The following is a 144,179-nucleotide window of genomic DNA, read 5'->3' as shown; positions in this document are numbered from 1 at the left end:
AGGTTGAAGATGGACTGACTGAACAGGGGCTATGTAGGCATTGTGTGGAACCAAATGATTGGATCTGATTTCTCATAGAGTTCCCTCAGACATGTTCTGTGTGTACAATGATGATACTTTCTGTTATTTACTGTTTACTGTTATTTATTTATTTTCTTTATGTTGTATTCATAAAGATTTATTCGATATCTCTGAGAAAACACTGCAGTACAACATTTCTCTGAACGCATTCTCCTTGATGTAATCTGAACATTTTACATTTACAGTTTGTGTTATGCAAATTGCCGAGCTGTTATTTTTGGATTGTTAGATTGTAATGTCGTCTCATGGTTTCCGGTTTGCCCTCTTGCCATGTTGCACACAGTGTTACTTCCAGATTCCAAAAGCAGTTTGTGTGTCTCTGCTTTACCATTGCATCTTCAAAAATCGAGCACATCGATGTTTGCATGACACAATAATGACCATCCATTAACCCTATCAATTCATCTGTCTTTCACAGGTAAATGGGAAAGAGGTGTCTAAGTCCAACCACGAGGAGAACGTGGAGGTCTTTTGCACTGCCAAGGACCCCGTCGTGGTGCAGGTCATCAGGCGGACCCCCAGTGGCCGCCCCCATGGCCCCCCTCAGGAAATCCATGTGGTGGATGTGTGCACTCAGACAGACATCACCTTTGAACACATCATGGCTCTGGCAAAGCTCCGGCCTACCACCCCTCCTGTGCCTGACGTCTGTCCCTTCCTGCTGTCAGATAGGTACGAGCATAGACAGGACGTTTCTAATATGGGTTTAACATTAAGGGTTAATTAGTACCAATGATGGTCAGGTGGGTTGTATGTGACAGGCAGATGTGGAAAAAGTGTCAAGACTCTATAAAACATATGCCAATAAAAGAAGTATCCTGAAATTAAGATATTCAATCTTTAGATCAGTGGTTCCCAAACTAGGGGGGTGCGACCCCTAGGGGGGCGCATAGCTACTCCAGGGGGGGCGGGACCGGAAGAGGAGCGATATGAATAAGTACCGCCTCAGGTAAATGAATGAGGCGAAACTTCTGATCTATAAAAGGTGGGCGCGAAAGAAAAAGTTTGGGAACCACTGCTTTAGATATACTTACTAGATCTCTGTACGACCTGTAATCAATGAGTGGATGAACACGACCCATGGAACATGTGGAAAGGCCTGTAGTGGCTTCTCTTCATGAGAGATAATGTGTTTCACTGTTGCTTCAGAAAGTGTTTTGACATTGAAACCTTGAAACACCTTTTTCATGGATTTCCGTCCCACAGTAACTTCCAGGTGCCTTCGTGCATCAGTTTGCAGCTTGCATGACGATGTCACACAATATGAATTAGCTGAGCGGGGCATGGTGAGGAAAAATATGACTTTTAGGAACAGATTTTACAACACATTACTGTTGTTGAAAGGCCTTTGGACGAGGTAAGTCCATATCCTAAGGCACCTGGAGCGTGGACAGCGACGGCCCACACAAATGTTGACAGGATGGCAGAACAGGCGTTAATGGAGAGGAAATTGGAAATTGGAAACAATCGTACAATAACAGTGGATGAAATTGTGCAGACAGTGTATCTGGATTTAGAAATGCATTTTAATCCATGGTGCAAATGAAACAGGAAAAAGAAATGACTTATATTTATGTATTTATGTACATACTGTGGGCTAATTAGCTCCATCACATCAACACGTGGTGCAATCACTAAAATTATAACACCTCAACGGGATCGTGGGTAGTAAAATACCTCAAAAGACGTGCATTTATTGGCTGTCTGAGAATAAAGCATATAAAACCCTGTCAGTTTGAAGTATCAACCAGAGACATTCCTGAAAACAACAAAAGAAACCGGCTTCATTATTTCCTTTTTGGGCATTTAGTTCATATTCTGCTCATCTCAAAGGAAAAGTAAACTGTGAGCAAGACAAAGTTTAGCATAAAAGAAAAATCTGGGTCTCTCCTCTTGGGAATGACACAATGAGACAGTAGCGATGGAAGAGCTTTGTAGCACACAAGTGGGAAGTTAATTGAAACTGACTTGGCAAACCAGGGTATGCTAAGTAGATAATTAATTCTCATCCAAAGTCATTGAGAGTACGGCAGAGATACGATTTTAGCCTGCTAATCATTCAAACCATCATTTAAAAAAAGTATGCATCATATACTGTATATACTCTTTACTGCACATGATCAAAATCTTTGTGAAAATGTACACACAATCTGCCACAAGTCCTTCCTGTGGTAATTGGAGCTGTTGGGCATATCCGTTTTGTCTCATAGAAGGTTTACAAGGTGATTAAAGCAAATGGCCTAATAAAAAACTGGGGAACGCACTTGTATGCGTGCTCACAGGCTCCCTGCAGCCCCAGGGCCGGCCCCAAATGTAATCAATGTGTCCCATAAAACTCACATTTTCCTCTCTTCATCTGAGATCAGGTGCACAAGCCAATATACAGTAGATTTTATAGGTGTAAGAAATGTTTGCCAGTCTTATTTTTGAGGTTAGATTGTAAACCTTTGTAATTGTATTTCTTGCCATGCGCTGCCAATGTTGTTATATGTGTAATATTGAGGCATGGCAATATAAAGCATTCTGACGTTTAGCAGTTTAGCTTTGTGCCGGGGAAGATTGCTTTGAGATAAGAGCTGCTAATTCTATGTTGAGAGTGAGACACACACGTGGAACAAACCGCTCTGCCGTGTCTGGGATTTGTCTCGGATTTCCTTTGCAGATGAGCAATTTTTAAAAGAAACAATCTCAAATTGAATTTTCTCTTGCCTCCCGTGGATTTGAAAGAATGATCTCAAACAAATCGAGGTGGTGTGTGAGGGATTTTCTCCTGCAGCCCCATGACGTCGCTGGTTCCTTGATGCTAGACCAGCTGCTTTTTGAGGACAAGCCACACACCTTTCCATACACAAAGCCCGGATTTTGTACTCAAGTTCTCTGCCACAGAGTTTTCATGACGACATCATGTAACGCCTGAATGCATTTTGTCCTGGAAAATTAGCATTTCGCCCATAGATATCTTCAGACAGGTTGCCATAACATGCACAAAAATGAATAGAAGCCGAGTATTTTACACACTGAAATAACAACAGCACACAATACAAATGGATATGTCACGTCATGGATGAAACGGAAATGACATTGTGCAATTTATGGGCCAAATACAAATGGCTCTTTGTCATTTCATGGACAAAATGCATCAAGGTGTTACTCGGTTTCATCACAGAAATCTGCATTTCATGGCACAGAACTCATTTCGTTTATGAATTCCTTCATGTTCCACCGCTAGCTGTGGGCTCTTGACAGCGACGCTGACCGTGTGTGTCTGTGTGTGTGTGTCTGCGTGTGTTGAAAAGCACCGTCTACAACAGAGAATCTCTTGGAAGTTTTTATGTCAATCGAGATTATCTTGTGTGGCACCGAAAGCTGTTGCTGTGCTCCGGCCTGTACAATGTGGTTTTGTTTAGTGAGTGAGTGCAGCATAATAGAGTTACACTGTACAATGTGGGGGGGTTTGTCTGTCAAGAGCAGGAAGCAAATTATGTGGATACACTGTTATTAACAAGGGGCTGTATTTTTTATCACATGCACTCCAGAGGCTTTGAAAGGTGTTGACAATTCCTTTATGCTTGGTATTCCAGCAAAGACAAATCCTGTCACTTGCCAGTAAAGAAGACATACTGCATGAAGAAAAAGAGGAAAGACATCTCATTTATTCACAATTTCCTGTCTTTTCCATTTGTCCCTCCCCCTGTTTTCCCCCGACAGCTGCCATTCTCTCCACACAATGGAGCAGGAATACTACGACGGGACAGACTATCTCTCCCCCGTGGCAGCCGATGGAGAGAGGACGGAGGAGTTTGAGTACGAAGTAAGGACCCGATCGCACCCCGACGTCATTGTTTTCTGAGCACAAACATGCCCTCATACAAACACAAAGACGAACGTAAGCCGCTGTATGTGACACAAGGACACACTCGGTGCATACTCCAAGTTTAATGACACTCACCAATCAAGAGGAAGAGCCCACCACTAATTGTCTCTACAGGCAGATCTCAGGGGGATGGCAGTGACAGATCATCGTCCGCACTGCAGACAGCTTGAAATATCCTAGCTACGATCTCCTGTTCACTCTTTTCTCTCCGGGGCAAAAGGCTGCAGACAAAAATTTCCAAACAGTGACAGTGAGAGCAGTGTAACGTGAGATTTTTCACAAGTCTGCGAGAAAAAAAATCAGAAACGCAAAGCCAGCGTGATCAAATCCAATTAAATGGAGGTGTGTGTGTGTGTGTGACAGGCATTGGTTAGGAACACATCAAAAACCATCCGCTACTCCTGCATCCTCTTCAGAGCGTGAGTAAGTGGAGTACAGGAGCGCGTGGATCAGTAATGTCACTAAGACTGTTGATCTCTTGTGCTCACACACACACACACACACACACACACACACACACACACACACACACACACACACACACATAATGTTCACTTCAGCTGTGTCAGGATGTGATAAACAGACTTTTTTCAGCCCAGAGACATCGGTCCAATATTCTTTATTTCCAAGTCATCGAGGTGTGAGCCAATTGCACGGACCGGCTGCTCTGATGTATGATGATTGCACAGCCCTTCTCTTATTTGTAACGTTGGAATTTGTTTCAAACGCTTTCCTGCCACCGAGCTCGAGCTGTTTCTTCACATCCTAAAGAGATTTGTGCAGCCACTTGTATCACAGAGGCTCTACCGTCAAATCAACACAAATATAATATATTAAGCTCTCTCTTTCTGCCTCATTGGGATTAACAAATCCTATTATACTGTGTATGCTTTGTAGCCTCAGGTTTTTTTTTATTTCATGCTCAGGGAGGTTGATGGCACACTAATGCAGCCCCACTTACTTTATGTCAATTGGAGATGCTGTGAAGGGGATATAGGCAAAAAGCTAAAAGCAACTTTCAGAGCCAACCTGCTGAAGGAGAAACAAATTTCTTTAAATTACCGTCGTCAGATGAAGAAACACAGCAGGCAGGGAGCAGTTTGCTTCCACACTACGGAGGAAGCATCTGAATTTAATTCACTTTTCTGATACATGAGGGCATTGATGTTTCCTTTACTACAAGGTAATCAACATTGTTAGAATCCTGGGGAATAGCGGCTGATGAGGCGGAGAGATACAGGGCGGCGTTGAGGTGTACAGTGTACAGTTTATTGTATGTTTAAAGGCTGTTTGGGTTTATGTACTGTACGTTGTTTGTCTGATCTTTGCCTGTTTCCAGAGCTGTGAAGTGAACAGATACAGATCATCAACACACGCTTCCTCATTCATAAATATGAATTACTGCTGATTTGTCTGGAAAGAGGCATTTAAGTTCCTTTAGGGAGAAGAACAGATTTCTTATTAGTATTTCCTCCACCGAAAGGTTGAGTTTTCATCTGCATTCATTAGTTTGTTAGCTGGAATACTCAAAATATCATGCAGATCATTAAAATGTTAGTATTTTGAGTATTTCTGTATCTATATTGATGGAATAGATACAGGATTTTGGTATTTGTTACTAATCTGTTTATATCGGGAGGATTTTCTGTAAGTAACACACCAAACTCTGTGAAATAAATAGTTTTCCCAATGCAAATGAGTGCATAGGCATTTGTTTAAAAGTAGCTTTACCTGACAAATACAGCAGTTTGGTCTTAATCTATTGGGAGATTCCTACGACCTTCACTGTCAAATCCCTATTATTCATCCATAATGTTTCCCTGTGTGTCTTCCACACTCCCATACCTGTCAGCTTATCTTCCATTTCAAAAACATATAAGGTCGGCCTCCCCATCCTCCTCTAAAATAAGCCCTGCGTCACCCGGGGACGAAGAAAGGAGGATTTGGAGAGAGAAAACATAGATTGCTTTCTTCATTTAATCTTTCCCTCTTTGTCAAGTCCATTCAAGTTTATTTGTGTCGCCCCAATATCACATAGAATGTATCAAAGAGCTTTACAGGCCCACATAGCAAACAGTTTCCGAGTCAGCCTGAAAGCTCTCTGAAGCTAAAACTCCTTTAAAAGTCTTAACATATAAGGAAAAAAGGAAGAAAGCTTGGGAGGTGTGCAATAGAAGCCATAGGTGGGAAAGAACAGAGACAAGAGGCAAAAGTGATGTAATAATGTAGGAAAATAAGCTCTTAAGCCTTGATAACAGAGTCTGATATGGCAAATGTGAATTAACACATACACATGTACATTAATACAACACAAAAACATGAAAGTCTGTGTGAGGAGAGAGGTTAGACTGAACCTCTCTGTGCCTCTCTGATGGAAGGATTGTTTGGATGAATGCAACATGTAGCCCGCGTGCCTTATCACCATCATTTCAGAGGGACACATCATGCATTTCCAAGGATCCCTTTATGTGTGTATGGCCACAGCACTGTGTTCCTAACCATTCCTTTTATTAGTTCGGGTGAGCTCTGAAAAAAGGGAAAGTGCCCACACACAGCCTTGGTACTCGACCTGTGTGTGTGTGTCAGCCATCCGTGCATTTGTGACTGCTTTTTCAATTACTGTTAATCAAAGGCTGGATTATTATGACAGCGCCGAATGTACTTTGATGCTGAGTGCCAATCTCTCCCCCCCCTAATCACACCATCTCAGTCATTAATTTACTGTCAGCCCCCTCGTGCCAGTGCCACGGCGCATTCTTCTGCCCGGGAGGCTGAGAGCTCCAAATGGACAAAAGAAACGCACACCACAAAAAAGGAAGCAGAATAGTAGAGGAGAGACACACAGTGCTGAACGCGTGTTTGATGATTCAGAACAGAGCCAGCCTTTGCTGTTTGTGTGTGTGTGTGTGTGTGCGTGTGTGCGTGTGTGCGCGTGTGTGCGTGTGTGCGCGTGTGTATCTGTGTACACAATATTGTACTTTCAAGCAAACAGCAAAGGAAAATCAGGTAAAGGAAAAGGGCATCTCGTGGGTTTGTTGCTCACACAGACACACACACACACACACACATACTCCTACAAATGTGACGTTTCATCCAACATCCAGTAATTGTAGCAATCTATTTCCTGTGATCATTTAGCCACTGGTCCCACATATATCTCCCCATTAATTTGTCACAAGTAACTTTAGGCCTGTTTCATTAGCTAGCTAGCGATGATAGAGTGCGTCCACGCTTGTCCTTGTTCCTTTGTTTTGCCTCAGTCTCAGTAGTTAATTTGCGTGGTCTATTTTTATACACCGGATGTCTTCGAGACATAGTAGGTGACTTAAATATTCTCTGACATTTGATTAGCATACAAGGTGTGATTTGTCAGTAGCTCCTTTTACCTCCGCGACTCTTTCATTGCATCAGGAAACGTGCCACTTTGATGTAATCTCTACTTACAAGCTCTGTGAAAGCTAATTAGTTCAAGTTTTAATACAGCTAATGAGTGTTTGCGGTTCACTTTGTTCAGGTTTTCAGCCCTTTCCTCCCCTTTAACAATGTATCATCACATCTGAGCTTAGATTTGAAGTTGTCATCGACTGTGCGACAGTCAATTATAGATCTTAGCTTCCCGTCAGGTGGGGAGAGATGAAACGGCGGAGCTCAGGTGATGCTGTTTTCCTTTAGCTCTTCCACCGTATGCATGCGCGTTAAGCGTGTGTTCAGAGCAGCAGCAGGCCTTTGTCAAGGCGTGACAGCGAATCAGAGGTAGAGGAGCAACGATGGCGTGACAGAGAGAAGGAAATGGAGAGCTGCAGGTGTGTTTGTGCAAGCGTGAGGACGCAGGCGTTTGTAAACGGAGGAACCAGGTGGGAGAGAGCTACTGGCCTTTTCCCCGCTCCCCCGCCTCCTCTCCTCCCTGGTTCCCACTTCCCCCCCCCCGCCCCCACCATTCCCCAAAGCCCCGGCACATCTGACACGTGTAACCAGCCAACCCATACTTGTCAGAGAGGAAATGAATCTCTCTGTTTCTGTGCGAGACCCCTCTGAGCCCCACTAGTGCCCTCATCCCCCTTGTCGCATTTCTTTCTGCCCTCTCCATCCGATTCTCCACTCAACCGCCCCTCGTTCCCACTGCCGAGATTTGGTGTGTTTCTGCTCTAATGAAGACCTCGGGAGGAGAGGCCATTTCACACTTGGTTCCCTCGAACACCCTTGATATGTTTCGGCATTTGTAGACGGGAATGCGGGCTGACCTGTTTGTTGTTGGCATGTAACTCCGTATGTGCAAAGTGGCAAAAACAACAAACGGGAAAATGGTGTTGGATTCCGTTTCCAATACATCCTCTATATGTTGGATATGGGATGACAGGAAACTATAAATCTCACTGTGTTCGTGCCTGTATTTATGAACTTAAATGATGAATTCATGTAGACACTGGGGTATTAAGCTGTGTTCCAAGGGGAGCCTGAGAAATTTGACAACCCCCTGATTTGTAATTCAGTAGTTGGTTGCATTCTCCCCCAGGGAAAATGAGAAATAGTTTAGAGGAGCAGCGAATATGCATGTGTGTTCGTATTAGCATAAACGTACTTTATTTATAGTGTAATATTCTTTTACATGGCGATGTGTTGAGAAACACGCAGCGTGCTCTCACATTTATCAAAGCCCCTCTGATTGCACTGAGGATGTCTTTCATGATCAAACAGCCACAAGCCTCACATGAGAGCTGGCAATGCAAATGTATAAAAGTCTCAAGAACAAGTTGGAGTTTTGTGTTTTTAAACTTAAGAAACATTTGAACTTGGAGCCAGACTCATAGTACTGGTATTATACATTCAGAATTCACTTTTCTCTTAAATCTTCCTAACCTTAAAGGCTTACATTTTGTCTCTGAATCAATGTCAGTTGAGGATTGAAGATCTGCAGCAAAACTGTGACGCAGCCGTTACAAGATACCAAATGTACTTAAATGTTCTACTTGGCTCTACTTGACACACACACCCTGTATGTGAGACATTCATCTGTGAGTTCTTCCTTGTTGTCTACACAGGAGGTGGAGCTGTGTCGACTCAACAGCCAAGAGAAGTTGGGACTGACTCTGTGTTACAGGACGGATGAGGAGGAGGACGTGGCCATCTATGTCAGCGAGGTGAGCAGACAACTAAAGCCTCCAAGATTCATGTTTTACAGTGGTTAGAAAGAGGGTGGGGCTGATAAACCTCCAAAATACTTTGAATTGAGGACTTAAAAGGAGCTTTTTACTGCCGCTTCCATGTCTGCAGGTTGGTTGATTTATTAAGAGAGCAAGGATGCAAGATGTTTTTCCATGACATCAACAGGCAGACTTTGAAATGAACGCCGGCCGAAAGACTTTTATCCTCCTCTGTTTGTACTTTGGCAGCATACAAAATTCTGTTCTCGGTTTAGCTCCACATTCTCTCTAATGCGTTTGAAGTTGACTCGGACGCTGTGAGGTACTCACTTTGAGAGCTGAATGGAATTTAGATCACTGTGGTCTGTGACTCGTGGCTGCTTTCTCGAGTGTTCGCTCTGCAATGAAAGTAGCGCCAAGAGGAGCGCGCTGCATTCAAATGACTGTGCTGAATGTCATAGTGTGTGTGGATGTGCCACAGGAGGAGCTTTGTGTGCTGAGCTTGTTTAAGAAGTAAGTACACATCCACCTGGTGTTAAGAAACAATACCGTGTGTGAAAACGAGCCAATTTCTTTGTTCTTGTGGAAGGACCACACGGAGGAAAAACAACAGCTTTGTTTGTTTGCTCCCCTTGTTGTCATTTTAATTTGTTTGCCTTCACTACCAATCTGATTTGCTGTGTAAAGTTCAGTCAATGCAGATTCTATAGGTGCTACTGCTTATTCAAGGTCACTTTCCTTATAGGACAAATCAGAGTGTTGGGGAAGCTGCTGATTTCACAAAGATTTGATTGCTGTGGTACACACTGATCTCTGTCTGAACACACAACTGTGGGATGAAGATGGAAACATACAGTAACTCCACACAGACAGAACCAGGACTGAGATCCAGATCCAGAACTGAATTCTTGTTGAATGGCATCTGCATCGCTACTGAGCCACTGTCACCCACAATAATACTTCAAGCGCTCTACACATACATAGATTTAATACATATCTCTTCCAATTTATCACTTCTGATTTTGCAGCGTTCCTTAAAACCGCAGAGAGATCACCTTCAATTTTCCGTACTTCCCCCCAGTGCCAACCCCGGTCCTGTCTGGTGACCTTCCTCCCACTTTAACGAGTGTGCCTCTGTGTGGGAGTGAACTATCATGAAGATGGAGTGTCACAGCACCTAACCATCTCCAGAGATATTGCCCGATAGGATAGGAGTAAAACAAATGGCTGCAGACACCAACGGATCGGCCGACGAAAGAGTGTCTGCCCCCCCATGTTCAGTCGGGATGATTTAGACAAGGAGCATGTGGATACTTAAAGGTTGTGTTACGGGATGTAGATGAGGTCCTGTATGAGGAAGGGTCGTGCTACATCAATCTGCCATCACCTTTTCTGTCTCGATGGGGATGTCTTCATAATGAATTACAAGATTTTCAGACGATTCCCGATCTTTTTGTATGAATATTGAAAAGTCTTCCTGATGCATTTATGTTCTCTATGTGCATTCACAGATTGGTCCAAATAGCATCGCTGCCAGGGACGGACGTATCCGAGAGGGGGATCGCATTTTACAGGTACAGTAGGACTCTCTCTCTCTCTCTCTCTATGGCCCCGTCTACACAACATAATTGGATTCAACATAAAACCCACTTTTATTTTGTCGCACTCAACCGCTGTCTCCCAGCACGAGAGCCCATTCATTTTTAATGGCAGCACATTAAATGGGGAACTCGCCCCCACTGTGACTGTTAGAAGGGGGAGAAAAGCCCCCCTGGCTGTTTTAGTTACCGACTCAGCACCAACAGGGGTTTTTAAGAGTACTGGTCGAGGACGGCGCTGTGTTGTAGCTCAGTGCCCCCTGTGGGATAGCTGAGAGGCAACCACTGTCATTAGGCACTGGCTTCATCTTTGGGCCGACAGACAGGAACTCTGCGACCCAAAGGCAGAAACCATGAGGCATTTGTTGGGTCAAACACTGCTTTGTCTGCTGGATGGGTGATTATTGTTTTTGTGAGTGTAATTGTGCGCCTTTGAGTGTAATTGTGTGCCATGAATAGGTAATATGAACAAGTCTAGCATAATGACTTGGATGAACGGCAGCTGACATAAAGGTTTATGAATGGGGGAAACAGAGTCTGGTGCGTAAAAATTTAATATTTGAACTGTGTGAGCATTCTTTATCGGAAGCAGGATTATCATCAAAGGAGAAGTAAATATTCTGAGCAAGCAATTATCCGACGGGGGGGAGGGATGCATTAGCACTGTTGGTCAAAGATTGCTGGTCTAATTGTCTACCTATGCATGTGTTGTATGATTGATTTGATTCCGGGCGGTTACGTGTGTGTTCATGAGGCAGTCCAGTACTGTGGCACTATTATACTGCAGTGACAGGGCCATTACTCTGCCAGCTAAAAGATGGACGCCCCCTGTCACTGGCCAGTTAATTGTACAGCTAGATGTATGTACGTCGCCAGTGCTTTGGTGAACACAACAGCTTTGGGGGACCTACGGCCACCGTCCCATTCAGAATCACTGCTCGCTGCTGCTTCATTTTAGGGAACAACACAGACTGTTTACTATTTCCTCTGGAAAGAATGTATTATTGTGTCGTCCCACTTTTATTGTGCCACTTTTTCTCAAGGACTTGAGAGGGTGAAACCAATCTTTTGGTCTGTGTGCATGTGTGTGTAGGTCTGTGAGGCAAACAAGGAGAGCAAAGGAATCCAAGTATTTTTTTAAACTAGTGCTGGGCAACGATTAAAATTTGTAATCGCGATTAATCGCAGGATTTGCTGCGATTAATCACAGTTACCCTCCCAAGAGCGGCATAAAGTATGTTCGCTTGCCTGTCTTAATATAACTTGGTGTGTGCGTGTGTTTATGTGTCCCAATTTCATCCTCAGATCAATGGCCAAGATGTTCAGGACAGAGAAGAAGCAATGGCTGCACTCTCCAGTGAAGACTGGAGGAACATTGTTCTGGTGGTTGCCAGACCTGAGATGCAGGTAAGAAATAATAGATACAAACACAACACAGCCATACACACAACAGGGCTACACACACAACACAGCCACACACAACACAGCTACACACACGAGACAGCCACACACTCAACACAGTCATAACCTAAAGCTTTTCAGCCACGTTTCAGCCACTGAATGCTTAATGGCGACCACAATACTTTCTGCACCTAAGCCACAACGAAAGTCAAGAAACCATGCAAAACACAAATTACAGGACAGTCGGTCTCCCATTTACAGGATATTTGTTAAGAGCAGTCTGAGGTTGCCGCCCATCCCCCCACTCCCCACCGCCACGACCACTCTTAGTGGAAGCTACCACTGAGATACCTCATCATGTTTTATTTTTATGTAGCACCACTGTAATTGACTTCCAACGGTAAGCCATAAAAGCTAATGGCATGCTAATGTAGAGTGAGTTCAGGCCCAAGGCCGATGGCGAGTAATCAGAAGGACTCCATCGCAGTGCAGATGAGCCAGGAGCATTGGTGGACTCTTTATAATTAAATATGTCTCCCACTAGTAAATCTGAAGATATGAATCCCATTTGGTTCACATGGAGCAGACAAAGAGCTGATGGATGGCACGGAAGTAAATGACCAAAGGTGACAAACCCACAGTATGACCATTAAACTAGCTTGGTTTTAAGATGTTTAAGTGTATATTTTAAAGCTGAGAAAGTATTGGTTAGGAAGTAGGGGTGTGCCAGTTAATCAGCTACATGTTTTTGCTTCTAGTTCCTTATTTCAAAACCATTGTAGGGTTTTTCTGCCTAGAGAATCTTATTTGGGCACCCGTTTGGAACTCCCTGCTACCCTACTATTTGTTTTGAGACACTGTGTCGCCAGGAGCTTTAGGCCTTGACAAATACTTCCCCCCCCCCCCCCCAGACATACACACACACACACATCTCCCTCTGTCTCTCTCTGTCCCGTCAGCTGGAGGAGGCATGGCTGGATGACGAGCACAGCGAGTTCCTGGAGCAGCTGAAGATGGAAATGTTGGAGGAGCAGCAGAGGGAGGAGATGGAATTGGCCGCCTTGCAGGAGGAGCAGGAGAACGAGCAGGTCAGACGGAAGCAAAACATATGCTTTGCTTAACTGGATTAGCTCGTCAATGATGAAGCTTTGTGCTCTGGGCTTCTGACATGCTGGAGGGGGTTATTTCCTCTTATTGAGTCTGGCCAAGTGAATAAAAACCCTTAAAAACCACCGAGTTAAAAAGTAATAGATCAATGGGCACTCTCCTCTCCCCTTTGACAGACTGTCGTACTCAATATGTTATGATCGTCATACCATTTGATGGGATTAGGTCATTACTCACAGTGAATATGAACCTTTTCCATGAAATTACTATTACAGCTCTGGGGGATCAAACTTTTCATCGACTTTCTTGGCCAAACTGTGTGTAAAAACAAGCTTCCCCTTTGAAATGTGAATATTAAATAATGAGTATGAATATTTATGGAGGGAGACTGACGAACCATTTATAGCGTAAACATTAGTAATCATAATTTAAAATTCTGTTTTGTTGGGAGAATAGCACAGCACAAAGATCCATATCAATGAGACTTCAAAGAACTGGCAGAGAGGGAACGATCCCTGAAGTAACTGAGCTGTACCGCTAAGTGACTCACAACAGCGTTCACTATGGAACACAGAATAGGGTTTCACGCTGTAAAACTCCCTTTTTTCCTCACTGCATATGTTGGCAAGCGACATAGAAAACTATGGCAGTAAAAGACGTTCGCTCACCTCCAGCACGTCTGTACTCTGTGGCATTTTTCCACTGCCGTTGAAGCTTATCTGAGCCGCACCAAACCAGGTCTTACGCGTGCTTGCACAGCTTGGGTGTTGTTTCCATTCTAGGGTAAAAGTCTTGGGTTATGGCGGGCGAGGCGCGAGTTCACATCAGTTGTAAGATATGTATTATAAAATGAGACCAGCAGCTCTTTTAAATCAGAAGGTTTCACTAGAAATATAAAATCCAACATGCTGGAGAAGCTCAATACTTACGTGCTTATCGGTCTCTGTGGTCTGTTTCAGCAGAGCCAGAGACAATGGAAATTTCCGTTAACGTACAAACTACTTGATGCTTTATAGATGCTTGAATGTAAGACTGGATCATATTGTAAACAGAGCTGAACACATCTTGTAGAATTTAGGCTCCTCAAAATATATATCTTTGTCTGCATCATTAATAGAATGGAGGCTATTAAAATATTGCCTGCATTTCACTCTGTCATTGTCTTGTTCATCTGATACGTTTCAGAGAGCAGAAGATGACAAGCCCACCTGCTCCACGCTCTCTCACCATAAGGACAGTGTGCTGAGTATAAAAGACAGAATGGACAGTTCGGAACATAAAGTCCTGGCACATATCCAACAACGCCTGTCCCAGTGCCTCAGAGACAGTCGGGACACAACACACCGAACCTCTTGCTCTGAAAGACTGGAGGACAAAGACGATGAGGAGGATGAGGAGACAGAGGGCGATCGCTTCCAGCAGCTCTTAGAGCTTAAGTGTCAGATTCGTAACAGCGGTGAGTATGACCTGTTCTACAGCCGCCGCAGCACCATTGAGTGCAGCATGGGGGAGCAGGTTGGTGTGCAGCATGAGCTACGCATGCTGAACGAGGAGCTGCGCAGCATAGAACTTGAGTGTCAGAACATCATGCAAGCCCACAAGCTTCGTAAAGGCCAGCAGTCTCCCTCCACCGGACACTCTGGACCCTCCACCAAAGACCGAAGCCTCCACCGCTGTGACCCGACCAGGAGCAAGCTGACCGACAGACTGGAGAAATCAGACAAGGACAGCTCCAGTGCCTACAACACGGCAGAGAGTTCACGGAGCACCCCACTGGCAATGGATCGCTCCCCGGAGCATTCTCTCCAGAGGATGGTCAGCCTCACAAACCAGCGGAACCTCTGCAGCAGCTTAGCCACTGGCCGTTCTCCCAGCCCAAGCCCCGTCCCAACATGCCGCGCTCCAGCTACTGTCAAGAGCAGCAGCCCTGACCACAGCAACCCGTCCGAGTCAGACCAAACACCTCAGGCTGAGGAGGAGGAGCAGGGAGGGAAATTAAAGCCAAAAGCTTCCCAGATTCCTTACTTCTCTCCATCTCACAGTTCCGGGCAAAGGCAGACCAATATCCCAGCCCATGCCCGCCACTACCAGAGCTACATGCAGCTGATCCAGCAGCGCTCAGCTGTAGAATACGCCCAGAGCCAACTGAGTTTACTCAGCGTCTGCAAAGAGCCTCAGAGGCCCGCTAATGAGCCTAAAATGGAGTGGAAGGTCAAGATACGCAGCGACGGCACGCGTTACATCACCAAGAGACCTGTTAGGGATAAAATCCTGCGTGAACGAGCCCTGAAGATCAAGGAAGAGCGCAGTGGGGGAATGACCACAGACGATGATGCCATGAGTGAGATGAAGATGGGGAGGTACTGGAGCAAAGAGGAGAGGAAGCAGCACCTGGTCAGGGCCAAGGAGCAGAGGAGAAGACGAGAGTTCATGCAGCGTAGCCGGCTGGAAAGTTTGAAGGAGAATCCTCAGAGCAGCAGCGAGGGTCGCAAGGAAGTCAGCATCATTGAGCTCAGCCACAAGAAGATGATGAAGAAGCGCAACAAGAAGATCCTGGACAATTGGATGACGATCCAGGAGCTGATGACTCATGGCACTAAGGCTCCCGAGGGAGCCAAGGTGCACAACGCCTTCCTATCAGTCACTACTGTATAAAAAAAAAACACACATTCTACCCCATGTGGTATGATATACTTGCCTCGTTCAATGTGGCATTTTTATGAGGACAGTAGGAATATTTTTCACACTTTGTAACCCAAATAGCATTTTGTAAAGAATTTATCTGTGATTTCATGACATTTTCTTCATGTTTTTCAATTTTAATTTTCAAGTCACTCTCTGAGAAAAACAGTTTTCTAGGGAATAGTGACCAAAAAAACAATTATTTTCTTACTTCAGTCTGTATATGTTTATCTTTTTAATCATTATTTTCATATTTATGTCATAACAATATACAATAACTCAGAATAATGGTCTGAACTTCTTGGAAAGGTTTATTCCAAGTCTTTTAAGATGTTTTTACCAGGATGCACCAATTGCAGAAGATATGAATTGGAGGTTCCTGTCTCCTCCCCTGATCCTCGTGTTCCCAACATTCACTTCATTAGAAACATTCTACACTTATCTTTTATCTTAGTAAGATCAAAGATGAGTCACTACAGTAACCCAAGATATGTTATGGATCTGAAATAAATTATCATTATTATATAGTAAGTTGTTCCCTTATTGTTACTGTTATAAATGTTAATGTATTCCAGCACTCCTACTAAACCAATTCCCTGATTAGCAAAAAGAGAAAATTCCCCTTAAGGTTCCTTACGAAAATGCCACATCCATATGGGAGGCCGGATGAGTCATTATTCATACTTGCTCACACACACACACACACACACACACACACACTGTCAAGATGACACTCGTGCACATGTATGATCTTCATTGTGCGTGTGTGTCATCTTGACAGAGGGGAGTGTGTGAGAAAGTATGAATAATGTCTCATACAGCCTCACATACGTCCATGTTCAGGAAAAATGACGATGATGATGTTGACAATGATGATTGACGATTGATGATGAAAAGGAAAAACTTCAACTCTGGCAACTATTTTATAAAAGCATTTTTAAAAACATGGATACCTCATTTTAAAGTGAAACTCTTCATATGTTTTGGAGTCTCTATGTGGCAGCTTGAGCCGCGACAAAGATATAAAACAAGGAAGACAAATATCAGAAGCTGCTCCACTGACAAATACACACATGCACCATGATTCTGTCTTTAAATTTGTTCTGAAGGATCATAAACAAAAAAGTATTTGGTGGTTCTCCAAACATGTTAAGTAGCATCTCGACAACAACCCCCAAAGACTCACATGTTGTACTGTAAATGAGTACAGTGTTTACAGTCTAAGCACAAAATGTTGATGACCCCAACGTAATTGGTATAGTAGTCTTTAAAATGTGTTTGGATCCAGACCAAATTGAGTAAATTGATCATCTATCATGGGGTAAATGTTAACCGAGTTTGGTGTATTACATTTTTGAGTGAAACACTTGCAAACTTCCTGTATTCCTCCGATCATAGAAATAACCTCACAAACAAACACACAGTTTTGTTTTGTTTCATCTGGTTTACCATCTTTAAAGTACCACTGGTGCTACATGTACCCCAGTTTGAGAACCACGGCTGTAATCAAATTGTCAGTGTGGCAACTCCACATGTTTCCTCCACATGATGCCTTTGTTTGCTTCATTTGCAACTTTGGATGAAATATTTTGTATTCAGTTTTATTTTTGCTTAATGTGTTGAGTCAATCTTTTTTCTTTTCTACATATATACAAACAACAGATGGACCTTTTACATACCAGTATTTTTACATAATTTTTTACTCTCAACATACATCTTTACTCAGCATAGCCTTAATAATAAAAACTGAATCTCTGTTGTGTTGATGTGGCAACCTGATGATATTATTCACTACTTTTCATACATTGCCAATTTTGACTTTTTAGTAACTGGAAACATTCATGGATATTGTATAGAGTCCACTGAAATCTGTTTGCAGTCACATTCAACTCTGGTGTCAGGATGATTGCCACTGAGCAGGACTCAGAACACATAATTACATCATAACATTAATTGGTTGCCATGTATCAACAGACATGTCAGTTCCCTTACATGTACAGTTTACTCCTTAAATGCCTCATTTTGAACTGAAATATTGTAAATCTGAAATTTTAAAACCATTCCTGCATTTGTTTTGAGTCGATGTCCAATGGTCTAATTTGGAGTAATATGTAGGTGGCACATTTGTAGCGAGGTTAAATGTGTGATGGTGATATTTGCAAAATAAATGATAATAAATTATTGTTATTTGGTATACATTTGTTTTTGTTTTTTGACTCAGTTGTCAGGGAAACAGAATCTTCCCAAGTTGTTGGACTGTGTAGCAAAAACAAGGGAGAAGAAACTTGGCTACAAAACATTCATGATGGTGAACTTGTATTGGTTCAGTGAGGTCACAGCGAGGAACAACAACAATGTGTGCTATTTGGAGAGGATGCAGAGGGACTGTAGATGGGGGAAAAAGGTGGGTGTGAGGGGAAAAGCAACAAAACACACTGGGATAAAGATCAGTGTGGTGGTGTGAATCAGAATGATACAAAGACATTCACCACCCAGAGTCTCACACTGTGAATATGTGAAGTTATTAAACAGAGGGAGATTTCAATTAAAATCACCTTCCACATGAGTGCTTTTGTGTTCATTAAAATATACCAGGCATTTAATCATTTCTATGGCCTTGTCATATGTGTGGGAGAACTACTGGGATACTCAGGCCTATGTATTATCTTAAGTTGCCAGTGTTTGATTCAGTAGTCGCAGATACTGCCGATAGTGTGTCCCATTTTAAAATCCTTCCTGAAAAAAAGCAGAAAAAGGTTTTGGAGTTGGGAGCTCACACCCTGCAACACAGAAACTAAATCAAAATATGTATGGGGAGACAATCCTATCTCAATTCAAGGCCGCGGTCTGTAAACCCAAGAGCAGAATTTATTTTCTTAGCAGCCTTTGCTCTCAAAATGTCACTGCTCCTTGCTCTCAAAAGGTCTCTGCTTGAGCTGGGATTGATGCTGCACGTGCTCAAACGGTATGTTGTCTGCTCTCGTCCCCAGCCAATAGATGCTTTGACTAATGAAATGATCCCTGTCGATCCTTGATTTCGGCGGTCAATGTCAGCCTGCGTCATGTGGTTACCAAACCAGCCCAACAGAGCATTTAAAGAAGCCCAACATTCCCCCATGAGCAAGCACTTGGCAACAGTGGCAAGGAAAAACTCCCCTTTAACATGAAGAAACCTCAGGCAGAACTGGGCGCTAGGTGGGTGGCCACCTGCCTTGGCCGGTTGGGTTTAGAGAGAAAGAAAGAAAGAAACACAAATAGAAGCACAGCAACAACAAATATAGTTAAATATGAGTAATGATATTAATACTAATAGCAGTAAAGGGGCATTATCTCTACCTGACAGGCTTGTGAGACGAGAGAACACAGAAAACTCCGGGGAAGAAGTTGAGTTAGTGGAGGGTTGGTAAATTAATAAATTCTGCTCTTGGGTGGACTAACCACACTCTTGAATTATGATGGGATTGTCTCCCCATAAATATGAGAAAGCCAGGTACGTAAGGACACACTAGGGTCTGTTTGACATCAGTAATAATAATATTCATCAACTTACGTCAGTTGATGATTAGTGGTTGCACTCAGCGAACAAATGTTAGCAACACCTGAAAGCTCCGCCTGTGTGCAAGTCTGTGGAATGAAATGAAAACGTGTGCAGGCACTACCTTTTGTCCACTTCAAACACTTATTGATATTGCATATTTCCAGACATTTAAGAAAAGTAGGCTTTGCATGAAGTGCCTGTCTGATCATCTGAGAGCATCTGCACCCTTTCACACCCCGACACAGCCTTTCTGGTTATGCTATCAGATGAGGTATTTCCAACAAAATGTGTAACTTTCTGAAATGCTATGAGGTAGGCAAGTAGATGGAGTTTTCATGTTTATCTCAAGATAATTTTTTTGTTCTTCCCATTACTTCCTCTGTTAGCTGTCTGTGGTTGCAATGGTGTGCTACACCAGGAATACCTGAGTAAGTGTGTGTGCCCTTACCCATTACGTTGTGATTCAGAAGACACACGGAAGAAGCAGAATTCCTGTTAACAACCTCCCCCCTCGAAGTGGCACTCTACCTCATTCTACCTTTGACTGTGAGAATTCAGCGCAGCTATTAATTACTTTAAAACATGGCCACACACCACACGTTTACAACCTAGTTGCTTTAAAGCATTCTAATGCCTTTTTAGTACAAAAAGGATTTTGAGGACCTCTATCCAACACCTTCAGAAACAAAATGCCCTTTTGGCAATAAGGCCATTAGCGGACTGAGGAATTTCAATTAAAATCTTGAAAAGAAACCCTCAAATCTCGCAACAATGTTTGTAATGTCAGTCAATAAAGAAGTTACTCACAGACTTGAGAGAGCATGGGCCAGAAAAAGAAGTTACAGCTACATTGATGGAAAATATCAGCAATTAAAATATTAAAAATGTGCCTGTGTTAATGCAAAAGTGGTAATGGAAACCCAGCTACTATGCCAAATGCCTATTGGCCTAATTTATATTTAAGCATCTGTTTTATGATGTCAAGGTGAGGGCGCCTTATACATTCCGTGCCTTTGGGGTTGTCCTCTAAGGTAAATGCCCTCTATTTCTACAGTCTGAAGTCCTTAAAAGCATCACCATTTCCACAGCGATACAAACATTAGCATCAGAGTCAGCAGTGATAATGTTGATGCCAGCCATCTCCACGCCCATTTGCTCTCCTCTCATTTGTTAATTTTCATAGTCTATATAGACAGAGATAATTAAAATGCCAATGTAACATTCTAGAAGAAGAAGAGGCTGTGTGGGTTGAACCAACTAACGCCTGAACCAGCCCGAGTGTTCCGCAAGCTAATTAAGTTCATCCCCAAGTCCCTGAAAGAGCCGGTCAGGTGTAATTAAAATGGAGCCTGTGACAGCCATGGCATTTGTCAGAGCTTTCCAGCGGTTCAAATACCAGCACTGACAGAAATGTCAAAAAGATAGCAGTGGCCCATCTTCTCTTGACTGCTCCACACACACACTGCCACTGCCTCTGATATGAATGTTTACTGATAACCTTTAAGATTCCCTCAACAGCAAAAACTACTAATTCTCTCTCATTATTCACGGAGGGAAGCCCAGATTTATTGACACACAGATCCACTTGACAAGGTGCTATCTACTTCGTTGTCTCATCCCACCGCCACCGCCACTGCCACCGCTCCCTTCCTAATCTCAGAGCCGTGTAACAAACTGGTAATTGCCTCGGATCATGTGTCTCTTGATGTCACTTTAGAAATTGATGACAGCTTTGATCTTTGATATCATAACTGTAGTGTTGTGGTAATTGGCCTGATGGTGCCAGATGTAGTAGTGTGTTTGTTGCTGCTGTGGAGTGCTGAGCCAGCTGCTCGGAATTTATACGCCTTAATCAAGTCAAAGAGTCGGTTGATGTGGGATTATAGTGCATGAAATTGTGAATTCTACGTCATTCCATGTCGGTGAATGGGGATTTTGATCAAATCTACAGATTAGCTCACTGAAATCAGTTGAATGCTCAATAAACAGCTCACCAAGAACACAAAGAAGAGTTAAAGAGTTAAACTGTTACCACAAAAAAAGGTTTTATTAAGATTTGAGATTCCTTTTCATGTATTAGGAGGTTTGGAGATTGATACTGGCAGTTCAAAGTGAAATGCAATGAAGTGTGTTCTTCACTTCAGAATAGAAATTGGCTCTTACACCCCCATAAAATTCAATATTGCCATTAATTATTCTTCTAAGCTATTTGGCAGAGCTCATGAAATGCCTCAACAGAAAGAGTTTTCCGTCGCGAGGAGACGATAGTAATGTGTTTGTTATTTCACGTTTGGGTCGGTCTTCATTTTCAGCATCACAACACCATTCAGAGGACTTTGCCTGTTATCAGAATATAATGTGAAAGTCACACAAGTTCAACCAATAGTTTCGGCAGCCTTTTATTGTCTCTCCCATGTTTGCTTCATCACACTTCTGTGTTTTTCAAACTCTCTACTGGAGCAGTGTGTGTGTCATTATTGGCAAGAATCTTTTATTGCTGCTGTGAACCATTTGGACTTTTTTCCTATTTCACACCCCCTGGTTTATGTTTCATTTGTTGTTTCATTTTCACCCGACCGAAGGCATTGAGAGACCTATTAAGAAAAAGAAAAAAAAGCTGTGAATATTATCCTGAAAATAATGAGAGTTCTAATTACAATACATTATTCATAAAATGGCAGCACCTCGCTTCAAACTGCGACACATAATGTAAACGTCTTATGTATGTCCTATTTGGACTGCAGTATACAATATAATACTCTTTGGAATATGTTGTAATACCTTTAGCCTTAACTAGAGATATTTTAGTATATTATTCATAAGCAAACACATATTGCAGATGGTAATGATGGTGTTGCTATAACACATTTGCTTTATTGTTTTTAAGATATTATTTCCAGGTTATTCTGTATTACAACGCCATTCAAGTCCTGCTAGGGCCTGGGAGCAACACCAGATTTAGGTCAAGTCAAGTTTATACACGTATATCACTTGCAATGTCCCACAGCGTCACAAAGCTCACTAAGATGGCAAAGGGAAAAGCTGTAACGTAAAGGGGGGCAATAAATGTAAGACCTCTCAAAGGGCTGAGCTGCAGGAGGCAAAGAGACAAACACAGAAGTCAGAAATAGAAGATATAGAGCCCAATATTTTAGCCAGACGTTCAAAATCCATATCCATGTGTTTTACCTCGTAGAAAGACAGGATACAATTTGGAATCACCCAAAATATATAGATATATAAAGCCCCCCAGCACTCATACTCCTTACTCTATCCAACAAGGGACTGTTGTAAAATGTTGTGCAGAAATAAAACATTTGGAATTTTGTGTGTTCACTGTCTTTGAATTCCATTGACATTCCTGTGAAGCTTCTGCTTTGCTTATTCATGAGCCGTGGGTCAGAGTCTGTATTCATTCACTATTAGGATTCTGTCTGTGATTGCTTCACTGAGCAATTTGAGAATTAATAAAGGAAATCTAGCAGTCAACGTATAACATGTATTTCACATTTATTACATAGAGTAAACACTGATCCTTGTGTTATTTCCATGTAAGTATTAACGTTGTTGCTGAGATGAGAAGGCATTACTTCATCAGTCATGGAGACTTCATCCCTTCCTGTGTTGTATCCATGTGTATTACACTGTGCAGCACTGTCATGACGGAATTTTGTACCTGGATATGTCTTAACATGGACTAAATTGGCTCCTAGTGTGCGTCTTAATGAAATCGGAGCTTGTTGGGTGTGAATTGGAACTACACACTTAAATCCCTGCAAGACTTCACTGGTTTGATGCAGTGCAGCGTCAAGCTGCTGGAGATTTTGATTGTTCAGTTGCATTGTGGGTAGCAGAACACCTGCATCGCGAATAATGAGAATCCTGCCAGGAGGTCTTACTGGTGAAAGCTCAGCTCTTTACTGTTTCCTGGCTTTGCCACAGGCTCGTCGAGCAGGGAAGAACCTCAGTGCATCAGTCAGTGAGTAATGACCCAGTTCCTCTGGCTCATCCACAGACGAGTCCCATGGACGCCAGGATCACTGAAAGACAGCCTGGATTTCCTAAATGTGGGTTTGCCCCCACACTCCACAGATGTGCTACATAGTGAACTGGAAACTAAAGGTGTAAATGTGAGTGTGATTGACCTGCCGGTGTGTGGTTCTCCTGACACACACTGCTGACCTGTTCAGAGCACAGCTGTGCCAGGCGTCTTACTCAGTGGATGCTGGGAGAAGCTGGGAGAGGCTGGGAGAAGCGGGGAGAGGCCTCAAGCCCCCAGGGACCGTGCACAGCATTAGATTATGCATAGACTGGAAGGATGGAATCCTCTATAAATCTAATCCTACTTTAAGCTAAAGGCACTACACATACCTACTGCAGAATTGAATTTATTTGTTGATGAGGACATGAAGACATCTATACATGATAACAATATGGAAATGACAATATCATTAAACCATCTGGTGGCTTGTTTGACATTGCCTGGGAAAATACAATTTGTGTGTGTGGGTGTGTGTGGGTGTGTGCATGTGTGTGCGTGTGTGTGCGTGTGTGTTTGTACGTGTGTGTGTGTGTGTTTGTGTGTGTGAGATAGGGCCCTTTAGTGCCATTTCTCTATTACCAATGTAACACTCCATGAGTGCTCAGTCAATAGAGGGCTAGAATTGGGATTGGATGGATTCCGCTTCAATTTCTGGTTTTGACTGATTTTGTTTTGTTTGTAGCAGTATTTACCAGTAATACTGATAGATTACTGATTTTCACAGTTAAACACAAAAAACATAAAACAATGTATTACAGTCAAATTTACTGTAATGTTAAATATAATGTTGTTCCTTAAAATTAAAGAAGGATGTATTCTATTGAACAAATTAATTCATTTGGTTTTAAGGTACAGATACAATACAAATATGTTGTTACAATAGATTTATTCATTTTATAGAAAACTACAATTGTTTTAAAAGTGTTTCTGTTAATTTGACAGTAACATTCTGCTTGCTGCTGTGATTCAGTAGTCAAATAAATCCAATCTGTTCCTTACAAACTGACCAGCTGTGTTTCTGATGTCCTGTGACCTCTGACCCTTGGGCTATCATCAGACGACTCAAGTATCCGAATATTGGACCATTTTCCTTTGAAATCTGTTACATTATATGAGTCATTTGTGGTGTGGTGTCATTGGAATGGTCTCAGTGTGTGTGTGTGACCTCTCTCTGACCGGGTTTGTTAACTGTCTCCTGAGTCCAAACTAAACATGGACAAGCAGCATTTAGCTACAATGCAACAAACAGCTTGAATAAACAAGAAGATTTGAGACTTGCTCCAACATTGACCTTTAAATCCAAACTTTATATCTTTTTCAATAAATGGGTTTTTTATGCATTCTTTTATCGGAAAATGTCTTTAAACATGTTTGTATGTGAAGCCTTGTGTATGGAATATGCTATATAAATAAGGTTGCTTTGCCGTAATTGGTATAATGAAGCAGGTAATCAACTCGTTTAGATAACAGCAGCTCTCATAACGTGGCTCTGTGTGCGCCTCCATAAAAAGGCGAGCCTATAGTGGAACAATATGGAACAATGTCAACGTGCTGCATATTTCAGTTCCGAAGAGCTAAGAATAATATTACAGTACAAAGAACACGGAGCTACAATGACAGCAAAGAGCAACACCACAGCTGCAAATAAAGCCGGAGTGCAATGCTGGAAGAAAATAGCTAATTATGTAAGTGCATAAATGAATACATTTGCCTTATTACTGAAGTGAGTGAGCTCCTACAATCGCGCCATGGTTCATTCAAACTTTAGACAAGTTTACAGAAGCATGAATTACTTATCCGTCCCTGTGTGTTTGTTTATTCTCCTATCTTTTAGGATTCTATGTAAAGAGTACTGAGACGTTTATGTCAAATGCACTTTCAGTAAAACCGGATTTGATTTGACTTCATTCGGAGTGTCAACAGACCTCTATCAAGATGTCCTTCCAGAGCTCCTCTTCATCCTCTCCCTCTCATCAACACTCCATTGGAGCACATTGGAGTGGACGTAGTGGGCCGGTGGAGAGAAGCAGATTTATGCTGCTAATCTATGATAGCATCCTGAGGTTTCCCCCTTCGAAATCACTAAATCATAGAGGCTGTGTAAGTACAGGCCATTTACCATATTCTGTAAGTGCGGTCCATTTATTAATACCATTGCAGCCTTGATAACACTTGCATCGGTAATTGCATATTAGAATACAATGCACTTCTTGTACTTAACTTGCAATTAAGAATCAAGACATAAAAGAAGCTGATCAGCGGGGGTGAGGGTCTGCAATCTCTGCTTGCTTACATGCAGTGTTCTTCTTCATGGCGTGAACCCCATGAAAGTTTGACCCTTTTGTAGTGTTTTAAGTGACTACACAAGAAGAAAAAAAAAAGCCTGCTTTGAGCCAAAATGATGGCGATAAACTGCATTACCTTTGAAGCGTCCTGAGCGAGGTGTGCTGAATTCCGTGAACAACTGATGGATGAAGTGAATGCAAAAAAAGGGGAGGTGGATACGGTTGACTGCCCGGCAGAGTCTCTTTTCTAAAAGTGGCCTGACCTTGAGGCTGGAGTGCGCCATTATACTTTATTAGGTTGCAGATGTGTGTGCAGGTTTTATGATTCATGGCTGCTGATTTCATAGTGCTTTGCAGACCATTTGACAGGGCTGAGTTTTGTAATGAAAAAACACTACGACAGGGGAGTGGCTCTAACCGCGGAGGATAACTGCTTTGATTTCAGATGGGCTTTGGTGTCAAAAGACAAAGTTTCAAATGAGTTGAGCTAGTCAAGTGAATAATGCTACCACCTTTATGATAACATGTAGTGCACAGACACACACACACACACACACACACACACACACACACACACACACACACTCACACACACGCAAGAAGGGTCAGAATCCCATATCACGCCATGCTTAATCTATACCTCTGCCCTTCCCTGGCCCTGTCTCTGGTTGCTCTACCGGTAGAAGAAAAGTTGCAGCTATTAAAATAGACCTTGGTTCATTGAAGAGAAGGTCAAGTTTTAAGGGGGAGGGGTTTGATGGGCTGCTGAAATATAATGCTGTTATTAATATCAGCCCTTGTAGTCTCACTAATTATACAGATTCAAAAAAGTGGAGCAGTAGAATAAACAAGAGGAGCAACATACATTACAAAATATCCCCTTGATCCCAACAGCAAATAGGCTATACATCACTGTCTTCCGGATCCGCCTCTACTATCCTTCCTGCATGGCATCCTGCTTGGTGAGGGCTGTAAAGGGTTACTCCTCCTGTGGATTGCTGTGATTGTCAAGGGGACTGTTGGACAACTTTGGGTAGATGTGACATTGCCAATAAACCTGTTTATCTGTTAGTTAAATTAGGTTAAGGAGACACGAATCAGGCACTCGAGCTTGATTTTGAAAATCTTGAGAAGTGTGTCAGCACTGGGATGGAGCCCAACTTGTATTCATGCACGAATATGCTTTTTGAGGCAAGATCGTGCAGGTGTGAGTTGTGACTACAGAAATAAATAGCTTTTTTTGTGTGTGGGTGCATTATGTAAATCGGACTATGAATCTTTTCTCTGTGCCTGTCTTCAGCTCCACTGTTTCTGTTTGAGGATAATTATAACTAGGATACCCTTGAGCTGAAAACTCCTCAGGTGTGCCCTCTGCTCTTTAGGCACCTGGGGACACGAGCACAAATAGAAAGTAGTCTCATGAAGTATGTAAAGTTGTGATCATCCGACTGCTTCACTGCAGCATAATCAATTAAAACTGCTTATGGAGGACAAGGGGAGGTGTTCTGCATTATACTGAGTGCAAGTAATTATGTATAGGCCTGCGTTATTATCAAAGTAGAAACATCTTCACAGTGTGTATGGTTATCTGAAGTTGTGTTTCAACTGTATATTACTGTTTTTTTTTGTTAGTAGCACTCAGAAAGATCTTATTTTACAATGATTATACAAAATATTATGATTTATACAAATGTTGGTGGAAGGTTGGGACATGGCCAAGAGAAGGACCCATGAAATTGTGGTGTTGATTCGTACCTATGGGGGAAAAAAGGTTGCTTAACATTATGAGGGTTTTTGTCAGTGATAAAAAATCAGGCAAACAGCAACTATTGCCACTAATTTCATTTTGGTAAGGATCTAGATAAGTTTTGTTGCAGTTGAAGTTGTCTCTCCTCAAGAGGGTTGTAAGGTTCATATCCCAATGCTGGTCTTGTTCGCTCTATTAGTGCCTTAGCGGAGATATGCACTTTAATGACACTAATGAGTGCTTTCAGTATTACACAGTGAGGAATGAGAGCCTTGCATGCGGGGGGACACACTCGGTGATTTGGGATATTCAAACTCAAATCTGTGATCTACAAAATGAGGCTCCCCGAGATAAAAATTAAAAATTAAAATACAAATTAAATTGCAACCTGTTACTGCTGCCAAATGTATTGATAATTAAAAGACGAAAACAACCACATGTATTTACATTTCTGATGGGGTATGAAATAATCATCAAAAGAAAGTTCTTATCTCAAACCTCTGTATGTAATTTTGAAGTTTTAGTCCATTTTCACGTCATCCAAACATAATTGTAGATTTATTGGAAGGACCTGGCTCCTGGCAAATGCATACCAAGCCTCCTACATGTAGACATTGTGCTTTCTTATTGGATACTAGGTATAAAAGAAAGAAATACATGCAGCATTTACTGTACACTTTCTGCATGTATTGTCTTTTTTACATCAATCCATAATATCTGAGGAAGAAAGTCATCTTGTTCAGTAAAGACTGGGAAGTCAAAGTGTAAACTGTCCTGCATTGATTGTGGCTCTGCTGTTTCTGCCTCTAGATCACACCACCTACAGAAAACACCAGGAATAGCCCGGCTCTGCAGCATCGAGCTGACTCTTTATGCAGCGTGTTCAGTGGCTGTCACATTAGACAGCTCCTGAAGAAACACAGTGTGTAATAAATCAAGGCCAGTAACCAGGCAGCATTAATGTGACACTTTCTTTTTCTAAGACTTCCCTGCCGGATTCAAGGAACTCTGTAAACTGTCTGAGATGCTCAGTGTGACTGTCCCACTGACAAGATGACAGAGAATCTAATAGATTCCATTAGCGCCTGTCCTTTGATCTCTCTTTGATCAGATTTAGAAAATGAAACCATTTTCAACCCATACCACTGCTGTCCTTCTCTCTGTCGTATCTGACAAGCAGGAATCAATCTATTGGCCCAGGTTTGTGAAGAACTCTGATCCATGAGGAAGATATCAGATGATGTCACCTATATGTTTTGGGCAAAGCTTCAAACCTTTCAATAGGAAAGAGCACTAGATATGCAATGTAATGTATGTGAATTGACAGAAAAACTAACTAACAAAGCTGTCTTAAGCTCTGCCTTGCTCAAGAGCATACAGGCAGAAGTCCAGACTCACATAATCACAATTACACCAGCCTATCTGGGATTTTACCACAAGCACTATAAAAGGAGGTTCTGGCTCAGCATTCATCATTACCAACATTTGGTCTCTATTTGCAGACAGATTAACCTCATCATCAAAATATGCACAGCAATTTGTCATGATTTGGTACAACCTGGAAGAAATGGACTCCCTTTGAGGTCATACTTTTGCCTATCGTGCAACATGTTGAATTTCACCAACACATCTGAGGGGAGCAACAAGTAAAATTATGGGATGAAGAGTCTGAAAAGGGCAGCGGTATCTGCAGAGAGCTGCTTCTACACAGCACTGACACTGATGACTCCATGGTAGATTATGACCTCCCTCATCTAATTATTCTCCAGAATGGGGGGCAAGACGGCTGAAACTGCATGCTGATCGCAGTTTACACTTTCCTCCATTTCAGGTGAAAAGCTCATTACTCTGCGTCTTTCTTTGGCATTTTGATTTTAGCACTGAGACATACAGCATAGAAATATCAAATGATTTGATGCGTTTTCATCTTTTTCTTATAATATACTGGCCTAAAGAGGAAGGAAACCGCTCCGGAGACACTTAGGAGATCTCAATGAACATCTTAGCTTCACATTGTGACAGGTTTCAAGCCCTTTTCATTACTTTACAGCAAATCATTAATGTAAAGTGATGAAGGTGATAACATATTCTCCTTAGTGAATATAACATTAGTTGCATTAGTTGTATTCAATGTACGAGTATGAGCAGGTGATGAAAGAAAACAGCCAATTCTCTTGCTGATCTGGTTTGGGAACCTGGGACAGATCTTTAGATTTTAATACGATTGATGAATGATGTCTTCTTTGATCATAACTGGGTCTCTATTCAAATTCAGATTTAAAATGTTGGCATATTCAAGTTTCAGACGTCACACACTATAAAACGATGTCATATTTGCATATTATGTGTGTTAACTGAAATTCCTCCTGCAGACTTTCCTCCTCAGCTCGGTAATGAAGAGCTCATTTAGAGCACGGAATCGTTTGGTGTCATGCAGCCACTTTAAACAAGCTTCCATGTCACCGCTTTTCCCTTTCAATTTAATATTAATTGGTATAAATACGAGGGAAACGGAAATACGCCGACTCAGTAGGGACGATCTACTTATCAAAGCCGCATGTGTGATCAAATAAAAATCAGCATGTGCCCTCCTTAGCAACAGATACAGAGGTCTACATCATTGCATATTCATCCAAAATTTCTAATTTAATTAACCTTTCTGGAAGATACTTCCTCCTAATCATGATTATATGGTCTTGCATTTCTACGGCCTGTCCACAAAGAGCAATGCCCCGTTTTATCTTCCGCAGCACACAGACTTCCTCGACTCTGAGTGATAGAGCGGCGCACAAGTTAAGAGCCATTACTCAGCTGACATATAATGATTGTTCTTTCCATCAGTGGGCTAAAGGTGTGAAATGGAGGTGCTGGGGTGAAGTGAGTGATAGAGAGATAGGTGATTAAGACTTTGATTGGATTTGATTTGTTACACTCTTCGTGACAGCCCAGATACCAAGCACGGCCTCATAAAGTATAAAGAACTGAGCCACAAACCTGATATTTGGTGTTAGAATAAACTACACACTCATTGTGCTAGTTTGCTGTAAATGAGAATATCCACAACTACTTTGTTTTACCCATGATGCCTTTTGGGACTTGGGACTTTGAAGGTATCACAATGGGCTTAAATATATTTGACTTAAAATACTGTTTATGCTTTATCTCTTTTGTGACAGAGATTTGGTTTATTAACCCCCCCCTCTTCTCAGTTGCCAGGATCTTTCATTATAATTCAGGTGTTGGTGTAACAGGAATCCATCTCTAAGTACCCACATGCCCTGTTCCCCACCCTCTGTATACATCCTCCCGTTGTACTGTGAATAACAAACAAAACAAATAACAAACACTGCGTCTATGAGGAACAGAAATAGAATATGTGTTGAATAGAAGCCCCTCAGCCTGACTGCGACACATAGTGCCTGTCAGGATCTGTCTATGTTTATGCTCCCTGCCTTGTGTACCTTGGTTTCCTCTCTCTCTCTCTCTCTCTCTCTCTCTCTCTCTCTCTCTCTCTCTCTCTCTCTCTCTCTCTCTCTCTCTCTCTCTCCTGTCCCTGGCTGGGCGTGGTTATCTGATTACTGTTCCCGCCATCTCATCCTCACACCTGTCACCCATCAGCCATCTATCATCGGCTGCCTGTATTTAAGCACGGGTTCATCCAGCCATTCTTAGCCAGGTTGTTCTGTCTACTTGCATGGTAGTCAGGTGTATTGGCCCTCCTAGTGAACAAATTCTCCTAGTGCTGGTGTTGTCTGTGTTATCATCTCATCCTGATTTGCACTGTGGATCTCCAGGTTCAACACTCCAGCTTCTGCTCCACCTGAGCCCAGCCAACATCGTCTCCCCAGCCTCCCTCCAGCTGGCCGCCTGCGTTCGTGTTCATGACAGCGGCTCCAGCTCCAGCCCTTCGCTCTCCGCCTGGCGATGCTCGGGTTCTGTTCCTGTGTTGTCTCCCCGCAGACTTTTTTTTTGTCTGCTTGTGTTGTGCATTAAATCTCTGGAGTTCAACACTCCTCCCAGCGTTATTGTGTCCACATGTTGGGTCATCCTTAAAAGCTTCCTACGGTATTGTAACGGTTTATTTCTCACCCAGGTAAGGTTCTTGTCCACATTTACATGCATATTGATTGTAATATAATCAGGTAATATGTAAACACTGTGCTCTGACTACATTGATGCTTAAAGTCTTCTTTGTGCCAAAAATCTAATCTTTGGCCAGCAGGTTTTGCTGTCCCATCTGTTAATTTGTGAATATGATGGGAGAATGAGCTGAGGCCCACGGGGGAATCCATCAAGTGTCGATGGCGATCTGGATCCAGTAGGTTTAAGAATGCTGGGGGTTTCTTAACATTTAGATATTTTTGTCAGTGTCTTTCATAGTAATACACCAATTCTAATGAATCTGGCATATTTATCCCATGACAGTGTAGCAGGAGCAGCGGCAACATTGACAGCTACAGAAATGGCCTGACATTTAGAAGTGGCGCTCAAAGCTGAAAAAAGTTGGAGATGGAAAAAAACAGAGGATAATAAAGGGACGTTATTATTTATTGAATCTGAATGAATTTGACAGTTGTGTTTCTTGCAGATCAAAGTTGACGAATTTAAAAGTAAATAGCCACAGTATTGAGAACCACAGGGTTTTTGGTGAACTTTGAGATCATGGTTGGGAGAGAGGAGTATATTAAGGCAGCTATGGAAGAGGAAGTGCAGCAGGATTGGGCCTACAGCCTGCACCAGGCTAGATCAGGGGAGTTAGTCCAGTAGCACAGTTTATCTGTATGAATTGCCCAGTAATAGGATTGGAGGTTTGGTAAGGCGAGACCTCCACTTAACTTTACATCTTTGTAATAGCGATTTGCAAATCCTTAAATCTTCCTCTCCTCTGCCTCTAATTCGCCTGCAGTACGATCCTGCCTCCAAAGAGAAATCACTGCAAATTAGTAAACTCATCACTTTCTATTAAAAATGCTCCTTTTCCTCATAGATTTATCTGCATATGCCTCAAACACTTCAACCGATCTGAAATCACAAAATCACTTGCGTCAACACTCAGTGGGATAAGAATGTAGTGAATAAAAAAAGGATCTGAACGAGACGCAACGCTGACAAACTAAAGACAAACACGTTTATTAGGTTAAATTATCTGTGAAGGGTGAGTGTAGTGTATATAGTAATGACTTAATGGATCGTAAAATGTCTGTCTTAACAAAGAATTTGCCATGGAGAGCATTAGTAGTCACTTTAGCTGAACTCATTTGAAATTTCCCTGGCGATAAAAAAAGTAAACTGAATTAAATACTATAAATTCTAAGAAGGAGACAACATTAGTTTCATTTCCCACCCTCTCAGCTATTACAATCAAAGATAATTTTATTCCCAGACTCTAATCGGACTTCTGAAATATTCATTATATGCTTCACATATGCTGGTTTAATGATCACCCTAAACACTCACACACTACAATTGTAAAATATTTACCACAACATGTCAAGTTTCATGAGCAAATACTAATTAATAGAGAAGTACTGCATTAACTGACTACATTTCAAAAACAGGCTGATTACCCACACAGGAGCAGAGGCGTGCAGCACTCTGAGACTTGTGCGTGTAAATAAGTTAAATGTGGGCAGTTTGCGTTTTAGGCAACTCACATTAGTGTCACCAAAGTCAGAGAAATGAAAATAAACCTGAAACTTGTGTTGAGCTAATTCCCACACAGCAGTGAAGTACTTTATAGACTACATAATAATATAAATATGATAACAAAATCTAATTATCTTATTTGTCTTGTTCCCTTGCGTTATAAGTCATGGCCATGTTATCTTTTATGAACACAGGATGTTCTCCACCGTACAGAGGGGAAAGCAAAAACGATTTTGTTTTCAAAAGGTTTTAAAACCTTCAGCCTTAATGTCAATGTGTAAACATGAATCCAAAGAGAGTTTGATACTCCATTAGAACTGACATTCAACGGGTCTGATGATAGCCTACTAAATAGTGACTGTACGTTTGCAGTTGCTTTCAGAGTTATTATTCCTGATGGGGGTTGTCCACGCCAAATTATCTGAACTGCTGACCCAATATGAGCCACTTCTCCTGTAGTAAAACATTCTGCTGAGACTGATTATTACAGCAGCTTGTTTGCCCTTTGGCATTTTGACAAACAAGCTGAAATTTCAATCTGAAGACTACTGTGGTGATACTGAGGCTGTTTTGTAAAATCTTCCAACACATGGATTACAATAATTGCCGAATAGTTAGCCTTAGTTTCCTGGGCTGTAGATTAATTACTCTTAAGCTGTAGAGAAAATCAATGTTCTCAATATTGGGAAGAGTAATTACCCTTTCCCTTAAAGAAAGTTTATATTCCCAGGAGTTCAACTTAAATGGAATCACAATAACATAGAGGTCACGCAGGGTTAAAACCTCATATTGATTGCAGAGGTAATTACATAGAATGAGTCCTGACAAATGCCTTGAGAAAGAAACAGACAAATACATGAGACAAGGTAATCTGTTTTTTAGTGGGATCTGTTTTTAGCATAATGAGACAGATGGTGCATACTAATTTTATCTGGATATTTTTTGAAGAAAGCCTCTCGTGTGCAAAGTCTGACTCCCCCTCTCCACACACAGCAGTTCATCTTAGCAGCAAGTCATTTGTTTCTTTCATGCAGGTGCAGAGCTGAGCCAAAGTCTTCTGTCCTCAGCAAATCCCCAAAGCAGCTTTTTCCAAGTCCCCTGGATGGAAACAGATTTGCAGGACTTGCAGAAAGCAGCTGCTCTTTCATCTTGTCTGGCAAAATATTAATGCACAAATACTTCAGCGTAGACAACTCGTCTGATCCTTCACACTTTCTTTGGACCCAAAAACCTGCGATTGATTCATGACTTTCCTTATTTACCCACTCCCCTCCAGTTGTGCTTGTTGGTTTTGTTTGTTAAATTGCTCTGAAATAAGATGAAACATTTTTGACAAAGGGTGAGGAAAGACCCAGTGAAGAACAAAGTACATCAAATTCAAAGTATTTGGATCAGCATCTGGCAGACTAAAACATGCTGCTATTTCCTATAACAATGGAAAGTTAAATCCTATTTGTATTTTGGTCGGTTCTTAGGTTCTTATCATGTTCAGTCTCGAATGAATGCCACACTAGCTTAGTTTAGTTTAAAATTTTGCAAAGCTTTTAACATAATAGCGTGTTCTATAATTATGTGTTCACTAACGAATGTATCATCATCATTTGAGATATACAGTAACCAACATAACACGGCATAATAGAAGGAAATTCATACATCTAAGGAACACATTTAATTTCTAATGACCTGTTGTAAGAGATGTGTATTAAGGTCATGGCCTCTGATCGCACACGGGAATAGTGGTGTGACATTTAACTCTGTGTCACCTTGTTATTGTTGTCAGTTTGACAATTGTGTCAGAGTTTAAAGTAATGAGCTCCCGTATGTCCTAATGGGCACAGGGTGGCATTAATGCAGCTGGTGTTAAGGGTTTGGTTTCCAGCTGAGGCCATGTCATTCTAAACGGATGTGACAGTATTATGTGCTATATCCAGAGAAATGATTTTGGTAATGATACTCTCTAAATGCCACTTAGTGTTCATGTAACAACAGCTACTAAATGCCATAGTTTAACAAGGTTAGCAGTCTGTGCTTGCCTTGGCATTATGATGAAAAGAAACACAGTTCTTAAGCTGCTTAGATGAGCAGCTGTAGAACTTTGATGTGTAGCAAACTGTTGACTGCATCCTAAGATAACTGTACACATGCTACATTAGCAACAAACATGAAAGTAACCCTTACTAGTAAAAAGAACACAATTTCAAATCAGAGCAAACAATTAACATGCATAAGCTCAGGCTAACTTCAATTGATTCAGGGTCAGAGTTCATGAATGAGGCTCTTATTAACCTGTTTAAGCGCATAAAATATCAGTCAAACTCTCACCTTTTTGGTATTGTTGGATTTTAAGCTTTATAACTTAGTCAGAAATGATTGCAGATGACAACTGAACAATCAAGTGAACAATCAAGCTTGAACTGCTGAATTTAAAATCAAAATGAAATATTGTTTTCTGTGTCAGGATTGTGTGTGTGTCTGGATTATGCTTCCTCGTGAGAAATAGCACATTTCTCTATTTCCTGGATTTATGGAAGCCATTTGGCCGCCTGCTGACATAATCAGTGGACAGCAGCTGTTGGATCAAGTTGAGCGATAGATACAAGAAAGTTGATCTTTCTAGTGAAGTGTTTCCTTTTCAGAATGTTTAGTAGTCAGCTTGGTCATAATCATGCTGCCAAAGCTTGATGATGGAGATTACTGGGAGCCTCACACTTCAATGGGTAACTGTCGTGTTGTATATTTTGTGCAATAAACCTATTTTTAAAAAAAGCCTTGACATTTTTAGGCAATGGGCGACTAAAAAGCAAAGACTAAGCATTTTATAAACTGTATCTCTGCGTTGGCATGTAAAATACACAAAGATATAAAGTGCAAAAGAGCATAAAGAGCATAATGGCACACACCCCAACCAATCACACACCCAAACCCACCCCCCTGCCGATTGAGCGCAATGGCAGCCATTGAACTCCAACATCTCCAGAGTGTGTGTTGTCGGTGAAATGGGCCTTTGCTACGGACTAATAGGCTTTCGGTCCAATGGGACATTTTACTATTGGAACTTCGGAATAATGGGCCTTTGGACCAATGACATGGTAACACTAGCCTGGCTTAGCTAAGCGTGTCAACCTGTTTTGTGTGTGCGCGCGTGCGCACACACACACACACACACACACACACACACAACCACACACGCTTCCAGCAGCTCTGGCCTGGATGGGGGGGCCTGGGGGGGTCTTGGACATTCCATATTGCCGATCATAGGTCTCAATCATAAGTTTGTGTCATTGCTGTAATAATCAGCTGTCCTCTGGGGGGCCCTCCAGGTTGGGGCCCCAGGCAAGTGCCTGTCCTGATGCTTCGCCTCTGGGTGGTTCAGTGATTAGGCAAACAAGTCCAAGGAGAATACAGCTGAAATCAGAATTCAGCAGCAAACAGTCAGGCTGTATTCAGACCTGTGTTTGCTTTGTTACGATTCAGGGAATAATGTTCAGAAACAATCCTTGATTGGATTTGTGTTCACGCAGGAACATTTACAAGCGCTCCACGATGTTATGTGATTGGTCAGAATTTAATGGGAAGTTGAAATGCAAAAGGTTTCCTTCTTTGTCCAGACAAAATCACAAAACAATCGAAAATGGAACATCAGCATCATGTGTGCCTATTTGCTGTACTTGCTATCGACTCATTCAAGTCAAGTCAACTTTATTTGTATAGCCAAATATCACATACAATGTCTCAAAGGGCTTTACAGGCCCACAACATCAGGAAAATTCCCAACCCCGCCCAGAGCTCTCTGGGAAGACGAGATAGCTTCTCAAGAAAACCTTCATGTACAAGGAAAAGAGAAAAACATTTCAGGAGAGGCAATTCCAAGAGAGGTTCCCCCTCCACAAACGGCTCAGTGTGCAATCAGAACTTCTAGTGGGATTATGAGAAGTCAAAGAAACACCAGCAATTTCAGAAAGGATTGGAGCTGGGAACAGATTTAAGTGGCTGATTGGCTGAGGAGGGACATGTGACTGACAAGAGAGGAGAATCGGAACAGAGGCATTGGCAAATGGAGGCATTGGCAAAACACTGGCAAAGACCCACACACAGACAAGTACAACACTTAGTAGTTAGTTTGTCACCCAGCCACATTGTTGCATATGGAATCTACCTGCCTCTTACTTGTCTGACAGAATACAACTGCAAGTCTCTGCTTACCTCTATTAGTAATGAAATGTATTTGAGGAGATTTCTGGATCAGCATGATCTCGTTTCTTATGCCTGATAAGTTCACCTTATAATGCCGGAGGACAGCAGTATGACAAAATAAGCAAGCGATGCTCCATTTGCATTTAGATTGGGCTTCCATACCAACACAGGCAAAATAATGTGTGTGTCTCATGTATAACATGGGAAGATATAGTACTCTGGGAAAACTTCAATGCTTTTGTTTGAGTCTAAGCAAAATCTCTGCAGAGGGCTTCTCTCTCACATTAGAACGCTCCTCTCCAAATGACACTCAAGCAAATATTCTGTACTTGGGAGAGCAGAACAAACTAACCTTGTGGATATTTGCAGTTGCCTGCCATTGAGTATAAATATAACACACCATTCTTCTACATGCTTTTCCTTTATTTTATAGGATAGATGGAATATGGCAAGGAAATTTGAGAAAATAGTGGCATGATGTGGATTTCCAGGCTCATCTGCATTCGTATTTGATATTGCCGTGCTTTATTCCAGTGCCACATGACCCCATAACTGAAAAGAGTATTGTGGAGTTAAAGGTTGTTCATTATTTATCATATTAGAATATTGGAAGACCATATCACCCACAAGGAGGTGTGATTCCTTTATTAGATCTATTGATGAGAGAAGCTTTGCTCGTCAAGTCGAGTGGCCTGGGCTATTCATTTTCATTAGCTGCTCATTTCTCTTCAGCTTCATAGTGATGCAGAGGAGCAGAATCAATGTCAATGCTCTGCTTTCACCATTTCATCTGATCCAGGTCTGCTAAAAAAAAAGGAGCAAGATTTCAGTTCTAAGATTACCAATATTACCATATTTACTCAAGCAAACCAACAGTACCTGGATGTTGGACTTTATTGCACTGCCTATCTGTCTCATTACAATCTGATATCAGAGTCATTTCAAAGAGAATGCATGTGGAAAGAATTCTCACAGACAATGGCGCTTCTGCATATCCGACTTCATACACATGCTCCCTGCTCTTTTCGCCTCCTGGCTCTTCTGAATATGAATAGACAGGTTGAATGAAATGATGATATCCGTGAGTAGTGCCTCAGTCTGAGGTCTGTGGCTGACAACAAATGACTGCCGCCCCCCCACACCCCAACCCCACCCCCGCCTTCAGAAGGCTCATTATTCCAGACAATTTCAGTACACTCATTATTTGCAGCATTTCTTCATTCCCCCGCTTATTCTTTATGCAAAATATATCTTTTAGCTGTCTAGCAGTCAGTTAAAATAGTGGCAGATCTATTCATGAGGGCGTTAATATTTCTCTTTCATTCATTGCCGACAAATCCGGTTCAGAAGCTCGCTAATGGAAAAAATGGTGTTGTAATAAGGCTTTGCCCACAATGCAGTGTCTCTGGATCATTCACACATAGGCTGCTAAAAACATGGAGAGGGAATATCTATTGAGGTGTTTTTTTTTCTTCTAAAAGCTCCATTAAGGCATATTTATCCGCAAAACAGTCCAAATGTGTACATGCCTTAATTGAGCAAAGGTGAAGAGGAAGAGAAAAAGAATATAAATACACATGAAAGCATATCCTTTTGAATGCCGTAAAAAAGAAGTTTAATAATAGCCTAGACTTGCCTGTTATGTGAAAATGCTTGCTGATGGAGTGACAAAATCTCTTACAGCTGCAAACATGTTGATGTCGTAGCTAACCTTTCCACTGATTAAGGTTAGATATTTGCAAGATAAAGGCACAGTAATGTAAAGGAATAGTAATTGCAACTCCAATTATGCTCAGCTGTCATAGCATTTTATGAAAAAATATATTAACTTGCATGACCTACACATGCACACGTGTACGCAAATATTTCATGAAGAAAATGCAACAAAGGCATACACTTAACTTTTCTCTTAGCTAAAGTGGTAAACAGCTTTATACAATCAGTTGCTCTAATGGTTAAAAGTCCTTCAAATATCCATTAGAACTGTAGAGAGAAGTGCTGGTTACTGTATTTGCATCGTTTGGTCATAAGCCTTGTAAGCAGGAAACACTTTAATAACTGCTCCCCTGAGCTTTTCACCTATAATTAATCTTGATTAACTAATTACGCTGCATCAAAAGTCTGATTTAATTATGTATTTATTTAACAGACAAATGGGTCTATAATAATTATAATTATTATGATGATGATGATGATGATGATTTTTGTTATTATTGTTATTATTGTTATTGTTATTATTATTGTTGTTGTTGTTATTATTGTCCTTTGTATCCATCATAATAATTTTTCTTAGTGTTTCTGTTCTCCATGATGCTCCCCACATTAAGCCATAATCACAAGATTTACAGCACAGAAGCCTGCAGTCACACATGATGAAGATATGGAAAATACATAATGCATAAGACAAAACACATTACAATGGTGTGATTAATAAGAAAGTTGACAGGATGAGAACACCATAGGTAGCCTCAAACAGCTGGAAATGGAAGTAGGGGTTAGAAGAATAAACAGCAACATCAGCGCACAGAGACCAAGAGCAAAGAGCACAGGCAGCCAGGAGCCATGCACAAAATGAAAAATAGCTGAGATCAAGTGATGATCAGCTGATGTGTCTGCACAATGTTGGGGTACAAGTACAAAGTAATCATATTACTTTTCCCACAAAAAAAGAAGTGTAACACACCACCATTTCATTTTGGGGAATGACATTACAGTCATAGGAGTGGTGAAAAGGTTCTCCTTCATGCTGCACAGAAAACCTAAGCGGATTGTCAAACAATGCACTGAAATAACCCCAAGTCAATAAACTGTACATAGAGGAAGAATACCTTTCATTGAGGAGGAAGAACCTAAATTAAGTGTATAAATGCAATATACTATCTTTGTGTGTGCGTGTGTGTGTGTGTGTGTGTGTGTGTGTGTGTGTGTGTGTGTGTGTGTGTGTGTGTGTGTGTGTGTGTGTGTGTGTGTGTGTGTGTGTGTGTGTGTGTGTGTGTGTGTGTGCGTGTGTGTGTGTGTGCGTGTGTGTGTGGAAAAGAGGTTTCCGCCACCCACAGGCTCTCTGATAAGCATGTAGGATACAGAACAGACTGCAGCCTCTAGTCTGTGGGTTTGATGAGAGTTTCCCATATCCAGATCAATCAAATTCCTAGACAACTCTCTGACCCACTGAGGAAGCTCTGTCTCCCACCTGCCTGTGCTGCATGGGCACAATAAATTTCAAAATGAGAGATCTTGATACACATAAGCCACATATTTGAGTATGCTCCATCTGTTGTGAGGTTGTTTGTGGAGCTGCTGAGGCCCCATGTATAATTCTGACAGGTGCCATTCCCCATCCCACACGCAGCTGCCAATGAGCCAGTCAGCAAACAAAGGAGGAGTTGGCATATAAGCAAGAACAGCTGGTGAGTGCTAATATACAGGCCCACTGAAGTGCCAAGGCCTCTGTGGTCCACAGATGTACTCTCAGAGAAGCGCTCAACCTCACATGTTGTCCCCTTCAGGACCTCCAGACAGCCTTGCGGTGCTAATCCTAAATCTGAGTTCATATCACCGCCACCTGTGTTGCCACGCTTTCATCCAAAGGAAGATTTAGGCAAAACATACAGCTATGCCAGTGTGTGCTTTGGCTTTATGGCTGAGCAACTTCAGTCCACAGTTTGTCTGCAGCCAAATGTCCCTTCCAGACAAACGAGGAGGAAAGAAAGTGATGGTTGTCAAAATCAGCTAATGTTTCCTCGGTCGTGGAGAAATAGAAGAATAACAGCGAGTGAGGTCTCAACTTTGCAATGATGTGCGCACACGGTGCAGGTGAATAAATAGATAAGTGAATAGATTTGTCTCCATAGCAATTAAGCTGCTCTCCTACTGAACCGGATAGACGAGACAACCATGTGAGGTAATTATTATGGGATGTTTTTTCTGATTTCAATTACTTTTGCGACCTCTCAGTAAAGTACAAAACCCTCCAATGGAGCAGAGTTACAAATTTAGCAAAATGAGATTTAATACTTTCCAGGTAAAAGAGTGAATACACAATCCTAATGAATTTAGCTTATATGCTGTATGAACCTCCCCTGCATCAAACACTGAAAGGTTGGGGAGGTGGGAAAGTTTGGCTCATCAGAGGAGAACAGCAGCTTTGTTCAGCATGAATTCAAAGAATACTTTCAGCATTTCTGTGCTAAATATGCTTCGTCTGAGTTTCAACGTCACATTTGTCTGCATTTTGTAGAATTTGCGAGCATCGTCAACATACGAGGCAAACAGATGGACAGATTGGATGACGCTGCTGGGGAGGTTTAAGTATTTTCTGTGCATGTTTTGATACATTTACTCTGCCTTGATAACCACTGCAATGCTGTTATACTGTGAGCTAGTCTGTTTTTTGTACTTTGTATTACTTCGTCTTCATTATCTCCATCATCACAGGTCAGCCTGGCTTCAAATTAGGCGGGAGAGTCCTTAAAAAGTTCTCTTGTTGATAATTCATATACAGGTGCGTCTTATTAAATTAGTATATGGTATCTTCCCCATGTTGTGTCGCCTACTGAACCAGACTGAGAGACAATTGAAAGGCTCAGGAAAGCTTCACAGGTGATTTGAGTTAATGAGCTGATTAGAGTGTGACACCATAAGGCTGCAATATTGAACTTTTTCACAATATTCAAATTATGTAAGCCATAATCATCAAAATAAAACAAATAAAGGCTTGAAATATTTCACTTTGTATGTAATGAATCTAGAATATATGAGAGTTTAACTTTTTGAATTGAATTACTGAAATTAAATACACTTTTCCACGGTATTCTAATTTATTGAATTGCACCTGTAACTTCCCAACATTGACTTTTTTGTCAGATATATTATTCACATCTTAGTTATTAAGTAGTTTACAGGAAATGTAAGGATATTTGGTATAATGACCTTATCTGGCACCTGGTGTAGAGCAGCCACCTACTCTTGACCGTTTGTGGGACTTTTTGCAATTGATCGATGTCTGAAACATCCGTTCAGTGATTTCCCATTGTGAAACAAAAGTCACGAAATTCATCTGACTTCCACTTTTTGAACATTGCTTAATTAATGTTTCATGTTTGCAGTGTATGTACAGACAAGTTTCATACACACATCCTCCCCTGACACTTTATCATCTCCCTTATTAAACCTCTGTGGGGCTCGTGAGGCCACTGTTGGCATGGTTTCGACATAAAAACAACATGTCATTGTGTCGTCAAATTTAATGAAAGGGACCTGTTTATTGTTTTCAGCTTTTTGTTTCAAAGTATCAAATCCGATGAAGGGAAGTTGCACAGATGTTGCTGCCTTTCCTTTTGTTTAAAGCCAGTAAAAAAAAAACTAAGATTTTATATCCACCCAAACTCACAGGGTTTGAGTGTTTGAGCATGATGATCACTTAAACCTCCACCAGTATACTTCTGCTCCAGTTTCTTTAAGCTACAATATTCAGATACTTATCACCAAAATCACTGGAAAAACAGCATAAACGTGACCTGCATTCGTTTCAAATGAGGCCCCCGGGTTGGTACATAACCTTGTGATGTCATATTAAAGCTAAAGGAGTCTGGGGAGCTGGAGAGAGAAATGATGGGGGAGAAGAAAGTAGGACATTCAACAAGAGGGTAAAATCATCTTAGAACATTTCCTCACGGGCATCTGTAGATATGATCACACAAATAGCTGCTACTCATCAGCCCACACACAAAACAGACACACACACACACCACACACACACACACACACGTAAGGCACGCTGGCTGTTGTGATCCATTAGAGGAATGATAACAGGGGCATGTGGCAGGGAGAAGACCGTATATCTCAATTCAAATTCTCTCTCCTGGCACAATGAATAGACTATTCTTTGGGGAAAATCTGCGGTAGGAGCAGACGGCTTAACCAGAGCGAAAGAGGAAGACTGGTAAACAAGAACTAAATGATGCCGAATGACATTTCTGCTCTGTCAGATTAATAGTGAAGGAGATTACAGGCACCTCGACGGATGGGGACCCAAATGAGACAAAACCCGGGAAGATTATTAGAAGGCTGACATCCTCTTCGAATAATGGAGAGCCTCAGACAGCTGTTGTGAAATTAATATTTCATTGTTTTCCATCAAAGACTGCGAGAAGGAATATCACTACTTGCAATGCACTTGATTTTATATTGACAAAACTGGGGCTCATGTGTTTTTAAGATATCTGTCAGCTCTCATTTTCACCAAACAGTCAGGGTTTGGTTGTGACGATACAGAGAGTGTACAAAATAATTCAATCGGATACAAAAGTTCACGCTTCCTCCCTTAACCCTGACTGTCTAAACCCATTGTTCTGTGGCTCTGAGTCGATCTAAGGTTTGTCAACACAATATTGGGGCTCAGGTTGTTGCATTTTTACCAAGAAATACTGTTTCCTTGGTTTCCTCCTTCTTCACATGTGCTTATTGGCCCCTTGCTTTGTCATTTTACAGAACCAGCGGTTGTTGGTGGGTCCTGACGGTATGCAAATAAGCTCACAGCTCCGATTGGTTGTCTCTACATTGCTGCTGTCCGCAAGGGTCCAGCTGAAAATGATACTTGCGGTAATGTGATGTCCAAACCCCCATTAAAGTAATAGGCTCTACTGGCAGCTTCTCCTCTCAGCTGGTTGTGCTAAATTGGCTGCAGGTTAGCGTAAAAAAAAAATGTAAACGTTTGTGTGCTCGTTATTTAACGGGTGCTCGGACAAGACATGACAGTAATTTTGTGGACACCATTGTGAACGTTTTAACGACGACAATATCCAAAAGGTTTAAGCATTTTCATATTACAGTTACAGACAAGGATGGCCAGGAGGGCGAGGAAAAAAGGTTTAGTGTTATATGGTTCATTAAGGGTAATATGACAGTGATGTACAATCAAACAGGACTGAAAAGTGAATTTAATTTGCTCAGGGGTTTTTTTTGGGCTCTTTTAGCTCTGAATGAATGTTTTTGAATTGTTTTTGAATGACAGACAAGCAACCTGTCCCACTCAAATCGCAAAATTAGGGAACCCACTCCTGATCAACGTCTTTTTACTGCAGGTCACTGACCCATTAATGACCTGTCCACCTCTGTAAGTCAGGCAGCAGTCCAAAAAGTAAAGTGTCCATGGTTGTTGCAGGATATTATGTTCATTCCACCTCCTCAGGATGTCAGTTGTTTGACATACTTGTACCAACATAACTGGCTTAACAGTCACCACAGGGAAATAATTGCGTCCTTTGCAGATGTGATGATTCTGCGTGACAGGACCCGGTGAAACCCATTACTGTTGCATTGCATCTTTGGCATTTGAGCACGAGGCCACATGTAAATAGCCGGTGAGGGGTTTTGATACATGGCCGTGTCAGGCTCACTGTAGCCGAAGGTCATTCAGCTGAGGAGGAAGTGTTCATCACCCACCGTGTTCACGCTATTACAATCGTAGATAGGATTCATTGCTTTTTATTTTTCACATGCATTTCATTTCACCACGCGATGAACCCCATAATGCATGCAAAGACAGCGCGGCGGCAGCATAGATGGGATACGGTAGAGTTTGACGTATTAATGCACCGTACATTCTCCCGTTAATCATAGCAAATGTCAAGTTTTTCTTCTTTATATCCTCAGCAATGCACTGTTATCCTCGTTGAGTGAACAACAGACAAAGCAATTGCTGCGTCGGGGTTAAGAATCTCTGACTTTCCAATTTGAAGAATAATAGTATGTCTCCTCACAGCAGTTCAAGGCCTGTGAAGGATTAACGCTAAGTGTAAATGTGTATAGAGCACAATATGGAGCGACAGCAAAATTATTCCTTTCAAAATACTCAGGTTGAAGTCAAGTTGTTGCTTATTAAGGCCTGAATGACTCTGTCGAGGCTCAATAATGCCATGTTGGTGGCAGCGTTATGGGTCTTTTCACACCTTTTTTGTTATCAGTTCCTTGTCATTACCTCTGCTCTCTTTGGGAATTGCCTGAGGTGTGTGCATATTTACATGTCATTTTGTTTCATATATTCACAAAAGGATGTCTGGATTTCATTGATAACGCTGTCAGTTTGTCATAGCATGTGTATTTAACAGGATGTGTTTCAGGTCTAATGGAATAATCTACCAAAATGGTAGCAGGGAGCCGTTTGAGTGGATGCTAATCTGTGAAATACTTCAATAATCCATAAATACTGCATTTTGGTCTTTGATGTCACAGGAATATCAATAAAAGACTGAAGAATTTACTCACTGTATGTTTGTAATGCAGGCCTTACTCTATCACAGATCTCTAGATTACCTGTGTGATAAAATTTGCTGAACGAATAAAGATGAGTCGATTAAGATTTATTTACTTATAGATTTATTAAGATTTATATATATTGAATTTGGTATATTGAATATTTTCAATCATCATCAAGAATGCATGAAAACAGAATCATCTGGTCGGCAAACCCAATTATGAAGCTTTGGGACACTCTGGTTAGCCTGTTCTGTTATTCCAGTATATATAAACTGAAACAATATGCTTTTACTACTGTTATACATGTTGTACAGGATAAAATATGTTTTTGCTGTCATATCTTTTCTTCTTTTCTTCTCTACCTTTCCTTTGTGTGGACGGTTCTCTCTATTTTCATTACACAGATCATACCAAGCATAGGAAATATAACAGGAAATTCACAGTTCGAAAAAAAAAAATGTTGAACCCTTTGGCTTATTGTTAGAACTAATTTAACTAACAATATGAGCACATATGAATGGCTATCAGGTCCCTGTGTGTCTCTGATTATCAAAAGAAATATTACCCAAGCTATTCAGCTTCCACAGTGGAATCTAATTCACAATATGCATTTAATAAGACCTTTTTAAAGTACGTAGAAATGAGCATGTGCACGTGTGAGGGAGAGATAAAGCAGACGGTGCAATGCAATAAGAAAGAGAATATTGGAAAGGGCTACAATACCGCGTGCTTCTTTCATCAAATGATATCATGTTGAATGGGAACAAAGACGATCTGTACCATAAAGCCTGTGATGGTGCACCCACTCAACTTTTGTCTGAGTAGCAGCAAAACATTGAGGCTTCTACATCTTTTGTGAAATTTATTTTATGTAGTGGGAGATCAGAGCAGAACTACAAAAAAATCTACAAATAACTAAACTAAAATTTTAAATACACGCCATATTTGAAACAAAGTAGAGTAAATCATGACTTTTGCTCTTCTGAGAAGGGAAGAAAGAGTGAAATGCAGGATTCATTTCATACAGCCTGTGTCACACTACAACGGGCGGCAGTAGCTCATAGGGAACTCAGCGGGGAACCGGTGGGTTGCCAGTACTCCATTGCCTCCAGGGCACTGCGGATGTGCCCGCGAGCAAGGCACCAAACCTCCAACTGCTCCAGGGACGCCGTAGAATGACTTCCCTCTGTAATGCATGTGTTTGTGCGTGTGATATGTAAGAGGGGGTGCAAGAAAAAATTCAAATTACGTGAGATAACATTTGTGAATTGCATGGGATCTGACCAAATAAAGTAACTTATCTTATCTTATCTTATCTTATCAGACGTTAGACATGTGAGACAGCCCTCACAAAGTGAGTGGATGAAGTTGATGCTGACGTGGAGTTATGACCTCTTCTGTTTCCGCACTGGCCAGTTGGCTCATTGCGATGTTACACAATCTGCATCCTCGCCCGTCCTCCCAACTACAGGATGATTCAGTTATATAAGAGATATTACATTTGTTAGGGATTACATTACACACACAAGGCTCTATCTGGCCTCAGGCAAGCATCTTCAATCTTAATCCTCCTCATCATCAAAGATTAAATCGTGTCTCATCATTTATGGGTAGAGTTTGGATGCAAAGAAATGCAGAAAAATTGGACAGGATGGCTTTGACGGAGTTTGTGAGTAAAGATTATTGATTGAACTTGAACACATACAGAATTAATTTCTGACCTGAAAGATCTTCTGTGTTATTCTTACCCAAAATAATTACACAAAGGATTTTTATTAAACCACAGTCTGTATCTAGGTCAAATTTACCAAGCACTCTGGATTATCTCCCATAGTCACGCAGACGTCTGTAACGATCACCAATTTGATCCCTTGGTGATTTGCATGACCCAGGCACATAAACACCGACTTCTCCGATATTATTTAACTAATTGTAACAATTCCAAATTGATTCTCCATCAGTGCATTTGATTGATTTCCCTTGAACACCTCTATAGGTACAAACATTGAGCAAATGGAATTTAAAATGGCTGTTGGGGTAAAGGCAAAAGGAAATCCATGCATGTAGGAGAGAGATAATGAAAGCGACTGGAGTCAGACCCTCAAGGTACAAAGCAGCCCATTGCTCTGGGTCCCATGTGACAATAAAGATATTCCTCTTTAATTGAAATCTGCTTGTTCCTTGGTCATGATGGACAGGTTTTAGAATACACGTGCTGTTTCCACTCCTCACATTCATTCTATTCATTCCTTTTCTATGTAAAGTCTTCAGCTTTTCTGTTATGGCCTCTCCCACTGTAAAACAAAGCGTTCACTCCTTTATTGTTATGGACAAAAACAATGTTATTATCAAATGGCAGGTTACTATGCGACATATAATTTAATAATAATAATAAATATGCAAATATGTAGTTGTTGCACTATATATTCCAGGATGTTGCTCGCTAATGTTAGGGCATATTTATTGGCAGTTAAAGAAAGAGGAGGCCTCGTAAATTTACACCTGGCTTCCTGGGAACCTATTGTAATGTAGTTTCAAATGATTATCATTTATTTTATTTATTTTTTATTATTAGTTCTTAGAAGCAGACAATATATGATGGTTATTGTTTTCTGTTTTATATCAATTGTGTTTATTTTCATTCATTTGAGTATTGTACACTTGCCTGTGGAGGGGAAGTTTGTCATTAAGTTCTTGTGTTAAAGAAAAACCTTGAGCTTGTAAACTTTCCGACTGCTGGATTTCACCATGCATTCACCTTTAAGCTCAGATCAAACCATTATTTAATATTCGTGCTGTGTTGCTGCTCTACACTGCTTGTGAACTTCTCCTTCATCCTTCTGTTTCCTCTGATCACATCACATACAGCTTGTGTCAGATTCTGTCACTGACAAAACACACTGGCAAACAGGTAAAAATAAAGTTTGGTTGAGGTTTGGTTGAACTTTGGATGAACTTTGTTTGAACCGGCACAGCCAATGAAATGAATGTTTGCCAATTAATGTATGACTTTCAAGTAAAGTAGTTAGATAATTGTGGAACTGGATTGCAAATTTCAGAATCGCAAACACAAATTGTGATGGATGCAATTACTGGCAGCTCTTGAATGTCTGAAACTATTTTTTCTTTCTGAGGCAATTAAATAAATAAATAAACGTTATTTAGTCTCACCTTGAAATCAGTAAATGCTGAAATATATATGGAACAGCAAAGCCAACGTTTCACAACAAATACTGTTGACTATTGACTCTGAGCAGCTGTTTTACCAAGATAATGCCAGAATGGATTTAAAAACATTATTTTCCCTTCTCAGATTTTACTTTAACTTGGAAAAAAACTGAAAAAGCTTCCTGGAAGAGATGAAGAAGGGCCTTTCCATTGAAATCAATCATTTAAGCAATGTCATTTTGCTTCAGTCAGAATGCGGTTTTATTGGGATGTTTCATATCTTCATGAAATCCACACTTGCCTTCTATCAGTCATATTGCTGAAGTATTACGCTCTCCATATCTCCAACATGCATAAATAATGATAATGACTTAGAGGAGCTTTGATGAGGAACCATCCCTTAGTTGTGGTGGACAGAGTGCCCTTGAAAATAATAAGGGAGTCGGCAAAATGGCTTTCTTGGAGCAATTTGTGCCATATTCCTTTGTTGAATCATAACAAGCTCATACATTTTCCAATTCTCTGACCTTAAATTGCATTGCGAGCGTAATGTGACTGATTAAGCTATTTCAGGGTAAAAAATGCATTCGATTTCAAGACAGGGAATGCTAAATTAGTTTTAGCTTCAGGATTTTATAATAGGTTTTACAGGAGGGGGGTATTTCCCAGGAACCCCTTCTCATTTAACACTTCCATCCCAGCCAACACATGAGAGTGAGAGAGATTTGGGCTAAATTGCTGAATGTACAGGTCCTTTAATGCTGGAAATTCTTTGTGCTTCTTGGATGTAACCTAAATTCAAAATTAGAGATATACTTTTTTTCTACAATACAATTCTACAACATGTGTGAGAATGCTAACAACTGCTAATACCCTATAAAATATCAATTTGCACTGACTTTCATTTGACCGAGAGTGTTTTTCAAGGTATACAAAAGATTGTCCTTTTCCATGTCAGTGATAAGTGCACTGGCCAATCCATCATGTGTCGTCAGCTGTCAGACTTGGGGGGGTGAAACAATTAAAGGTTCCACACAGGTCAGGCTGCTCCAGTAGTGTCAATGAAGAAGTCGATGAAGCAACGTGTGTGTGGGCCTCGAAACGGTAGATTCATTAGGAAAGGCCAGTGAAGACGGGATGTATGGGGAAGACAATTAAATGACTGAAAGTATAGGGCGTTGAGGACTCAAGGGACGGGAAAGTCAAAGGAAGAAGACAACCAATATAAAAGCAAGTGTGAAGAATTAACTTTGCTTGGTACACGTTAATTATTAAGCCAGGAAATGTCAGACATGGCACGGCAAATGATTGGTAGATGTTGATGTCATCCCTGTGATAGAAAGTCTCATAAACAGAGACAAACACATGCGCACAGCTTTCATGTGGGCCATGGAGAGCACCAAGTTTTGGGGCATTGGCTTCCATAATTTACTAATCATGCACACGGACATAAGGAGACGTATATTTTCATGTAAACAGAAAATTTATACAAACAACAAGCAAACGCAGACTTGGCATTTGGCCACAGACAATTTATAGCCGGTATATTACAGCCGTTCTTGTGCATGAATAAGTGGATGTCTGTATTAGTCCATGCAGTCAATCAGTTATCATGAATCACATGCTCACTCCATTAATGTTGCTTGTCAGTGGTGTCTGAAATGCAATCAACAAAGTGTGGAGTATTGAATCATTGGGCATATTGTTCACTAACAATACTTGGCATGGCATTGATTCCAACCAACAGTCCTTCAGCCCCAGGCACGAGGATGTGGCTCATTGAAGAGACAGTTTATCAGGAGAAAAAAGGTCAATTCAAGTGATTGATACCCCTTTCTATGAGTGATATAACAGATGGGATTACTTGTGCATTTTGTATGCAGAATCAGGGTGACATTTGCTCTGATTGGGCCATAAAAATCCAATTAAAGAGAGAGTTTGAGTAATAAGATTCTTATTTTTGTGTTTACATGTTATGCATCTATGAAGCATTTCTTGCCATGTTCTACATGACAGCGGCAGAGATCAGAGCCCTTGGAGGTCAATGTGGAAAGTCTTTGAGCTGTTGGTTACGGTTGCCGAGTGTGAGGAGGAGAGGAACTACCACCTCTGGTAGGCGGCTTACGGATTAGTTGTTGAAACACTGATCCACACGTGTAGCAGCATGGTAATGTGTCATTAATCTAGTTCCCTCTGATCTTTCATGACTAAATTTGGAGAATTTGTTAGACAAATATTGAAAGAGATGTGCACAAAGAGATTACATAAGTGAATTTGAGTAGGAGGGCTAATAAGAAAGAAGAAGAAGAGCTCCTGGAGTATTATTTTTGCTAAAAACGCTTATTGAACTTTGGAAGTAATATCAATTCATGTCTGCATTATAATATTCAAAGTGTCACAGAGCGTGCATTGTGTGTTTTAAGATTTTTCTCATTTTAAATCAGTACAATATTGATATACAATCCATGTTATAATTTGTCCTCACTGAACTTTACTTTGTTACATGAGTCCCACCTTTTCATTGAACTGGTGATTTCATTTGATTTGCACATGCATGTTTCTCATCTGGTTTTTCTTAAAGAGGCAAATTCATTTCTCAGCATGACACAGGAGGACCCATGCATAGCTAATGCTCAACAGTAAATTACCTCAATTGTTTTAAACCCTGACATATCAGCACAATTATACCTGTCTCAGCAGTGCTGGCAAATGTGTTATTGATCAAAATGTTCACTCTTTGAATGTTTACCCCTATGCAGCAGAGGTAAGGGACAGAGGTATGGATACATGAGGAGGAACCAGACTAGTTTCCTGTCAAATCATCTCTCCTTTGTAGATTTGCTCAGTTCATCAAACTGACACATTAGATACATGACTTACCAACAACTTCACTCGCTAGAATCTCATCCTCCCTCACAGGCGCTGTCTTGCAAAATGAAAGGGCTGAGTCTACTGTATATCTATCTAAGCAAGAGATCAAGCTGAAGGAAGTGAATATAAATATAGATGTCATTGTAAGGGGAAAAAGCAGGCTAAGCTACAGTATATGTACAAGAAATGTAAATAGTTTCTTTGGTCCCTGCAGAGCCAAACGAACCTTAACCTCTAATCTGATGGAAACCACCCTGAGGGAAAAATGTCCACATACAGTATTCCTTATTTAACTGAGGTCATTCTGCCAGTCAGGTTCGCCCTATAATACATCCTTTTCTCAGTAGACCAGCAGTAATAAATCTGGAAAATTCAAAGTGAAGATTGTTAAGTAACTCTTGATTTAACACTCTGAACTGAGACAGAAAACAAAACTGAAACCAAAGAATCAGATATTTGTGACATAACTTCACACTCAATATATCACCTTGTGTTTTCATATCAATGTTTATGGAAAAAAAAAAGTTTATTGGTCATTTCAACCCTGGTAAAGCCAAAATGTTGTCTAGTGTGAACTGACTATCAAACATATTTGATTTGGTCAAGCCGAGTGATGGCTCAGTCTCGTATTGTGAACCAGACTGACAAGAAAATGAGAGAGAGAATTCAGTCTAAAGTATGGTAAAGTATATAAAGCTTATGTAGCTTAGAAGATGATAGGTGAGACTGGTGAATGGAATGAAATATCTATCTATATGCTCCATTTCATGAGGATGGATGTGTTTCAGCACGCAAGCCTTGCTCGCACTCATCACAGCTTTGATTCTGCCATTTAGGTCGATCTGTTCTCATTGTTTTGATGCAAGTCCTGTCACATTCTTCTTCACAACTTAGTAATGAATGTTACAATGCTCCCTTCTTGAAAAGAAGTATCCTGCTGCCTTTTACCGCATATTTTCCTTTACTGCCTCCTTTTACTCTTTGTTGGACCATTTTCCTCCAACTGTTTTTATTTATGGTCCTATTTTAAATCGCTATTGAACATCAGGGAGGCCGAGTTGTGTACGCAATCCATCGACACTTAAAATGAATGAGACCTCAATCACCATTGTGCTCATGGGGAGTTAAACCAGGCAAGCAGTATTAGCTTTTTTAAGCCTCAAAACTAAATACACTTTACATATTGACTTTGTAAACCAGATGGCAAAGTGCTATGTTGAAGGTATTTGATAATATCAGTTAGCCTTTTGCTTCGCAGTCAGTACTCTCTAGAATACAGTGGAGAAAAATATGAAACTTCAGCAATTTACAAGCTGCCTTGTAAACTTAAGCAATTTATGAACGACGTGTCAACGGTGACATAATTCATGTTGTCATTATTGGGAGGGGGGGTTGGCGTGAATCCATTCATATTAACTTTTCGGTAATGCAAAAAATAAAACACAGCCAATAGAGAAAAAATTATACAGTGGCAATGAATAGCACACTATGCAAATGACAGACACCTCAACTAATGTTTTTGGCAGGTTTGGAGGCAATTGTAGGTGCTTGTTGCAAATCCACACAAACAATAAACACACAAGCACTCTCCAGTTGTTTTTGCTGAACCTCGCTGAAAGTTAACTCCTTTCACCCCAGCCCTCCCCTCACCCCTTACTCCCCTGTGCTCTAACCCTTAAAAGCATCCTTTGGGTATTTCTACCTTTTCTCGCCAGCCCCACCCATCACGCTTTAACCCCAGCCTCATGTTGTTCATGAAGTGGTGTTAACATTAGATAATTGTTACTTGAAGTTTGTGGAGATTCAGTCACTTGAGTCAATTTCTGGCACTTTACATTGCGGTTTGCTGACAGTGAAGGTCGCGTCTTCTTCGGTATGATGCAAATTGTTTTTTCTTCGGAAAGGAATGAGTCCTGTGTTTTGCTTTAGAGGTGTTCTCTGATGTGTTTTCAGAGTAGTGTGTTGTCAAATTAGTTTCAGACAGCGTGCGTTGAAAAGTCATTGCGGATTCCATCCATGACGGTGATTGTAGGAATCAGATTGGAGGTGACTGTAGGAATAGAGCTTGTTGCAGCTCTACACAAACAAAAAGACGCTCTCATCTCATCGTGATTCAGATGATGATGGGAGGTTGTTAGGGTGGTTATATTCGTGTCAACTGTGACATCATTCATGAAGCCATTATGGGGGTTATCAGGGTGGTGCCATTCATGCCTCACACTACTACAATTGTGAAATGCAAATACAAAAAAATTCATATGTAAATGGTTGATAAGCAGCCTATGAAAATGTGAGACCCCTGAACAATGTTTTGGCAAGTTTGGAGGTGAGTGGAGGAATGGTGCTTGTTGCAATTGAACACACATGCTCTCTTATTGTAGTATGAAACAAATATATACATACACTCAATATAAGAAAGGGGCAAATATCTTAACAAGTGACGTCTTGTCAAGAGGCCATAATTCTTGCTTTAAATACAGCAACATTTGCAAACTCAGTCTCACTCTTCAATCTAACTAATTCTTTGCATAGAGAACATTTTTAATTCAACACATAGCCCTCGTTCTTATTCCAGGCACGTCTGTCAATCTGCCTATGAAACGAAGAGCTAGAGGCTACCGGCCCAGACACATCAGCTCCTTTTCGGTTATCTAACAGTACTTTCTGAAGTCTTCACACGAATCGATTTCTCATTTTCAGCTTGTTGTTGCTTTCTAGGACATGGTTAAGCCTTGTGCTTTCTGTGAAATCAGTGGACAAGTAGAGTAGGTCAGGTTGTGAGGAGTGGCTACAGAATACCGACTGATGCAACACTCTTACCAAACAAAGTAAATGTAAGAATCAGCATCGAAGAACAAATCATTGCAACTTTAACAAGTTAGAATTGGAGATAGAAAGGCATGGAGATAATTTCTTCACACCAGCACCATGACATTTGTAATTCATTTATTCTTATTAGAAATGCAATTTGTTTGAATTATTTGCCTTCAGAGGAACAACCATTTGCCCTTGATGTACGTTTGCACCTAGTCATACCTTTACTTCTTCATCTACTGCAGGACTTCAAGATCCTTTGTATTGATTGTGTCACATCTGAAGTTTTCATTTCATCTACTTTCTTGTTATTGTTGTTTCCAATACATCCTTAGCCAAGATTGACAGTGATAATGTTACAATCCGTGATTTGGGAGCAGATTTCATGACACTAACTGGCTTGATTGTCAAACAACCACAACTAATGAGATGTCTATTGCGTTGTGTATAGTAGACATGCAAGTTGAAAATAATCGAAATAGTAATTTGGGCTCAAAAATTGTTTAATACAGCTGTAAACACGTTTTACATGTTTCATGTTTTCTGCCACAGACGCTGACCAAAAAGATTTATTTCAGTTCAAAGTACTTCCAATGAGTGCTTAAATTAAAATAAAATGAAGACTCTTCCCACAAACCTAGCAAGTACCACAAAACACATGTAGCCCATTTCAATAACATACTGCAAACATATAAAACAACATTAATTATAATAAAATACTCTTGATATGAATAATGTATATAAGTACCCTGCTGCATTTCATGATTATTAAAAGACGTTGGAAAAATGCAGCATGTGATTGCTGGTTCTTTCTCCAAACATGAAATACAAAACACAAAATACAACCTGATTGTCTCTAGTATAAGCCTCGTCAAAAATCTCCTCTGGGCAAAGTGGATTCAGTGCATTTCCCCCTATGGCGATCGAGTATTAGTGACCCAACTCTATTCACTGGACAGAGAGCTACCAAGATCGTCTTTACAAAAAGTCAACAATAAAACCTTCACCTTTCCTTGAGTCTTGATACGCACTTGTATAGGAATACGGGCCTGAGAAAGCTGCTCGTCACCTGGCTCGTTGGCCTCATTCATTCATTATGGCAAGCTGTGTGCGTATGTAAACACGATCACCTTCTGTGTATGACATCCGCTTAAACAGACCCGATACTCTGTTTTAGCTTCTTGGTAAACATGTGGCTGACACTTCCACAGTACGTATGGGTGGTGGCCTGTAGCGACGCTTCCAAGGGCTGAAGCAGCGTGTTGTCCAAGCTCTCCCCAAACTGGTACTGTGATGGAAAGAATAGTGTGGTTGTGTTACAATGATGATTTAGATATTTAAGTAATTATTTCATCATTCTACGTCCACACTGTTGTGCTCTCCGATGGCTGTGCTTCTCCTGCTACCCAGATACATTTTGACTAAATAGGTTTCCGAAATAATAAGACCAGTGATTATAACCCAAGCGTACATGTTGTGTAAACTGAAGTACAAGTGTATATTTTCCTCTGTTGCTGGGCATGAAACACAAGAGGAGACGACACGAAAGACAGCTACATCATTAGCTTAGTGCTACTTAGCTAATGACGCTAATGACTAGCTGATGATTTTTAGGTCAACTATGTGCAAACTACATCACGGACATTATTAAGTGTCCATTCAAAAACCTACAGTTTGGTGAGTGATCATCAAATATCTCCAGAATTCTACAATTTACAAAGACGTCTAGTCAAATGCAAATTACCTCAAAATCATGCCATTTTGTTAAGTATCACTTTAAATGCAACATGTCTCTTTCAGTTCAATAACGCTCCTTATTTAACTCATATGGAAATGAAGACAGTGTGCAGATAATGGATACCTTTGACCACCAAAGCACATTCAATTGCAGTATTTCTGATATGCTTCCATCTTGTAGTTATATGACCTCAGTTGTCATATTAAGTAGTCACATACAGTATGTGTAGGTCTGTTTTTTTATCCTTTCTACCATCATAATAAATGAGAGTAAATCACTATTTAATGGCGTCTCATTTGAATCCAGTTTGGTCATGCATTAGGTCACTCAAAGCTCACTTTCTTTATTATCTTTCATACACGGCAGCAGGCAATAAAGCACCATTAACAGCCTCCTATTGATTTTTACGTGAATGCTGCTGGTGTATTGTCCACACAGCCATCATGATGTCTCAAACTAGCATCAGCACTAAAAATTTTACAACTCTTCTGTGGGCTTGGCTGGGTAATGGCAGCGCCCTTTATTGCGAGCTCCTCTGCTGCCTGGGATAGCCTGCCTTGGGAGACAGGCTGACTAAGGAGCTCTTGGTGGGATGGAAATGAGAGTTTCCTCCAGAATTGCCAGCTCTAGGCTTTAACGCCGTTGTCCTCAAAGGACTGAGTGGGAGTACGAGGGGCTGGAGGAGCTGGAGCAACAGGAAGCAGTGATAATCAAACTTTAAACAAAATATAGCTTGCAACCAAAAAGGGAAAGCCCTTATCGGTTTAGGCCATTTTCTAGACACTATTCTGACAAACTACTCAATGAGTCACATTTACTAAGCTGTCTTAATACAGTACACTTCACTTACAAGCCAACACTTTAAAACTAGAGTGAATTGTGTTATGTGCGGTGTAGAATGCTCCATGTATATTGTGTTCTGTGCTGTCTGAGAGACTGATGGCAACACGAAGGCCGAGTGCCCCATAATGAAGCCTGCTCGTTTACTTAATGGCTGAGAACATTGCCCACACTGATAGTGGCCTGGCTGGGGCCTGTGACGGTAATGGATGGAGACCAACTAATGAAGCTTCCCCCCCGCGATTGCTGCCTGGATGTTGACCAGAGTGCTGAAATCAACAAGAGTAGATCAAAGCTCACGGTTTACGGATGTGCTGTAGACAGTGAAGCTCTAAAACACTGAAATGCCTCTGTGCACCAGCAAAACAACATAAAGACAAACAGTATGTACTTAGAAGAAAAGTTGTAAAGTTGTAGTTGGCTGCTCCAACTATGAGAAACCAGGCCTATGCTGAGACAAAAGAGGTGGATATAAATAACAAACATGAGCTTTATTTTCTTAGTATCCAGGAAAGTAGTTCACTTTTGCAGCAACAACGTTTTAAGTTATACCACAGATGATTCTTCGTCATAGTGGTACACACCTAAAAAGGCATTAACGGGTTTTTAGAAAGTATAAAGTAAGCTTAGTAAATGTGTTATGGATATAGAGATGTCTTTTGATCCGACCCACAGAAAATTGGAACAAATGTGTCAAATCATGTGTAACAGATTTGTTTTTTTTTAATGTTTTTATGAATACTTGATGAGAGAGTGTAAAGGGTGATTTGTCTGCTCCGGTCCAGCCGAGACAGGATGACGGAAATGTTTAACAGCTTATTGATTACGCATTGGTGGCCGGAAGTATCAGGACAGAAAAGTAGTGGCCTGAAGTGTTTATTGATGATGTAATGAGTGGTCATGTCCGAAATAGACCGCTTTACCTTCGCAAATGCCATCTACATTACATTACATTACATTACGGTCATTTAGCAGACGCTTTTATCCAAAGCGACTTACAATAAGTGTGTTCAACAAAGGTAGATAAAAAATCTACAAGAACAAAGGCAAAGAGAAGATCACTCCTTACTACAGCAAACAAAACAAATCACTGTTAGCATATTACTTTCCCCCTGCTGTTTGGGAGGCTTTCAGAAGCTTACACGAGGCTCTCTGGTAACCTTTGAACGTTTGTTAATATCAGCCTTGTTTTTATCGAGGCATATATTACAATGGAAAGATTTTGAGTTAGCTGAGGATATCATCTTACCTTCTGGACAGCTTCATAGACGGCCCGAAACGCTGGCTGCTTGTCATCGTGGTAAACACCCCTGTTTCCATGGAGAATGAAGATACCTTGTTCAGCCTGTTGACAGTTGCTGCCATACATGCAGTGGTCTGGACGGTAGTTCCAATGGCAGGGGAATACATATAGGCTTTCTGCAGCACGGGAAAGAGTGGTGGTGTTGGTTGATTGTGACTTTAAATGACTTGGTCAGTGCAATAACCCATAACAAAGCTTATATATTTGTTTGATACTGCGCACGTGGTCATACAAACCTGGGTTATGGTGAAAGATGATATTGAGAAGGTCCTGGTCGCCCCAAGTGATATTGAGTTTATACTTCTGGAGAAGGGGCATCAGCATTTCCCCCCATCGCAGTGAAACTGTTGTCATATCATTCTAAAAGTGCAAAATATACTCAGTTAATCACACTACCTGTACTGCGAGTATGCTGAGTCGGAGGGGTTTGCAAAAGGAATTACAACAGTGATCTCTGCTGGTCAATCTTGGTGATGCATCTACTTCTTCAATTCAACACCCTTCACAATTCCGGAGCAACTGTCTTTCAAGATGTCTCAAACATTGTCTTGCAGCCCTTAACAGGAAAGGCAGGTACGGAAAATGGATCCAATGAATGGATTTTTGTAATGTTTTCCTCATATGTGATAACGATTGTTATCCTAACGGCCACGGAACACCGCAATGTTGGAATACATTCTACATTTGCAAACACATAACTACACAGGCCTCATTACCTTAAAATATTTGTCCCTGAGGCGTGTCATGTTCATGAGCATGACCCCTGAGTTAATCCCCGTCTTGCCATAGTAAGGGTGGCGTGCAAAACGGTTGTACCAGCCGATGCGTGGCTCCTCGTGCTCTGGAGCCATGGCGGCTAATTGGCTCGTATTGAAATTAGATAGGAGGGCCCAGATGTCCTCCACAGGCTGCAAGAAAATGATGTCTGTGTCCACGTACAGCAGAGAGTCCACCTCCTTAAGGATAAGCTGGAAAACAAGAGAGGGCAAAATCTTGATATAAATAAATAAATATCGCCAACGTACATTAAATATGCATGATGGAGGAATGACCCTTAGACCTACGGGCAGGAAGAGCCTCTGAGATGCACAGGGTTTGAAAAGCTTCTTCCACTCTTTGGCATTCTCCTTGGGAAAAGTGATGGAGTATGTGGTGAAGTTAAACCTCGTCTGAGCCACTTTGTGCCAAGAGTCCAGCTTTAGGAAAAAAGAAGAAGTACGTAGTCAGACAATATTTACATGCAAGACAACAGACGGACAGCTACTTAAAGAATTAAGATTTTTGGTGATGTCATACCCTCTTATACTACTGTCTAGATTAGAATTAGTTAATTTTAAACCTATAGCATCTTCTTCAGCATCCTCGTATGCAAACACAAATCATTGTCAATGAGGAGGAGGAGGACAAATGGGGGAGACTTACAACATCTCTGAAGCTTTCGTGTAGATTATCTTCAGCAAATATGTAGAAGTGCAGAGGCTTTTTGCTGAAGAGAAGAGCAGACTTCAGCATAGTGAGAGTCTCCTCCAGTCTGGGGCCACAGGCCACCACAGCCACGTGACTCCTCTCATCTCTACCTGAGGAGCCTGACCTCTCTCTATGAGCCAAAACAAAGCGTAATACCTCAGTCATTAAAGAGAAGCATATGTTCTTGAGGCAGCATGGAAACAAGTCTAAAAGGAAACAACACAATGGAGTTATCAGAGGGTCAGCTGACTGGTCTTCAGCCCTGTAGGATTGTAATTATCATTAGAGTTAATGAAAGAATGTAGCACAGCACTAACTCTGCATGCTTGATGCTGCCTCAATGTGCTCTGTGTTCAATATTGGAAATTGCAAATGCAACTTATAACACATTTTAAAAGATCCCTTTGACCATTTCCATCATATCTCTGTATACTTATCGCATTACACACCTATACCAGCCTTGTGTTATCTTTGATTTATAACCTATTTTAATGTATTTAAAATGTGTTGCTTGTGCTATTATGCTGTTATGTTGATACAGATGCACATGCCTTGACTATACTACAGTACAGTCTTCCAACTGGAAACGTTCCCAGTCATTAATAAGAAATCCTGATGATGAAAGCATGAGTTTAGCAGCAGAAAGAAAGACTTGTTTCAGAATCACAGCCTCTATAGTCATTCTTTCACAGCATCATCTTACATATGACTGCAGGGTAAATTGATGGAGTTGTGAAAGTGGTCATCTGGCATAGAATTGCCAATTTGCAATTGACAAAATTGTTGCCATAATTCAATTATTCACAAGTGGGATGATGATGGTGTGTTGTGTTATTTCATCCCCTGCCAGATTGCATATTTGAATGCAGCTTTAGCTAAATCACAACAGGCAGAACAATGACCTCTTGCAAACATGCTCTATATTTTGTCAAACCTTTCATGTTAAATCAGGTTTTTAGAGAGGCTGCGCTGCTGTAGGTATAAGAACAACATGTCTCTTTTCAGTGATATCATCAGAATCTAAATGGGGGAGACAAAAAGAAGCGGACAGAAAGGAGAGAGACACAGAAGAGGGAGTTGAATATAGTTGTGAATTGAAAAATGATTAATTATGTATGCTTGCTTACAGTGAATTTTGTGGTGAGTTGATAAAAAAACTTAATTTAACTTAAAAGAAAACAGACTGGAAAGTAGTGGTTTTCTAGGACCTGATGTCAAATTTTAGGTTTCTCGGTTGCGGTTGACGGATGTTTACAAATTCATGGTGCATATAGTTTGTAGCTTTCTTGAATTTAATCCTAGAAAAAAACATTTACTGCTGAGTCTGGGCCTGTCAAAAAGAGATAAAGCACATTGACACGTTTAACAGTCTACATATGTGTTATAGTGCATGACAAGTATAAGAGATACGGTGGAAAATGTGAAATAGTAATCCAAGTGTTTTGGGACTGAAGTATAAGAAACATTTGCATCTACAAATAAGGAATTACAAGGTACCAACAGCTGAACCTAATAAACAGTTAAAAATTACAAAGTGATATCTAGTATTAACTGATGATTCAACTCTAGTGGAATCTTTAAATAGATAGATGCACAAAATCCTTCATACCTAAGAGATGATTCCAATAAGCAGTTCACTCCACAAACATCAGCAGGCAGTCTCCAATATGGATTCCAGTAAGAAACTGACTGTGATTTACACCTGACAGAATGAAAAGATCATCTTTTTGGATCCTCGACTTTAATCCCCATTAATGCTCAAATCTAAACAGGTGGTGTGCCTGTAAATCCTATAATCAGGTGTGGAATTAGCCCGAACGATCTACTAATCACATAGCGAGCTACAGAATATTAGCGAACAGAATTAAACATTAGCAACTTGCTAAACTGCATAAATGTGTAATACAACGTGTGTAGAAAATTTGTAAAAGTGCAACATATTTAGCAGAATTAGTACGAGTTAAATGACTAAACGCTAGCTACGTGAATATAACTTTCTTTCTGTTGATTATATAACTTTAACTAACTTTAACGATAATATAAACGCTACCTTAACTTTAGATCACGCAAGGTCTTACTAAAACTGTTGTTTACTCAACATTACAGCGGTATATAAGCATTTAATGTACATAAAATCGCTACCTGTCAAGTTTGTCTTGGCGACCGCTGAGGCCTGCCAAGCCCGGCATTTTCCTGAGAGGATTGCCGGTGACATGTCTGCTCCTGTCGGCTTTCCACACGCTCCACTCGCCTTGGTCCTCAAAGGTGGAGGTTAGTTGACAAAATGCATACAGCAGTGACAAGAAGCTAAAGATCGTGCACAGGAGAAATGCATTAAGGTACCATTTCATTTTGTGTTTAAGGTTTTATGCGTTAACGAAACATTTTGTTGGTCTTTGATGACCATCTGTCATAGTAGCATACTACGCTAATGGTAAGCATTAGCATAGGACGAGGAGGGTAGGGTGGTGTTTACAGTTTTCAGCCTCGCCTACTTCTGGTACACGTGTGGTACATTTGATCAGACTGTACACACACACACAGGTCTTAAGATACAAGAGGAAATACTTAACACCAACAATATCCCCAGTGTGTAAATGTCAAACAAATAATATAAACTCAGAACAAAATAAAACCAAGTAACCACGTAACGTAACAAATAAAATGCCTGGACAAAATTATTGGTGCCCCTCAAATGTGATAATAAATTATTGGATTGTAGTGATATTTCTGGTGTTTTCAATCTTCTAATCATTCATCTATACTTCTCAGCTTGTAGTTTGTTCTACTCTCAGGGTCATTATCCTGTTGGAGGAGCCCTGACCTGCGACCGAGACAGAACTGCCAATCTGCCCTTGACACTGGACTGTTTTGGCTCCAGAATGCCTTGATTATCTTCTTATGTCATTGTTACCCACACAGTTTCAAAACTCCCTCTGCCAGACACAGCAAAGCAACCCCATAACACAACTGAGCCTCCTCCATGTTTCACAGTGGGGGATGCTTTTCTCTTCTCTGAAAGCCTGATATTTTTCTTTTCAACATAGAGCTGATATGTTTCCTCAGCAGAAACAGGCATTGTATTGCCTTTCTGCACCCCGAGTTCTCATCCCTCAGGTGGGCCCCCAGGGTGATGTTGCCATTGCAGGTTAAATTGTTTGTACATATGTAAAATACAATGGGACACAGCCTCTGGGCACACCACTTTTTAAAATCATGTTTTTGGATTTAAAACTATTGACCACCACATGCTGAGGCCAGTTCTGCAGAAAATCCTATATCCATATGATCAATGTCAGGTTAACCTATAATCCTTGGAGGTGGTTGGAGAGGGTGTATGAAAAATCCATAAATAAAATCCTTGTGTGGAGTGTGTGGAGGGTCCAGATGTCTGCTCACTGTCTCCAGCCTATCTGCCACCATAGTAGTGAGGCAGTCACACACTACACTCTCCACACACTTGCAAAGTAAAGATGTGTACCTGTCTGTCTGAAATCCTTCATCACTCTGGCATGAGACTTCTTTTGACACAGGTATTGTGGTGGACTTCCACACCTGCCATGTCATGACAATTTGAAGAGTAACCTGAACAACAACATAAAGAATACAGCTAATGAATGAAAGATGAGCCTCTTGTGTCTAGGTCAAGACAAAAGGTTGATCTGGCCTGATTTAAGTAATACACAATTGTGTGAAATGTAGAACAGACATTCGTGTACCACAGCATTATGCTTTTATAAACCAGTGTATCAAAAATGAAAAGTTATTTGGTTGCATGCGAGACAATACTTGTTCCAGTCATTCTGGTTAAACCTGCTGTAGAAAACATGCAGCTGGTCCACTTCTGTGGACCAGCTGCATGTGGGGTCAGGGCATTGGACCTGGGTTGGTTATGCATACTAGAAAGTACATTTGAACATATATTTGACTGTATAATTACTTTTCTAATTAGAAATCTAAAGGAAAGGGACCTAGTCTCATCATGTGACAAGCTGTCTGTCAGGCTAACTCAAGAACACATCTACCTTGGAGATAAAACAAGATGTGACACGATATCAACTATCACTGCAAAAGGTCGAAATATTACTGATGTGATAGTTCAGTTTTTTTCATGTTTAAAGAACTAGAGGAATCGCAAGTATCTACAACATATTTTATTTCACATTATTTTACAATATAAACCATTCTAGCTCATACCATGCTTTACTCTAAGTAAAAGATAAGCATATTTAAGAACAATTCAATAATTTTACCCAAATGTTAGACAGTAAAACAATTATTGCATCTAATGGTGTAAAATGAGAGCTTGAGAAGGCCAGCAACAAACATGATTTACTCATGTCAAAACTGGAATTAATGCTAAGATTTCTTTAATAAACAGGATGCGCGCAAGTGCAAATAAAATGCTAGCAATATCAGGGTAAACTACTGAGATGACATCTTCACATTTTCTTCAGTAATGCATAATGTATTGTCTGCAGGTATCAGAGCGAATACTCTCCATCGTATTGGAAACAACAGAAATAAGAGTATAAGTGTGATGCTGACAAAACACAGAAGTGTTAGTAGACAGTCCATCAGAACACGTGGCGCACTTCCACTGACATCCAGGCTTCAATGCTACTGTTGCGGTCTCAGTTTATCATGACAGATGTCACTGCAATAGTTCTTTGATATCAAGCACACAGCAGACATCAACAGTCAGGAAATCTTGGTCGTCGTGAGAGGGCAGTGGAAAAATATAATTCCAGACGGACGTTAACATATTGGTATTTACTATTAAAAATGTGCATGTTGATTTAATCTCTGGTTGAGGCTGTTGAGGGCGCAGAACAATGGCTTGTGCAAAATGGGAGTGTGGAGGCTAGTGAGCGTCTCCGTTGAGTGACGAGCTTTCCCTTTGGGGTGAAGAGCACCTGGAAACTCCTCGCTCGGTGTTGTCGGAGCTGGAGCCGCTTTGGCTGTGTGGGTCTGCTGAGGCAGCGCTTGTTGACGTGGACGAGGGCTTGGCTTTTTCCTTAAAGTCTGTGATTATTACTGTCAAGCCTCCAACTGTGACTTCTAGATGCTGAGCGCTGCTCCTGTCTATGTTCTTTAACCTGGGTCTGGTGAAGAGATTCACAAAAATTAATGATTTAAAAGACGACAAAACATGACGAAAAATCCAAAGTCCACTGAATATTATGAGCAGCAATGAGGTATTCCACTCATTCCTCACAAAACATTGATCCATTACCTTATCTTTTTATGGCTGTTCTTTTTAAGCGTGGGTTCTTTGTCGCTCTTGTCTTTCTCCGATTTTTCTTTCTTCTCCTTTTTGGGTAGTGTGGGTGGTGCAAACTGCTGATTTACTTGCTGTGCAACCAGCTGAGAAACAGGCCGTGGTTTTCTGGAAGAGACAAAAAAAAAAAGAAAGAGGCATTGGCTTCACACTTTTATCACGGCCCTTAAACTGTAGGTTCGGGTATTTTCTGTCATGTGACCCAGCAATATGATTGGTCGAGTCATTTGGTATCACAACATCATATACAAGCAAAGAGAAGACAAGTGAGAGAACACAGACAGGTGACAGCGATGCCAACCAATCACATACTAGCAATTCTGTGGAGCATCAGCCCCCCACATGTTTCAGGCCTGGTGGTCTGCCCTTCACCAACACTGAACTTTTGTCATAGCACGCATGGTAGGAAGGCAGGACACTTTTGAAATTTGGCATTGAAATACATTTCTAATTGTTAGGGTCAATTGAACAAACATTAGGGGTACGGGCAGAGACCCCAAAAAAGAAATCAAGCATAAACTCACAGTTACTGTCAACATGTGGCATGAATCATGGCTGGCCAGCATGTAAATTGAGCACTTTGGCTGTCACACTTCTGTAATTAAAGATCATTTTCGGAAGATTTCTGGCCTGCTGGCAGCCCCATGTTGGTCAGAGTGTGGTCAGCCAGACTGGATTGTGTTCAGACCACAACCCATTCCTACACCTTTCATGTATATGTCACCTTGTAATCTGGGAAATGTATCCAGATAATAAGAATGTATGCCAATGCAAGACGTACAGTAAGTAAGGGCCTTAAGAGTTCTGCTGAATCTTTCTCTTGCACTACCACAGTGCAAACAGCATGTGGCGATCTGGCAATGTCAGATTATTCTACCTTCTTATATCTTCTAAAATATATAAAACAATGAGCAAATCTCAAGTGTACTTCTACCAGACAGTAAACTACTTTCACAAAGCTTACTGTATCACAAACATTAAAGACATTTTGCTATGATGTACTACTACAGTATAGAAAATCTGTAAATATACAGGTGCATCTCAATGAATTAGAAAAGTGGAAAAGTTAATTTAGTTCAGTAATTCAATAGAAAAAGTGAAACTCTCATATATTATAGATTCGTTGCACACAAAGTGAAATATTTCAAGCCTTTATTTCTTTTAATTTTGTTGATTATGGCTTACAACTCACGAGAACCCAAATTTCAGTATCTCAGAAAATAAGAATATTGTGGAAAAAGTTCAATATTGTAGCCTCAAGGTGTCTCACTCTAATCAGCTCATTAACTCAAATCACCTGTGAAGCTTTCCTGAGCCTTTAAATTGTCTCTGTCTGGTTCAGTAGGAGACACAATCATGGGGAAGATACCATATACTAATTTATTGAGATACACCTGTACATCTTGATACAGAATCTGTTAAAGAAAAATATAGGCTATAATCATTAATTCATGTCTCATCAATAACATAGGCTGCACAAGTCAGTTTTTCCCTTAATGCTCATTTCTTAGCTAGTAAAGGTGTGGTGATGAATATTTGGAGACCAACTCCCCCACATTTTTGTGGGGTAGTCTTGCCCCAGTCTGTCTATGAACATGACTTAAAAATCACATCACCACATGACGAACAACCTCTACAAAAGGTATGGTAAAAAGGTACACGCATGAGCAAAAAAAATGGCAGATTGTAAAGCAAAACCCATTACTACACCGCATTTAATTGTTTTATTTGAAATACTAACACTGGTATTAAAACGGATGCGATCGTAATCATTGTCTTCTCTGAATTTTAGTTAATACGTAGGTGAGTTTAAACATCTACAACCTAACACGTGTCCGCTTAGTGGATACGTGAATGGGGATTACAATTGACTGCAGCAGTTTTAATAAATGCTTAATACTCAAAATAGCTGCAGTGATTCTTACCGGGTCGACGTGCCTTTCCTGACGTCACACATCATGCACTTGAACGCCTCAGCGCTGTTCCTGAATGTGCAGACGCTACAGTCCCAGTAACCATCGTCACAGGAGGGCTTCAACTGCCGCTTTGGCCTTCACACACACACAAAAACAGACATGTTTTCAGCCACAAGTCTACTCCGACACAAACGAATAAAAAAAAGGGTGCCGGTGCGCCGGAGAAACGACACAAAATGCGACGTAGTCTGGGTCTAGACGTCTGTCCGTGCAGGAAACGAGCTTTGAGTTTGCCCTTTATTAACACCAGCCAGCCGCCATGAACACTTCAGTCAGACAGCCCCATTGACCGTGCTTTCTGTTTACAAACGACCCCGTGAAGTCTCCATTTAACGATACCGGTGACTGTTTTACCTTGTGGGACTCTTCTTGTCTCCCATTCCACGCGAATTCGCCCTGCTACCGTTGAAAAGCAACAATGATTGAGGGCAAAAAAAAAAAGCCTGTTAGCTGCTATTCAGCTGTCGTGGAAACTCCTGGCGAAAGATGGTCACGTGACACGGGTTTACCCAATCACTTTAGATATAATCACAACAGTGCGCTGGTGTGACAACAGAGGGAAGCGTGTAGCGTTAATATAGCGCATTTTACATCCTAAAGTTTCAGTTACAACAACTTATGAGCTGCAAAGCCATATGGAAGCTCGAATGGAAATAGCTTATGTTTCCAAAACAGTGCTGCATTAGACAAAAGTACGTCGAAATACTGTACATGACATATTTTTCAACCAGCATATTTGTGTAATTTTAAATGTTGCCAGAATCTCCCTCTCACCATGAATGCAGACGCTGAATGTGTCGTTTTAAATGTTTATTTGTCTATATTTCAGCTTCTAATCTCACGACGAAAGTTGGTAGTTCCAAAGAACAACCACTTGGGGGCAGTCCATTGATTTAGGCAAACATGTTCTGCTGTGGCGAAGAAGAGAAGACGGTAAGCTCACTGAACTGTTTTTGTTTTTAATGTGGAGTAATGTGGTTTGCTGTGCAACTTGGATCTATTCGTAATTGTGCGTTACACACACAAACCGCGCAGGCGATATATATGGACTTAAATATTAATGCCCCGGTTTGTGTTTGAGTTTCTTGTAATGTATTATTGTGTTATGAACGAGGAAGACTAACCAGCTGAGCTAACGACAGCTAACTCCCTCCACTCGCGAGTAAGGGGTGTTTACATTTCTTGACACACACAATAAGGAAGATGCTGCAGATTTTGGCGGGATATGCTGCGCAACACCCTTTCCTCACAGGTCTTTACTGGGATTGAAATCTGGAGTCCAATTGAGGAATACCACTTAGATTTTATGGAATTCATCCCTGATTTATTAACTGTAAGAATACATTTGTCCTCATCCGGGTTCCTGATAAAGCATAGCCAAAATATCTTGCACCCAAGACTTTAGGCCAATGTTGCATGCTTTGGGTAACTATTGGTTGATAAAAATGTTAATGTTGCTGTTGTCCTGATCTTGTCAATGTTGTGCCAGATCTTCTCCCCTTGTCGATCATAGATTTTGCAGTGTTCCATAAGGAATTTGATAGCTTATACATGTTTGTATAACCCTCTACCGATTGGCATATAGATAGCTCATCTAGATGTTTTTGCACTTTGGCTGACCATGGTGGCAATGCGGCCAATGCGGTTGTAAACATGTAGCTCAGTGTTCAGGCTTGCAAGTTTGTAAAGTGATTATTTAATTATCAGTAATGTGGAGAGAAATACCGCACTAAGGCCACAAGTTGCATGGTGTCATTCTAAATCGTCCTAATTGGTTGGGGGAAGATAAGCAGACGAGTACGGTGTTGTTCCAAATGGTCAGGTCTGAATTTGTCTTTTTACGAGAATGAAACAGATGAATGATGCCGTACCATTTTTATCCTTACAGGTACCTATTAGGACATCTCCAGCACATCTTGGGTAACCAACACCTGTTACATAATCAGTAAGTCTTTTTTTGTGTGCTCTTTCATGTGTACTGGAAATAAGATAAAGCACGGGAAGGACCAACATGCTTGTGAGTGGTTCTTTTCGCAAGGCAGCTTTAAGAGTGTGAGTGAGAGGAACTGTCAGTCATCTGTTGTACAGCTACTTAAAATGTTATCTGTCCTGAGCAAATCTATTGAACCTGGCTGGGCTAAGGGTTCACACCATCATGAAAATCCTGGAAAATACAGGACATTTAGAAAGCTATTTTCTGCACTCATGAAAGCAAGTAATCATGAAATGGTTTTAATGCTTGTCACCATAACAACATAGTCACATCTAACAGACAGTTACCTAAGTTTGATATACTGTAAACTACACTACAAATTAAACTTTACATTTTTCTCAACAGGCATAAATATGTCTAAAATGCTGCAATGGACGTTTAGGCTTGGAAGTTGAGTTTAAATAGAAAGGTCCTGGTCAAAATCTGTATTCATCCTGTAGACTGCCTATGACTAAGACCATGACACGTATCAAAAGTGAATTGCTCGTTGGCCCCCATCTCTAATATTTGATACGAACAACCGTAGTTTCATATTTATTAGTGCGGCAGGCAGAATTACATCAAATAACATGAGCACCTCGCAGCTTTGAGGAACGCTTGGCAACAGAACAGAGAAGAACAGAAGTTCTACAAGGCCGGCCTTTATTATTCCCGCCCATAATAAAGGATGTCTGTGGAACTGTGGAGAAATGTAATCTTTGAAATGTAATCCCGTTTTTATGAAATCTCTTCAAAAGCAAATTGATGTTATTCCCTTTCTTTCGATGTTTAGTGTGCACAGCTGTTCTGTAGAAATCTGATTAACGCACTCCATTACTTCTCAGTGGCGTATCGACGCGCTCCAAAATCAATCAGAGATGAGTATGAAGACCGCTTTCAAGGCATGGACACAAGACAGGCAAGTGAAGTTAAGGTGTAGTTCTGCACGGTCACAAATATGACTTTTAGTTAATGACATGATATTCTAAATTCTTGTCTTGTACAAAATATGAAATGTGATATAAATAACATTTTGTCAACTGTGTCATTTCAGGTGATGGTCCAAAGAGTTGTTAATATTGAAAAGAGGAAGGCTATTCCTCGACCTGAGCCAGATTATGACAGAGGATACGGCGAAGACCAGTGGTATGGCGGTCCTCGAAATTACTCGGAGGGCTACTACTCGCAAGATGACCGTCGATACGTTGAGGACCACCCCAACTTTGGCAGTTTCCGCAGAAATTCACCACCCCCAAGAAATGTATGATAAACTTTGGTACTCGTTGTTTATTAAGTCGATTTTTATGTATTTAAAGCCTGCCTTTTAATAAAATTGCGACGTTTCAGATCATCATGAATGAACGGAAATATATAGCACTCCAATATAGTCATAGCTACAACCTGTCGTAACGTGGATGTATCGTGAAATGGTAAATAAGTCATCTGTTATAAATCTGATTCTCTTCTCAGGATGGCCAGTACGCCCACTACAGTTCAAACAGAGAGGATCATTCTAGGCGTCAAGTAGAGATCAGGTAAGTCATCCTTTTGCCATCTATTTTAATTTTGTCTTTGTAACACCCTGATTATGTCGAGTGTCCTATTCGCTCGCGGTGCTGCTGCCTCTCTCCACAAGGATTTGTGTAAGCGTACAAACTGACCTGTAGGTGGAGACAGAGCTCTTCTATGAGACATTTCATGAGGAAATCCAGTGAGCACTTCAAATCGAAATTAGCTCAAACCCTAACCCTAAAATCTTACTCTTACATTATATGGATAATGCCCCATGCATTGTTATATGCATGTGTTACACAGACATCTCAAACACACCGGCGATGTAGCTGAAATGATTGTTTTGCATAATCATTCTGGGAAGCATGTTTCAGTTATTGGTGACCCTTTTTCTCTTTAGATAGGCTTTGCCCCCACATAGAGGAAATATATCCAGCAGCTCTCTACCTCTAGTAACAGACACTTATCTTACCATTAAACATGATAACAGCTTACAGGCCAATCACCCCCTTCTCTAGGTCTCACACCAGGCTAGGGAGGGGCACAAAGGACTCTAGTGTCTACTCAGTGCCCTAACCCACCCTAGGAGGGGGAAAAAAACAGCTGGGCCACTCCCTCTGAAGTCAAACATCTACACATAGTCAAATCTTCTGAGCCATTTCATGTCTTTACATTGTAGCTTAAGTGGTAACATACCCTATTGCCTGATGTGATATTTTTATTTGAAAGTAAAAATGTATAATTATAGTCAGTTATATGCATTTTGTATTCACTCAACTCAGATTCCTGAATGCATCAATATTTGATGTAACATATTATTTGAATGCTTTTAATTTGATTTCCCCTCAGCTTCTGCTCCCAACAAATATTACAGTCTGTTTTTTTTATTTCTTTATCGAAAATCCTTTAAGAACACAACTTAACAAGAACAACACCTGCCTCCTTCCACATTAACCCCTCAACAACCAGCATAGTTTTGTGGTTGAAAGAGAAAAATGCCTCTCGTCAAAATAAAACTTGATTCCTTGCTCAGACGTCTGAATTTCTAATTCACAGAGTTGACAGACAGAGACTATCATGATGGAAATAGTGCTCTCCATGCCAGTAAATAATGAGCCTTGCAGTTATAGTATCCATTCAGTCTGAAAATGGGGAACTTCTACACGATCTCCTTGCATTTTATTTATAGTTGAAGCATTTCTTAGAGACTGTATAGTTCTGACGTCTAATCAACTCCAAATCTGTGATTTCCTTCTTTGAAGGTCTAGACGTACCACAACTGTCATCTTCTGTTAAATGCTCCCTTGACACACCTATAGTGATGAATTGCATAGACTGCAGGACATGAATAGAGGAAAGTCCCCAGGGTGGCATGGGATCACACCAGAATTCTGTTCTCTATCATTCTGGGGCTTATATGCAGATGACTTATTACTGTATTTGAACATTGTCCCTCATTCTGTATCCAATTTTTTTTAATATTTTTTAAGTGTTCAGCACCACTTCTAGTCATACAATTCATTTTGAACTCTTTTGCCAGTTAATTATGCAATGTCAGTTATAAACTTGACTGACATTCCAGTTGTCTCTCACTTTAAATGTCTTGGTACATGAATATATTCATCTCCTCACACAATTATTTACAAAAATTCTACACCTCTCTCAGACTATAACATCAGACCTTGTCAGATGGTAAAATCTTACTGAATCATAAAGTCTGTCAGGATGAATACTAGTTGGATGAACATGAGGATCAGTTTTTATGTAAATATGCTCACATTACCTGCTCCGCAGCATTTTTGCAAAGATCGACAAATCGGTTTCCAATTTGATCTGGAAAAGGGGATCGTGGAGCGAGAAAGGAGAACTGAGACCATGAAGCAAACAAGCAGGCAATGTAATGTTCAAGTAAATTGAATGAATAGGGTGACAAACAGGGCAACAGCAGAAAGCCACAGCTGCCGAAAGTTGCGTAAACATGACACATTAGTGTGGACGTAGAGTCCTAGATGACATCAGTGTTGATTCGATGATCTCATACTGTAGGTACAGTTTTTACAGGATGATGTCAAACAGCAGTGTAGGCAGCTACAGATCGCATCAGAGGCTGTGGTGGGGGAAAAAACCCTGTTGGAATATTTGCTTTGCCTAACAGCACGACAACATCAACAACAACAACAAATGCTCAGGTATCTGGAAAGGGTTATGTCACATGGTAAAAGATGGCATTTTGTGTCTTCAGTTCCATATCAAGATCACAGTTCTGCTTATAGAACAAAAGCTGTTGGTCAACTGTTGCTTGTGATGATGATGAAGATCGTAAGGAATTCTCAGTTGCCACATTTGACTCACTCAAGCTTTCTCTAGTTTTGTAATGTGTTAATATGGTTATTTACCCATCTTTAATCTTTATGTAGACAATGACTGCTTATCTGTTATCTGCTTATCAATGCTGTGTTTACTTGACATTTAATTATTTTTGTTGTGTTTTGGTTTTGTGTGCACATGTTTCTTGTACATCCGTGATCAATGGGTCTGTCAGAATATACATTTTTAATGTCTTTCAGGAGGGGTGGCAGAAGCGGTCCCTATCATCGCAGCAGAGGTCGAGGTTTAGCCCCTCATCAGAGGTCTGCATCAGATAGGAAAGCAAAGTAGGTGCCATCACATCCATATGCAGACCTGGGGTAATTAGAAGTTCTAGTTTATAAGTTTTAGCATACATTAAACCTTTGCAAGTCAGCAGGTAGATAAAGGAAAGCACAACACACTGCTCCAGAAAACTCCACAGATGCAGAAGAACAATTGCAAGTGGAGTGAAACGCGATCATGGCTACCTTTTTAAAGGTTTCGATGTTCAGTACATTGTTAAAGATGAAGGTAGTACACTTTTTATGGAGGTGTTGAGGTCAATCAGTATGCTATAATTACATTTTGATGTTTAATATATTAATGATCTCAAATAATTTACACAAACTATCTTCATTGTCTGTCACGTTTGTTTGTAACACTAGTGTGAGGCAAAAAGATGACTTTGACTCGCACATTTGGGAGGATTCAGTCTCCTCAATTTTGTGTTTTCCAAGGGAAGAGCGTGATGACTTCAGGCGGAGAGAACCCATTCCTCCTGAGGGTCAGGCTCCTCTCAGGAAAGAACCTCATCCAGCTTTACCTGCCCGAACCATTGTAAACAACAACAACAACAACAGGGACTTCTCCCCTGACAGGGACGACAGCCACACCTACCAGCAGGTCCAGCAAAGGCGTACGTACACAAGTGTTCTAGTGTACATTGTCCTCTTTTGCGTTCTCCTACTACATAGATTATAGTTACTTTGACTTTGTGAGTGAGCCCTCATAGTTTTCGTAGTTTGATGAAAGACACATCAATGATATTTGTCTTGTTTCCTTTTGTATGTGCTTGAATACAGCCTCTGTTTTTAGTTGTCAAATTATATATTACACTGTATTCTTTTATCTTTTTAGTTATAACAAACTTCAAATACATACTGTATGGCGATACACTTAAGAATGCCAGAAACATTCAAACGTGGCTCCTTTTTAAAGTCCATCATCCATCTACTCTCCTGCTCCGAGTTGAACCTTTGGTTTCTCACTTGTCACTAACCACCCCGACACTCTGTGATTAGCCAAAGTGTGCGAAACCCAAGGAAGCATCGATAATGGGATTGATACAGTCCAGGCTCGATTTACCCACGTCTTGAAAAAAAACGGTATAAAAAGTGAGCAAGGGAATGTGTTGGCATTATGCAGCGTGTGTTATAATTCCTACTTTACCAAGGTAAATAATCAGTATGACTAAAGGAATTAAGCCATTTCAACTGAAGCCTGTGTTTTTAGCAGTGGTGTGTATCACGAGGGGTCAGGGTGTGCTGAACGAGTTGAGATGTTAATTACACTAGACACCACACACACGTTTAGAGGATGGAAAGAGGAGAGCCTTGGTTGAACTGTGCTGCCTTAAAACCATCTTCAAATTCACTTTGTGGTCTTCATTTTTAAATATTATTTTCTTACTTTTCACATGAATAGGAACTTCTTTCGGATTTGCCAAAGTTTGAAGACTTCTCCTCTGCGTCTTCAGTGCTTTTTACTTCGAATGTTTTTAAAGATTTGAAGGTTTAGCTCCCTGTGTACCACCCTTTGAACTTGTCATCAAACAGCGTGAAAACTGTTGTCCCTCCCACCCCCAGCTCCATCTGGGACACTAATTAGGCCAAAACATCAAAGTACACAGAAAAGGGTTTTCTTGGTGATAAAGAATACACACACAGGCTCTTTCCTATGATGATTCATTTTCAGGTCCTTAATGGTGCAAACCCATTAAGGCTAAGAATACTCTACATATGCTGCACACATGACTTGATGATCCAATCTTCTAATCTAGATCAGAACTCGGTTAAATTGATTTAAAGAAAGATTTCACATATTTCAGGTATACAACAGACACTCGTCTGTTCTTTAAGGTGGTTGTTTTCTTTTGTTTACCATGTGAATGAGCTTCTTTCATGGTATTTGACTTTCTCCATAGATAAGCCCAATGTACCGACGAGCCACACTCCCAGCACCTCGGCTGAGAGATCTCCTCGCAGCTCAGGAACAGTAAAGGTACTTCCATCACGTGCAACAGTATCGCCTTTACAATCGACTAATGCCTTTAAAGCACAACCACACTTTTGGAATAACAAATTAGTTCCTCAGCATAGCAAATGGGTTGTTTACAGAACTATTGGACCCTAAACAAAAAGCACACAGCTCAAGCCTAGAGAGCCAGAAAGAGAGAGAGAGACAACACAGTAGTATGGACTGTATGACATTAGTGTTGTTGGTTTGATGATGTTATAGGTACAGTTTTTACAGGATGATGTCAACAGATCGCATCATAGGCTGTCCCTCAGCCATTGTGAAATAGAGGGAGAAGCGAGGGAATATCAACAACAACAAGCTTAGTTGTGGACTGTCCTTTAGTCTGTCAACAAGGAATGTTTGCACCCAGCTGCTTTATTGCATCACAACAGTAGTAATACTGATCAGTCATTTTTGTGATGATGCACAAGGTATATCAGAGTGTGATCCTGTAAAATCAGTTATGTCAAAGAATAAGATCTTTGATTTATCCCCTTTCACATTACAGTGTTTTCCTTTTGAACTGTAAGTGCAACAGCTATGTTTGTGTCACAGGTCACAGGTGTCAAAACCCTTTAATTAGAGATGTATGGTGTCATGTTTAGGACAAACTTAGCATTTCTGATTACTGTTCGCATTGTCACCCGCCAAAGTTTGCTACAAACTTGTTTGAACCATTTTTTTAAACCCAATGACCTTAGCTCTAACCTCTACCCTTTGCTCTTCCAGGAAAAACCCCCTGCATCTGCAGCGGAGCCGGAGGAGGTGGTGCCAGCCGCCAGCGTAGAGCCAAAGCTGACACCAGAGGACGACTTCAAGGTCCGTCGGTCGGAGGCCATTAAGGTTAAAGCTCTGGAAATTGAAAAGGTAGTGAGCTTTGCACCATGAAATGACCTAACTGCTGTTATATTCTCCCACACATGGTTGATCCTTTAATTTCACTCCATCGTAACCGCCCAACATCTAACCCTAACCCTAACAACAAAAATAAATAGCATATAGTGTCACATTCCTAATGCTGATGCTGTGCTTTACTCTTCCTTATTTGAAATACAGACCTGTCACTGATCACTAGAATTCCTGATAAAAGAGAAGCAGTGCTGGCATCAAATTGGACTTAACTGACCACATTTTCCTTTTTTTTTTTTTTGGATTTTTGGTGTTCAACCTGTGTAACTGAACACAGCTGACTCATGCATCAACTTCATACACAATACCTGAAAACCCGAGATTGGCCAAATGAAGAACCAGGACTTGGTTTGTTGTATTTGCTGGTAGACATTTAATACATACTGAACCAGCCTAGCAAATGTGTGAGGTTGCAGCTTTCATTGCCAAGCTATCTGCACTTATTCTGCCCTCTCAACACACAAGTACAGTACTACTTATCTTTTCTCGTTAAAGCAGGGCAGGAATTGCCCTGTAGGGTGCAGGCAGCCCACCCACAGTGTGGTACGTCTCGTTGGCATTAGCGCACACATGCTTACCCTGCCATTTCCAGCCAGTCTACAGACGTGGTGAGCGGCGAGAGTCTCTGCTGTGTCCTTACATCTGCTTCAGGCTCAGCTAAACAAACACCGGACCCATCACTGCTGTGGAATGCCCTGGTCGACCAGAGGGAGTAGTGGGCTAAGGCTCAAAGAGGAGATGGTGCTCGTGTAAAATTTAGACCTTATTTTAAGCGAGAAGCATTCTACACACACACAGAAAAACTTAAATTCTCTTTTCAGAAAATCATTTCATTGAGGGCATCATGACTTGTAATGGCATAGATAGATAGATAGATAGATAGATAGATAGATAGATAGATAGATAGATAGAATTCAAGGGATTGATCGCATAATTAAATGACCAGATGGAATAAATGAAAACAACATACTAACTCTGAAAATAACCGTTCAAAACTTAGACAAGTGCCTGGTAGTGATTTTCCCTGAAGTCCATTCATCATTTCAATCAGTGCAAATGAAACAGATCCATTTCAATCATTCGCCTCTCCACCAAGAGGTCCGGCTTGCAGCTTGAGTGATTAAAATGGCTCTTTTAATATCCCCTAATACGTACCAGCCCTCAAGTCATTACCCTACTTCCCTTATTACGCAGGACCCCTGCCTGCATCGCTGCTCATTTGAACAGAGCTTCACTAAATGTTCATGTGAGAGCCGGATTTATAATCTCACTCAGACCCCTACCGTCTCAACCCCGCTCACCCTGCACCCCATCACACACCCTCCTGTCTGCATGTTCACAATTTGGCCCTCTACAAACATCCGATCTTGGCAAAAACCCACATTTAAAGCTCCTCCTTAATGCTCCCAGTATTGCTGTCTCTCTGGGCCTCTATCCCGTCCTGTGTGGCCCTGCAGTATCTGGCTTAGGGATCGGCTCATGGCTCTCACTCCAGGTCAGGAACTTAGACAGAAACCTCCCTGCAACCTTTTCTCACAACGGTACAGGCCACACGTAGGTTGAGAGCACTCTTCCTGTTTGCGCAAGTAACAAAGGATCCGTTTTGTAGAAATAGTTGCCTGATTGAAGGCACTCTCTTATTTGTTTTGGTACAGCAATAAATGTAGATGCTCTTACACACACACACACACTCAACAAATGTGAAGTCGAACGCTCACAACCCTGTAAACTCCAGTACAATCAAGGGAAAGCTCTTAATTTGAATTCATAGTTCATTATGAGGCCACTTCTGCCATGCGTTGTTACTTCAACCCGCTTTGAAGATACACCGTGTATAAAAGTGTATAAGAGATATAATGAAGTGAGAATGTAATCATTGTCAACCTTGGCTGTAGCCAGGAAAAGCTTAGGAAGGTTTTGTTTTGAAAGATGGCAAACATAATCAACCATAAGTGATCAGAGGGGGTGGTTTGTGGGACACTCACCACATGTTTGTGTTGTATTTAGCCCATGTTTCCTCACATCTTCAAACCTGGAAGCAATTTTTTGCCTCTCCACAATAATACTCGGTCGGCAAAATAGACTGCACTTTAAAAGGGAAACCGCCTGAACTTTGGGTTGTGATGGAAGTGTCACCATTCAATGTGAGTTCAGGATTCCAGCGGATGATCCAATAGAACTATTTTATGCTGAAGCTTGAAGAGTTGGTTGTTTTAAAATCTCCCTCTGTTTGTTCTCAGAAAGCATTTTTGTCCGGCTCTCACACTTTGCTCTTGTGCCAAACTGTAGGTGCAGTCCCCTCACGTTCCTCCTTTTTGCTCTCAGATTTCCAGACAAAAGCCAGTGGTCAAAGTTCAACCAATTTGTTTGGGGGGGATTTGATTGGTTGTATTTCCTTTTTTGAGAACAAACTGAAAAAACTGTTTGATTTGCAAGTTTTGCAAGTTAAATTTGAGCCTAACAGAGCGGGAGGCGGGCAAATTTGAGTGTGTTAACATATTTTTGAACTGGAGTAGTAGTAGTCCAGTTGATAACTAAGCTGATAACTTTGCATGCAGGCAGTAAAGAGCTCCTGTGTTGTTGAAAGGAGCTGGCTGACCCTGGGCTCGGCTGGCCACACGTGTCGCGAGTCGCTCACGTACTTGTGGTCGGGAACGGAGACTGTCATTATGTGGGGGCCACAAAAATTCGCTTGACATGATCTGCAGACATTAAAGCATCAGCCTGAGTCCAAACATCTCCCACAGTCTGGGATATTTCTGTCAGGGTTCTTCGCCTGCCTTGTGAGCAGTCTTATGTTGTGATGCAGATTTTTCACTTTCAGAAAATGGAATATATACCGGTAGATAATAACCTGCAATAACCTGCAATCCTCAGTTTAACATTTGATACATTTTAGTGAGGTAGACGTGGGAGCAGTGTTCCAGCATGATGTCGCACAGAATGTGGGCTAGGGGTTGTGGGAATGAAGAGATTGGCGAGTGTTAACTATGTGAACATGCTGTAGCTAGTTCTGCAGGGGTATTATCAGCTGGTTGTGAGAGAGTGGGAGAGATGGAGAGGAGTTCAAGGAGAACTTCAGACATTTTGGGCCAGAGGCACTTCAGTATTTTTTTAATGTTGTTTTAATTAGCAGGTAGAGCGCAGAATGACAGTCTTCATTTTTCCCACCAGACAGCAAAATGGATTGTGGGGGAATTTCTGTTAACCTTCCATTACCCACTCCCGTCCCAGTCTCGTATCCTGTATATGTTAAAATACTTAAACTTGGGTGTGAGCACGACAGGATTATAAATAGAAGAATAGAGACCCCTGGAAAAAGGTATTGGTAGCAGACTGTTTCCCGTCCACACTGTTGCAGGTTAAATGTCACATAATTGTTTGTTGTTTCCTTGACCTTTTTTTTGCTTGTTTGAAATCTTGGCACACCCACAGTGCAAGCATTTCACCCGCATTTGCGACTAGATGCAGACGTGGGGAACTGTAGACAGTATTTATGAGGGTGTGTGCAGATAAAAGTATGACGTCATTTAGTCCAAACAGCCTCAACATCAGATATAGATGTAATAAATACACCCAGCAAATAAAAAGAAAATTGAATCCGAGCTGTGACACTATTCCCATAAATGTTCGTAAAGTTTTCAAGTAAAGTTGAAGCCCATAAGTCAGAGGTGACCATGGCAACTAGACATTCTGCCATAAAGAATACAAAGTCTATGTTCTGTCGATTGGAGTTCTGGGGTTGGATTGCCACTGGGTCCTAAACAGCGCTGAGTCATGCAGAGTTATATTAGAGGTATATTATTATTTTATTATTAGTGTTATTTATACATTTTCATTGTGCCCCTGAAGTTCTTTATGTACTCCTTAGGGAAGAAAGTAGCTCAGCTCAGATCCCTCTCAAGAGTTTGAGGAAGACGGCACCTTGTCAACAACAGCTGTGTCCATTTCATTTTATACACACTTGCCTTAATAGAAATCGAGTGCATTTAAGTTGGGTAGACACTATTTCTTGTTACAAACTACTCTGAAGCCAGCAGATTGATGGACATGTGATCATGTAGCTTAGATACAGTATTATGACCTAACATGCCTTGTGGTTTTATCCATAGTTAACAGGATCCTAGAATACAGCCGGAAAAACCAGCTCACCTTACTTTCTGCTTAAGGCTGTACATTGATTTAAGTTAATAGCATTTCTTTTTTTCTTTTTGCCTTCAAAGGAACCAAAAATGATTTGTTTGAATTGCGTTTAACAGACGGTTACTGTTAAGATAACCTTTATTCAACAACAAAAGTCCAGAGCAGCTCTCGCATTCCTAAGATGGCTCTGCACTGTGAACATGACGCATATAAACCGCTAAAGACGCTGAAACCTGTTGATTAAATCTCTGCTTTGTGAAAGGGATCATATCTCCTGAAGAATAAGTGTTTTCCATCCGACATATTGACCTCCCCTCTTGAATTTGTCATCTGAAAGAAAGCCTTCACCTTATTGGAAGTTGTATGTCATCTTACCCGGTAATGGAGTATGATTTTGTGCTTGTTGTGGCTAACAGATTGGTTGTTATAAGCCACAGAAATGAAGCTTTCTGGGCAACATTAAAGGCTGCTGTGCTATGTATGTTTATTCTTTTACGGAATGCCTATCGAGTTTGCTATCATAGAGTGTGCGTGTTCGAACTGACAGCATTTATTATTTTAGATTTGTTTATGAAGGAGAACAACGGCCCACTTTCACTTTTAATTCTTTGTGTTATGGACACAGTGACAAAGAGAAAAGAGTGTTAGACAGGGACAGATTTCATTGGTGGGAATGTCATTGCAGCCACCTTCTGACTCTGATCTTAACTCAATCCTGGACTAAACCAAGGCTAGCTGTTCTTCCCCAAGGTGCGAAGTTGTACCAAACCATGCCGAGCCGACCGCCTGCCTCAATCTCTTATTACATTCGCAGCCAAGCTAATTTGACACAAACCATCCGATTCAATCTGGCCAAACCGTGCCGGTGACCACCCTCAACCTGCCCCTGTCATCCACACAAGCTAGCTAGCAAGCAAGCATGTCTGTTCAATACGTTTGAGTGGGATTCACAGAGTAGTGACAAAATGCTGTCCGACTGTCGAGCCTTTGACCGGCTAGAAGTGACTTGAACCTCTTGGGAGACATCAGTGCAGAGCCCCACATTTCTCCTGTTCGCCCCAGGTGATAAAGAGGTTATGTGCTTGCACCTGGGACACTAATAAACAACTTAACAGCCGTTGTGTGTAGGCACTAAAATGTGAGAGGGGTGTGTGAGCTTCTTACAATGGGGTGTGAAAGAATGCTGCAGTCTCGCTAACACACTCTGATAACTGGGCTCCCTTTTGTTTTAAAGGAGGACATGCATTTGAATGGCACACATTCACACACCTGATTCATTAAAGGCATGTATTTACCAGTAATGGTGCAGTTAGTTCACAGCTGAGTGTTAACATGATAATGTTACGTTTGTAGCATTCAGAGCTTTGCTGCGAATATAATGAACTTTCAAATTGATGTTTAAAATAACATAAGGAATTAAAAATGAAACCTAAACAAATTGGAATTCTATATTGTTTGAGGTTGTACCTCTGTAAACTCTTTAGACAATGCATGAATCTGATTTTACAACACAATCTGTACACTTTTGATAGAGGTTACAATTGTAGCAACAAATAGTGCAACACTGGAGAATCTAACCTCTGATGAGAGGCCATAGATGGTTGAAGAATGGATCAATTGGTAGATGGATGGATATTGTTAGAGACTTGTGCTTTGAGGTCTTTATTTACCCAACATTCTTCACATTTAGAATATGAAGGCATTTCTCTCCAACACAAATCAAACCGGAGATGAAAGTTTGTTGATTTGTTTGTTAAACCAAAAGGTCTAAACTATTTTGGAGACATGGCCATTCCTCATTTGTTCCTTGTCTTATATGGTCTTCCTTTGGATGTAGTGTTTATTAGAAACCTAGTGTTTATATGAAGATTGGGGTTAAGCATTGCTACCATAAGAAGTATTAAATTAATTTTTTGGTATTTTTGCCTCAAGTATACACATGACTTGCTAGTCTAATAGAAAGAATGCCATCTCCTGTTACTAAATGCTATCACATGGGTTATTAATAATGGATATTGCTCTTTCTTTTATGAAATATGAAATATTGTTTTTATGTTTCTTGAAAAATGTATTTAAATGTATTCATTTCCTACTTCCTGAATTGCTGGCCACAGCAAGTGAAGCCATGAAAGGCGGTCTACAGCATGCTCTTTTGTTGCCTTGGCCGGGTGTTTTGGGTCATTGTCAGGCGGAGAGACCCATCCACGACCCTCTGCACTTGGTTGAAATGTCTCACCCCATGATTTCCCGTCCTACTCTACAGCAAAATGAACGGCCAGAAAATAGACTTTAATTAGACTGTTTATGTTTGAGAATAGCCTCTTGTGTTAGATGTCATCTGTTTATTGTCTACTTGAGTCTTACTGCTTCCTTCCTGATAACCGACTCCTTATGTCATTGTTGTTTTGCAGCTGTACAGGCAGGACTGTGAGACATTTGCCACAGTGGTGAAGATGCTGGCAGACAAGGAGCCCAGTACAGAGAAACTGCTGCAGGTTTCACTGGATAAGAACCTGTTGGAGATGAAGCAGCGTTGCCTAGATGACCTCAAGCACTTCATCAAGGAGCTGGACCAGGTGATCCAGCAGCCAGACACCTCAGCTTGAACCACAGACGGCAAAAATGTCAGACTAGATGTGCCAATGAAGCAACAGTATGGAATCTTAAAATTTGAGTGCATGATTAATGATACTAAGATTTTAATGAATATCTTACAGTTATACCTTTTTAGAGTTTTAAATATGAAATATTATGAGTAAAAACACATTATGCTGTTCCATTAACAAAGACAATAATAAGATAAGGATTGTATTACATGTTCATGTTCTCTTTGTATGATATACCATTTTGTCTTCAATCTATTCAGCATGAAAAGATGTAAAAAAAAAAAAAAAGACTTATTCACGTGACTGAATAAAATTTTATTACAATTATTAATCTTAGCCTTATATTCCAGTTTGTACATTTATACAGATTAAACTGAATTTTTACAACATGACCCTTAAATAGACCACTCAAACAGGCCTCTAAATACACACAATGTTTCACTGTTATGGCTGCACAAGCCTGTAAAAAATAGTAAGAGTTTGGGTCACAGCTTTTCATTACATTTCTGAAACCCTCATGAAAAAATGGCTCTTTTACCATCAGCCAACACTTTAATATTAATGCCATTTTGGTACAAAGCATGTCATGAAGAAAGGGTATAAAAATAATCATTCTTGAACTTACATTATGTACAATAATATCTGTAATGTTAAATAATCTTAGTTTGTGCGATGTTATATAAAATTGCATTACTCTGAAATACCTTCTTTGCTACTTTACTGGCAGTTTGTAATGCTGCAGAAACACAATGGTGCAGAAACAGTAGCAAAGAGAGGCAGGGGTGAGTAGCAGATAATTAGCTAAAGCTCCTGATAATAGAAGAGTCTTATGAAATGATGCAATTTTTCCCATTCTGCCCCTTCTTCTTTTTGGACTTAGTCCGCGGTCCATAAGGAGGAGAGGGCATGCCTGCCACAGGACCAGGCAAGTCATCAGTGTAGTAATGTCTGTGGGGCCTGGGCTGGGGGATGGGCTGACCCAGGAAAAAGCCTTCCTCTTCAGAATCAGAAGAGGAAGAAGAGCATGTGGAGCACCAGTCGTCATCATCGTGCCCATATAACTCCAGGAACCTGCCCATAGCTGCACCTCCATAGTCTGATGCAGCGGGAGGGTTAGGGTGGCCATGGAAGGCCTGGTGCCCCTTGGAGCCGCCGCTGCTCCCTCTGCGGTCCTCTTTGTAACACATACGGGCCCTCTCCTTGGGCACCAAGTTGAGAGCATTGTCAGAGCGTGATTTGCGACTGCGGCGCCTTCTGTGGTGGTGATGGTGACGACCCTGGTCTTGATCCTCAAAGTTGTACACTCTCCGGCGGGTCCGTTCACTCATAGGTGGCTGCCTCATTGGTGTGTTGCCATAATGGCCGTTGTCCACGACGTCGTCGGAGAATTTGACCTGCTGAGGCCTAGATTGCGACCGTGTCCTCCTGAGGGCAGGGAGGACGTTAGGTTTGGGTCTCTCCTCTGGCAGAGGAACCACCTCTTCTCCTGGAACGTTCTCCTCCTCCTGCTCAGATAGGCTCTTTAGGGACAGTGCACTTCTGTGTAACATGGAAGAGTTTAGGGTTCCCATATTGCTGGTTTTCTCACAGTCCTCTGTCTCCAGTTCATGAAAGTTTTGCAAGGAATAAACCAGCGGCCTGTCCTTAACATCACCGTCAACTGAGGCCCCTTTAAGAGAGAGAAAGAATAATTAAATGTACAAATGTAAAATACATTAAAAAAACGGACTAACGTCACATAAAATGTAACTTGACTGGGAAATCACTTTTACACACCCGTAATGTTGGAGAGAGCCAATGAATCCATGGAGTCTCGGACACTCTGATTGGTCTTTTTGAAGTCGTCCGTGATGCACTCCAAGGAGTCATTGTACCATTGTTGCTCCTCCATTTGAAAGCCTCTTCCAGCCCCATGGTCTAACTCCAGGTCCTGGATCTTTCTGCTGCTTGCTGGTCCCGGGTGGCTACCGTAGGCCGAATCTCCTAGCCCATCCTGCGACTGGGCCCAGTACATGTCTGCTTGGTACTTCTTACTGGCCAAGCTACCCCTTCCTCCTCCACTGCCACCGCTCCCTGCTTTGGAGGACTCCTGCTTCATCTTTGTATCCGTGTCAGTCCCCCAAAAACCTGTCGGCCTGGAGTCATCTGCTTGCTGGAAGACCCCATGTTCCCCAAACTTCAGTAACAGCTGAGTCATGTAGTCGTCATGCTCAGCCCACTCCTCCGCCTGGTCCTCGGGTGCCTCCGTCTCCTCACAACGACCCCTCCAGAAATGCTCATCGGATAAGTTCATGTGCGCCAGCTTGTTGCTCAGGGTGTCATCGGTGTTTCCGCTGAAGCCGGGGAACTTGTAGTTCACTGACGGTGAAAAGAGGAGCGACTGGCGGCACTGATCAGCGGAGCGGCTGCTCTTGCCCATTCGCACACTACGGCGAGATTCCCGTGAGCGCGCTGACTGGAAAGCCGAGTCTGAGGAGTCTGAAGCGTGGACGTCTTCGCCCACACTGCAGGCCTTGGAGCAATAGATGCAGCCCTGGTGTGGCAGGAAGGGGCAGCCCAGCAGAGAGCTCTTACACTGGGCACAGCTGAAGCAGCTCTCGGTGGCATGCCAGTGAAGCCCATCATACGTCATCTGAGCGTGATCGACGCCTAAAAACGAAGAAATGGAGTGAATGTTGAGACAAGCAAGACTCTTATACAGTCGCTACTTATATGCCAGCGAAGAATCATCCTCTTACCGATGTGTTCCCCACAGGCCTCGCAGTACTCTGCATAGAGAGACTCAAAGCAGCCGCAACAGTACGGTCTGCCATCCTTCATGATGTAGCGCTGGCCTCCCAAAATGGTCTCGCATTCAAAACAGGCGAAGTGCTTCATGTGCCAGTGACGCGTCTCTGCCTCTGTGCACTCATCAGCAAAGATAATCTATGGACAGGGATGAAACCCAAGGAGACAATAAGGATGTGTTTGCTTTTCTCACCACCACCAGCCTGCATGATCCGTGTTTGAAGACATCATAGGAATGTGAAGCAATTTCAAGGGGGCGTGAAAACTGCAGTCTTGGTATGTTTTAATATGATGTTCTCTCTCCGTAATTCAGCCTTTTTACCTCATCACAGGAGGAGCAGCGAGGTTTGAGTAGCTCGGCGTGGTGCCGTCCGCAGTGGATCTTTCCATCGTTGTAAAAGTAAATCAGATCCACCAGCAGTTCACTGCAAGTGGAGCAGGCGAAGCATGCGGGGTGCCAGCTCATCCCGGGACCCGCCCTGGAAGCGAACACTGCCATTTCTCCTCCATTGATGTTTTCACCACACTGGAATACACACATGCAATCACAAGGTCCGATTATAACACTGTAGAAGATTGTGAAATTACACATTAGATGTCGTCCCGGAATAATCTACGAAGATGATCTGAGTCCTTGCAGCCTGGCCTGGGTAAACATGTGTCCCATCTGTGTGTATCAATGCACAGTTGGAGGTTCTGCTGATGGGGAGGATTGTGTATATTATGAAATCCTAACTGCGGTCCCAGGCGGGGCTGATTTGTTTTTCTTTCCTGATCTGACATACGTCCGTCCAAATCGACTGCACTAACCTGGGGCGAGACAGGCAGTCCAAAAAGAAGACCGCAAGGAAAAACAAACTATCTGGGTGACGGTTGGAGAGCGACATCGGCTGGACTTTGGTTTTGACGCAGTAGTGAAACACTGTGCTGAGCCACGCCCAACCACTCAGAAGAATGTTTTCCGTCTAAATGGCTGCAAATCAAGTCTGGGTGATGCTAAGATTTTAATTTCAGCTCTTCGTCTGAGTTTTTTTTAAGAAGAAACTTCAAATACATCAAGATGACGGGGAAATTAGCCTGCTATGCACAGCTATGGGTTTGAGAATTCTGGAGGAGACAGACTCGGTCTTGGACACAACCACTCGCTCACTAACACTGAATATTATATGATTAAGATTCTTTAATTCTTGTAAATGATGAAAGAAATAGGGGAACATACATGCTCACAAACGCTGTTCAGCAGATTGCGGGGCAGCAGCTTCAGCGTTCCCCTCCCCAGCGCTTCCTTCTTCCTCTGGACACTGAACATATGCAGCTCCTTCTTCTCCTCCTCACTGAGGGACTGGCAGTAACGCACCTGGGAAGGGAAAGAGAGACATTTCATTAGCAAAATCAACTTCCAACTGTCAAATAAGGGGCTTGCGTCTTTAAAAATGGAGCGATGCCGCAGCACTTTCACATCAAACACACACAGATTCAACTTCAAGAGTCTGGGTCAGTCACTATTAAAGGTTATAAACTTAGGTGGGTATGAGAGAGGGCGGCATGCATACCACAGCATGCTGAACAAAGGCAAGTCTTGACCCCAGCTTGCCCTTCCTACTCCCCCCTACATATCTCCACCCACACCCCCCCCCCCCCCCCCCACCCTGATTGAGAACCTCATTTTTTACAACGGGCCTTTTTGATGTTCCCCAAAGCCTTAACAAGAGGAAAAGCAGACGTTTACACAAACAAGCCTTGTGTTTAGAGTGAAATCAAGAGGACGGGCAACAAAGGGAGAAGAGACAGCCAGCTCGGACTGTGGTGCCACTGCGGTGGTGGCATCACATAAAGCCTCTTTCAAGCGGCGTCCCTCTCTCCCGCTGAGCCGGTCCTCGTAAAAACCACTGCCATGACAGGAATCCTGCTGGTGGGGGCTCCCAGCAAACATCATAAAATCATCAAGTCAAAAGTCACATTGTGCCCACAATACATGTCCACAAGATTGCGGAACAAAAATCCCCCAGCGTGACGTTAATATGAATGCCAAGTGGTCACATTGGTGGGATGGCAAGAAGATGGTGACTGCCAGTTTGGTGGGCAGAGAGGGAAACTAGTGGCTGAAACAAAATGGAAAGCGGCGATGGGCCGACGCCAGTGAAACAGCAACTGGGTCACAGGGATCTTAACTGTCAGCATGGCTTACATGAGAAAGGCGAGACGGATGAACACTTTCTATCCATCATAAACACAGAAAGCAAAAAAAAGCTCTTACCTCATTATCGTGCGGTGGCAGTTGGTAGAGGAGTTGCTTGATTCTGAGCTTCTCTCCTGGACTGTTCACATAGGGAACTTTATCCTCTGGCAGACAGGAGAAATACAGCTGGACCTGTGTGTGTCAGGGCAGGGATAGAGAGAGATTAAGCTGAGGAAGCTGGCGGATACCAAAGCCAATGTTAGAAGTATAAGGATCAGGTACTGTGTGATTGTTGGAGCAGTGTAAAGGTTCATCATATTAATGGTGTAAAACAAAGGTAAACTACTTGATCACAGTACTGAAACAAAGTTGTACTTTGTTGAGTTATTTTTCACATTCACAATATACTTTATTAAATATCAGAAGTAAATTCTCCATTTTTACTTTACTAAATCTACTTCCACTACTTTAATCTTACACAAAAAGTGATTTAAGTTATTTAAATGCTTTGAGTGTATCACTACACAAGTTCTAATGGAAACTATTAAATATTAAACATTTTCAAGAGTGTATCATCAATTTGAATCTTAAACTGTTTCCTAAGCTCCATAAGAAGTTCATTTCTTTAAGACACGTTTCCATCTGTCCAAGAGCAGCAATATTTTATATTCATTATGTCCTTGGACAGTACAGCCAGTACTCCTGAACATGAATTATTATCCAATGAACCAAAGAAGCCAAACACTATATTGTGATGAGAGACCATCTGTAACCGCTCTTTGTATGATGTATGGAGAACCGCCTTTGTAGACTCATGAGATATTAGTTTGAGTTCCTCATATGAAAGGAGCTTCATTAAAAGTAAAATACAAAGTGATGTTAATATATCTCTGCTCTAAAAACCTCCTTTGATGGCCTGACAGCATGGAGGAGTTGTTTTCTCCATAAATCTATACAGCGCAGGTGAAAAGTCATAATGAGCTAAATCTGTTGAATGGTTATTTATTTTCTTGAAGTGAAGTGAAGAAGTATGTGGAGAGCTGAGGGGACGGTCATATGCTTGTCACTATAGGGACAGAGGGACAGGACAAAGCTGTCTTGGTGGCACTTTGACCTTTGGGGCTGACCGCTGAAGACTTAAACTTTATGAGGTCGGGGCCATTACAGTCAGCCAGATAAAGAGGTGGAATGAGTTTGTCTCATGTGTGGAGGAGACTTCCTGCTGCTTGGGCCATCCAGGAGGAGGGGAGGGGGGGCAGAGAGGGGGGCGACAGCAATTTACCCTGACAATCAACCTAGCATTTGCCTCCCCCTGTCATAAATTATGCACATTTTCATGCTGCTATTACCCCTCATCCAGCTCCCTTGGGGCTGTGGAATAGTCAGCCTTCACCCGTGCTCTATGTGTTCCTCCACTGTAATGATCACCCCATAATACACAGCCCTTTCAAGGCAATGGCTGCAGTAAAGACATTACAGTTGACCCATGCATTTCCACACAAAAGACCCTACATGTTTGGCCTTTAGGGTTCTCTGTTGCTGTGAACCCCCTTCTCTTGCCCATCAACCCCTCATTGCTTCCATGTGTTGCAGAATGGAGAGAGAGAGAGAGGGGGAGACGCACGGCAAGAAAGCAGAGGGGGAGACATAGCTAGCTAGCTGTTGATGATTTGGGAAAGTGCCACATCACACTGGCTGCCCTGCGGACATACCTAACAGCCCTGCTTGTGTTTGTGGAGGAGAACACCAGTTAAAAGAAGGCCCCTCAAACCCCGACGACTCTGCCAACAGATGTCGGCTCCACACACAGAGTCCTCCCCTAACAGATCTCTTGATAATCACAAGCAGGCTTTGCCACACTGCAGTTTGTAAATAAAAGTGCTCACATCCTGCCTATAAGTGGCTGCTGGAGAGAGCCTGACAATCTACCTCAAACAAAGGAACTAAGTAAAACATTCTAAGACTATTTTTGGTTGGTATGTTATTCAGAAAGGCATTTTACAGCATCTACTGTATCTGGGTCAGTCAAAATGGGCTAGGAGGGAGTTCAGGTCAGCGCTGTTTTTATTCTGTGTCAAGAGGATACGCTGTTCTTCATTTTGGTTATGATGTGGGGAAAGGTGATTTGTGAATCTATGAAATAGAGATATAACTGTGAAGTAGAGCAGCTGGAGGCTTTTCCACAGTTTTAAGACATACATGTGCTTCTTGATCAGTCACGCACACAACAACAGTTGTAGTAGTATTGTGCTCTACCTGTTCCGGCCTCAGCCCAGGTGGTACCCAAGCGTACTCCTCTAGGGCGCAGCCTGAGTCGTCATCGGAGGTGGAGCTGCGTTGGAAGCCAAAGGTCAGCTTGCTAACTTTGTGCTCCATCATCAAGTCTCGCTGGCGTGCCCCACCCTGCAGGCCAGCTGCTGACACTGCCGCACTCGCCAAACTCATCAGACTTTCTTTTTACTAGACAAAGAGGGAAAAATGGAACAACAGAAAGAAGGAGACAGAGACAAAGGAGGAGTGGGAGCAAACATGAATGAGAGGTAGAAGTAAAGATGGGATGGATAGAGGAGGGAAGACAAAGACAGCCATTTTAGTTAACAAGTCATTATAACAGAACCAGATCTTTCATTTGAATACCACTCCAGTGCTTGTTAACCACCAGCTGAATCACGCTCTTTCATGAGGTACGGACCTACACCCCGAGCCCATTATGGTATCTGAGCAAGCTTTTCTTGGATCACTTCTGATGATGAGTCTTCTTCATAAAACCGCTCATAAAGAGAACTATACCCTTTCACTTCCACTGTGGCAGCAAGTCAACCATGTGCTCCCCTCATGTGGCTTTTGAGGATATGGTCATTAGGAAATTCCAGAAGCTTCATTAAGACGCGTTCAGAATTGTTATGGTGACAATAATAAGCAGTTAGCTAGTCACAAATAAAATGCAACATTACTTATGTGAATGAGCAGTGGATTTTGCACAGACCACACATCATTTCCCTATTCTGTCATTTAGAAATGAGCAATATGCTGCTCACGGTTAAAGGTTCCAGACCACCAATCTGAACGACCAATCCTTTTACCTTATTGTTGCATTGTATTACAATATCTATATTGTCATAAGAGGAGCCAACACATGGGAGCTGAGACTGGCTTGCTCAGTAGAGCTTGAGGTCTGTATAAACAAAAGCCTATTCTTAGGTAAAACACAGTCCCTGTGGATAAGACTGACATATGGGGAATGTCCACAAACTTTGGCTCTCCCTTCTTCTCCCCTCTGTTTTGTCTTTTCATTGGACTATGTTTGTTTTCCAACCTGCTGCAGTGATGCTCTGATCAACCTTTCATCTTTTTAGATGGACAGCACAACGGCAAACAGGTGAAGAAGTTGGACAGAGACGGATGGTTCAAAGGTTAAATGGATGGATGGGGTTGACTGATTCCCGGTTGGACACACAATTGAACAGAGGGAGAAACGCGGTTTGGAGATCAAAGGCTGGTACACTGTGTGTGTGTGTGTGTGTGTGTGTGTGTGTGTGTGTGTGTGTGTGTGTGTGTGTGTGTGTGTGTGTGTGTGTGACCACACAGAAGCACAAACAGAGCTTTGCACGTCCAAGCTTCTGCTGACGTACGATGTAGTGAGAAAATTCTTAATATTACACGCATTTCATAAAAGACATAGGTATAGAAAATAAATACTGTTTGAATTTGTTGTCATACCCCTGGAAGGCAATAAAACCCAAAAAACTGTGAGTTCATTGGGTTTGAGTGCTTTATAAAAATCCTTTGTCCTTTCACTTCATCACTTCACTTTCGCTCTGGGCATTTATTAAAAACAGCGTCAGTTCAAACGCTCATAAAGGCTTAAATGTATTTGCTGACACTGCCAGACACTTTGAAGGGACCAAGCAGAAGTGGACATGATGAATTGTGTGTCCAGTTGTGGTCATTTCTCACAGGCAGTGGACTCTAACTGAGATCAAATGGGAGCCTAGGGCAGTGTCCAGCAGTCTGGCTCCCTATACCACCTCCCCCTATGCTTCGCCCCCTATGGCCAAGCAAGGGCGCCCAGGGCAGCAGAGGGACAGCTGAGCAAACCAGACACACTTGAGTTCAGTCTTCTAACACAGGCATGACAGTAAAGGGCCTGAAAATCTGTGCTCTCTGCTGGAATGATATATGTCTGGATCCCCCCCCTGCATGCACAGAGACAGAATGCATACATTTATGCCAAAGACAAGCGTGCAGTTAAAGGATACAATTGGCTACACTTGCGCACACCTCATCACACTCACACATGCCATTAACTCCCTGTCACAGTCCGGCAAGTGTCAGCTGTGTGCGCGCGTGCCTGGGTTTCTCATTCAGTGACGACTCTTTCTGAGATAGCAGCACGCCTCCTGTGGAATGATTAACTGCCCCACACATAGCACGGCAGGCCAGGCGGCTACTGGCTATTCATACCAAGTCGTTTAACTCAAGGGCAAGTCAGCCCTCATGGCCGGGCCTCTGTATCTCTGCCAACAGCTGGCATTGCCCTCCGCACGCCTGCACAGTCACGGAGCTCCAGACAAAAGCGTGTGAAGTGTGAAGTCAGGTGGATTGGCTTGTGACACATCCCATTAAAACTCCTCTGGTGTCTCTGAACAATGGCACCTTTGTGAAGGAATCCACTGAGGGCTTATTCTTCTCCTACCTCCAGATATGATGTGTTATCTCCTACCACATGACAGTTAAAGCCTTAACGCCCAGATAACCTGTCTTCAGATGAGAGAGCGTGGCGAGAAATAAGACACTCTCTTGTTCTAGTCACATCTATTGACTTGCAAATGCGACCAAAATAACCTGCAAAAATGTGGCCTTGTTTGAGAGCGGCTTGGGTTTCACACAAGAGATGGCTAACTATAGGCAGGTTCGGTCAGGAGCCAACACACGTCAACAGCTTTGCAATTTAGCAGGAACACACTCGCTCCTCCGCTCACTCACGCGCTGCATTTGTTAGAAAGATGTTTGCTTTCTCGCGTTGGCAGAGTCCTTGATGATGTCTCCTACAGCCAAAACTTGACTCGCAGGAATGTCAGGCTTGAGCTTCAGCCAGGCCAACAAAGAGGAACACAGGATGTGTGACTGCTTGGTGTTAGGAAAAGCCCCCTTTCTCATACGACCACATGTGCTCAAATGCAAATTTTTCCCTTACATGTCACGCAGTCCATTTCCTCTGACTCTGCCCAGAATGCTTCCTTAACTTTTTGAATGACAGAGGCACTGAGCCAAATTACTCAACCGCACTTGTATACTGACTTTGCCAACTCACTGACTCATAACTTGCACTGGCTTTTTAAAGTTTTAAAGTTTTCCTCCTAACAAGGGACCTATAGTTTGTAGGGTTAGTAGTTGAACTCCCTCCCCCCCACCCACCCCCTCTTACTGTTCTACTCCTCTTTCCTTGCCCTCCTCCCACACTAGCCAGACCCCTGCAGTCCTGAATGTTTAACAGCTACTCCTTCTTTTGTAAAGGTGCTTGTTAACATGGCTTTGGGAGCTCCAGGCATGCACATCTGACTGACCTGCCTACAGAGAGGCCAGAGGGTGGTGGTGCTGCTGCTGCTGCTGCTGGGGGCTTGTGGGGGTGGTAACGGGGATAAAAGTGCCACATGTGAAAATGTCAGACGTGTGTGTGTGTGTGTTTATCACCAAAGAGAGCAGATTTAAGTCCGGGCAGGTGAAAGAGGGAATCATGGAGAATAAAAGCATCACCAGGTATTTGCTGTAAATAAAGAGGCGATGTATTCTTACACAACAAAACCGTTCCAACACATTTGATATAATAAGCACTGATTTATATGTTTCAGACTTCCTTCCATCCCCTCACAGGAGCATCAGTGTCATGTTCAGACTGACCCATAAATACAGGTAGATCTTTAAAGAGTATTTAACATGACTTGAACCTGAATCCCCAAGAAATCCAGACACCGGAGCCTTGGATCAACACTCCTGTCCAGCAAAAACGAGCAGCTTCTGGTCTGAATTACTGTCTTATATTCCTCTAGGAAGGGGATGATGGACATGCATACAACCCAACACAGTGTTCTCTGTCAGTTTGGACTGACCCAATATGTTTGCCTTGGCTCTGGCTGGTCTAGCAGTGAAGGATAGGCTCTAGTTGGAGAGAAAAACAAGATTTTCTGCTCACAAAGTCCCTGCTTACTTGAGCTTGAACTCAAGACAAATCTGTTTTTGTGTCAGAGAAGATATTTCTTATTCCTGTGTACACGTACTCTGCCTTCAAATGACTGGTTGGCAACTTCATATATAAGATTTCCAAACAAAAAAGCAAGAAATGAACACCATTGTCATCAAACTTGGATCTGAAACAAAAGCATCACATATATACCTGTGTAAATCAGTGTTTGGGGTTAAACTCTTAAGTGTATGATTAAATAAACCCACTGAGCCTTATAGAACTAAGAACTCATTCATGACATCTGATCCATAGAGAATATTCAACACCGAAATACCGCCGGCACCTCTGCTGGGAGAGCGGAGAGAGAAGCTCAGTAGGTTTGTTGTGTGTGTGAGGTGCTACACGGCTGGAGTTTGCTCAGCTTTTGGAGGCCTCCCCTCGGTGACCCAGCTAGTGTTTTTCCAAGACCATATGGATGGGAGTGACATCCCAACAGAACCCAACACCAGGGAGAGACCACCTGCATGTGCTGGCCCTCCTGAGTTAAAGACTCGCGGCGCACCTAATGCTGTCACGTAGCTGACATCAGACACATTTGCATCCCAGTGGAGTCCAGGTGACCTAAAACCTAATTTTTCAAAATAACTCAGGACAGAGAATCCTCCTGACACAGATTGCAAGAGCATTGAGAATTCCACGGATTCCTTCATCATAGGATGTGCTGGATATGTTATGCAAATCATGCGATACCCTGACGTAAAGTTAAACAATCCTCCCGTTAAACCAAACAAATTAAACACCATAAATCAGAGGCTTCATCTTTACATCATAGCTGTACAAATTTGCAGCACAGCGAATGTTTTTCTAACAGAAAAGACATTTCAGGATGTTACACAGGTCAATTTCCCTCTTTTCCTTCATCTGAGGCACAAACCTCTGCAAAAAACAAGATTATAGTGTCCTCCCCTTCAGTCTTACCTCTCTGTGCAGGAAAACTTCTGAAATGAGCTTAAAAAAAAGATGAACCGCCACTGTATCCAGTCCTAGATGCTCCACCAGGCTGTGTGTTCCATATCTACACTTGATCCTTTGCTCTAAATCCAAGACAGCAGCGTTGAGCCTTCTGTACCAGAGCTGTCAGCACAGCAGCAGCCCATATCAAAGCTGACACTGTAAAACTCAGGGAGATGTCTGAGTGCCTGGGTGAGAGTGTTTGAGTGTGAGTGTGAGTGTGAGTGCGTGTGCGTACATGGAGGAGCTCAACCAGATGGCCATCCCAGCCTCACCCACCCACCCACCCACCCACCACTCCTCCTCCTCCTTCCCCCCAGCTCAGCTCAGCCCTCTTAACCTCGGCCCGGCCCCCTTTAACCTCAGACTAGCCAGTCACAGAGCGAGGGAGAGCAAGGCGTCTCTCCTCCATTGACCCTGCCCTCGCACTTCAAACACGCTTCCAAATGAGAAACACCAGTTGAGGCTGAGCTCACAGGAACTGTGCTTGAGTAGCACATCAGTGACGGCAAAGCTCATTTTACCACAATGACCACGGGATGTCCACAAAGGTTTTCACACGATGTTCTTCTTTGTCTTTCCCTGTCAACAATGCAAAGATGTGGGGAAGGTGGTGAATGTTAAGCTCCTTTCACACATAGATCACGGCATAATGCTGGTTTAACCTGTCAGGCACTGCTGGTGATTTTCTGTATTCACACATTTAATTTGCACCTTTTGCGCTTATTCAAACGTGCCACAGCCGTGCCGAGTTAGACAGGGCAAGGGACAGTCCAGCAAATGGTTTGTAATGCAACAGCATGGATACCGACTGCAAAAAAACAACAAAATAAGAAGAAACATGACTAGAGAGGAGCTGTTTTTGTTCACTGCCGTTGTTCTGATGACGTATTTAATCTTAAACACGAGACAAACGTTATTTTGTGTTGTAATTGAATCAGAAAGGTGCATTCTTAACATTAAAAAGGACATTAAAAGAGCATTGGAGCTGGTATACAAGAGTTTTGCATACTGTTCCAGACAGCTGCCGATCTATTTCCTAAATGTTGGACAGAATATCCCAGCATATCTCCCATTCAAACAGGACCCCAGGCTGGAGCCATGCCAGCACTCTACTGGCATGTAGCGCATGTGTGAATGGGGCTTTACAGTCAAGCTGTGATTTATCTTGTGGTCTCCGTCTTTTTTGTAGCTGGCGATAATATAACTTAGTTACAGAGGGCTGTTAGCTGACTACAGCTTTTTAATTAGAGAGTGTCATGCCTGACCGAACAAAAGATGCTTTTTCTATCTATCCATCTCCTCCCATTGCAACATCCAACTTCAGCCACACACAGCTAAAACGCAAGTCAGCAAATCCCGATGATAGCAACTATCTGGTGAATCAATGCCTAAAGGCCATGTATAAAACGAGAACTATTACCAGGAAGCTGTTATTACCATCCGAGCATTGTCTGAATGAAAATGTACACAGCTTTAAAAACCTTTTGAATCATACTATGGGAACCACCCAGGTCATACTGCCACCTCCACAAATCCCAACATGAAAGACAGATGGCAAAGACCGACACTGGATAAGGATGACATTAGGTTGTATCATATTGTATACAGTACAGAGCATTTCATGTGTTTAGTATATATACTAAATGTGGGAAAACACACACCCATCCAGTGAAACTCCCTGGGGACAATGCAGTTGACCTCTCCCTACCCTTCACCTCTTCAGGAATGTCAGAAGGTGAGGCTCTTCCTGTTGCCTCACAAAACAAAAGCAACCGGTTCGGGTCAAACGTGGGACATTTGCTCCTGTAACATCTTTTTGGTTGCGATGTCAAAGTTGTTACTTTCTCCTAAAAGGACATGTTTACAGCAGGCATAACTGCGGCTCATCCTTTACAGCACGAGGTCGGGCTTTGGAGGTTTAACTGACTGTTTAACTGTAAAACATGTCACTAGAACGTTTTACTAGGAAGCAAAAATCTATTAAAGCTGCTAGAATTACTTTGTTTATCAACGGTCCTTCTTGAGTAACATTTTTCGCTGTTGTTTATCACCTTTTTAACATCATACCTACATGTTAAAGCTATTTAAACGGGTAAAACTCAAAGCATGTTTAGTAACAGACCTAGGTTATGCAAATGTAAATCAATTTATTCAGGCATTTGATCAAATAGACACATTCGCCTCATAAAGTGGTAACGCAACACATCATGTTTACTCACAGAACAATGAAATCCTATTATCTGTGTATTGAGTATTCAGGGCTGAGTGACATTTACTGTATAGTCTGTAATCTGGTACCAAATAGGAAGTTTCGCTTTCTACTCAATTGTATTTAGGATGCAGTGTTTAATCAGCATATCAGATGAACATAGGAGGCAAACCCAAGCCCCATATTTGGCCTCGTTTAGCTCACTTCTGCACGACAACACTAACAGATATTCCCGTCATTATACACTGCAACATTACAGAAAAGATGGCGAATCGCTGACACCTACAGATTTGCACGTAAACACTTCTTTTGTCAGGGGAAAAAAAGTGTTGAAACTGCTGGACCTCAGCCTGTGATGTTTGGGAATGAGAAGCTTCTGCGGAATGGTCGAATGTAGGTGTGTGTGTGGGTGTACAGACAAAGCCATTGTAGCAGCCAAGGCCAGGGAGGAGAGGGGCCCTTTTCACAGCAGGCCCCAGCACTGAGCGCAGGCCTTTGTGCTGCTCCCAAAAGACTCAGCAGCCTGCTCCATTAGCAAGTCTTAAACAGGAGGGACAACACAGCATCCTGCCCTTCAGGGGGCATTGAAGAAATGCAAAGCTACGACGGCAAACAAATTTCGACAAAAGTTACACAGCACTATTCAATGATACCGGAATGAGTAAATACAACTAGAGCTCATTTGCACAAAATGTTGAAATGGATGACCTGTTGATTTCATGTTTGCATGTTTAAAATCAAGAGAAGTAACAATAAACTTCTTAAAGTGATTTTCTGGTCTTTTAAGGTCTGAACTAAGTCAAGTTATTCAAGTTATACAAGTGTTATTTTGTAAGCTGCAGCATTCTGGAGATATTTGGTGTTGACTTTTTCCAAGTATGTAGGCCTTTGAATGCACCCTTAGCAGTGCAAAGACACAAGTTATGAACATAGTCTCTCAATTCTCTAATTTAATTGTCTTATGCTGTAAAATACATTTTCTTTGGATACAACTTAATGTTTTCCTGACCTGTTGGAGCATTTACCAGATTCCTTTGACTTTCAAAACAAAATGTTAGTGACCTCATTGACATGTAGGTAACGTGTAAATCATGACATTTTGTAAAGAGTAGAATAAAGTTGAGTTATAGCTTCAAAGGGAAATTACACTCACATTTTAGTTTGACAATGAACTAAAGTTGGCGACACTCGGCACATAGACCTACGAAAATGGTATTCTGACATAATACCACTCTATTATTAGAAGTTGGCGGTTGCACAGTTCAAGGTTCACCTCGGATAGTTGAATAATATAAAGTGGGACGAGTCCTTCTTCCCTGACCCCGTGACCTGAGAGAGCACCAGATGACCCATAAATCTATGGCCCTGGGGCTTTACAACTCATTCCCCTGTCATAGCCAAAATGACCTGAACAGCATCTCACACCTGGTCTGCACCTTCATCACCACTATAAAAAATGCCCTGCGTTCGCCGCTAGGTAATGCATGACCAGCGTGTCCTGACAATGACAGGACGAAGGAGGATGATCCACATCAGAGCAAACGCCCAACGATAAAGCTGCATTCTTCCTCTGGTCCAAACTTGTCCTTGAGGATGGGGACTCATAAAACAAAGCCTTAATCAAAGCTCACATCCTACAGAGAGCAGGTCAACCTCGTGTAAGGGATTAAATAGATATAGCAAGATGGATGGGAGACACGCATGAATTCAAGCCGCAAGTCAGCTCTTCTGCCATAAATGGGGGCGACCAAAGGGGCAGAGGGAAGTTCAGTCTCAACAACCCTGCAGTGTGTAGTAACTTACTGTCGTTGATGGCTATTGTTGGGGGAGGAGGTGGCTCTCACCGGTGTGTGAGCTTCCATATAAAAAGTAGGCCGTCTCAAGGTTTAAATAACTTGCCAGCGGGTATTAGCAGGACACAGGCCCAACAAAAGCCTCAGTTATAAAGGCCAATAAAAGCCTATCACTCTACTGTAACAACAATCCTTTTTACGCCTTGAAAGAAGGAGGAAAAGGTCAACTGGTGGAGCAGTCAGTGCATTGATATTGACTTAGCTAGATTGGTGCTGACAAACTTAGGTCAGACTGTGGTCTTGTTAGTGCTATAACCCTCACATAACCCCTTTTACTGTTTCACTCTGACACAGTGGAGACAGCTGAGGGCAAACTTAGAAACCTAGCTCAGCTTCTGACAAGGTATTTGTAAAACTTAAGTAGAAATAACTTTGCTTGACCTTACTTAAGGCGGTGTATTTCTCAATGCACAGTAAAAACTCAAAAGGAAATAGATTGCAGCGGTGATTTAAGTCAAGGAAAATGTAGGCTTTTAACCCAAATAACAAGTATTTAATTCTTCATTTAATTCATTTAATTCTTCATTCAGTCCATTAACATGCACAATACTTTTGAGTGTTCTCACTGCGATTACAAGCAAAATTGTATACAAGCAGAGAACCAATAGGATTCTGTTGTTCTCCGTGTTTAATATTCCAATATGAGTTGAATCGGCCCTTTAAGTAGTTAAGCATACTCTGATTAAGATCTAAATAAAATGTAATAAATATTGATTGACAGTCCTTACTCCGACTTCACATACCTTGATTGTTCCAACTTTGTATTTAGGTGTTGAGCTAAGATTTGGAAAAAAACAAACCAGTATAATCAAAATGCATGTAAACCTATGAGTGTACTACACACACACAAACTGTAAATCTAAATTCTCTGTGTTTCATTACGACCAGTCTTTAAAGAAACAATTTGACTACTAGATTTCCCATCACGCGTTATTTGATTTGTTACATCATGTATTCAACAGTGTCTGGTTTCCATGGTGTCACCTTGCCATACATTACATAAGTCACAAGCTGTCTAACCTGTCACTGCTCGGGTTTCTTTCCTTCACTTTGTAATAAGCACACTGGTGTCTAACTACTTGACCAAACATTGGTAAGAAGTAGGATAGGGACAGGTCGTCGTATTTCACCCACAATTTGACATCCTCTCACCTAGTTGCAAAAGCAGGACCTCATTGGGAAACAATGGGAAGTGGAGCGACAGAGCTCCTGGGGCTGTTACAGGGAGGAAGCCCCTTTATTTGAGGACACTATAACTCAACAAAAGCCTGTGGCTGTCTACACACAGGGCAGACCAAAGATGAATGGGCTGCTCTTACACTACACACTTGCGCTGACAAAAGCAGTGGATCGGCAAAGGGTAAACTCTGTCATGTGTGGTCTTCCTACACAAACTGGAGAGGCTGTAGAAAACAGGCTTATTTGACACCTGATTCTAATGTGTTAAACCAACCGGTCTCTGTTTAACCCATTCACCTCGCTCCCTCTATTACTTCTTCAATAAAACTTTTATTTTTTCCCAAGAGCAGGGCATGTAGTGTGAAGAGGTTTGATCATTGAGTTCCTGTCGAAACAGGTTCCCAAGGTGAACCCTGCTGAACACCACTGACCTTTAACACCTTGCTAGATTTCTTTAAGTTATGACCTCACTTTAAGAAAGTTTAACACCCAGAAAACTTAAACCGCACATTTCACACATCTGGGCTTTTCTTTTCAACTTTCCTAGAAGTTTAACAGTATATCCTTTCGTATGGCAAGACAACTGTTTCCTGTGTGTTTCTAGCCCCCGGGCTAAAGACACAGATGAAAAAGACCGCCTTAACAAAACAGCCATGACTACGGTGTGAGTGACCGTGTTGGTGTAGAAGCAGAGGATGTAATAAAAAAAAGAGGAGAAGAAGAAGTTGGCAATTCCCACACGTGGAAGCATTTTCCAGAGCCGCGCGGCTTCAAAAGGCAAACCGTGGAATCCAACAATACTCTGAAACAGTTAAGAGCAGCTCAGTCAGGATCCCACTAATGATTAACATTCCTAGAGAAACACTCTGTTACAGTCTTTTGGAATCTTTTCTAATTAAGCACATGCTCCAGTGCCACAGCACAGAGGGAACTCTCAAGGCTGAAAGTAGGGATGCTTCTTTCCAGCCCTGCTTAATTGGACACAATTTAAGTCATTAAGGTGGTAGTAAAAACAGCAGAAAGAGCAAAAAGAGAGGCCCAATGATCTGCCCTATAGGGCGCCCCATAACTCTGATGTTGTTGACCCTTTCACCCTCTCACATGTGCATTCAAATGTATACGTTATTGAGGTTTACAGAGTAAAAGGAGTGACACCAAACTCTTGAATCTCCTTTTATGATGAGATGTCAAATTGGACGTCTTAGTCCTGAGGAGAGCAGGCCACTTGTTTGACTTTGGCTATAAAGTAGTGTGTGTGTGTGGGGGAGAGAGAGAGAGAGAGAGAGAGAGAGAGAGAGAGAGAGAGAGAGAGAGAGAGAGAGAGAGAGAGAGAGAGAGAGAGAGAGAGAGAGAGAGAGAGAGAGAGAGAGAGAGAGAGAGAGAGAGAGAGAGTCTGGGCAACCAGGACTCAACTGGTAAATCCCATTAATTCCCTAAATAGAGCACATTAGGTGACGTGGATCTAATGTGCTGAATCATCAGTACTAATGATGAGACAGTGTTGGCAAAAACATCTGCTTCATTATTAAAACATCAACATAAAACAATACGCTGATCAATACTTGAGCAAAGCAGTAAATCCAACTCTCAAAGGGGTTTTAAGAAAAGCACCATTTAATCTATCAGCATGAAATGAAGCCTGGATTTGAAGTTCTTTGAACAATTCAGCGACTCTGGCGCAGTGTTTTGTTCTGTCTTTTTCATAGCAAGAGGCTGATGAGCACCAGAGTATATATATAGGTGTGTGTGTGTGTGTGTGTGTGTTTTCAGTTCTCGTGAGATCTAACAGAAGCTCTATGGAGGCCTGAGTCATTATTACAAGCCATAAAGCCCTGACTTCTATCATCAGTGTCCGAGAATTGTCTGTGTCTGTGTGTGTGTGTGTGTGTGTTAGCGTAATGTATGTGTGGAATGGAAAACAGGACACAACTGGCTGCCTTATCGCCCCCAAATTAAGGAACCTATTCCTCCACTGCAGTTTATTCTTAGAAGCCTGGCACATAATACATCTTTTTTTCTGTCAGCATCGGTGTGTTATTGTTGGAGCCGGCTCACACTAAGGTCACTAATGGCACCAGAACCATTTCAATCACCATCAGGGGGCCAGCATAGAAGAATGCCTGACAACCAGCAGCCTTTCCATCAAATTTGACATTACAACATAATAAAAAAAATGATGTATCTGTGATTGGGTAACTTGAACACGCACGCACGTGCACGCACACACACACACACACACACACGTACACACACGTACAAATGTGCACATCTGCTGAGCCACTGCTGTTGTTTTCTTTGGGAGCCCAGCCCCTAACAGGAAGACAGTGTAAGCACGGCAAACCCAAAAAAAAAGAAAAATGTCTCTTTGAACTGCCGTCTCACTCACTGGGAGCTGCCAAAGCGGCTTGTTGTGGCCAAAGGAAGCTGTGTGTCTGTGTGTGTCGGCTCTCCGGGCCTCAGGGTGGCTGGGCTCTTAACAAATGTCCTCAACTGGCCTCTGTCAATATTGACCCATCTGCACGCTCGCCTCTTCTTTGATGTCCAAAGTGTTTTCAGTTAATAAGAATGCATTACTACTGTGTGAAGAGCGCTGCTTATCTTGGTATATAATATGATTGTTTGAATAGAATCACTGTTGAAAAGAAAATACTAGTGATTATCTGACAGGATGCCATTCAAAACAAGACTTCCCGGATTAATTAGAGAGACGGCGAGGGGGAGAGCACATACGGCATTATCTGTGCCCGCTGATCATTATTGTTATGTATAATAGCTACTATATACTCTAACCACCCAATAATTACTCAATAACTAAAGTATATTCTTCAGATGAACTAGGAGGATGTCTGACGTCTTTATGTCGATGGTGTTTATCTGGCAGGATTCAGAGCAATGTGCTTGTATTGAGAAATGATCTTTGAATGAGCTCACATGAGAAACTGGGAAGGAACAAAGAGAGGAAAAGAAGAAGGGGGAGAAAAGTTTAAATCCCTGAGAGAGGAGGAGCAGGAGAATATGGGATATTATTGCTTTGAATGTTAATCTTCTTATGATGTATTGTAGGACTGTGTTTCAATGGGTTCTTATAATTAAACTCAGCACTTTATGATTTGGGGATGTGAGCAAACTTTGAAACACAAGATTTTAAAGAGAAGCATTCTGGCAGCCGTACAGCAACACGGCCCCGAGTCTGTAACTATATAACCTCTGTGACAAATCTCAGGAAATAACTTTGTTTGTCAGTGTGAATTCTCTCGCCCCGGCAGAGTCCATTTTTCCGTATCATCCCCGGACTCCACCCCTGTGTCGAAGCCAAACAGAGCAGAGGGAGAAACAAGAGCCACAGGATGAGGAGAGGGAGAAGGGGAGGAGGTTTTTGCATATTTCCAGCCGGGGAGGGCGAAAAGCTTTAACAGAATCCCCTGCGGTGCGCCGGGGGGAAATGAGACACACTTTTTAATGACTTATCTCAGGCTGATGTTGTTTTCTTTAGCTTCTCACCCTGTGATGCTGTGAGTGCTTGGATTGGATTCCCTTCTAGATGGATGAAGAACAGAGGGAGGTGGGGGGGGAAAACATGGCTCCCTGCAGGCCCTGTAGAGGTCTGTGTCATGTTGGGTCACACACCAACTGTTGAAGAACCTCCTCCATCACCAGTCCCAGTGATAATTAACAGTTACTAATATCCCGTATGTTTATATATGTGATTCCCCCTTTATCAAAGGCAGGAATGGCGATAATAACAAGCTTTGCCCGTGCTTATTATTACGCCGTGCTGATTCAGAGAGCCGAAGCGTCATGCCTGTGCACGACGGGGTGATAATGAAACATGTGTGTTGAATGTGACTTTCATCATCACGGTGGTCTTGATGGTTAGTCCCCCCGCAATTATGCTGTGTGGTTTACCAGATCTGCTGGGGCATTAAACTCCAAGAGTGTGTGCCAAGCCCCGTTTTTTCCCTCTAACATCATCCTGCAACTCCTAATAAACAAGAGTTGGGCCTGGAAGCGCTAAATCACTAACTAGCTTTAATCACTTCGCAATAATGCTTAGCATGTGGATCCAATGTGTGCCGCCCGCTCCAGGGCACATCCCACTGAGTCATGTATGTACGTGATGCTGTTTGAAAAGTTGCAAGGGAGGAACTTTACAGTGCGGCGAGCTTAATCTGTCCCCCAGACGGCAGCATCGGTCGATGTTATCCCGCTTTGTGACAGCTGCAGTGTAACAGTGGCCTAAAAATTGACCAGCAAGGCCTTTTTTTTCCTCCGCACAGCCAGACCTGGTTGACCACAGATCCAGGGACCACCGGCGTTTTAAACAAGCCATATTTCATACGGCCCTCCTGCCAACCTACCACAAACAGTTTACAGTCAATGGACTCGGCTCTCTGGAGTCTGTCTGTGGCGATCCGACGCCGTGCCACACATCTCCCCAATCCCGCTCCGTGAAAAGACTGGCCTCCTCCTCCTCCTCCTTGACAGCTCCTTTACAACACACACGTCCCCTGTCCCCGCTCTGCTTTTAGACCTAGGCTGCGGTGGAGCTGGACCACGTCTGGGGGATAAAAGGCTGCCAGAGTGTTTGGCTTGCAGGCGATTTACACGGACGCGAGGGGTGATTCATTCTAAGCTTTGCACAAACTGGCCTCTGTGTACATTTCGCTGGTACTGGCCTTTTAAATCAACAGTGGGGAAACATATACACACGGGCACCGGGAATCACATTCTGCTCATTCACACTCAGCTGGGTTTCTGCCACACACACACACACATGCACTCTCCGACACCTACAGACACTTAAACACATGCGCACATAGGTGAACACTTTGTCTCTGTCCATCTCTCTCTCCCTCTCCCTCTCCCTCTCTCTCTCTCTCACACACACACACACACACACCACAGCATGCCCTACTGTTTATGTCTGAGCCTGGCTTGATGTCTGTGATCTGTCTCCACCTCCACCCCTCCTTGCTGTGCACAGATCCACTAATGGAATGGCACACAAGCGTGCTAATGTTGTTAAAGCTACTCTCTCTCTTTTTTTGAAAGCTGCATTATGAGGTGTTCGTACATAAAACAGGCCGATCTGCTGCCCCGGTTCCCAAATCCCACAGCGTGTCTGACAATGCACTCTGCTCATAAAACAAACCCTCATCATACTCTATATTTATAGTCAAGGCACTTGTAAACATTAAACCCAGCAAAGCAGGATCATAACTGTTTCCATCGATGTTCCCAAGAAAATTTATGATAAAGTGAACTATTAAGTTTCTTCTGCTGTTCACACAAATCTACAACAAAGCATGTTTAAAAAGCTTTTGAGTCTATTCATAGAGCAGTTGATCTACTTTAAAGCTTTGGAAATAAGAGGGATAAGCACCGTGCCACATCGATCGCTGCTACAGAAACGTCTTCACACCATTAACAATTGTAAATCATTTAGTCTATAAACACCTTGAGAGAATTGTGACCCACAGCAGATCATTGAACGCTAAACATGTACCACCTACTACATCATGTGAAATACAAGACCTGGACCTAAGCAAATTCATTTCTTTATTTTGATTACAAAACTTAGTCAACATAGAATATATATGTTTGCATTACTTGCTTGATGAAGGCTTCCATGCTCTCCTTTAGGCTTTGGCAGTAATAATGATAAAGGAGCCTATAGTTTACATCAATATTAACCTAAATGTGTTTTTAGTGTTGAACATTACCTCATGTAAAGTCTTTAATAGTTAATATCTACTTGAGATGCTGCTGCTTATGCTGATGGGATCCTGATTCCACAGCAGCGAGCCTCGCTTCTTGCCACTAGGGGGCACCACCACCTTGATTTCTGTGCTGAGCGCTCCTTGGATCTCTGCTCCCAAAGCTTCACACTGATATTATTTATTTTTGTTCTCTGAAACTTCACTGGTGAGTGTCTCGGGACAAAAACAAGTGTTTGAAAAAGCGTTGTGCTCCTTTCACAGCATATCAGCTCCTAGGAAGCAGATTTGGACTGGAATTATTGGTGCAGAAGTGCAGAATCAGCAGTTAAATGACTCAAAACCCGGATCAATTGAACTACTCCAAAATGAGCATAACCTGCATAATCTGACACGTGACTATTCTGATTACAAACTAACTCTGATCTGTTTTACGATCCATGGCACTCTGACGTCCTCAGCTGTGACTCTACCCACACATTTCTGTTCTTCTCGTCATGTGATAACGACTTTTCTCTCACCTTATCAATCAACAACTGGAAGAAAGTGCGAGTGAAAGCTGAGCGGGGCTTCTCCTCACGCAGTATGTGGCAGCGTGGCGTCTGACCACATTCCCAAACTCACTCCGCACCACTGTGGGGCTCAGTGGAAACCCGGAGGTGTGGAGCGGAGGCGGCGGACAGGCAGCCGTCAACGAAGCGCCCGACCAGTTGTCACCAAAGTGACAGGCGACAGCTGAGTCCATACATCTGGAGGCCCCGGGGGCTTCACACGTCCACACACACACGACCCCGCATGTTTCACCCCTTACTTTTTCAGCGCCACAAACATTTGGCATTTTTTTTAAGACTTTTAAGCGCAGAGAAAGTGAAGTGAATCTTGACTTTTGGAGATGTTTTGATGCGTAAAAGCGCAAACTGGACGATTAAAACACAGTTTGCCGACCCATTATTACTGCTGAAGTTAAGTAACAAACTGAACGTGATGTTTGTTTTCCTTACGCTAACAACTAAGTATTGTAATTATAAAACACAGTTTACCCACCGCCAGTATTCAGTACACACACACGCGTGTATTCGCTGAATACACCAAGTACAGCGTCTATTTGTATCACAATCTTGATAAAAAAAGACAATAAGTTTGTGCAATAAAATGAGAAAGAGCTGATCATCAACTTTGTGCAACATTAAACAACTGCCAGAGACCCGAGTGGCTGTCCACAGAATGGTAAACAAACGACACAAGCGACTTCTTGCTCCACTCACCCCCAAAGTTTTCAGTCGCAGCAAACAGAATCCAGAACCAATATTCCTGAAGTGAGAATAGCGATTGACGCTGCGTCTCATTGGCGTAAGATGAAAGTCCAGACCTGGAAGCACCACTGTGCCGCTGAGGAAATCTGTGCAAAAGAGATCACCTCAGATCTGCGATGGAGTGGAGTACAAGAGTGAGCTTTTGGTTTTGACTTCATCCACTAATGTCACCACATCCTAGTGATTTCGGGAGGCGCACGGTGCTTCGCTGGGTGCTGCTCTGCTCTCAGCGGTCACACACACACTGCGTCGCTCCCTGCCTATTGGCTTAAAGCAGCAGCAGCCCCCACCCCATCCATCCCACAGACACGGAGAAGTGTGGAAAACTGTGGACAAATATGTCAGTAAGGAGAGATGTGTGTGTACAGTGCTCCAAACGTATACAGTGACTCATTCCAACTTTTTTTTGTACCAATAAAAACAAAAATTTCTTGTTATATGGCAAAAGTATGTTGCTGTCTAACTAACACAATAATTCTGAATTCAATTAGTTTGCATGTTTGCACCCCCTTGTCACCATGAAGAGAAACCTGATCAGTGTGTTCCTCCTACTGCCCGTATGAATTCATCACATTATGCTTTATGTTCTGACACACAAGCTGTGTAACACCACACCTATTTACAGTGGACTATGAAAGAAACATTTGAAAGCTGTATAGTCAACAACACAATATGCTCAGGGATAAAGGCTAAATAATACAGAGGCAGAGATGAGCTTAAACACCCACAGTCTCTCCATCATAAAAGGTCATTTTTACTCTCAACCAGAGTTTTGTTGGATTATCAGTGCTAAACAAACTCTTAGTGGGCTCAGCGTGTATTCATTTCATGTGAACAACAAGGCCTTTCCATGACATCAAGACTGACAGTGTGCCCCTGAACAATTACTGTGATAAAAAAAAGTGTCTTTGAAATTCCAGCCATGATGTCAGACAGCCAAAACATGAGACATAAACATGACTAATGCATTCATTTAATTGTATGACCTTTGACCTTTGCCGCTGTCTCTCTCACTTGAACAGAGCGTGAAGCTTTCGGCTGACCCGGGGTTTTACAACCCAGTGACCGTCACATAGATCTGACAGCGTGAATGCGTCTTAAGTAAGAACACGTTTAGCGAGCTCAAAGCTGTCAGTCATTCTCGACACAGCCTTGGCATAAATGCATTGCTGTGCCACACACATATGGACCAGATGAAGATAATTTGTGGAATTCAATTCAGTTTAATTGAGTATCATATAACTTTTACCTCTTTTAAGTGTAGCAAGGTAATTCATCAGAAGTACTACATAAATCTGACTAAACTATCTCTGTCTGACCTCTGTCTGTTTGATCATTTCCACTGCATATTTCAAAGCACCACCAACACGCCCACATGAAACAATGTGGGCTTAACAGTGACACTGCCACCAGCACTGTATTATGATATTGAATTGTATGAACACGCAGATTAAATAAGCATTTTTTAAAATAAGCATTACTGCCATTTCTATACAAAGTGTGGGATTTAGGATTAAATTTAACATTCAGGTTTAGGTATAAGGTTTAAATTCAACATTTTGATTAAGCATTCAAATCAATTATGTACATTTACAAATCATGTGCAATTTGGAAACACATTGTAAGGAAATTGAACAGTCACAAATGACTCGTATGTAAGGAAACTTCAGCTAAATTGTGAAGAAATTCCAGCATCCCATAAAACAGCACAAGCTACAGCACAGCATTGGAGATGAGGCCAAATACAAACAATCACACTGTGTCCATCAGGTTTTCCTATTGTCTGACACAACCCTGAAGCTGACACATATCATTGAACACCACAGATTATTTAGAGGACCCCCGGTTGCTTAGACGAGAATGTCAGACAGGTTACACCAGAATGTTAAGGCTTTTTTTTTCGTGATCACTTATCTTGTCTCGCTCTCTAGTGCTTATCTCTGGTTTACCTAATGAGATATTTATGGTGGTGTTGTAAAAAGAAACTCTGAATAGCATCACTTACATGACCATAAAGATGCTCGGCATACTTTCCAGGATGTCCCAGAATGTGGTACGTGATTTTTGTAGGACAGAATTCATTTGTGATTGCTGTGTATGAAAGTGTTTCCAGTGATTATCAGGGTCATTTAACAAAGCATATTTCTCTCCTTCCCAGCTGTTATTGCTACATTATTGATATTATTTTGTTTGCAGGTTTGATGTTGTGTGTTGGTTTAACTTGTCAGTTTCCTCCAACAGGATTATGAGCTTTATGGAACGGCTGCAACAGGAAATCTGCTGTGATTAGGGATGCAGGGATTTCTTTTTTTAATAAGGCCTCTATAATGGTGCTACACAGACCTACACGTGAAATGACTTTGCCCTTGTATCCATTTTTAACTTCCCACTTTCTTTGTTCCTCTCTCTCTCTCTCTGTGTCTCGCAAAGTGCCCATCTTGCAGCGGAAGCTCCCTTCTATTATTCATTAAAGAAAGATTTCCAGCATGACCTCACAGTGTCTGTCAGCTGTGCCGAGACAAGAATGGAACATGGCTCAAAGTCAGGCCGTTGACTTGGAGACCCAGTTTTACAAGCTCGTGGGAATAATGCATGTAGCTACACTGAATCCTTACTGCATATATTTTTAATACACAGGATGTGGGAATATTTTCTGGTTGAGTAGTAAACAGTGGCATAGAGTAAAGAAAGCAAGTTTTACAGCTAAGTTTATTATTAATTTAGTTAGTCTATGGGCTATTATCGTCTATTTAGTGCCTAAAGAGTAAGTAAAATCAATAAATACAGTGATGGCCCTGCATGGGTGAGGATATTTGCATGGGGTTCGGGGCTTGGGCTTCAGTATGTTGGCTTTGCTTTTAGTGTTTGCTCTACTTTCGATGTGTGACTGCATGTTTGCTTAGGTTCAGGGTGAGTTAGGATGTGGCGTGTAAGCCAAATTTGTTGAGATGGTCGGATTTTTAATTCAGTTTATAAGAACCGAGTGACCCAAAACTCAACTGGGATATTTGTGGCTTAGAATACATTAAACTAAGAGTTAAGGTTGAAGATGTAGCATAGACTAGAATACAAACGCAAACTGCCTGTTGTTATAATTGATGTCATATTTGTAATGACTGGGAACAGGTTGGACTCAAACACAGGGCCACACAAGTATCAATGACAGAACGTTTAATACAAGAACAAAACAACAGACGGACAACACAACAGAACAAACAATGCGAACATACTACTAGAGCAACACAGAGAACATGAAAAGCACAGACAAGACCATGACATAGATCAAGGCAAACTAAATACTACACAAGACAGAGGACAATGGGGAACAGGTGTAGATAATTACACAGGTGACATTAATCAGACAAAGGGAAGACAGGAAACACGAGGGCAGGAAGTTAAGCAAAATAATCAACATAAAAGTAGGACATAACACACAGGATCATAACAATATTGACCAAAAAAATAAAAGCTCCTTATGATTGTCTATGCCCCATCAAACACAGGTCAGTGACTTAACATGCCAAAAACACAAATAAATAGATAAATGATGGACTAACTAATGTGACTGCTCCTATAAATCGCTGTAATCATCTCAAGGCAAGAGCTTTGAGAAAAGCTCCAAACAGATGGAAAGCCCATTGATCTGGCATTAAGCAGAATAAAGTGAGCTCATGGTATTTTGATGAGGATTGAGGCTTCAATGTACCTTAATGATGATGGTGATGATGATGATAATGGACTCAAAGCCCTACTCTTAAATACTGATGTACCCTTACTAAGTGTTATAGCTTGCAGATCGAGTAAACTGTGAACACCAGACTATTATAATAAATATGCTATACTTTAGCCTTTGTTGTCTCTAACTGCCTCATGGATACACACATTTCTACAAACAACATACTAATTATGGGATTGTAATAGGCTAGCAGTGGCGTCCAACGGTGCTGGTGATACAAGTGGTGATATTCGTTGGTCTCCAGCACTTTCTAACATTTGGGTGTTGGTAATATTATTGTGATTTGTCACGGTCCACAAAGCTGGAGGGAATATGGAGGAGTTCTTTGACCTTTTGGTGGATGCTTTGGTTCAAAGCATATTAGTACAACATGTGTACATGCATTTCCTTGGTCGCAAACAAAAGAAATGCGTCTGTTGATTATAACATACTGTATTTATAAGAACAATATATGTATCTTAGGACTCTATAGTCTTGAAGTAACAAATCTGAAGTGAAGCAGTGTCTTAGAAGGACTCTTTTTAGGCCAACTATACTGCCTACTCCTTTATGAATTTATCATACATCTGACGAGAAACTACCTCTCAGAGTTTCCATTTTACTAACCTGCATGTATTTGGCAGTAAGGGGAAACTGGGGCATCTGGAAGAAACCAACTCAGATAGGGGGTGACCATGCCATCTCCACATAGAAAGACCAAATCCCATTACAACCGACCAGAAGTGCATTAAGTGACTTTGATCTTAGGCCAGTCTGTGGGCTCTCAGCTGGGTATAATTCATGGTACAGGAGGAAAGCCTGGGTGACTGCACCAGCTGATGGTAAACAAAACTCTCCCAGTCTGAGTTACTGGAGAACGTGTGCAGGCCTGTAAGTGCAAAACCAGGAGTTGGGGAAAGACAGCATACTTCAACCAAGCAATACCACCAAAATATTATTTTCCCACAAAATTATTGAGGTGAACATTTCATAACCTCCATAATACAGTTTGTTGAATGAGCTATGCATCTTTATTCATGTGGGATAAGCTTCCCTGTTGAGTTTTCCATACCATTGTAAATGTTATGCCTCAAACATGAATCATCGGTAGATTAGATCTTGATGTTAGTCTGTCACTAGTTTCCGTATTCTGTTCCTATTTTCACTCTTTGTTTGACTTTCTCTCTTATTAGAAATCGTAGTGCTTCCGCTATTTCCTTGCCAACAGTGGAGTGTGGCTCTTTTTGGCGCGTTGCATTCCCTGCACTGATCTTCTGTCGCTTGTGAGATAGCACAGAGCACACAACCTGCACTGCTATTAGGATTCCTTATATTGCCCAGATAAGAGACATGGGAGGACCTATGCTCTCCCTGTCCTGCTACTTTATTTTGGTTCATACTGCCTTTGCAGTTCATTTCTGCCTGCATACTCTTAGTATTGGAATCATTCCTGATGCTCCTGTATTTGCTTTGTCACTCGCACTGTCTGAGATTTCAGCCTTTGTCCAATCCGTGTGGAACTAGCACACTTGCTCTGGTGTTGGGTTTCTGTATTACTGTTGGAAGCTCTTTGACACTCTGGTCTTATTGGCTCCAACACCTCCTAAGGGATCTCTCCTCACAGCAGTTATGCACTTGTTAAAAGACTGATAGTATGGAATGTTATTGCATACAGAATTGATCATACGAAACACTCTTTGGACACTCAACACAAACCTGACAATTGCTATGGATGGGAAGGATTGTGTGGTGTACCCTGGTGTACATAATCCTTTCTTTAGTGTTTTCATGTATTTACTTTGAAATAGGAGCCTTTTTCAATTTGGGTAGTTTCTGTATCCCTCATAGCAGAAGCTGCACATCTTTAACTCCATCGTGTGCAGCACAATAGGCTGCAGAGTAATTTGCGCGTGTGTGTGTGTGTGTGTGTGTGTGTGTGTGTGTGTGTGTGTGTGTGTGTAAAACAATACTGGGTGATATTGCTTCAGCAAAATACCATCAACAGCTTCGTTCCACCACATAAATACATTAACAAAATGAGGTCACTTTCACTTAATGGAATGTATAACACTTTACCTTTGAAAGACTTATTAGGATGTGATAACAGATTTGCAGCACTGCTTCTAGTTTTAGCACTTGCAAGCATAGGTTTCAATACTTCAATTGAACTTGTAGAGCTGTAGCCATGGACTATGCTATGATGAAAGGGCCCTTTTAGTTTTCCAGTACTTCACTTTCCTGAGGAATCACATCAACCTGGGGATGAATCAGACAATTCTGTCTGCACCTTTATAAGATGGGCTAATGGGGTAATGTCAACATGTATGTGGATGTTTTTGGGTGACTGGGGGTGAAAGATGGGTTCTTGGAAAGTTAGTCCAAACGTTGCTGCCCCTCAGAGGAATCTGAACCATCCCCTACATTACTTACCAAGCAAACCACATGGTTCAATCGGACAAAACTTTTTGTGAGATTCTCATTAACTTTGGGAAACTCAGGGGGTTTTGGTCTGCACCCTATTCCACAATCCCAAAGAGTTTTCTTTCTTCCTCCTGTGATCCCTCTCTCCCTCCCTCCTTCTTAACCCTGTCAAATTGAAATGCTGCATTTACTGATTTTTATCAGCAGGCTCATCCCTGCACTGGCTCACTGCTTTGCCTTTGTTTCATTTCACTGACCAAACACTGAGCCAATAAGGGGGATTTGTGTGCGCTTCCCTCTACAATCCTAATGTGAAACTGGTGCAGTTGTGGTCCTGATGATCCTTTTCCACTCTACGAATGTTGCTCTGAATGATAATAACATGGGTCCATGCCTGGAGGACAACACAGTGTGGTTAGGGTCAGCCACAGATTGTTGTGCCTGTGGAGGACATAAACAGCAGTCAAAACAGCCCTTGGACAAATAGGGACCAAAATACTGAGAAAGTGAAATTTAAAAAAAGGGGTAGAATAATAGGGGAAGTGGGGGCATTGAGCTGGAAAAAACTGACAGAGACGAATGGAAACAGGCATTATAGGGGAAATAAATGACATGTAGGAGACATGTAGGACTGCCCAGCTGTCCTTGATTGTGCTGCTGCATGGTGATGGCGAATGGAAAGTATGTCAGCAGTATATAAAACACAAGGCTTGAGAGGTGCTGTGGGCGGGAGGTGTCGCCTTTCATCCCTCTGGGCCGGGGACGTACAGGCTGGATGATTCTCTGGAGACCAACCAGTCTACCCCTCCAGTTAGTCCTCAACAAACTTCAAAACATTACCATGGCCACACTAGCTACTTGAAGTCCAGGAAAGACAGTGAGAAAATGTGGCAGCAGCAGTGGAAACCAGAGGATGTTCTGCATGTGCCAGTTACTTCATTTCCCTTCACACATGTATGGTATTTCTTCAAACTGTCATAGACTAAAAAAACATAAACAATAACGATGTATTAAAACAGCCCTTAACCAAATGTACATTGCAATGCGTTGACATAAGAAGCTCATTACCATGGATAATTGCAGTTTTTCTGTTTTTAGTTTTTCAGGTTTATACTTGACGTTAACCCTGCTTATTATACGGTTCTTTGTAACTCTCTGCAATTGTAATTGCTCAACTGCAGCATTCGTAGGTCAATTATTGTCTTACTAAGGTCTGCTAAACTTGATAACAGACAACTAGAGTGTGTGTCGCTGTTTTGTTTCCCATACTTTGTATCACTACACCAAGCTGCTAGCAACGGGAGCATGCCTATGTTCCCTCAGCCCTATGTTCCCACAGCCCTATGTTCCCTAAGCCCAATGGTCCCACAGCCCTATGTTCCCTCATTTCTAAGATTTTTTTCAAAATTAGGCCCTATGTTCCCTCAGCCCTATGTTCCCTCATTTCTAAGATTTTTTCAAAATTACGCCCTATGTTCCCTCATTTCTAAGATCTTTTTCAAAATTAGGCCCTATGTCCCCTCAGCCCTATGTTCCCTAACCCTAACCCTTACTCTAACCCTAACCCTAACCCTAACCTTAACCCTTAGAAATGAGGGAACATAGGGCCTAATTTTGAAAACAATGTTAGAAATGAGGGAACATAGGGCTGAGGGAACATAGGGCCTAATTTTGAAAAAAATCTTAGAAATGAGGGAACATAGGGCTCAACTCTAAAAAGACTGCTACTATGTTGCTAGTTTGTAGGTTTGACTCAGCAATTGTTTGTGTAGCAGCATAGTTGCTAAGCTAACACAGAGTAATGACACTGGCACTATTTCTCTCAGCGGAACCTTGTAATGACTTCAGAATGAAAACACTACATGAAATTATTTAATCAACTATTAACTGAATTTATCCGCCCTTTTCTTAGTCCTGCTCTTCCTGTCTTTTCGCCAGAGCCTCATAACATTAAAAAGTGTAAAATTAAAGTGTTAGCTGTCTGGCTCTGTCACTGTTGCTTGAGCGACTTGCTCAGTTTTGACGGTAGCGAACTCAATGTCCTGAATGTGCTTTTGCCAACCAAGCACAGACGGCCACATACGCAACTTGCAAGTTAGGAGCTGGTGTCGTGTGGGCGGCTCGTTCCCTCTCTTCAAAATGTATGGCCGTCTGTCAAACACACACAAACACACGCACATACACAAGATGGCATCAAGTGACTGACAGTGTCTTTCTGCCAAGACTGCCTGCCAATCAATGCTTTCCCAATTAGACACATTACTTATACCATGAGGGTGGTGTGATATGGTTTCAGCGCTGTTGCTTTTCAAATTTATCCACGCCTCTCACTTTGCAAGAATTTAATGAGGTAGCGACAATACAACAACGCTGGACCATGTGGACAGCTCCTGTGCTATTTTTAATGATTTAATGAGCCATTGCTATTGTTCCTGTACAACATTACCATTTTGCCGTTTACCACTGTGTGATTTCTATTGTACACTGTTCTCATTAGTGTCACCCAAGATAATTCACTTCTTTAGCCTGAAATAAGCCAACTTTTGGTCTTTGAGGAATGGATTAGCCATTATGATGACAACCTCTTGAGATCAGCTTCTTTTTTTGAATTGGCTGTATCTAATATCCAAGCTAATTATCTTTGATGCTGTGTATGTGTATGTGTTTATGTGTGTATGTGATGTCCGATTTTAAGGTAGAAACGGATGGTGTTGTACTGATGGTGACCGGGGTTTGTTCAGATCTTTCTCTTTGTCTCCGTCACATACACACACACGCACAGAAAGTCGATGTCTCACTGGCCTCCTGTGACATTCATAGACAAGCACTATTATAATATTTATGACTCATTTTCAAAAGCTGCCAAGTGCAGAAAAATGAGATAAATGTTTTTGTGGAAATCAGATGTGAGAGGGTGTGACTGAATAAATCCTGATGGATTGTAGCTGTGTTTCAATTTACACATTGATTGTAGTACTTTGGAGGTGATTTGACATTGTTCGACATGTAATCTGCTACAGGCATCCTGCTGCAGTCTGTCAGGGAGATGAATGAGATGTTGGCTGGATGGCCCAATGGTAAGAGGTCATCCCATAACTCAATTGTCAAATCAATGCTGTAATTTTGGGTCTTTTCACAGGAAACCAAAATTGTACACACTCACTAAGAGTATGTTGCTCTCCCTGTAGAGGTCAGCTCATCTTTCTCTCAGGCATTTCCACAATAGAGGCAGCAGCCAATGGACATCAGTTATGACAAAGTATAAGGAGCTGATAGAGGAACAAAGGTGTTGCCACTCACATGGTGTAGCATATCGTCTGTATATTCACCTCTGTCAATGGTGTCTTTCTCCTGTTCAAGTGTTTCTTTATGACTTGAAGTCAACACACCCTTACTGTCTCCTGCACAATCTGCCCCGTGTGGAGTGATCCAAGGCGATCTGCTGCCGGGAGCTAGAAGAAGTATCACTGCCCTGCTCCTGCCTCGGGCATCAGGCAGCGAGGTGACACAGTGTTCGAGTTGTGTCCATCACCGGGGATATATGCTGTCATCATCATAATGGAATGAGATTTAAAGTACGCCTGTGAAAGAAACATGAACAAAAGCTCTCCAAAGCTCAGCTGGAGGAAGCCTGTTTAAGTGTCCACATTTCCTGCAGGCGCTTTTTTTGTTTTTGATGAAGACAAATGATCCTATTCTTTGACACAGAAACACAGAATTGAGCGGAACAATGGGGCAGGCAAAGTGGCAGTATCAAGATATAAATAAAGGGTAAACTAGAAGCATTATTCAATGTCAGGGAATACATATTGTTCTGTGTTATATTGGGTAACAGCTTATTCCAGAGTGTGTGCTCTTGACATTCACCCGCTCACAATGTCAGGTTAAGAACATTTCTTCTTATGCAGCACTTACAGACGAGTAGATGTGGTTGTATATAGGCCACTGGTGGTAGAGTTTTTGCACTATAAAGAAATCACTAAATATTACATTTTTAAGGGCTTTACAGGCTCACAGCATTTCCATGCTGAGTCAAAAGGACAAACTCCAAAGCTTAACATTAAAGGCTGATTAATTTTAAGTCAGTTAAACATTGTATATCAAGAAATACTCCAGAAAAATACAATTTGCAATGGTTGAGTAAATGTACTTATTTAGTTTCCACCTCTGATTTATTGTCTAATTTATAATAACTGATGTTCTTTCAGCACAATGTAAACTTTTCAATGATTGAAATCGTTGTACAGAATGACTCTCTCTCATGTTGTACAGATATAAAGTACTGTTCATGACTTTTCCTTGGGGCAGTTGGTAATTGTGGCAAATGTTACAATAGGGCAGGAGGCGGAAAATGAGACTTGTTTCACTCTGTTATTATGTAGATAGCACAGTACAATGCCAGACAGATGTCACTGTGAATGAGACATGAAATGATGAGTGGATTGAAGCTGTGGTGAGTGACATAGCTAAAGAGACATGATTCACTCGGGGGACTGCTGCTCAGTCGCCTCAGACTGGCTCCTCTGCCCAGGCAGGAGACGTCAACAGCACAGCTCAGGGTTGTCGCGGCAAGGAGTGTGTGCTTGTGTCTGTGTCTGTGTCTGTGTGTGTATGAGTGAGAAGCAGAGAGAGACAACAGAAGAGAAAGAGAGAGGCAGCAGTATAAATTCACAATAGAGGTGACTGTACGTGAACTGAATGCATCAGTGTTATAAGATCTTTTAATGACTCTTGCAGACTGTTAAATAAACACTTTCAAGTGAGACTGGCAGCGCTGTGCTGTTATAAAAAGAGTGATGTTTATCTAACCAATTATCCATTAAAAAATAGCAGCTGCTTATTTTGATTAAGTTACTGTATGTTTTATTTTTATAAATGATTAATTTGTCAGTTTATTGGATTACAGTTAATATCATTTACCCCTGCTGGGCCAGTTGCTCATAGAAATCATGTATTGCATAATGAAATTCAAAGCACATATCAGCTCCATAGCATTATAACCCCAATTGGAAACAAAACACAGTTTGGCAGTCTGTACAGATTTATGTTGGGTTTGTGCTCAGAGGATTTATACTCTTTTGCCTGAGCATAAACCACATCTGAAATAACCCAAAATGATCCAAACCCTCAAGCAGTCACAACCACTTCAGCTGGTGCGAGAAAGTAGCACACATTATGTCCAACATTCTCTTTTTATGAGCTCTATATATGGAGAAGGGAGGGGGGGAAAAAACGTGCCGCAAGTGTGTTGTTCCAGCAGGTTCCAATCCAGGTCCATTCAGTCAAGGTGTAGGAGACGGTTTGGTTGATGCAGCAGCTGAACCAGTGATGCTGGATTCAATCTGATCTCTCCCAGAGCCCATGGCCTGTCCACCAGCTGTGTCCAAACAGCCCACACCCTCTCTGCCTGTGTCTGTGAGCTTTGGCTGGTGCTGCTGGGAGGGGGCGGGGGGTCAGATGAGGGTGCACCATGAGCTCTCTCCACGCTACAGTAACTTCTGCTTTTGACATGTGGAGGCCCGGGCCCATTCATCCTCCCTCTGACAGCTCAGCTGCTCGTACATGCAGGGGAAAGTAGACAAATCTACTTCTTTCAAGTAATAATCTTTTACATTCACATTCTCAAAGAAATGTCTGTTTTCTCCCTCAACAGATTGATAGAAGACAGTAGTGATTCAATAATAACCACCTCATATTCCTCTGATGCACAGGAACTGACACGTTTTCAGGGGCAGTGACAGTGGCTCATGTGATGGTGAAGAGGCAAAGAAAACACACATTAAAACTAATTCAATACTGATTACCACTCTGTGTGCCGGTGGAACTAAGCTCATTAAACTTTTCACTGCGGAATGAAATAAGCTGCACGTCTGTTGAGCAAAAAGGGAACAGCCATAATAAAAGCCATCCTGTTATGCTTCTCTCAGGCTGCCTTGGTACACAAGTACATTTCGGTAACCTCCTTCAAGAACAGTCATGGGAACGATTGCGAATAAAAACTCGAATGGAATAAGAAAGATGCTGCTGTGCAGATGGTGTGTCTTAATAGACGAATACTCACTGATCTGTGTCTACTTTGAGCTGGCGGAACAGGCAAATCCAGCTGAGTCTAGCAGCTGAGGCTAGACATGAATAGATGAGTAACAGTGTCACATTGACAAATTAAATGTCACAGATGAATAATGGCTAAAAAAAGATTCTCACATGAAACGATGAACCCAATTATTCCAAATAAGCGCTAGGTCACGGCTCTATGAACGGTGGGTGTGCCTACAATAGCAGATTGACTTTATCTATCTTCTTAATTTGAAAGGTTGACACTTATTTTTATCCAATGATTAGCAGCAAATTACCTGTGAATTTTCATTTTGAGTACAATGCCACACGTTTGTCTTTGTCTGGACTGATCTCTTGTTGCCTAATAACCCTACTGTGATGCGGGAAACATCCCTGCCAGCATAGATGTTTCCCAAACAACTGGATACGCAAATGCCTCATTCTCAGATATTTTGATTTTGCACAGGACCGTGTAGTACAGGTTCCCTCTGCTCATGCAGTAGGTGAACGTACATGGTGGCTTTGCCCTTCTACAAGCGTTTGACAGTAATCTTTCAACATCGTTGTAAAATATGTAAACACAGTAACCCATTGCTGTGAGCTGGCAAAATGAACTCTCAGCCCAATCTCTCCTCACCCTGGGGTATTGGGGAGGGGGTCGGAGGCATTGATAATTGGAAAAGTCATGCTCAGTTTGCTCAAATGTGTCAGAATAGTTCTTTTCTCCAAAACACCTTTTCCCTTAACTAGCAATGTTGCAGCTAAAAACATAGCGAGGGACTGACTCACATGGTTTCACTTTGAGGAATATACTTTTCCTACATGCACTCTGTAAAGCTCATGTTTCCATTTTCGTAGGTGTGGTCTTCTATTTAGGTCACAACAGAACTCAGAAGAGAGGAATTCCCTATGTATCCATGTGAGGGAGGGTTTTTTAATGAACTGCTCCATGATTGAAATGGAGCAAGTCAGCTTTGCTTTTATATGAAGGCAGGACTGGTTCTGCTCAAGTGAGGGAACAAGAGAGTCATGTGCAATTAAAAAGTAAATATGAAGATGAAGCAACAAGTCATACAGTATATATTCAGCAATAAAGAGAATTAGGAAATGTGTTACTTGCATTTTTGTCCTAATTGCAGTATAGGTACAAATTGGATCGTACTCAGATTGATCTAATAAGAAGACTTAAGAACTTGTCAAAAGTTGCACACCAGTTGTTTTTTGAGAGCAGACTTTGTTAGTATTTAACAATAGTCTGTACAGTAGATACACTCTTATCATGTCCTCAGAGAGTGCAAAATAAAGCAAGAGAAGGAAAAGGGAGTGAGTTCATGACTTCATCCTGCAGATACGAAGGCTATTCCAGTTCCTCATGTTTCATCATCTTAGTTTCACCTTGTTGGAATGCTGTCTAAAAACAGCTAAACCATCAGCAGATGTCCTCTGTATTGGGAAAAGTGTTTCATTCATCTTTTAGCTTCTCACTTGACATCCTAAAGTCCTCAATCAAAAACTATATATTGGTGTAAATGGCTTTGTAATTCGATATTTTTTTAACATAGTTGTCTCAATAATGAATGTGTGGCATTTCTTACCCTATGCCATTGGGATTTCTTTGCCTTTGCTGAGAAACTTTTGCAGTTTTATAGAGCGCGTATGTGTGTGTGTGCAGGCATTTTTATGTGAATGTATGCATGTGCTTATGCGCGTTCCAGCTGGGAGTGTGGATTAGCTCTGGTCTCTGGCTCTCGTCAGCACATGCCGGACACAGCGCTCTGAGGCCCTGCATTCATTCCATGTTGTTTTCATTCCCCCACCTTCACTAGGTGCACAAAAAATGTTTTCTCAAGTCTCAGCATTCCAGAAAAAAAAGTGCTAGCATTTACTTACATACACACCTGGATTGTGGGTGTTCATTTGATACCCAATATTTTTCAATTATGCAGCACAGCCCCCAAAAATATGGACAATTTCCTCTGCACAAGTCAGATTATGAATCATTCTTTCAGGGTGTGCAAACAAATTGGTGAAACTTCATCAAACACATGCATCCTATTCCCTTAATTTGCTTGGACATTCAAAAAACAGTACAGGTGAAAGTAAGTAAGTATGATTACATACACACACACACACACACACACACACACACACACACACAGGGGGCTCTATCACTCTGTTAGCACTGCAAACTGGAGCAGGAAATTGAAGGCCTGTAATTACAGTCAGATACAGAAGGTGTGGAAGTGAGCGAACATTCCTGATCAGAGAGTCTCTGTGGACAACAGATGAGAATTCCCCGATGAACATTCATTTATTAGCTCTGTCAGATCCTTACACAAACCTAAGTGTCAGTTAACAAGAACACAACTACAAAGCATTCTATAAACACACTTCATGCTGTCATCAACTGTGCTATCCCATGTTCATACAAATGAACTTGTTTATGGCCTTTTCTTTTGATGTGGAGGACATTCTGTGGCTGGACAGCCTGTTAGGAAGAGCTTGCATGCACTGGCACATCCTGGGTCTGGCCAGCAGCTCTCCAGATGGTTGAGCTGAATGTGTTGTGTCACTGCACCGCCTCCTTACCGGAATCAGACTTGGCTGAACACCTCCTTTCCTCAGCAGACCGCAGGACCAGATACACACTGTCTACAATTACACTTGTCATTTTGTTGTGATGTCTGAAATCTAAATCTAAAATTTGGTCTCATTTAGGTCGCATTGCTCATGGAAAATTCTTCTACATTCCGTCGAGACTACTTGCAGTGATGAGCTGTATTATTATCTGTGCCCACAAGGTTCTGTTTTCCCCATTGTCTGTTGATTGCTTTATATGTTTGGGGATTTGTTTATGAGGATTATGCCCAAAGTAGGTGCAATTTTGGTCCAGATCTGGATAATATCTGTTTCATATGACATAGAAAATTGCTCTTGTTCTGATAATATCATCACAGAACAAGTCCAGTTTCCTCCAGGCTTGTCTGGCCATGGTAGAGGTATGCTAGCTAATGATTCCCTGCCTGCCTGTTTTATTTGGCTTTGGAAATCCAACAATATGAGCAAAGTCATGGGTTTATAGCGTGATTAGCAAGTTTATGTTTATGGGTGTTAAAAACGGCATAGACATGACATACGTAATCATACTTTGATGATTGTGTACGTTTGACTCTAGGCCTCACTCCCCCCCTTGAATTAGCACTGATTATTAATTGGCCAGAAATTTGGACTTGCCATTGCAGAAAAAGCACAGGTGGAACTAATAACACTGTATTAATGAAGTCTCAGTGCCTGTAAGCCATGATTAATGTTATTAGTAACATCTGTGTTTGCCAAGTGGAAATGTCCACTGTGATGTTTCCTGCTAGAGAATCAATGATTTACATTTTTTTCTTTGCATTATTATGATACATTTCTCAACATGTAATCCTTTCTGTAAGTTAAAAAACAATTCACATCATAATATTGAACTTATAATAATTCATATAAAGAACAGAACCCACCCCACTTTAACCACAAGTGTCTTTGTAGGCACAAACCTGTCGCAGATAAGTTTGAAGAGTTTTTCTGCTCATAATTGCAATATTTCTGATAACAATTGAAGGCATCTACTGGAACAAAGTGTTTTCACTGGAAGATGAAAGCAAATCAGTTTGATCAGCTGCATGACTCACCAAGAGGATGTCACGAGCTTCTGAATCCTGTGAGGTCGTCTTTGATTTTAAATGAGCATTTTTTACTAAACGACTTGTGAGATTGCTGACAGAAGATGAGAAATGCTTCTGAATATCTCATCCCTCAGGGCATGCATGACCATGTTCATGATGTCATTGGCGGGGGGGTTGCCCCCATGGTACCAGGGATCACACAGACAACCTCATACCAGAGCGCTGAGCTGTACTGAAGAGGACCTGAGCAGACAGACACGACCTGGGCAGGCTTATAAAACAATGCTCACTGTTCCGATTCCTCTCACGGATGATGGGATTTGCATTGATGTATCACTGACTTTATAGTCTTCATTGCAGTAGCAGCAGGTTACCAAAGGTCATGGCTCTGCCAAAAATATGCAAATGTCTTATTCTACTTGTTCACTCTCTGTTTCTCATTTTCTCCTCCTAGTCTTCCACACAATGTTGAGAGAAACAGTGCAAAGAGTTGAAATACATTCCCTCCTTGCAGGATCTTGATATGATTCACAGCTCCGTTTCCAGCGAATATGTGCTGGCAGGGTTGTTGCTAGTGTATTGGCCGGAAAACCAGAAGGCCTCGGGGTGCTTTGTTGTGGTGGGAAGCAGCCCTGCTATCCCAAAAGAGATCTCCGTCACACTGATTCTGGACAGCAGGAAAGCCAACAAGAGGGGCTTTCACATGAAATCCCCTGAACTGGTTGCTACTGTACCCTCACACTTCCCCTATACCTTGTTTCCAGCGGAAACAGATCATATCTGTCCTTATCTTACTAAACCCATATTTATTTCATCAGTGGATTGTTTGCAGAGACGCAGATCATTACATCATATGAACAGACATGAAGCACGCATTAAGTTTTTTTTTTTAGGCACATGCTTTCTTCTGCACCAGGGTAATGTACCAGGCACCACAACACATGGGTGCCATTAATACAAAAGCCAAAAGCTGTGTTAAGTATTATACAGACCAAATGGAAAATATCCACAGCGAGCGAAGACAGACATGATGCTCCTCCCTTGAACAAGGATGAATCTGTAACACCGACTCGGTTGCATGAGTTGGACAAAATATTTAAAACAAGCTGAGGGCAATTCAGAGTGAAGGGGGAAATGATCACAGACTTTGGCTTGGATGTGATGACTTGTTCACTGCCAAGAACAGCAAGTAGGCCGAGGGAACAAGATCAAGCTGACACTCTCCGAATGGGTCCCGAGCTCTCATGGAACAAACTATTTAATGCCCCAGGTTAATTAAAAATGACTTGATTTCTAGTCGTGTGAGGTTGAAATCCAGATGAAGAGCACAGTGTTCACCTAACAGCAACACAAGCCACTGGAGGGGGGGCTTTCTTTGAGTTGTGCTTCCGAAACAATATCTTCCAATACACCATGAAACCTCTTGACAGGATAATATCCAAAACACAATCAATCAATTCTGTCACATTTGCACAACCAATACTTTGTCCTGACATAAGACAAAAGAAATGGACCCTAGACTTATGGTTCACTCTTAGGCCCAGGTGCTTATGTCTCTGCTTGGCCCTTGAGGTAGCTTCCTGGCCCTCAGAGCAACAAGGTTCACCACTCAGTGAACTCAGTGTTCAGGGGTCATGGGTCAAGCGCCCAGGGCCAGGCCACAGCCACAGCAGCTGACAGTTATGCTTAAAGATTATACTGAGCAAGCTGATTTGTGTGGTTTACATAGAGCGTGGGCAGGATCTTCAAACAAAGCTGTTTATGGCCTAAGTGTTTACTCGAGTCCTGTTGCTAGAACATGATTTACAGCCTATTATACCAGAACTACAACAGACAGGATATTTACTAACCCTCAGTAACTGAATTATTCAGACAAGGCGAAGCAGTCAAATATTCCTTATTGCACTAAAAATACCACTGTCATATACAACAGCAATAAACCCATCACCAGCCTGTAATGGAAGTTCAATAGTATAGCAAAGGACTTAAAAAGAGCTCATTATCTTTTAAGGAGGGATAACTTTTACAAAGTGGCCCATAGAAAATCTTGAGGCTTTTTGATGAGCGCTGTCATAACGCTGTTGACCCCTGGGTAGAGTAAACATTCCGTTTGGCCTTCGTGACTCACCAGTAATTACCCAGACTGCCCCAGGGCACTGCAAGATTGCCTGGTTGGCTGACTGGTTGACTGGCTGATTTTACTAGCACATACAAGAAACATGCTTGCATTTCCTAACACATAACCTGCATTAATGACCTGAAGAGCATTGGCACTGGTCTTGTAAAATCACCTTCATAAATGTCAGACTCATAGCAGAGGTATTCTGCCTAATGGAAAGCAGCTTGTATGCGTTTCATTGGATGTGTTGTGTTTGTTCATGCCTTCACTATCGAGGGTTTATTTTGCACAAGGAATGCAACCTAGTCAGCTGTATCAAATCAACTCAGCCAGTGCTCTTATTGCATTGCACCATTTGTCATTGGAGCCTCTGTGCCTTCCCCTATGCATTCATTAAGGTGAGCTTACTGGTGAAGGATGCTGTCTGTTGCAGTAGTTGTTAGTGTCTGTCTAGCCCTGACACTGGACTGACGCGCGACTGTGTTTTGGCCTGTACACACATAAACACACACAGTCCCGTGCACACAGAAACACACACACACAGGTCCGATTGTCCCCCCGGCCCGGCTCCACTCCCTCATTATCTGTGTAACTGCACGTCTGAGACCTTTGGCTCAGTGGCCGAGCCAAGTCTCCACAATGCAGACAAACATTCCAGCCATGCCGATTCACCTCTGGGCCATGAATACATTGGTCTGGCTTCACTGATTTGGTTAAGACCATGATTCGGTATTCTTAGGTAATATGTTGTTTGGATAAATTATGCTGATCCTTTTTTGGATCATTAAACTTGGTGGGTAGATTACAATAAGGACTCTCATACACAACAACGATGGATAGTCTCTCTCCCTCTCCCTCTCCCTCTCTCTCGCTCTCCCTCACACACATACAGTACATGTGCATGTAGACATGTATAGTACATACAAATATAAGCTCCTCTGCTCCAAGCCAAACATATGGTGATGCTTCCACGTCTACATGCGTGTGTGCGATGTTGTGATTCCCCTAGAGCAGGTGATTCGTGTTAGGGGGATAAAAACAAAGGGTGACTCAATATGGAGTGACAATACCTTTAAGTGTCCGTGCAAATTGATGTGCAGCGAGACATTTTTCTTTTATGGTAGGAATGTTAATGCAAGAAACAGATTTCATTTCAAATTTGCATAATTTGTGAATATAATGACAGTTGATTAATGAAACAGCAATCAATCAGACAGGAACAGAACCTTTCAACTCACAACAACTTGAGACATTTAAGTTTCTCTCAGCACAGCAGCCACATCAACCAATCAGACATATCTGATCTTAACCTACCTAGTAAATGGACATGTTGTGAGCTTGATGGATGCGAGTTTCCTGAGACACAATGCTTGTCTCAACATAAAACCATACATCATTTTTAATTGGTAGGGGCTTATTAATCTCAATTTGCATTTGTGTCAATAATAAACTACTCATATTTAAGCCTTTAATCATATTAACTAAAGTAGCTGTGAAGGATCTGGGAAAAATGTTAATAAATGCTGGCCTCCAACATAAGAACCAATCACAGCTGTGGGGAAAACAAGGCAAAGCAAGTTAAACTCAGTTCAGGTATTTTGCATTAAAATGTACAAAGTTTATTTTAAAACTTGAAAATCTGCTTAAAAACTATCCAAAATACGTTTCACGGTACAAAGCCATGTTCTTTTTGCCTTGTAGCAAGTGGTTTAAAGAGACAGAGCGCTGCTGGTCTGAATGCAGGTACTGTTCACACAAGGCCCCTCTCTGAACACATGTTTACTCAACCAGTCACATGTCCAAATCTGAAGCAGGAAAAAAAAGTCATATTACCTTTTTCCAGACAGATTAACCCTACGATTCAGGTTAACAGCCCTCCAGTGCAGGAAATTCCTGTTTCACATGCTATGAGGGACACAGTGGTTTCTCCGTTAGACACGATATACATGAATATCTTCGGTGGAGCGATGACCTCTGCAAATGTAATCTATAAATTTTAAAGGATGTGAAATGAAATCAGTCTTTGAGTTTTCTTCTGTGTCTTCTTAGTGGTCCTTTACCACACACACACACATATACAGTATGTATTTACAATTTTTAATGGCATGGCAATGAAAACATTTCTGCTTCACACAGCACACTCGTGTGTAACGTTTCTGAGTATAGAGGGCATACATACATACATACAGCCATAGTATATAAAATGTTACACAGCTAGGACTGCAGTGATTGCCTGCGACACGTCAGCACTGTTTGACAGCACAGATACTCGAAGCACATATAGAAAGTCTGATAGGGAAGATTTTCCATGGTATTGTGCACCCTGAGTCTATGTAAATAAAGGGAAAGGGCTGGTAGGGCTCTGTCAAGGCTTCGCTCTCCCTGCTCAGGCCTTATAAGGAGGCTAGCTGATCAACAGAGCAGTTCCTTGGACATTTGATCCACAGAGACAAATGGAGAGCACTTGCACTGGAAACACAGGGCATGCATTATGGGGGAGGGGAGCTATAATAAATATATGGGCTCTATAGTGAAATCTCTTCAGCCTCTTTCCAGTACTTTACTTTAAATATCTTAAGAGGTTTCATCAGCTTTTGTATCATACAAATTTCCATGCGAGACATTGTGCTGGTTCCATTAAGGTCGATGCTACAGACTACAGGACCTACAAAACCATTAAATTATGTTAGGTGTTGCTCACTTCACTGTTTGTGATGATAAATTGAGTAAATGTATTTGAAATGATCTACTTGCCTTGCCAAAGCAACAATCAGATGCATGTTGCAGCCTTCTATGCCCCAAAGGCAACAGCTGCTCATCCATTGAAGACTGCAAGGTGTCAGGGAGGTGTGGAACTTCAAGATGACTCACTTCAAGATGAAAGGGTGGAACATCTCCGTTCCCAAGAGCTGTTGACAGGAGAACTGACTTCCAGGTCAGAATGGGTTAGGATGAGCCACGTGATCCAGACCTTTGCGGTAACCAGCCAGAAAACAGCTGGTCCTGGACTCTCCTTTCACCCATCCTCCTTCACTCTCTCACTCATTCTGCTTCACAAGAGCTGAGTCAACTCCACGAAATGAACGCGCCCATTACCGACAACCACTATCCCAGACAGTTTACTGTTATCTCAAGCTTACACCTTTGACAGTCTTGGATGATTGCAGGGTGAGTGTAATGGCCAAAGTGAGGGATTTCTCTGGACTGGATCTGTGTGTGTGGAATATGTCTGATGGTGGTGTCTACATGGCTGTACACTGAACCTGACAGGGTGACTGTGCGACGCATGATCAGGCAGGCTTATATGCAGGTTTTCAGGTGGCACAATGGATATAGAGAAATGAGAAAAGTAGGACAAAAGTGAAGTGAATCCTACCAAATATGCAGCAATAAGGCCACATCATTCGGTGCTTGAACTTGCTCTAAAACAACCCAGTGCAATGGTGCAGCTTGGCGACCCAACACCCTCATCTGTGTGTGTTCTCCTCACTCACTGTAGCCAATCCAGTTTTCCACTTCACAAGAGCCCAAGGGGAAAATTTGGAGTGAATGCCTATGATGCAGCAGTACTGTGAAGACATGGTGTGAAGTGAGTGACACTGCTGTTCCTGTTATGGGGTGCAGCTGCCTGGCTGACGAGCCCAGGATCCAGAGGCAGGTGTGGGGGACCAGACCACCTACGATCCCAGCTGTGAACAACCCCCCCCCCCCCTGCAATCCCCCATAAAGAGTGCAGGTGTACCACCAGATAGCACAGAGTTGATGAACGGTTTGTGCATGTGTCCCACTTTCCCTCTCTTTGTCTGTCTTAACATACTTCAATGTAACTGTCAGTACCTTGCAGGAATATTAATCACTATATGGGTGTGAAGTCTAAACAAAATGTTGTTATCCAAAAACAACCTTCATTTCTGGTCTGAAATGGAGTTGAAAGAAACCACAAATTGTAATAAAAGGAAAAATCAAAGCTGTGCTGAGTAGTTTCATTTTAAGGCTTTATAACCTTTATTTGTACATGGAAGATCAACGACTCAGACTCACTCTTTTAAAGCAACACCTGCTTTACATTGACAGTCAACCATTCACACCTGCAAATGTGAGTTACAAGTAAAGTCTTTTGTTTACAACTTGTACTTCACAATTCTGCACCTCAGGGCACACTTAGGCCACCTCAGTCTCCACGTTTACTGTTTACTATACTTGGATTTTTGGTTTTGGTCTGCACTGCGTTAAAATATGATTAAGATACAATACATTGATTGAGATTCACTTTCCTCTGGGCGACTTTCATACTACCAACACAGCAGTTGTCTTAATCATTAGTGAGTCCCATGGGTGCAATCTAAACCTTGTGGACATAAATAAAAACTTGTGATTTATGAAAAGAGAAAGTCGATGACAAAAAGCGATTAGTATAGAAATGTGGAGTAAAGAAATGTGTTATGCTATAATGATACAACTTGTAATATAAATTCACTATTACTAATTGTAACAGTCTCTCAGCTACTTGAAATGATGTGGGTGATAACACGCAAGCAGCAAACTGATGTTAGAATGCACCAGGGAAATATTGATACATATGTTTTTGAGTGAAATATCACAGGACTCACGTTGAGTGAAGATGCATTATTGTATCTGCATAAACTTAAAATTCTGTGTAGAGGAGTGTTTAGTGGCTTTTCCCTTTGATCCATAGATGGTTTTCCATTGTAAAGACGTCCAATGTTCCAATAATGCAATGTCAATGATCTAGTCCTGATGTGATCTCCCAAAAAGAATTACGTTTTTTGAAATCACATTACTGTGCCAACTTAATCAGTCATATCTTCACTTTTTACTTAATAGAATAGACATGGACAATGATTTATTTTACCTTATATATTTTTGTCTCATTTGTTAATAAAGCAATTTGATGTTTTGTTCCTACATAAAGCCCCACTCTGCCCTGGAGTCATGATTTACGCGGCAAGAGGCCCCTCGGTAAACAGAGGGAGCAGACGCTCTGCTCAAGGGCTCCTCATTCATCTTGTCATCCAAGGACACCGACAGCTGGCCTTCGTGATGGGACAATGAGTGTGTGAGGAGCCCCAGCAGAGAGAAGCTGGCCAAGGGCCCTTTCTGCCCCAGTGCAGTATGGGACTCTCCCTGACAGGGTTAAAGTCTTAATCCTCTATTCTCAATAGTATTAAGATTAGCCAACATAGGTTAATCTGCACACTTCAGGTTAGGGACTCTCAGCTCCATGCAATTCAGCCTATCTGCCCTTTGCAAACACCGTGTGGCCTCACTGCCCTTATAAGGAGCAAGGGGGCAGTTTGGCCAGAGGGTGACCACCCCTATTTCAATACCCTTTATGTAGGCATAACAGATTGCTGGACTTGTCCCTGGTCATTTGCATTTTGTCATCACTTAACCCTTAAACCAGGTCATGATTAACATAATTTGTATTGATTGGTCATTTCAGTATTGTGAGAGTTACGTAAACACAGCTCAAAGCCTGTCTCTTAATGCAGGTTTGTCTTCTGCAGCTCAATGGTATATAAATATTTAATTGCCTGTTAGCCATGGCTGCTGCAAATCCTCAGCAGCAGTCCATGCCAAGTTGGAACATATTTGTGGGCAGCTGGATAATAAATCACTTGAACTCAAACATAAATATAGCAGAGAGCTTGTTGTTTATGCCGATTGTTCAGGAGTAATGATGGCCGTGACAGCACGCTCGTGCGCTGAGACGAAAAACGCCGGAATGGTCAGGGCTCAAGCATCTAAACTTTAAAAGCTGGGGTACTGTGAATGTTGTCATTGAGATATACACTTGACTGATTCATTTTTATCAAGTGTTGCCTTTATATTTTTTGTTCAGTGAAAATTAGAATATAAAACCACTTTTTTTTTTTTTTTTAAGTGCAGGGAGAGGCTATTTCAAAATCCATCTAATGTCTCAGAAAGTGGTTTTATGACAGGAACAACATTGGCAGCACTGAAAAGCAGACAGAGGATCAAACAATCCGGACTTCCAGGGAAATTCAAAGCATGCCTCTACCAACACAGACTGCAGCCGAGACTCATGTGGCTGTTAACAGTGTTATGTGGTTCCCTTTGACCCGTGTGGAAGGAAAGATCTCCGAAGGTGGTGTGGAATTCCTCCAAGCTTCACTTCAGTAGGCCTCTGCATAAGAACAAGACAGCGCACACACAGAGACTACAAGTAGGACAAATCAGACATGCAGGCATTACAAGATCAGGACACAAGTGGGTAGCTAGTATTCACCGTCATTTGCCTGTGGCCCCCAGCTAAGAGGGCTCCTAATAGCTAAGTATCTACAATCATATTAAATAAGTGGCATAAAACCCTCCTTTTACAATTTAGCTCAGTTTTACACTGTAAAATATCAGAAAATTCTTGACGTGTGTTTTTGAACTCAAACAAATATAAAAACACCATCAGAAACATCAATTGCATGCGTCTACTTTAAGTACCTAAATTAAACACAAGCAGGCATCCAACAACTATGTTTGCAATCTTGCGTTTGTTTTCTGTTTGTCATGTTGGTTAAAAATGATTTATAAAAAGAAACCACATATTCCACAGAGAAGTGCTGTGGTGACACTTTGTATATTTGCTCATATTTGTGTGGTGTTCAGTGTTTCTGAGGTTGCATGTAAACGGCTCAGCTCTCAAAAGCACTGTCAATCATGTCAGATAGCCAGAAAGTGAGTGAGTGAGTGTGTGTCTGTGTTCGCTGCAGCAATATCTGTAACAATCATATTTTCACATTGATGATAGGAAATTGGACTCCTACAAAAATCATGTCCATTTATCTGAGACTGCTGACAGACTTGTGGCTGTATAGCATTTCCTCTGTGTCTGACAAAATGAACCAAAACTGAAGTTGAAACACGAATTTTGTTTACCAGAGCGACCAAATTCCTCATTGCTACAGCCATGGTGTTCCTACTTGGGCGCTTTCCAGTACAACCAGTCCTCTGCAGCGCTCTGAAGCAGTTGGAGCTAACATTATTTCATAAACACGTAGTCAGAGCCAAAGAGAGAGGAAGGAAATGTTTAACCGCATAAGAACCAACTAGGTTTTTGATCAAATATGTAACAAGGATCAAAAATTTTAATGAATGCTCTAACCAGTTTTTGTGGATGATAAAGACTTTCAGTTTCCCTCAAATAAAGAACTTAACCTAGACTGAGTGGCACTGCAGCACTCAGCAAATGAAACAGCAAATGAATCATCCCTCACCTATAAGTAGAACGTTGCAGCCCGCCTGAACAGAGTAAACAGCTCTTAAAAATGGACAAGAAAGTTCAAAACACCTTAAGGCAACAATGTGGCATCTTTCCTAGGAGAGAGAAGTGATCCACAGGCCTCTAACAGGAACAGTGACCAACAGCAGAATGCTACATTAAACAATTACTTGTACTTTTGCTGTCTGCTGTAGCTCTACTCCTCCACTCACAAACTGTTCGGAAGTTTAATGACATTGCCTGTTTCAGCTAAAAACTTTAATAGAAAAAGAACTTCTTTGTATGTAACCACACATAGGAGTCAGTGGAATCTGTGGAATGGCTCTGTAATCCCGCTCAGATAAAGTGTCCTGCTATGTCTCAGGTGATATGAAGAATTACTCCATTCATCTTCAGTCAATGAGAAGGATTCCATTTTCTAGAAGGATTCCGCCGCTTAGTGTCCATCACTAGTCATTAGGACATCCTGTAAGTCCCACACAGCTTGGATCATGACCGCTGATCAGGCTGAACAAGTTAATCCTCAATTCCAATGTTCTGTCTGGCTAAAGGCACAATGCAGGATATGAATAAAGGTGCAGGAGCTTTGGAGTGCTGCTTTGATCCACAGCGAGACCAGAGCGGCCCCTGTCACCAAGCCTTGTTTATCATCGCGGGGATTAAGGCATTGCTAGGGTTAAGAACAACTTTGATCATGACTACTGGCTCCTGGAACGCACAAAGACTCGAGCAAGAGCCAAGGCAACGATTACCAGTCGACAGAGGGTCATTAGACAGAGCCGCTGCCCACGGTCCAGACACCCCCACCCCCCCGCACCCCAGCTACCCTGCCAACCAGGACCTTTGATAACATCAAATCACCTCGACTCCTCCAGGCTTGGCCACAATCACAGCAAAGCAAAGAGGCTGCTTGAGTCACAGCGCGGCTCTGCAAGGCGCCACAAGACTCCAAGCATTCCCCACAACTAAGAGAGAGGAGTGGCTCAACAGGAAGTGTCCAGGGTGGGCCAAAGAGGCAGTCTGAGACCCTCCGGGTGGTTAGGCCCATGTAGAGCTGCTCAGATCTGGTTTGAATGTGATGCTATCTTGCTGCTGTGCTTCATCTCCAAACGTCTTTTGGTATTTTCTCTCAGGGTGATTTTCAGGGCTATGTTCCTCTGGCCCAAAATGGGTGCAAGGTTGAGCTTTGGGTTTAAAATCATTTTCTAATGTTGTTATATTCTTAATTTTCCATATAAAATGATTCTCTGACCTCCTTTTGCACCAAAATAATAATAAGTGAATCAAGCTTAAAGTGAGAAAGTTTTTCAGGGAAGTTACACACAAACTAGGTCAGAGACATTGTAGTTTTGTAAATTGAAGCAATCTTTGACCTAACTCAGAAGTTATGCATGCCAAAATGAAAGCTAAATGTATCTGGTGGATTCACAAAGTGGATTTATGCTAGAATGATGGTAACGCCTTGTAAAATAAATTAAAGTGCAGCTGAATTTTTCTGTACAAAATCCTTTAAAACAAATATGTTTGCCTTGGAAGGGCGAACCATGAAGCTATGGAGCAAAGTTTCACATTATTTCATCTTTTCCCCAGTGATCATACGCCACAAATCCTTCAGTGATCATTGTTTTGCTAGGATACAAGCTACAGTTACATGCCTGATGACTTGGCCAAAGGTCACAGACAACTCTTTGATATGCATAGGCCTTGTTTAAGAAAATGAAACAAACCAACTATGCTTCGTTTACTTTCTGCCTGTCCCCAGTTGTGATCCACGTGCAGTCTAAATTAGAGCATGAAATCAGCCTGACCTTCGACCAGGCTGTTCCTCTGTACCCTTTTAACCCCGAGTCTGAGGTAAACTAAGGTTACTCTCCAAATGCCTTCAGGGTCAGAGCAGGGTCAGTGTACCTGTAAACATGGAAGAGGAAAGGATTGCACGGCCAAAGCTTCTGTTGATAGTCTGATAACATTTGGCTTTAATTAGAGTAGTGAGGGTCAGGTCACTGTTACACTGGCTCTTAGTCTTAATTCACCAGGTCAGAACAAAGCAAATAAACTAGAAACTCTATCAGTTTGACAGTTTTTACAGAGCTTTGAGATAACTTTGCAGAGGCTTTTATTGGATCTCAAAACTTCCACCAGCTGTGTTGGGTTCACGGCATTCAGACAATTTTGCATGCTCATCAAGAACATGCCTGTTTCATTAAAAAATGCTTGAGCAAAGATATGTAGTCCCAAAAGTTCCAACAAAATTCCAAGTCAGCAATGTTTGTCAGCAAACAAGCAGCCTAGACATAATCAACAGCACTCCCTTTGGAGCCGATTATGCCACATAATTGCTTTCAGCTGGCCAAGCGTCATCGATCCCCATCCTTTGAGCTGATATTGTGCATATCAACAGGAAACAAGTAGACAGACCTAAAATCAGAGAGACTTGAGATGACTGACAGGAAATATGTAAATAATAACCCTGTTTTTTTACCACGCTGTGCCACAGAAGCCACAGACACCGAGTGTGTCTGCATGTGACGCCAATTTTTCCAGCGAGTCCACGAGTAAACAATTTTCAAAAGTTGGGGGTGTAACAGATGAACTCTCACAAGAAACATTTGAAGGGTTGTGTAAATTGAGTTCTATGACTTATTAGAAAGTTCAAAGGTGACAGAACACTGAACACACTGTCAGAGTCTGATTAACAGCTGCTTAACATTAACACATATTTAGACATCGGCTGTAATGGCTGGCGTAAGAACAGGCAAAGGACTTCAGAGACAGGACTTGATTTAAAAAACCCTTTATTTCCAAAAATGAAGTCCAAGTAAGAGATCTGGCAAAGGCAAAAGCTACTATTAAACATTAGAGAATATAGCTGGAACGCTTGACACACGAAAGACAAAGAACTGGCAAAGAGAGAGCAGAACACAGACTAAACACACTAGGGAGGGAAGTATAATGAGGTGACCAGGTGAAACTAATCAGGACAGGTGAAATTCATCAGGGGGGGGGACAATCACACAGGTTGACAGGAAGTGAGGTAACTGAAACGAAAGGAGAGGTGAGTATAAGAAAAGAAAACAGGAAACGATGAATCTCACGGATCAGGGTGGGATATGACATCGTCCTGGTTCACACACCAAGTAGTGATGTTGAGTGATGCAGAGACTGTAAGGGATGGAGAATAGTTTTTCTATGTATACAGCTAATTGAAGTTCTGTGATATTGGTAAAGTCGATTCAATCATCTTGAAGGTCACAAGAGGTTTACTTAAAGGCTTACTTAAAGCTACAGCCATTTTTGACGACTACAGGATAAGAGGACTCGGAGCAGATAAACTCTCACAAACATAGTCCACTGCATATGCTTCCCAAAAAAATTGACAGTCACCTATGAATAAAATATAATTTCCCCACCAAACCCAAGTGCCTCATTTAGCGTTGGCTACCACACTGTTGCAACTCACCGAGGGCTAGCAAGCTATAGTAAACATATACTTTCTAACATCAGTTCCTTTACAAACGCGCCAAATTTGATTTAATAAGATTAGTTTCTCTCTTTAACACTCGCAGGAGAAAAACACTCATTTACTCCCGTTAACTCCAGGTGGTTTGGTTTTATTTTGCCAAGGCTTTTGGTAATGTTATCACAAGCCCAGCAGGGCTTTATAGGCAGGAGAGTTTATAAAGTTGCTGGTATCCCTCCATTATCCTTGAACTCTGCTTTACCTGTGGTTAGTGAGCAGCACTTGGAGGACCAAATCTATGAAAAGGCCACATGACACATATCAATATTTCATTATTATGCCAGATTACAGAGGAATTATTTTTTTGTTGAAGCAAACATTTTACATGACATGTCGGATTTTTCTTTCATTTATTTATTTATAACTATGAAAAACTAAATGTAGGATGCTTTGGAAATTGTAGTCTCACTGCAGCTACAGTAAAGCTAAAGCTAAAATATACCTGAGTCATTCCTGTGATAATTCTAAAGGATGCAGTTTTAAACAGGGTATTTATTCGCCACCTCATGCTTTCCCTTTCTCTTTCTCTTTTCTTTAGTTTGGTAGATGTGCAAAGTAAGAACATAGTGTATCATCAGATCAGCGATGTTTCCAAAGGCCTCTGCCCCTATAGCATATTCAGGCTTTACAGCGAGACCTCGCTCTTATCAGAGACAACGCCACATTCCCCTGCAGGGCAGATAGAGTCACGTTTTTCACTTTCCCTTCGCAAGATTAACTATTGCGCACACAATCTCTGTGATTTGTTGGTGCAACCCGCTTTGAAATGCTACCATTTTCCTCGTCAGAAGGCTGAAATATGTGGGAATATACTCTGTGTTCACTGCTGCACTCCCCTGTCAGTGAACCCTTATTATTCTGTATTTATCTGTTTCTTTTAGAGTATTAGGTTCAAAGTTGTTGGCTTCTCTTTGATTTTTCTTTTTTCCCCTAAAAACTTCATTTTTCTCCCATTATGTGCAGGGACATTCACTGCTCCTTGGTGATTCCACAGACCTCTGTCAGTTTTGTCATTTTTCCAGCTTCAACCTGGCTTCTTCATCTTACTTTCTAGCACAAAGTGATCGTGCTTTTCCCTAAATTGGACGGCTGATAGTCTTTGAACTTTTTATGGAAAGCCAGTGGGACACATACGCTTTTATTTGAGAAGAATTGAACTTGTAATCATCTCCTACACTTGATTACAGTGTGTTTTACTGAAATGTCATTACTCTTTCTTGGTATCATTGGGATTTCTGGTTTATGTCTGTGCTTTGGAATGGAATATAATATGTAATGAAACTGTTGAAAGTGCAGTGCATTGAATGGGGAGCATGGTCGATTCATTTACTGGTAGGGATTTAAATCCATCATCTAGTACTCTTATAACATTTGCTACAACTAAAATACAGACAGGTTGAGTATTAGAACCCACATAGCAAGGACTCAAAACAACAAAATGAGTGTCTTCCTGCATTTAATTAAATTCTCCTTTCTGTTCCTTTCTGTCAAAAGAAAGCTGAATCTCTGCTGCCAGGGGCACCGCACCAGTGTGTGGTAAAGCTGTTTAACCTACATGAAAGCACTTATGCTGCATGGGGAGAGGATGACCCCATCTTACCGCTCACCAGATCCTCCTCAAAAATCATTTGAAGCTAAGCTTAGCATTAAATCAATCTCTGCATAGGAAAGATATGATTGGCACCATAGGAGGTGCTTGAAGGCTCCTTTAATATTTCTCTTTGTGGGTCTGGTGATAAAAAATTAATGGAATACTTTTATTTTTAGAGCCAGATTAGCTTCTCTGGGAGACATAAAAGCTGCTGATTGTATCTTTCAGACAGCGTAAAAGGATTTTATTTCGTCCCAATTATTAAAAAAACTCTCTGTGCTTCATTTTCCCTGAATGTGTTTGAGTTCGGGATTGTAGGAATACTAGGGTTAGGGTTAGGAATATTTTTCTGGCTGAACAATTAAAAGAGTCGGAAGGAGAACAGTCACTCTATGAATTACTAGTTTCTATTTGTCCTACCCCGACTTGCTGAGGAATTCCTTGCATGTAAATAACTGTTTGCATGGATTTGATCAGTTCAGACACACCCAAACATAACTCGCCGTCTAGTGTCATTTGCCGATTCCCCTGCAAATGTGCTTATCTCCAAAGCAAACATAGCCTCGTTTATTGCTCTGTCAGATCCAGTCAACTGACAGACATGGCCGACAGCTTTATCTCTTGGATGTGGATGTGTTTTTGATCTCTTGATCTTTTCTCACATTTGTACCCACATCAAAGGTTTAAGCTATTCAAAGAAGGTGGAGAATATGTAGACTAATCCAAGCCAGGCGGAAGTAGGAGACAAGAATGAAGAGTGATGGAGGGCCTGCACATACACACAGAGTCAGGATCGTTGCCAGATCTGATGCATCCGCGCTCCCAGCAGGCATTTTAACTTTTTTAAAGGAATCTATTGCAGGCCTTTATTAGTGTTATTATTATATGTCTTCTTCCCTGGATCATGTCCAACCTGTCCTCCAAGTTTCATTGAAATCTGTCAACAACTTTTTGGGAAATTCTGCCAACAGACAGACAGACAGACAGGCAGGTAGGCATATAGACAGACAGACAGGCAGGCAGGCAGCAGCAACAAACATTTTTTTTCTTTTCCTTTCTTTCCTATTAGGTAAATGTCACTGAAGTTTGTTGCTCATAACCATAACATCAATGAATGTTATTTACAATCTTCTTTGGCTCTTTGACTGATGCAAGTTGCTGTTTATTGTGATAAAGCACTGAGTTTGCTGTAGTTTGTATTATAATATATATATATTTCATGAATGAGCATTCTTAATGGCATTAACAGAGGAGGTGAAGTTAGACGGTATAAGCTTCAGAACCGTGATGAACATCTGAGGATTGGTGGAGCTCTTGTACACTCATGCCTGCTTAAATCACTTTTACTTTTAATGACCTTTTCATTTACAAGAGCAACAGGACCTGCTGCTCTGCTGTTCTAGAAATGTCAACAAATGATATCATGTTACTGAACTTAGACTCCAGTGCAATAGACCTAAACAATGAATAGAGCTGTGTACTTGTCTCTACAACCCAATAAAATTGTCCATTATTCTGTAATTTTGACTAGATTGATAGACAATTATAGCGGTTAAATATCCCCAAGAAATTGAAGGGGATAAAAACAAGGCTAAGGGGTGGAGGAGACCTTCAGGCTCAAGTTTTGGTTCAGATCTCCAGCAGTCAAACAAACTCTGCCTTGTGGCCTTGATAGACTTGAAGATCTTGTTTTGATGAAAACAGGCAAGCGATTGTAAATTGTTCATCAATATTTAGTTTAGTAAATCAACATTAGTTTATTATGTTTTAGCGCAAGAATGCATTGATACATTTATTTAAGGATACCTCATCTTCTAGCCAACTCTCTCTCTCTGGACTTGTGGGGTGATATACATCGGCAGGTGCACCTGGAATATGGACAGTGAGGAACACAGAGTCAATAGTGTATCAATAAATAGGGTCAGGGTCATCCAGTCATGGGACACTGTAACTAGCTAATCCAGACACAGAAATTACATTTTATTTCCAGGCATGAAGGAGACTATGACCAGCCACAAAATCTCATCCTCAGCTTTCATTAGTTTCTATTATTAAACACAACACAGAGAAGAAAGAAGGGGGGGAAATCCTCCCCAGTTGTTTAAACTTGAACTCCAACCAGCTGATGAGAAAAGGGAGGTTTTGGGGTCACCGGGCCAGAGTGATTCTCCTCAGTGCCGTGCCTCCCCGCACACATCAAAGATCCTCAGCATCAGCAGATAACTGGTTAACCCGGTGAGCCGCAGCAGCTGGAGCAGAGCAAAACAAAGATGATATAAGCAGCTTCCTCCACGGTGGCGGCACCAGAGCAGTCAACAATGATAAGCCCCAGCCTATAGTGTGTTTGAAGCACAGTGTCCCCCCTACCGCCAGCACCGTCGAAAACCAGACAATTTAGAGACCCATGTAATGCAAGAGGAAATATAAGCTGTGATCTTTTGAACCCTGTCAAAAGAAAACGCCTGGCTTTTGTCTCTTCAGCCATTTGGGGAAGTAGTGGGAGTGACTTAAACTTGTCCAGTTTGCAAACTGTGAGAGCATTCAAAGATGCCTGAGTGTCAGGAAGGAAGAATGGAGATACAAAGGATATGATTAAGACAAAAAAAACATAATACATGTGAAAAGACTCCTCCATAGAGCTCAAAGTGTGACAAATAGTTTCCTCTTTCTTTTGATGGCCATAAAGATAAGAATTAATTTAAGAAATCAGCCATAATGACAGACTCTTGCAGTGTCTGTGAAACACACAAGCACAATGCCCTGCAACACAGCTTTACACTTCCTTATGCAACACAGCTATACACTTCCTTCTGCTGGGAAGACAACCACTGAATGTTGAAACACATTGTGAACATGTCTCACTTCTTCAAGATGCCTACTGATAAAACACAGATGCACAGGTTTAATTTGATCCAGTGTCAAACAGTCCCTGTGTTCCTAAGCTGGATGAATTTGATGAAAATCGAACACAACACCGTGCATTTTGACGGAGAAGAGACAAATAAAAACGGCCGTGTTGTAAATTCAGGCCCTATGTATGAGTTGAGCAAGCAGGTAGCCAAAGGTTTCCTGTCTGATGGAGCAGATAGAGGAATGACACAGGGTTAGCAAAGATCCATACTTTATGCCCAGGCCAAGTATATTTGCTTTTTGGTGTCACAGTGGCAAAAACAAACCTCTTTGAACCCAATCTTCTCTTTAACAATAATTACAGACACAATTCCAATCATAATAGGTTAGAACAGTGTTAAGAATTATGAGGCATTACATGAATAAAGCAGCTAATGTTATAATTTACATAAACCTTTTATCCTGTGCTTTGACCAGACACATGTTTTTCAGCTGTTTAAACCTGAGCTCCTGCAAGCTGGTGAGAAAATCCAGATTTGTGGGTTATCGCTGAGTCATTCCCCTCTGTGCAGCGCATTGAGGGTTTGGAGGAGCTAGTCTTTGTCTCATGTGGATAAGATATACATACTCATAAAGCATATTAATAATGAGATAGAGCAGTAAGGAATGATGCTGCATGCTGTATGGGGTTTAATGAGTGTCCTGACATGCAGCCTCCCAATTACGAGGGACGTTGAGCAGCTACAAGCACAATTACAACGACTAGTCTGGAAATAGTCCTGTGCTCTTTTGTGCATGTGAACTTGACAGCAAAACTTATTTCTATGTAGCACTTTTCATTCAAAGGAACAGCTCAAAGTGCTTTCCATAGTTGAATATAGAAAGTAAAATACTATTTGACAAAGGTTTCTTCTGTATATGTGCTATGTGAAAGCTACGGGAGCATGACAGCGCTCCCTTGTCAATGCAATGTCAACAAAAAGTCAGAGGACTCAATAAATTATATGGCTTGATAAGGGGTTGACCCTAATCCAAAAGGTTTTGTCCAACCCCTTGACTAGAAGTGACATCGCTGTCTACCAACAAAAAAGAACAGGTAGGGTCAACCAGACCCCCGATACCCCTCGGCCATCCAGAATTAAGAGTCAAGGACTAAATCCCTCTACAATGGGGCTGTTGTTCCTCCATCAATCATCAGCTCAGCAAAGAGGTTTCCTGCCCAAAAGCTTGAGTCAGGAGGAGCAGAAGCCAATTAACACATGCCCACTGTATTCAGACATGACTTTGTAGCCAATTAAGGGGGCTTATTACAGAGCGGGATCAAAGCTCTGACTAAAATGACTGGATTGGTTTGGCATCAGGAAGACGAATTACTCACAGAGAACACAATCCTAGTGACTGAAGGGCAGTGCACTGTCCTTGGCAATGATTGCAGTAATTATGAGTGCAGTCTAGTGATTAGTGATTAATAGTGATTCTCCAGAGCATTATTAAAGTCTCTAGATAATCACTATTAATAGTTGGGCCCACTTCGCTTTCAATGGTATTTTCTTCTCAGAATGTGAAAAAGATTCATTTGTTTTGTTCGCATAGCAGGCGAACACGAATAACGAACTTGGCCTGACATTAGACCCTATGACTGATGCTACCATAGGGTGTATTCATCATAGCTCAACTCCTCCCTTTCTGCACTGGAGCTGCTATCAGGACATTACTCAACAAAAGGAAGTGAACATGTCAGTGAGAGCTGATGAAATGAACCAAATGAGAGCAGTTGTTTCCTCTGCTCTTGGAGATTGATTGCAAATGCGGCCCAATCACCGACTTCTGAGCAACAGACCAACAGCCAATCACTGGGCTTATTCATGTCATACTTCTTTTATTGGGGTGGACTCTTGCTTCATTGCTAATATATAGTGACTACATTAAGCAAAATACAGTGCAAAGTCCACACCTACATTTGGAAGTTTGAGAGCAATTGCACCATAATTTACCTGTATTTGTAAAAGCTTCCTAGTTGGGTTGAGTATTCAATCTATTTTATTGTCTGTCCAAAGCTTTAAACAAGAACCCAAAGTTTGCCTGAAGGGTTTTGTCGTAGAGGAATTCTCCTCTTAATATAAAGTAATTCATCAATGAGACAGAAGATTCACTGTGGCTTACAAAGAAATGGAATCCAGATGCTTGCTGTATATTGTGGTTTACTTTGAATACAGGAGGATACTGTTTTCTTCATGCATTGCTCTGATGGTGCTGACACAACTGCGGTGGCGCTGAAACAGGGAATAGATGATGTCATGAAAGTCTTCCACCTGACAGCTTCCATTGCATTTCATTCCAGCTTTTGTGGCGAGATATAGAATTGCTGACATTGATTGAAAAGGTGGAGAGTTGGAGAAAAAGGCACCTTCTCTGGCAAAGTTCACCTATGATTTAAAACACAAGTGTACCACGTGTTTTTATCTACTGTGTCTGTGAACCTGCGGGTCTCAGCTCAGTGCTGAAAGGCTGAACATATGGATGCACACACACACACACACACACACACACTTGCACACATGGTCTTATTTCTGTGCTAGCAGGGAAACTTGTGCAAGATAAAGCCTTTACAACATTTGTAACTAGGATTTCATTGCATACAGCTGTCTTATATGGCCCTATGAATAGCTAACATTTTACACCCATCTATTCCTCCCAGTGTGGAAAAGAAGTAATGATGGAGAAACAGGTGATCTGCACCTTTGAAGTCGTGAGAGTTATGGAAAGTTTGCAAATCACTACTAATTGTGTGAAATTATAGTTATGGGGAATAAAATGAACTCATTCTCTCTGATGCCAGTACAATTATAATAGGACAGTTGGGAGTTGTTGATCCCTGAATTATGGAATGAATTACATTTTTCTGAAAACACAATGACTCATTTACTGGAAATGCTGCGGAGGGTCTTACTGAACGTTTACTTTGACGATGAGGAGCAGTGGTATCACACTTACACGGTCAATGAGCAAGCACTAAATGTACTGATGTTTGCATGACTTTTGCTTTTAGCCAAGGGTTTAAAGGCAATCATTTAATTTGCTTTAGTGCACTTCAATTAAATAAAGCTATGTGTGCAGCCTGTTACAACACAAGCACTCAGCTGAATGTGCTGACATCACTTTTCTGGCATGGGTTGGAGAATCTGTTATTGGTACTTAAATGTAAAGTGCTGCTGTAAAGCTACAGTGGATTTCTGTACAAGGGTGCTTTTCACTTCATTTTCACATCAGCTGTGATTTGAAAACTTGCCCATCTGTAATCACAGAATACACATAATCCACAGCTAAACTACACAACTTAAGGCTCCAACAAGACCATTTGTAATAGATATTTTTCACGAGGCTGAGGCCATTTATTATTCAGCTGCTTTACTAGAAAGGGCAACCATGATTAAACCAATTGAGAGTAAACAAAGGAAAAGCCACTTATATTCTGTGACAGACAAAAAGACAAAGAAAAAACTGTATATTAAATCCAAAGAGATTGGGCAAATTAATTATGCTAAAATATGAATATCCCTTATATGTGAATATACAACGGGATCCTTTATTCATCCCGTTGTGGGATGAATAAAGGATTATCTTATCTTATTTGATTCCAATAATTTGCTGACAATGCTTTAACCTGAATAATGATGAAAGATGAATTAAGAAATAAAGCTATTCA

General features: G+C 41.7%; 5 protein-coding genes across 10 annotated transcripts in view; 2 read left to right on the top strand and 3 right to left on the bottom strand.

The window, feature by feature from the left end:
• Positions 1 to 18,188, top strand: part of LOC142991726 (PDZ domain-containing RING finger protein 4-like) — a 95,067-nt gene extending 76,879 nt beyond the window's left edge. Inside the window, exons 3-9 of the mRNA XM_076141812.1 lie at positions 500 to 753; positions 3,790 to 3,892; positions 8,995 to 9,093; positions 10,608 to 10,670; positions 12,000 to 12,101; positions 13,055 to 13,183; positions 14,388 to 18,188. Of these exons, the coding sequence (XP_075997927.1) occupies positions 500 to 753; positions 3,790 to 3,892; positions 8,995 to 9,093; positions 10,608 to 10,670; positions 12,000 to 12,101; positions 13,055 to 13,183; positions 14,388 to 15,857 (2,220 nt within the window). The 3' untranslated portion in view covers positions 15,858 to 18,188. The remainder of the gene's footprint in view (positions 1 to 499; positions 754 to 3,789; positions 3,893 to 8,994; positions 9,094 to 10,607; positions 10,671 to 11,999; positions 12,102 to 13,054; positions 13,184 to 14,387) is intronic.
• A 37,078-nt stretch (positions 18,189 to 55,266) lies between these two features.
• LOC142992205 (glucoside xylosyltransferase 1-like) lies at positions 55,267 to 62,274 on the bottom strand. Of its 2 annotated transcripts, XM_076142553.1 has the most exons (8): positions 61,936 to 62,274; positions 61,403 to 61,495; positions 59,749 to 59,923; positions 59,391 to 59,522; positions 59,043 to 59,294; positions 58,563 to 58,686; positions 58,273 to 58,442; positions 55,267 to 55,733 (listed from the first exon to the last, which is right to left on the bottom strand). In XM_076142553.1, exons 1-8 carry the CDS (start codon positions 62,142 to 62,144, stop codon positions 55,596 to 55,598), a joined length of 1,293 nt encoding a protein of 430 aa, XP_075998668.1. In that variant the 5' UTR covers positions 62,145 to 62,274; the 3' UTR covers positions 55,267 to 55,595. The 2 variants fall into 2 exon arrangements, with proteins under 2 accessions (XP_075998668.1, XP_075998669.1); XM_076142554.1 differs by lacking the exon at positions 61,403 to 61,495.
• A 1,658-nt stretch (positions 62,275 to 63,932) lies between these two features.
• LOC142992221 (YY1-associated factor 2-like) lies at positions 63,933 to 67,534 on the bottom strand. Of its 2 annotated transcripts, XM_076142578.1 has the most exons (4): positions 67,405 to 67,534; positions 67,000 to 67,125; positions 65,030 to 65,182; positions 63,933 to 64,898 (listed from the first exon to the last, which is right to left on the bottom strand). In XM_076142578.1, the coding sequence occupies exons 1-4, from the start codon at positions 67,428 to 67,430 to the stop codon at positions 64,658 to 64,660; spliced, it is 546 nt and encodes a 181-aa protein (XP_075998693.1). In that variant the 5' UTR covers positions 67,431 to 67,534; the 3' UTR covers positions 63,933 to 64,657. The 2 variants fall into 2 exon arrangements, with proteins under 2 accessions (XP_075998693.1, XP_075998694.1); XM_076142579.1 differs by lacking the exon at positions 67,000 to 67,125.
• Positions 67,535 to 67,587: 53 nt separating this feature from the next.
• LOC142992039 (uncharacterized) lies at positions 67,588 to 83,136 on the top strand. Of its 4 annotated transcripts, XM_076142304.1 has the most exons (11): positions 67,588 to 67,742; positions 67,880 to 67,983; positions 68,939 to 68,995; positions 69,868 to 69,941; positions 70,077 to 70,283; positions 70,493 to 70,557; positions 73,102 to 73,188; positions 73,621 to 73,799; positions 75,087 to 75,163; positions 75,911 to 76,048; positions 82,645 to 83,136. In XM_076142304.1, coding segments are annotated over exons 3-11 (1,023 nt in total). In that variant the 5' UTR covers positions 67,588 to 67,742; positions 67,880 to 67,983; positions 68,939 to 68,994; the 3' UTR covers positions 82,840 to 83,136. The 4 variants fall into 4 exon arrangements, with proteins under 4 accessions (XP_075998419.1, XP_075998418.1, XP_075998421.1 ...); XM_076142303.1 differs by lacking the exons at positions 67,588 to 67,742; positions 67,880 to 67,983 and adding an exon at positions 67,991 to 68,212; XM_076142306.1 differs by lacking the exons at positions 67,588 to 67,742; positions 67,880 to 67,983 and adding an exon at positions 68,038 to 68,059.
• Positions 83,137 to 83,231: 95 nt separating this feature from the next.
• On the bottom strand, positions 83,232 to 107,501 carry LOC142992038 (prickle-like protein 1). Its single transcript, XM_076142302.1, has 8 exons — positions 107,227 to 107,501; positions 90,062 to 90,265; positions 87,884 to 87,997; positions 86,846 to 86,983; positions 85,949 to 86,152; positions 85,578 to 85,764; positions 84,616 to 85,488; positions 83,232 to 84,508 (listed from the first exon to the last, which is right to left on the bottom strand). Exons 2-8 carry the CDS (start codon positions 90,248 to 90,250, stop codon positions 83,667 to 83,669), a joined length of 2,547 nt encoding a protein of 848 aa, XP_075998417.1. The 5' UTR covers positions 90,251 to 90,265; positions 107,227 to 107,501; the 3' UTR covers positions 83,232 to 83,666.
• Between the last annotated feature and the right edge of the window lie 36,678 nt (positions 107,502 to 144,179).

This window comes from Genypterus blacodes, unplaced genomic scaffold, assembly GCF_046128005.1.
Source record: "Genypterus blacodes isolate CSIRO-AG114 ecotype Tasmania unplaced genomic scaffold, CSIRO-AGI_Gbla_v1 ptg000021l_1, whole genome shotgun sequence".
In the NCBI taxonomy this organism is placed as follows: Eukaryota; Metazoa; Chordata; class Actinopteri; order Ophidiiformes; family Ophidiidae; genus Genypterus; species Genypterus blacodes.
Note: the sequence above shows the minus strand (reverse complement) of the source record. Positions and strands in the feature narration are given on the sequence as shown.

Coding starts and splice junctions, on each gene's coding strand:
- LOC142992205 (XM_076142553.1), bottom strand. CDS start 62,144: ATGAAATGGTACCTTAATGCATTTCTCCTGTGCACGATCTTTAGCTTC. Junction 59,523..59,748: donor ACGAAAGCTTCAGAGATGTT/GTAAGTCTCCCC, acceptor TTTTTCCTAAAG/CTGGACTCTTGGCACAAAGT. Junction 58,687..59,042: donor TCAGGGACAAATATTTTAAG/GTAATGAGGCCT, acceptor TTGCACTTTTAG/AATGATATGACAACAGTTTC.
- LOC142992221 (XM_076142578.1), bottom strand. CDS start 67,430: ATGGGAGACAAGAAGAGTCCCACAAG. Junction 67,126..67,404: donor GACAAGAAGAGTCCCACAAG/GTAAAACAGTCA, acceptor GTGTGTGTGAAG/GCCAAAGCGGCAGTTGAAGC. Junction 65,183..66,999: donor AGGAAAGGCACGTCGACCCG/GTAAGAATCACT, acceptor TGTCTCTTCCAG/AAAACCACGGCCTGTTTCTC.
- LOC142992039 (XM_076142304.1), top strand. Junction 69,942..70,076: donor AAGGCATGGACACAAGACAG/GCAAGTGAAGTT, acceptor GTGTCATTTCAG/GTGATGGTCCAAAGAGTTGT. Junction 76,049..82,644: donor AAGCTCTGGAAATTGAAAAG/GTAGTGAGCTTT, acceptor GTTGTTTTGCAG/CTGTACAGGCAGGACTGTGA.
- LOC142992038 (XM_076142302.1), bottom strand. CDS start 90,250: ATGAGTTTGGCGAGTGCGGCAGTGTCAGCAGCTGGCCTGCAGGGTGGG. Junction 86,153..86,845: donor TGAACAGCGTTTGTGAGCAT/GTATGTTCCCCT, acceptor TGTGTATTCCAG/TGTGGTGAAAACATCAATGG. Junction 84,509..84,615: donor GGCTCTCTCCAACATTACGG/GTGTGTAAAAGT, acceptor TCTCTCTTAAAG/GGGCCTCAGTTGACGGTGAT.